Source organism: Arvicola amphibius, chromosome 1 (assembly GCF_903992535.2).
Source record: "Arvicola amphibius chromosome 1, mArvAmp1.2, whole genome shotgun sequence".
In the NCBI taxonomy this organism is placed as follows: domain Eukaryota; kingdom Metazoa; phylum Chordata; class Mammalia; order Rodentia; family Cricetidae; genus Arvicola; species Arvicola amphibius.
Window position 1 is genome coordinate 183,478,607 of NC_052047.1, and position 125,767 is coordinate 183,604,373.

The window sequence follows — 125,767 nt, forward strand, 5'->3', positions numbered from 1 at the left end:
TGCACAATTTTTTCCCTAGCCACGACATTCCAATAACATAATTGCAATCTGAGTGAAGGTACAAATGCCCAGTAGAGCTCTCTACCTCATTACAGAACTGGTGGTGATTCTTGGGCAGTTTCCAGAATGGGACTTGTGTGACTTCATTTCAGTTGGGAGTAGCAGTGGCTGGTTCAGAGTCTCCTAGTTTGTGCTTAGTTCAGACTTGCTCTGTGGATGATGGACTTCTGCCAAACTTGGAAGGATGTGATCGGTGTCACAAAAGTTGGTGTGTTCAAACGTGAGGGCTCAGAACCAAGCTTTGACACCTTTGACTAACAACAGAGTAACAAATGAACTCACTGAAATCAAATACTTTTAGGTAGTGTTATGAATTCTGAGTGGCTCTGTCCTTGGCTGCCACCTTGCTCCTAACTTAGATCTGATCTAACTGGAAAAGCTCTTGCACCCTACTTGGGTTTCTGTCAATCCTGGAGTTTGTTTCTGTAGGTGGCTCATTAAGGTTCTATTTTGAGCCATCTTTGTCTTATTTTATATCCCATTAGGCTGCCATTGTAGTATTTGAATCCCCCTTGCCTAGTATTTCATTCTTTTTGTTCGTTAATACTATTATTAGAGAGACAGGAAAGCCACGCGCCAACAGACCATTTTGTCTTTTGGAAATCTGAGCAATAAAGAGACCCTTTTATATAGTAAAGTGGAATTAATTGCTCATATATAAGGGCTTCCATTTTTTTCAATTATGAGACCATTGTTCTCATTTTTATAGAAACCAGAGTTGAAAATGTTCTGAGTAATATGATGTTTAGTCGTGCATGCATGGCGGACAAGCTTGAAGCTGTGTCTACTTCTGAGCCCTCCTGAACGCAGGACAGCTGCTGACAGACACCCCACCCCCAAGAGCCTGCTGTCCACTCCCTGTTGTGTTAATCTCTATCTGCTGTAACGGAAACCTGAGATCGTTCATCAAGAGAAAAGGGTTGTTTTGATTCACAGTTTGAGGTCAAGTGTTCCCTTGAGCCTGTGATGAAGTGTGTTGTGGCAGGCGTGGGTAGCAAAGCGGAATTGCTTAGCCATGGCCAGGATGCGAGAGGATGGAGTTGGGAGTCTCACATGTCCTCCAGTGACTTAAAGACCTATGAAGCTGTGCCTACAAGGACCCACCACCTCCTAATGTCATCCTGGAGCCAAGCCTTTAACAAGTGGGCCTGTGGAGGACATTCCAAATCTAAGCTACAGCATGATTTGAAGTCCTGGCAATTCCTAAGCAGCCCACCCCATGGAGCACATTCCGAGTTTGGCTCCACTAGCAGTAAAGGATAGGGATCCTGAGTACTCTGACTGCCAGGATTTCTGCTTCAAGTTCTCCTTCCACACTTTATATCTATTGAAGCTGTAAAGTATCTGCCATGTCTCCCCCGTTATTTCTACCTTTAGTGTGGTCTCTGCAGTGGCCCTGGCATCTCGAGCCAGATGTGCTACACCGTGCTGTTTCAGATGCCTGGGACTGCTTTCCAGATGCTTCACATGCAATAAGAATTCTGTAGAATTCCTAAATTTCATGAATCGTTCTGAATATTCTGATAATCATGAAGCCTATAAATAGAAAATGTGCAGTGTCATTGGAATGGCGACTCAGTCACCCTCATGTGGGGGCATAGCTCTGTGTCACATATGCCCATATATAACCCACCATCCACCGTAGGACCAGAAGGAACTGCAGGGAAACTGGCATCATGATTCTCCAGAGTCGGTCTCTGTGACCAGCTTCACTCCTGGCAGTCATTAACCCTGCCACAGTAGAAGCATATCTCAGTGTAGGCCAAAGACAAAAATCTGGGCTACTGAGACAGTTCAGCGGGGAAGACCACAGCCTGGCAATCTGAGTGTGACCCCCAGAACCCATACAAAGATGGAAGGAGAGAACCAACTCACACATGCATGTACATAGTGTATACTCTCTGTCATATGCATGCACACACAATAGGTAAATTCAGAGTTTCTCTGTGGCTTTTGGAGCCTGTCCTGCAACTAGTTCTTGTAGACCAGGCTGGCCTCGAACTCACAGAGATCCGTCTGCTTCTGCCTCCCGAGTGCTGGGATTAAAGGCGTGTGCCACCACCGCCCGGCCAATAGGTAAATTCTTAAAAAGATTAAATGATGTCATAAGAGTTATGTCCTGACCAACCCAATGGGGCTCGTAAAAGAAAAAAAATAGATCCCGTGTTAGCTGATTGAAAATACATGTTTTAATTACTTTTATGTTTAAAAACAATTGACAGAACTGTTGACAGACTGTTGAAAACATTAAAGGAAATTTATTTGATCCTTTCAGTGTGCTGACTTTTTCTGAAACAGACATTTGGAACATAAAATCAGTAACTGTTATTTTCCACCAGTTCATTCGGTGTTTGGTATCTATCTGGTGACAGCAAATTACACAAATACAAAAAGAGCTAAGATGACCTTGTTGACCAGGACTGCACAGAGAGCACAGTGCAGTTAAACAGCTAAACACCAGATCTGTTTCCAGACATGCTCAACTGTAATCAAAGAAAAATGAAGTAAGCACCCGAAGCCTGAGCTGACTCGGGATGCCCCTGATTTAGAGTGACTATAAAACCAGACTACACAGAGAAACCCTGCCTCAAAAACCTACCACACTCCTGTTCCAAGGGCGTGGATTTAGTGGGTCTAAGATGAGTCGAGTTCTGAGATCGAGGGAACCTCTCCCGTGCAACAGCACAAGCCCTGAGGGACTGAGACTAGGGAAATAAAACACGTGTCTTTGTTCCGCTAAGAAGAGCTGAGACTGTACCCTTTAGGAAACACACACTCACAGAAGTTGAAAGACTAGATATCTGGTTCAGAAACTGAAAATGGGCAACTTCAGGTCAGGCATACTAAGCCTCCATATCATTTTTAAAAACTAGAAATTGTAAACATTTAAGTTTTTTGGGGGGCAGGGTGGGTCTTCGAGACAGGGTTGCTCTGTGTAATAGCCCTGGCTGTCCTAGAACTCACTCTGTAGGCCAGGTTGGCTTCAAAATCACAGAGATCTACCTGCCTCTGCCTCCCAAGTGCTGGGATTAAAGGCATGTGCCACCACTGCCCGACTAACAATTAATTTTAATAATATTCACTCCAAGACTAGAGAGGTGGTTCAGCTAGTGGGAGTGCTTGCCACTCTTCCGGAGGACCTGTGTTTGGTTACCAGCACTCTATCAGGCAGCTAACAGTTGCCTATAACTCCAGCTCTAAGGGACCCAGCACTTCCCTGGCCACCATGGGCATATGTATACACATGGCATACATTAACACAAACATACACACATACATAAAAGAGGATCTTCACTTCAAAATCTAGCTTGTTAGGTGCTTAAGAAGATATAACAACACTAGATGTTGGTCACAAACCAACATTCAGTTACCTGTCGACTGGTCCAGTAACTCCATTGGGGCACCTGTTCTTGGGTCTGTCACTGTCACCACCAGCCTGATTAGTGGACAGGATTCTGCAGCACAAGGACACGGAAATCCAAGGTCTTCCTAATACTAAGAAAAGCCAGACTGCCTAGTAAGCAGCAGCAAATGGACACTTATTTCTGCAGCAGATTTTAAAGGAAATCTCTGGTGTAAGGACACCTTAGAGACACTCTTGATCCGGTGTCCATTTCATAGCAGTCTTGAGAGACATGACCAGTGTGTAAGCCATGTGGCATGTCAAGGCCACCCTCCTAAGTTCTTGTGCTTGCTGATAAATTACCAATAGTTTCAGTCCTAGCGAGTGATTCTCAGAATTATTTTGGGACTCTTCGGAGTTCATTCATGAGCCAAAGGGCACCACTAAGCAGTGCCAAGGAGCCTGACTGGTGTGTGGCAGCCAGAGGAGTTGGAACATACATAAGCAGAGTGCTAATGCCCAAGGTCACCTGTTGTAGGAAAAAAGAAAAAGAAAGCTGGTAATACTGAAAGTGACTGCATGTGTGAGCGGATACACAAGCCTCCAAGCTGTCACATCGGAGCATGACAAAACATGTATTTAACACCCATAAGCAAGCGTAAAATACGTAAATCAATGAAATTCAAATAGAATAGGTAAACCTAAAATTCCCTTGTCTTACTCTAGCCCATGCTGGCCTGGAACTCTTGGTGCTAGCAACCCTCTTCCTTAGTGCTAGGATTACAGGCACGAGCTACCATACCCAGCATCTACCTGTCTTATTCCACATCGGTAGTTACAGGTACCAGTTTCTATATGCCTTACTTTCACATATGTGATTACGAGAGATACAGGCTTTCATTTTTATTTGTTGGAGGCAGAGTTTCACTATGTAGCCCTGGCTGGCCTAGAACTCACTATGTAAACCAGGCTAGTCTTGAACTCACCTGCCTGTCTTCCGAGTGTTGGAATATGCAGATACATATAGTTCTGTGCTGTTAAAAATGTTGTTCTGTCACTTGATTTTCCCTAAACTGCTGTGCAGTGCTCCACAGCAAAGACATGCCATGGTTGGTTTAGTTTGCTTCCAATTTTAATCACCACAATTATGAGTTTCCTCACATAAAGCTCCTAGTGCAGAAGGGCATGTCTATGGCAGACACAACCGTCAGTCTTCTGGACCAAAGCATTACATATCATACATATCATAGATATTATATTGTATAATTGCCCTCTGATGAAAGCTATTATAGACTCATGGTCTCACCGAGAATATCTAAATGTATCCATTTTCCTGTACCCATGCTAATAACATTATCTCTTTGCCTGCTTGCCCCACACCCAAAATTTAGCTCTCCATAGAATGATAGCCACAAAATGATATTCACTAAGTTGCTCCTCTCTGATATTAAAATGCTGTTGTATTTATTAGCCAGCCATTTGTCATTCCTCTTAATAGTGTTTTGATACTTTTTATGTAGTTTTTAAATTATTAACCTACGATTAACATTAACTTTGGGGAATGCCATCAGATCAAGAAGGGCTTTGTACCTGTGCATATGCCAAAGCGAGCAGAGTCACTGCTGCCATCTTGGTCCTTCGAGGAAGGGGGATTCTCCGGGACAGGAAATAGAGCACTGTAATGGCAGAGACCGATGTGATGCCCTAGAAGAAAGGAAGATGGTCACCATGCATGTGGGGGTTGCAGGCACACCTCCTGAGAACACTGCTCCACCCAGAGTCCCCTTCTGCTGGAACGGAGGTGCACTGTCACCCAGGCACCACCTGAGTGTGTTTACTACTCTACACACTTAGCTTCCCTTGGGTGAGAGCCTGGCCTTTTACATTAGACCTTATATCCTTAGCTGTAATTTTATATATAATTTTACGTTCGTGTTTTTCCCCAAAGATTTATTTTATCTTATGCACATGGGTGCTTTGCCCGCATGCATGTCTGTGCACCATGTGCATGCGGCGCCTGAAGCCAGAAAAGGGTGTTAGAGCCTGGAACTAGCGTTAGTATGAGTCCATACATGGGTGCTGAACTTGGGTCCTCTGCAAGAGCAACAAGTGCTCTTAACCACAGAGCATCTCTCCAGCCCTAATCCCCTATTCCTAAAGCAGGGCTGACAGTAACACACAAAGAATTTAACTTCCCTGGGTTGAGAGTAGAAGGGATGGTAGTGCTTCCAGCTCGTAAAAACAATGAAAATCTTGGTTTCATTTATACCAGAATAAGGGTCTGGGGTTGGCAATAAGGTTTCTTTTCTCCATCCATGCCAGAGAGAATGTTTTCTATCATATCTTTACATCTGTTTCAGAGCGAGCTATAGGGACAGCTCCAACCATGCTTTTATTTATGCTGAAACACTGTGTGGGCGGGAATGTCAACTCGAGTCCTTTCTACATCTCCTTGTCTGCCTTCTCACACTCAGCATGCCATGCCTCCATCTGATGACATCCTGCCCTTAGCTTAAGGCTCACTCTAGAGGTTCCCTTTCTGCTGCTCATGTTTTAGGAATGCTACAGGAGAAACTGTGGGGTCTCCTTTGGTCTCTCTTTACATGTATTCCTAACAGCTAATCTTAACTTCGTGTTCCTTTAAAGCTCCTCTCAGATCTGCCAGCTATCAAGGTCTTCTACTTACACCTTGTTCCCTGTGACCCTGTCCTGCTGCTCTAACAACACTAGGGTCTCCTGGGTGCACACTCAGGCTGCCAGGCCAGTTCTAGTACAGTTCCACACCACCAGTACCTATGGGCTTAAATAAATGGGAAAGTATTAATGAGGCACCTTTGGGGCTCTTCCACAGCTATGTGCTCACCACAGTCTACAGTCTGTTCTCTAATCGCACCTCTGCTGAAATGACACTTAGGCATATTCAGGATTAAGTGGGGTTAGTATTAACTTGCCTATCTGATTTTAAGTTAGAATCTGGGTGTAATGACAAAAATGTCAGATTAGACATCTGGTTGATCCTAGAATTGCCTCCACAAGAACAATCAGTTACTGCCTTGGTAACAGTTGTCAGTGCCTCCCTGGCACTCCCAAAACGTGTGTGAGGGTTCCGATGCCCAGCAGCACAAACCAGCACACTTACCAGAAGCCGGTGATCAAACTGCACCATGGTGGGATTCTCAAAGACATTCTTCAGGATGGGAGAGAAGGTAAGGAGATCCTCTGGGATCCAAGAGTCTCCCATTTTGGGGAAGGAATTGTAAACAAGCCCAGCATCCAGCCCTGCCACAAAAGCCCCTGCATGCCAAGATACACAGGACGTATCAAAATAAAGACCAAATATCAGCTCTGAATACAGAAGCCTCTTACTCCAGAGCTAGAGAAAGGAACGATTTGGAGGACAAAAGAAAAATAGGCAATTGACCTTTCAGGTAGAGAAGATACATCACAGTCTCCACAGGAACTCAGCAACACCTCTAACCCGTTATCTGCTCTGACCCCAAGATTCCAGCGTGTCTCTGCTAGAGATCAGAAGCTTTGGAGGAGATCCTATTACTTTGGAAAAAGGCCTTTGTTTTTGGTTCTGTGTCTTTCCTGTTCCTAACTATTGCTGATCTATCTAGGAACTTTAGAGTTTACTCCCTTACTTCCTCAGTCTCTCTGCTCAGAAATCACCTTACCAGAGGGAGCCCCTATGGTCTGACACGGCTCTTCTGTTCCATTCCTCCCCTTTCATCTTGCTTTATTTTCCTCATAGTACCGAGTTACTGAACATGGTTTTGTTGTACATTTTTCTGTCTTTCTTCTAAGGATTCAATCAATATTTGTTGAAGGAACAAAGAAGATACAAAAAAAAAATCACAAACAAACTCAACCCCAGATAATTACAAAAAGAAGGCAGATGTGAATGGATGGATGACAGATCCATTATTATCAACAGAGTCAAAGAAATTTGAATCATTTTTGTAAACATGACTTATAAGACCAAAATACACATTATATAGGAAAGAAATGAAGAGCAAAGAATCAGGAGTAGGGTAGGCTCTTGGTTTGAATTAATGTTATTTTCATGATGGAGCAGTGCTGTCCAATAAAACTTTCTGTGATAATGGACTTGTTCTATGTTTGTTTTTCCTGTAATACATTAGCCACAAGTCACATGTGCCTGCTGATCACTCAGTGTGGCTAGTGTAACGGAATGAAACCTAAATGTTATTTAACCTTAACATGCGTAACCATGTGGGGATTCTGATTCTTGGATTAGATGCGCACTGAGAGTGAGGAAGGTAAAGGTGAACATCTAGGGATGAACAACAGCTCAACGGTTGCTGCTCTTCCAGAAGACCTGAGTTCGATTTCCAACACCCACGTTGGGTGGCTCCCAACTACATGTAACTCTACCTACAGAGGATCCAATGCCCTCTTCTGGCCTCTTTGTGTACCTGCACACACGTGGCATACACTCACACAGACACACACGTATACATAAATAAAAAAGTTTAAAACTCTTAGGAGGAAGGACCTACATTGGTCCCAGCTGAAGTGAACTTGAACATCTTTGATCATCACTGAGGACAGGTCACCTGACTGACCCATCCTGGTGTATGTAATAATGTAATATGTAATAATGTTTCACAGCACAACTAACACAGTTTTTGCTACACGCCAGGCCCTGTTCTAAGCACTTACAGTCATCATCTCTGTTCTATACACAGCTTACAGTTCCTGGGGAGCAGAAAACAGAGGGTGGATGGTGGCAGTGAAGGAGCCAAGTGTGACAGGAAAAGATAAAGAGGCAGCGGGAACAACAGAATATTAGGCAAGAAATACCACTTCACACCAAGTGTGCTGGGATGAGGCCTACCTGAGAGAGCTGTGAGGAACACCAGGCCTGCTGTGCCTCCAGCAAAGCGTCTCAACCACAGCAGCTGTCGGGTTTCAGGTAACTGGAAAGGATAATCAGGTAATCTCTTTGGTAGGAACTACTGAGGTAGGAAGATTTCCAAATCCAAATCTAGACAATTTAAGGTCAGATTGTCTGTCTGCTAACGAGGAAAAGTACCCAGCAGACACTGCTCTAACATAGGATAAGTTCCCAGCAGACACTGTTCTAATGTAGGATAAGTACCCAGCAGACACTGCTCTAACATAGGATAAGTACCCAGCAGACAATGTTCTAAATACATCTATTTCATTGTTAGGCATTTATTATGTATCTTCCCAGATATTTCAATTAATTAAATTAGCTAGTGTTACTGCAGTAGAGAACATGACACTATATCACTTAATAGTCATCTCAAATTCTTTCTTTAAGTAGGTAGAGTATCAGTAACCTAGCACAGTTCAATTCCGGTGTTTGGGTGTGCGAGTCTGGGCATATGCGAGTACTGAAGGACTGGGAGGATCTGAGGGGTTGGAACACAAGAGCAGGGTGTCAGCAGACAGCTGTGGATGCAGGCAATTCATTTTATAAATTCAGCTTGGAAGTCGGAGGAAGAATTTTCAGATGAGGACTATTTACTATGAAAAGGCTTCAATATTTGGCTTTCCTGTGAACATCTCCAGTCCCTACTGGGACCCAAGTCCTAGCTCTAAATACCTATTAGGTAATTCTATTGAAAAATCTGATGTCACATCAAAATGTTCTCCATGAACAGTTTATCTAGGCCAACTCACACTTTAATATTTATTTAATTATCACTTTTTAAATTAAGGATTTTAAATTACTGGTGCATTTGTATGCGTGTGTGCATGCTCATGCCACAGCACACGTGTAGATATCAAAATACAACTCTGTGTGGTCTACTCTCCTCACCCACCTTCATGTGGGGGAAAGGATTGAACTCAGGTGTCCAGGCTTGTTGAGCCATCTCACCAAACCAACAATCACTATTTGTAAATATCAGAAAAAAAGGTGAGCCAACTGTGGTAAAGCCACACGGGGTTTAATGCCAGCACGGGGAAGGCAGAGGCAGGTGGATCTCTGTGAGTTTGAGGTCAGCCTGATCTACAAAGCGACTTCAAGGACAGCAAGAGCTGTTACAAAGAGAAACTGAACTGAAAAACTGAAAGAGAAACAAGGACAGAAAGAGAGGGAAAAATGAGTTTGGCAGCTTGAGACGGTTCCCCGGCACAAGTGTAGCCACAGCTCTTGCTCTGGACTTCCTGTCTGGCTGTTCAGTCTCCCCGGGGAGCCAGGGCTAAAGTGGTGGGGCTATCCTTACTGGCAGCTCTTGCATTTTTCCTAAAACTTGTGTTTTCACATTCCTCATTAGACAATTATTCTCTATATTACTGAGCAGCTTCATTTCTGGAGGTATATACATACATACATACATACATACATATATATATCCACCCCAAAGAACTGAGACCTATGTCTCAAAGAGCTAGTTGTGCACGCATGCTCACAGACACATTCTTTACAATAGTCAAGGGAATCTGACTTACTAACTTTGTATTAGAACCAGATTTCCATCTCCCTGCCCGTCAGCACCTGGGCAGCTGTGCAGCTGTGCAGCGAGGCTGACGGGTGCTTACCTTGTGCTGAGGGAGCAGCAGGGACAGTGAGGTCCACAGGCTGGCACAGTAAAGAACCAGTGCTGACCCCAGGTGGGCTGCGAGGCGGTACTGACTGACCCGAGGGATATCATAGGACTCTGGTTTTTCTTCTAACCCACTTTTCACCATATACCAACCCAAGAGACCCTAGAATTCAAGAAGAGGGACAAATCAAACAAGGTTAGGTTCCATTGAGAAAGTACACTATCAGAAAGAACACCCTCCCGACCTGTTTCCACAGCCTTCTAGTGTTCATAGCCAGTGTCCAGGAAGTGTGAACTGCTGGCGATTCTGTATTAACAGTATTAGTGCTTGATCACTGTTTAGACTTATGTTTTGTGTAGTTCAGGTATATGAAATCACACAAGAGTTTATCTGCACTTGAAACTTTACAAATACTTGATATAATTTAACATGTAAACCAGTGAAACACAATATTTTGGTCTATGAAAACTAGATTATATTTGGAAAAAGCTTAATAAAGGTTAACTGTTTAAAAACAATTATAGTCAAGATAGGTGGGTATAAGACAAACAAAAAAGCCTGGGGGGGGTGGGAAGGCATACAAATATGTAAGATTTTGCATGTAGATTGCTTTGCAAAAATATATTTCTATTCTCTAAGAAAAATGAAACTGGAGATGAAGAAATTTAAACTTGAACTCCAAATTCCAAATTCAGTCACAGAAAGACTTCAGCTCTTAGGAAGGAAGGGAGGAGAGTGGCGAAGATCAAACAATAACAAGAGAATCTCACCATTCCCCAACAGAAGGCATGTGTATGTATAGAAAGCTCACAGAATGCATCACACTCCACGGTCCTCTGCTTTAACTAGCAAATAACCCAGCTACATCAATTCCCGTCTTATCAGATAAGACACAATCACTTCACCCACTGCCTCCAATCCACAGAATCAGGCCAAAGGGGTGAGTTTCTACTACTTCTTCAGGTAACCCGTTGGGGAGATTTCCTTCCCCGTTCAAGACCAGCTTGGCTATTATAATTACCTTCATCTTCAGGGACCCCGGAAAAATGGCGGCTATACAATTCTCTAGCCTAACTTACTTCCTCCCACAACCCTACCTGACAACTTAAATTTCTACCTTCATTTTTAATGTTTAATTATAAAATTAAACTTATTTTATTTCATCTAATTTGCTTAGTTATAAAATCATAATAAAAGTTAACTTTTATAATAAACTTCTACAAAGTAACTTTTATTAGTGTCTAATTCTTTACTGTAGTTTCTAATGGCTCGTTAATCGCTTTATTAGCTTATCTCCTTACCACTTGTGAGTTAAATTAACTACCTAGTTTCCTACTGGTCAAATGTTGATGTTTCTTTGATGCTGTGACACCATCAGGACCTTTACATTTTGTCCCAAATACTTGCAGGTATCTCCTCTAGTTCCTTTCCTTGGTTCTTGGCGTTAACTGTGAGAATCTTCTGAAGCTCTCTTCCGTAAGAAAAGTCCAGCTTACATGATTTCAAATACCACTTACAGTCGAACATCAGCTACACCTGTATCCCAGCTCTCATCCCCAAACTATTTCTTCTGGAGCTTTCCTGTTTGCCTCTGTTGTCACTCTACAGTAGGGATCACTCTAAGACAGCAGACACGTCAGAAAAGGATGGGAGAGAACCCGGAAGAGAATCATAGTGGGGACACAAACTCTACTTATTGAGACCTTACTGATTTTAGACACCCAACTAACTGCTTTATAGGTATTATCTCATTTAATATCTGTACCCCCTAAGTGGTTCTATTACTGTCTCTCCCCAGAATAAGAAAGGAAATCATATATGACAAGTCAGATAGCTTGCCCTAAGTGGCAGAACTGGGACTTAAAGCCAAGCCTATGGCACTAAAATGCTATTGTAGTGCTTCAAAGATGGTGTCCTTAAATAATACCCACTAGGAAGCTCTTCGAGCATCTCTGGTTTCCCAACCTTGAATAAGTCTTACCTGGAAACAGACTAAGCCACAGAGGGCAAGAACACGTCCTTTCATGCCACGGCTGAGCCAACCCTTTCTCCAGAAATAGGCAGCGGGCAGGATGTACGCAAGGCCTACAGCTCGACCCCACATTCGGTGCGAGTATTCCATGTACCAGATGAACTTGAATTCTGCCAGTGTCATGTCATGATTCAGGCTAGGTGAAATGGGAGTCAAAAATTAAAAGAGAGGAAACCGCTATTGGGTTTTTCTCCTCTCTCCCTCACCCTCTCTCTCTCGTTTTTTGAGACAGGGTTTCTCTGTGTAACTGCCCTGGCTGTCCTGGAACTCGCTCTGTAGACCAGGCTCCCTTGAACTCACTAAGATCCACCTTCTTCTATCTCTTCAGTGCTGGGATTAAAGGCATGTGCGACCACCACCCAGCATGTAGAGCATTTTCTTAATTAGTGATTGATGTGCAAGGCCCCAGCCCACTGAGGGTGGTGCCATTCCTGGGCTTATGGTTCTGAGTTCTATAAGAAAGCAGGCTGAAAACGACAAGGAAAAACTCTAGGAACCAGCACGTGGTGGACAGTGTATGGCACATCCACCTGATGGGATCAGTCCCGCAATGGAAAGGACTGCACACCGGTACATTCTCCTGTGGGCAGCATCCTCAAAACCATGTTGCTGGGTGAAAAAATGTCAGACAACAGAGCTTATGCCTGACATGATTTTATTTATTTATATGAAATTCCAAAATCTGTATGATGAAAGGGCACAGGACAGTTGTGTCTGGGGGTGGGCAGGGTAAGGATTGTCAAGCTGGAACAATGAAAGAAGCATGAGAAACCTGGTCTGATTGATCGACTCATATTGATTGTAGAGGGTTCATGGGCAGGCACAGATGTCAACTGTATGTGTTAAATATGTATGATCTATTACATACCAATTATACTGAATGAAGTTGTTAAAATATTTAAATACTTGGAACCCAACAGTCCAGAAAGAGAGAGAGAAAAAAAGAGAGAGAGAGAATATATGTGTTCAGTAGTGAGGTCTTTGAAATAAACTGTACTTGAAATGGAAAAAAAAAAGCAGATTGAAAAAGCCATGGGGAACAAGTCAGTAAGCAGCACCCCTCTGTCGGAACACAATCCAAGAATGGAGTGCGTGAGAATGCTGAGTGCTTGTGAAAAAACTTCAAGAAAAAAAAGACAAGAGTCTTGTAACCTCAGTTTCTTCAAAACACAGAATTATTCTTAGAATATGTTTCCACGCTCCTCCCAGGTGTGGAAGATAGGAGTGCCTCTATGGAAAAATGTGTTTCTGCCACGTGTGGTTGTCCTTTGATTGAATACCTTACTCACGTGATCCTTCTTAACCCTAAAAGTATAAATTGCCTGATGCTCTGAATAAAGTTGGTTATTGCATGAGACTTCGGTCCACCTCATTTTTAGGCTCCACTCTTCCAGGTTCCGCTGCCTTTAGAGTGGTAATCATCCTCCAAGGCCTCTGCATCAGCTCCTGCCTCCCGGTTCCTGCCCTCACTGCTTTGATGATAAACTGTCATACGGGACTGTGAAATAATCCCTCTTCTCCCCATGCTGCCTTTGATCACAGTATTATCACAGCAGTATAACCCTAAGACAGGATATTTACGTGAGGACTTTGGAGATGGCTCAGTGAGTAAGAATGTTCACAGCACAAGCATAAGGAGTTGAGTTCAAATCCCCAGCACCCATATAAAAAAGCTGGGTGTGGCCGTGTGTTCCTGTAACTCTAGTGCTGTGGGGGACAGAGACAGGAAAAGCACTGAGAATTGCCAGCAATGAGCTTAGCTCCAGGTTCAGTGAGAAACCACATCTCCAGGCCTGCTACACACACATGGCTTCATCACACACAAAGACATTTACCTGACTCTTTTCTAACACTTACATTTTAAATTCTGGAAATTGTTGGTATTTCTGGAATTCTGCTTCCCATTCTTCTTGGCTTGTGGGTGGCTTCATCTCCTTTATTAAATGCCAGTCTACCATTGAGAGGCCAGACTCCGTCAGCCTTAGGATAGAAAATGTGAGTGTATGATTCTAGATTACTCATAAATAGTCTATGGTAACAAGTAGATGTGAACTTAACCCGCGGGTATGAGTTCCTTCCTCTTCCTTTTTTGTTTGTATTGCTGGATATGGAATCCATGTTTTTGCACAAACCAGGCCCTGCATGCCAGCTCTTATTTCTTTACACCTTCAGTTTATTCTCAAGTCTTTTATTCAACCCCACCCCATTTATTGTTTGTTGGCTTTTTTTTCTTTCCTGAAACAGGGTCTCTGAGGTAGAACATGCTAGCCTCCTTCACCTCCCAAGCGCTGATATTACAGGCATGTGCCACCATGACTTGGTCCCACCCAATTCTTTCACTAGCATTTCTATACAGGCAAAAACAATGTTTACATTAAAGAAATGTGTAATAAACTACTCAATTCCAGGACATTCGCAGACAAAGACTATGTTAGACATCACTAGACAGTCAGACTGTGGGTAACCACAGGACAAATGACTTGGCCTTCTTCAAAAGCAACAAAACTTCAAAGATGTGGAAGAAGGGAAAGCCTAAATCCATAAAGTTTGTTTACAGACATAAAGATAACCCAAGAAACATATGAAGCAATTGTGGTATATGAACATATGTATTTAATTTAAGCAAACAAACTGCAGGGGGAAAAATTGAGCTCAATCTGAATACTGGCGAGGTTAACCATACAGGAACAATGTCCCGCTACCAGTGAAGACGGAACCCTGTCCTTACATAGGCTCCTACCAATAAAACACTGGCCTGTTCTAAACAAAGCAAGCGAGCTTCTCCAACTGTAAACTGAGGATGCCCAGAGCCCTTTTCCTGGACAACCTGGTTTGCCCAGAGCAATTGACTCACCGAGTTACTCCTCCGAGAATAACGGCTCCAGCGACCGTTCCGCTGCAGACCAGGAGCCATCGGCCCACTGCCTGCTCAGCTGCCTTCGAGGGAAGGGGCACTGCACCTTTTCCGGATTGCAAAGCCACTTCAGTGACGGTGCCATATTGCCCTGGCCTCAGAGGATGCCTGCTGCCAAAGCTGCAACCACACTGAGGAGCAAGAAAGAAAATTATAACCAAAGAATCAGGGAAAGACTGCTCCCCACACTCAGCCTCAATTTGCTTGGAGAAAAGTGCCTCACAAAGGCGGCATTTCCACAGCTCCCACTATTGTTGACTGCTGTCTCTCAACTGGACCACCAGGGCCCTATGGGTTTCTTTCTCCTCTCAGCCTCTAAATGTGCTATCCCCTCCCACACTTGCCTGACTGACACTGCCCACTGTTGATCTGGGCTTGCCTTGTTACTCCCCAAACTTCCCAGAGCCTCACAACAGGCCACCCTCACAGCACAAGGACCTCCCCAACCACAACTCTGAACACACTGCCATGTGTCTTCAGGTGATCTGTCCGTGGGTCTAAGCTGGGGGCGCTGCATGGCAGGTTCTGGTCGATCTTGTTTTCTCTCTCTTCCCCACTCTCTCTCCCGAAGCCTGTTTATGGCACTGGTCCCTTACATAGCAAGACCCAATACATATTTAACAAGTGAACCAACGATGAATAAAACTGACTCCCCCGGGGCAGGGGCCATGGAAGCATTTATTTTTCTCTTCCTTGATCATTACACAATGATAATAACTAGAATTCTCTGCTTTCTCTTCCCATTCCCCAAATCTTTCACCTTTTACTAATAATTATCAGATATGAGAATTTATGTCCGCTTTGGTTCTAAGCCTACCAGTAAGATATATGCTCAGTTTCCTACTTCTAATTAACTGGGTAACTTAGACAAACAATTAAAATAAGCCTCAATTCCCTTCTCTGTAGAATGGGGTTAAACAGTAGTTCATGACACTTTTAGCAAAGACCAAATGTGCAAAAAGTACTGAGCTTTTATCATGTGCTAAAGGTTTGATGTATACTAAAAAAAATTAATCCTCACCAACACCTTGTAAGGTAGTAGTTACCCCATTCTACGGATTGGGACACTGAAACATAAAACCTACATAAATTGGCCAGCAATACACAAACAGGGGGCAGTATTTCTGGATCCGCATTCAGGGGGCTGTCTGGACACAAGGAAATGAATGTGTCGTGAAATGACCGGGAGATAACAACCGGCGGGGCGGTTCGTTAACTTTATTCTAGCCTTTTTCACCCCAGCCGGGCTTCCGTGATGGGAGCCAGCTGCAGTGGGTACCTGTGCTCTGGACGCCGCCCTAGGGACTAGAAGCCCGACCCTGCGGCTCCCCGAGAAGGCCTTCAGGGACGGAAGGAGCAACCGTTGCATATTGACGGTGCACCGCCTCCGCCGGAACGGCCCAGCGATGTGCGCTCTCCTCCTCCTCCTCCCCGGAAAGGAGGAACACTTCCGGGTCAGACACCGCGAGCATGCGCCTACGACTCTACGGGACACGGGCGTCAGGAACGCGCCTCCTCGGTGGCTCGCGCAGCCGCGGGGACTCGGTGGAAACCGAAGGCGAGCGAGGGAGGAAGGCGGGAAGCATGAAGAAAGGGGCTTCCTGCGACCGGAAACCGGCGTGGATGCCGTCGGGGAAGGCGGGTGCGGAAGGCGGCGGAGCAGGGGGTGGTGTGCGGGTCGACCCCGGGTGGGTTCCTCAGCTCCTCGTGGGTCCCAGGCAGTGACGCTTCCCGCGAGTCCCCACGCTTCTTGGGGGTCCCGGCGGGTCACGCTTTCCCGCAAGTTTCCCCCAACTTCCCGAAGTCCCTTGGGCCACAAGAGGGCACCATCGCTTCCCACCTCCCTGTCGCTGTGGTAGATAATAAACGTGCGGTGACTAGTCGGGTCTGTTTGCACAGCCTTTGGGTTGGTACGCGGGACTCGTTTCCTGCGGGAGTCCTCCAGGTCTGTCTATCGCGGCAAATCTCTTCCCACTCAGTGAACTCTTAGTTCTCCAAACCAGCGGTTCTCACGTTTGTTTTTATTAGGACTTACTGTCCCTAAAAGTACGTATTGACTGATTAAAAAATAGCCATAATATACGTATTATATATTAACACGTATAACTTTTTATGAAGGAGAAATATCCCTAAATAAAATAGTATAAGTGGCAATGCTCCGTGTTTTGCAAATCTCTTTAATGTGGAAGATTTTGCAGATCTCTTTAATAATGGAAAATAGCTGGTTTGTCATACCTACACTTCCATCCGACACGTTTCCACTGGTGAGAGGCTAAGGGAGAAAAAGGCAAGTAAAGCCGCAGGCTCAGAGTCCTCAAAGCCACCTGGAGTATCTTTGAGCACTACTGCCAAAAAACGTCTTTTCTGATCCCTACAAAACACGTTGCTGCCCGGGCTCCTGTAGTCTTTGTAGCCATTCCCGTCCTCTCCTGAGAAGCTACTGATAATCCTTCAGCATTGTCAGACCCAGGGGTGTGACAGTTGATGTGGCTATCAGATTTGTGGAGTTAGTGCATTGTTATTTAAGGCCATAGGCTAACATTTGAGTCCCAATCTTGGGACTGATAGTCGTTTATTAAATAAACGACAACTGTAACTTCTTATTAGGAGGTGACAGATTTTTGTTTTTCAAAGTAATTTTTCATTGTAAAAGCAATGTTAGGTCGAAAAAGTCAAGCAATATAGAAAAGTAAAAACAATTACAAATTAACTGCCCATTATGGTGACTATTTTTAAGGTGAGCAATACATGCAGTATGAGTGTATTGATCGTTATTGTATGGGGTGGGTACATGTGGCATAGTGAGTGTGTGGAACTCAGAGGCAGTAGCTCTTCCGGTTTTAAATACATCGTAATGAACTTGGGTTGTCAGGCTAGCACAGTCAATGGCTTTACCCACTGAGCCATTTTCTAGGTCCCAACATTCAAATCTTTAATTAAAAATAATTTGCAGGAAAAACTCAAAGCTGCCTACACCATTCTTTTCCATATTAACATGTAAATTTGTAATTCAGGTTTTTAGGGTATATTTGGGTGACTAGCATGGTAGGTCCTGTGCTTGCTGAGAGAGGAAGACAAAACTCTTAAATAATGACCTTACTAAGGAACTTCCTGTCAACCAGTAGAGATCAGATATGTATCTCCTAAGAGGTGAAACTAGGGTTTGAATGAGAAATATATAAGTTATTGGGCTACAGGAGGAGATAGATTTTTCTACTTTGGGAGAAAAAAACCATGGAAATGTAACTTGGTACGATCCTTGGAGAAGTTTAGCATTTTAAGATGAAACTAGAAGGATTTTATCATTGGGATAGTATATTCATTGGCAAAGATGGAGACTGGGGAACACTGGAGTCATAAAGAAGAAATAAGATGTAGTTTATTAACAATAATGAAGAAGTAGGTGGATCTCTTTGAGTTCAAGGTTAGCCTGGTCTACAAGAGCTAGTTTCAGGACAACTAAGACTGTTACACAGAAAAATGTCTCCAATATCTATCTATCTATCTATCTATCTATCTATCTATCTATCTATCTATCTATCTATCTATCTTATCTGTCTGTCTATGAGATAATGTTTAGTGGGTGTACCCTTTATGTAAATTATCTCAGTGTTGATTACTCTGAAGTCAGGAATTGAAACCTCTACTTTATAGAAAAGTAACTTGCCTAGGGCCACAGTGAATAAAATGGTGGCACTAGGATTCAGAGTCATTTTAAATATGTAGTCCTTTTAACTGCTAGCATTGAGAAACGTTCCAAGAGTCTGAGCTGGGACACAATGATGAGATCTGTGGTTTAGGAAGATTTAATTTCACATTTACTATGTACTAAAATTGTTTCACTTTGGCTTCTTTTGCGTATGTCTGTATATCTTTTTCATAGTCTGGACTCACTGATTTGAATGAGTGTGGCATTTTACCACTTGGATGGGTACGTGTGTTTGTTTCTCTATTGCACATTCAAGCAGCAAAAACTGAAGTGTTAGTGGAAGATTGGCATGAAATTGCTAGTTCCTTCAAGAATTTCTGTTGTTTGTACCCTTTAGGAGCACCAAATGGATTTCTTATGGAAGTGTGTGTAGACTCGGTGGAGTCGGCTGTGAATGCAGAAAGAGGAGGTAAGGGAGACTAGATAATGAATAGTGGTTGACAACCTTTTTAGGGTCTGAGAATGAGTCCTATGAACTGACCACCAAAATCTCCAGGCCAAGCTGGGCACTTGGGACGATGAGACAGAAGGGTTACTGTGAAGTCTGTTTTGGCTATAGAGTGAAACGTCATTAAAAAAAAATAAAGCCCTTGTCATCCCTGGGACAGTAGTAGTCCTTTCAGAGACAACCAACTAGAAAACCTACTGAAGAACGTGGCATGGTGGCATGTGCTTATGATCCCAGCATAGAGAAGCTTAGGTCGTGAGGGTTGAAAGTTGGAAACCAGCTTGAGCTAGATAGGGAAACTTTGCTTTAGAAAGTAAGGCAAAACCAAAACTATATTGGAAAACTACTATCTAATATCCTCTTTCCCCCAAGCAGGTCACATTTTATGGTAAGCATCTATAATCCTGCTTACTCATTAACATGATTTTTTTTTTTATTGAACTTGACACAAATTTAAGAACTTGAAATAGTTTAAAATACAGGGGACTGAGCAAGTAGTTCAGAGGCAAAGCACTTGTAGCATGCGTAATCCCCAGTACTGAAGAATGAAAATTCTAGATGGTTTTAGAGGTCTTATCTTTTTTACTATAGGTGCTGTTTTGTATTCCAAATTTGTTTTTGTGAGATGCCATCATCTCAAGATCAGAAAAATAATTTTAACAACTTTTGGTAGTTAAAATTTGCTGTGACAGATTACCGGGCAAAAGAAACTTGAAGAAGGAAGGGTTTATGTTGGCTCACAGTTTGAGGGATTCAGTCCATCATGGCTCTGAAGGCATGGCGCAGAGCTTGGGGCAGCTGATCCCATTGTGTCTGCAGTCAGGAACTGGTGCTCAGTTGGCTTCCTCTTTCCTTTCTGTTTTTGCTCTGGGACTCCGGCCATGAACTGGTGCCACCCATGTTCAGTGTGGATCTTTCCTCAGTCAAGCTGCTCTGGAAACTCCCTCAAAGATGTACTCAGAGATGCGTCTCCTAGGTGACTCCAAATCTAGTCAAATTGACAATGAAAGATAATCATTACAAACGTCAACCATTTTTAAGTCATGGTCAGTAGTTTTCAGCAGATGTTTTTGGTAGGGAGCCATTTACGTGTTTTCAGTTTTGCTGGACACATTGATTGCTGTCACTCCTACTGTCACTCCTTGCTGATTTCTGGAAACCTTTGAAAATGTAAAATCCCTTCATGGCAGTAAAAAGGAATGAAGGATTGATAATTGCTATAACAGGTGATCCCCCTTGCCCTGTGGGAATCTGAACCCAGAGCTTTGTACATGCTGGGTGCTGTATTACTAAGCTACATCTTCTATTGGCTGTTTTGAGAGAGTCTTGCTGTAACCCAGGGTGACCTCAAACTGTGATCCTCTTGCCTAAGCCTTTCAAGTGCTAGGATCATAGACATGTACTACCATACTCTATGATTTCCTTGTTTTTTAAGAAAGGTTTCTTTTTCTCTTTTTCTGTAGTTCTTTGTTAGATGCACTATGATGTTCATCACTCAGAGCACCACAGCCCCAATTTTGCTGACTATGTAAGTGGTGCCATTTGATGTACTTTTCTAATCTCTCTATTCCCTGTCGAGTTTAAAGTCCAATTCAGAATTGAGCTTTAATAAAAATTGTTTTTTAGGGCTGGAGAGATGGCTCATTGGTTACACACACTGGGTGCTTTTTCAGAGGCTATGGGTTCAGTTCCTAGCACCCTCGTGGTGGTTCAGTTCCAGGGAATCCAATGCCCTCTTCTGGCCTCTGTGCAGCAGGCATACATACACATGGTACACAGACGTGCAGGCAAAATACTCATACATATAAAATAAGCTGGGCAGGTGGTACATGTCTTTAACCCCAGCACTCAGGAGATGAAGACAAGCAGATCTCTATGAGTTTGAGGCAAGTCTGCTCTACACAGCAAGTTCTAGAATTGCCAGGGCTTTAGAGAGAGACCCTGTTTCAAAACATCAAAATTAAAATAAAAGTTTAGAAATAATTTTTTTTAATTCTTTATAGGTAGTATCCTGTTGTAATACATTAGGAGGGCATCTTATGTTTTTCTTTGTGTGTGTGCATGGGTATAATGTTAAGACTGTTCAGTGGATTCAGGTGTTACCAAACTTTTCCAGTCATTTGTCAATCTAATAATTTTAATGTGTGTATATTCATAAGAATATACATATATGGTTGAATTTTGTTTGATCTTTTGTTTTTGGAGGGTTGTAGGATACTTGTAATTGAGGTTGTAGGATACTACATACTTGTAATTGAGGCTCACCTTGAACTCATGACAATCTTTCTGCCTTAGCATTCCGAGTGCTAGACTTACAGGTGTGTACCATCACGCCCTGCTTAATATTTATTTATTTATTTATTTAGTGTCTAGTATACAACTAGAAAGAACAACTTTTTTATTATTTGGTTGTGTTGAAATTTTGTTAGTATGAGAGGAAGGGAGAAGGACTGCCTTCTTTGTTCTCTGATTTCCAGAATAACACATCTGTTTGCTATCCTCCAATGAGTTGTTTTAACATTATAAGACTAGATTTAGACATGTGTTTTAATTTATCATAGTTATTTTGTTTGTTAATGCTTAAAATATCCTATCTTTGGTTAGTGAGAGCCTTGTCCCTGAGACCTTTTTTGTAACATGACCCCAATAGTTTGACAGGTTTGTTTTGCTATCAGTATTCACCTCATCTTGAAATTATCTTGACAGCTACTAAAAATTAACTGTTTTGATTTGTTTGAAAACTTAGAGTAATAAGGAATGTTTTCAAAAAATGATGTTACTTTCTTATTGGTTGAGAGTTAACATCCTACTATTTTCTATCCAATGTCTTTATTCCCTGTGCACAGCAACTCTAATACAAATTTTAAGAGAACTGGCTTAACTTGAATTAACTCTTTATTTGGCAATCAGTAACAAATAAGGGTTGTAGAATACAATTAAGATTAAAATATTTTTACTCTAATTTTATAATTTGATTTCTTTGTTAAGCTCTCAAGTTCTTTTTATATTTAGATAAACAGTTGTGTTATCATAGGAACTTTAAATAAATATGTTTTTAAAAAGGTGCTGGTCGGATTGAACTATGTGCTGGCTTATTGGAGGGAGGAACCACGCCCAGCATGGGTAAGAATCTTTTTTAACACCAAATTTCTCATACAGAGATAGCAACAAATGATTATTTAATGTTATGTTAAATGAAGACCATGCTACCAAGTAGAAATACTTATAGTTGTAAATCATATCATCAAAGGTTTTAATTAAACGTATTTTTAGTTAAACATAGTTTTGTCCTTAAGCATCAACAGATTGGAGGGTAAACTGTTGTTTTTATTATATCAGCTGAGAAGTGCTTTTGAGTATCTTCAGCCCTTCTGCCTTGCTCTCTATCCCTTGGCTTTCTACTTCCTACCTTCCACCATAAACACTTGTGTTTCCTCATCGGCCTCCTCTGCATCCTGCACAGCTTGTCCCTGGAAACTTTCCTCAGGCAATGAGGAAATGAAGCAAAGACAGACAGGCAGATACACACACACACACACACACACACAGAAGCTGGGATGGAATGGATCGTGCTTATTCTGGTGGAGTGGCGCCTACAGTGCAGCAACCTGGAGCCTCAGCGTGTTTATTGTGTATAGCACAGGTAGAGGAGTGAGCTGGTCTCCCCTCGTGGTCTCTGTAGGGAGCAGTCTTAGGGTGCAATCATCTGGGAGGAGGAAGCTGCATTTGCTAGTTTTTACACACATTGGTCAGTCATTTGTAAATGCTCAACTTGGACCAGAGGAAGGCTTTGCCATGCCTCTGAGCTTCACCCAGAGGAAGGCTTTGCCAATTGCCACGGGTCTGAAGCTTTGATCCTTGTTAATAATACACATTCACTAAGAGCTTCATCCATTCTCTACACATTCACTCAAGGCTGCCTCCATTCCCCATAGGCCTCCTTCCCTTTGTATCATCCTTCTCTGATTCTTCAGCTCTTTTCCTTTGGAAATAATACATAAGAATAACTATATATGACCACTAATAGTTTAATAACTTCTCCAGATCTCTTAGCTTCTAGTTGAACTTTAGTCTGCCTCTGTTCTTAAAGGTATTCTTCAAGTAGTAAAACAAAGTGTCCAGATTCCAGTGTTTGTGATGATTCGACCACGCGGAGGTGATTTTTTGTATTCAGATCGTGAAATTGAAGTGATGAAGGCTGACATTCGTCTTGCCAAGCTTTATGGTGCTGATGGTTTGGTGTTTGGGGCATTGACTGAAGATGGACACATTGACAAAGAGCTATGCATGTCTCTTGTGGGTAAGAGTTTGTAGCTGAGGTGTAAGAGCCTCTAGCACACATATACACTCTCCTGATACAGAAAAATATTACAAAATTGATTTTCAGACATACCTGCAGATACTTAAACTAACCTATGTTTTTTAAAAAAGTTGTTTAACTGTTTAGGGTAGAGCGTATACGTGGTAAAGCCCTCTTAGCACTCCTTTGTTGCTGTACATCAGGTTCTGCTCTTGCAGAGTTTAAGAGAAATTTATATTGATTGCATTAACCAGTGCACCAAAACTTGAGAAGTTATTCTAGTTAATAATGAGGAGAGAAAGTGGAGAGGATAAATGCAAAATATCTACATTATGAGGCCATTTTTCTTGACGATCCTTAAGAGTATTCGAGTAATTGATTTAATGTTGTCTTTTTAGTTTGTGTAATTTTTGTTTGGTACCCTAGGGTGTAGATAGCTATATTTCATATGAAAGTCAGAGTTTAGAGGAAAGATAGGATTTTTGAGTTTATAAGACTGCCATTTTGTTACTGTTTTAGTTCACTGTCTTAGCAGAAGAGAATATGAAAGTTTTACCCAAGGAGAATTCTACAGTAGTAATGAGCCTCCTCTTGTTGTTGCATGGCTGTCTCTTTATAGCTCTCTGCCGTCCTCTGCCAGTCACTTTTCACCGAGGTGAGTCATTTCTGTTCTGATAGGTTTGTTAAATGGTGTCAGTTTTCAGATCTTACCAGATGCACACCCTTCTGTTGAACACTGTTGTGCAGTGTTTCACTGATACTAGTTGGTTATAGACTAAGAAATGGTGTTCGGTGCCTAGAAAACCTGGAAACTCTGTTAGGAAACCGTGCTAAGAAGGTGATGGTGGCATATACTTGAGGAGAGAGTAAGCACTGCCTGCAAGTGGGTGTGTTCAACCTAGTAGCAGTCCTGAGAGTCATTATTTATTAGATTACCTTAGATCATATACAGCCCTAAAAGGAGTAAATCGTGGCCACTGAAATGAAGTGTACCTTCTGGCTTATTTGTGCCAGGCAAAACCATTCCTAGAGCTAGCAGTGAGGTAGCTTTGTCAAATAGAGACCTCTTGTAGTAGTTCACACAAAGTAGATGTGTGAACAAAAATCAGACCGTTTTACGAAGAATAGATGCTAATAGTTATAGTTCCCCTGTACTTTGGCTAAGTCTTACTAAGCCTTGGCAAAATCAAGGGACAAGTGTAACTTGTGTTTAGAAGGTACTGCCATTGCAGATGAAAAGAAACAAATCTTTAGTCAAAACAGTGATACTTGAGAAAGTGTTAAATGCTTTTCTTCTTTTAAACAGGCATAGAGTGAATTGCCAGTATCTGTCTCCATGTATAGAAGTTAAGATAAAGTGTTTATTACCCTTTGAAATTTATGACAGTACCAGAAACTATTGTCTTGATTTGGTATTAGCAATGTTTCTTTAAAAAAAAAAAAAAAGGCAATAACTATTAGTCTGTCAGATATTTTTAAATTAGTGAGCATTTATCTGAAAAAGTAGTTTAAATTTTGCCATTCTTAATAGTTTTAAAAAATGAAGCAGTCACATAGAATATATTTAAAATTTTTTAAACTTTTAAAAGATAACTTCTAATTTCTATTAATCTTTCACTAATAAGTCTAACAGAAATATTTTCACGATTTATAGAAATAAAAATTGTGTTTTAATAGTGTTCTTGGTTCCACTTTTTGCCCACTTGTTTATTTAATAAGGCAGTATAGCCATTGTTGGGAAAGTGATGGCCCCAAAGCAGGAAAACTTGTGAACTACATGAGCTGCCTGTGTCCAGTAAAGGGTGGAAAAGGGAGTGTGTCCTAGTGCTGAACACCAAAGCAGAAGTAGGTTTTCTTTTTTAAGGTTCCTAGGCCATTTCTCTTTCTTATTGTTCTGAAGAGAGAAGTCCCATCCCTTTCCTCTCCACTTAACCTTTCTTCTCTCCTTCCCTCCCTTCCCCTGAACTTGGATTCCTCCTGCCTTATCTCCTGAGTGCTAGAATTATAAGCCTGTGCCTCCATGCTTGTCTTGAGAAAGGAAGTATCTTAGTAGAACAGAATCGAAACCTCATGTTGTCTGTTGAAAACAATCAGCTATGAGTCCTGAGTCTATCAGGCAAATGATTTAGTACAAACCACTCACCAATTGTGAAAGTGCGGCCAGGTTTCTCCTAGGACGGCGAGTATAATGTGTCGTGTATGCAGTATAGTTTGTCTGCAGCCTTTGAACACTTTTCCAGATGTGACCACATTTACAGCATTGGCATAGCTAAATGTTACCTGTATAAACTTAATAGTTCTTTTAAAATTAAATTTTTAAGTTTTATTTTAAAGAGAAACACTTGTGATTACTGAAAATTTGAAACTTGTCACGTCTTTTCTTTGTCCAAGTAAATGCTCCTATTGAAATGTGTGCTGATAAAATGACCATGCATATTGCTGGTGGCATGCAGACTTTTGTACTGGCAAACTCTGACTCTTAAGAAAAGAACCCTTAGGAATGAAAAAAAGAACTCTTGGAGCAGGCCTGGTGGAGCATGCCCTTAATCCTGGAACCCTAGTGGCAGAGGCAGATGGGTCACTATGAGTTTGAGGCTAGCCTGGTCTACATAGTGAGTCCCAGGCTACTTATAGTTGCATGGTGAGATTCTGTCTCAAAAAGAAAAGAAGGAAGAAACTCTGATTTGTAGCATTTTCTTGTTTCTGTGGTTTAAATGCTTTACCTTGACTAATTTTAAATAAAAATTATGAATATTTCATAATTATCTATTGTAAGCCAGTATAAATCTAGCATACCATTATTCATAATATATATTATAATATGTATATATACACACTACATTTTGGAACCTATTGAATTAGAGGATATTTCAGTTCAAAATTCAAATCAGTTTTACTTATTTTAGCCTTTGATATGGTTCATGATCCAATGGCAGCTCTGGAGACCCTCCTGACTTTGGGATTTGAACGTGTTTTGACCAGTGGATGTGACAGTTCAGCACTCGAAGGACTGCCTCTAATAAAGCAACTCATAGATGAGGTACAAGAGGGTTGTGGTTACTCTGAATATTCTATTACTATATATATTATCAGTATAATATTCTGTTTTATTTAGCTAGTTTATAAAAATGAATATAACTGACGGTGATTATGGAAGGAAAGTAGAGCCAGTGACATATTTATACGATATTTATTTATTTATTTATTGCATGTGTATTTTAAATAACCAGGGCACTTCAGGTCAAATCATAGACAGCACGTTTTACCTTTTCTCTGTCATTAGTCTTGTCTAGTTTTACACCACATTTTTTTTTTTACTGTCAATCTATGTATATGTAGGGGAATCCCTGTTAAATTTACAGTTGTCATCTCTGTACATATATCCTAAAACTTATGTTCTTTTTAATTCTTTCCAACTATCAATATATTAGGATTGTTTTCTGATGTGAGTATACTAGATTTGTAGAACAGTCAGAGATTGCTTTAAGAAATCTTTTTACATTTGTTAGTTTGTGTGTGCATGCACATGTGCTTGCCATGGCGTGTCTGTGGAGGTCAGAGGACAGTTTGCAAGAGTGTTTCTCTGTTCACCGTGTAGGTCTTGTCAGGGTTGGGGCATTGTTTCTGCAGGCATGACTTAAGGTACTGAAGAATGAACAGAATTTGATGTGAAGAAAAGAGTATGTAGAACCTTGAAAACCTTGCTAAACAGCATTTTCTGTTTAATCTTTGACTATGGGGAAGCCCAAAATGCTTTGGAATAGAAAACATAGTTGGTGAACCAGGTGTTGCATGAGTTCTAATTGGTATTGCTAATTGTAGAAAGAGGAAAAGGGCCCGGGGCCGCTTGTTTGTCCCGACCACCCAGAACCAAAATAACCACACAGAAACTATATTAATTAAAACACTGCTTGGCCCATTAGCTCTAACTTCTTGTTGGCTAACTCTTATATTAATTTAACCCATTTCTATTCATTTGTATATCGCCACATGACAGTGGCTTACTGGCAAAGATTCTAACAGGTGTCTGTCTCAGGCGGAGGATCCGTGATTTCTCTCTGACTTCACCCTTCTTTCTCCTAGGATTCAGTTCCTTTTCCCCGCTTTCCTAAGTTCTGCCCTATCAACAGGCCAAGGCAGTTTCTTTATTCATTAACCAGGAAAAGCATCACACAGACAGATGGACCTCCCACATCAAATAATAAAAACCTGGAGCCAGATATTGGTGCAAATGCTGAAAAGTCAGAGAGAGAAAGGAGCAAACCACAGCCAACTCTTACCTTGTTAACTCCTCATCTGAAAGGGGACCGACCTCATGTCTCCTCCCACCTAATATTCCTCTTTCTACCCAGCCACATCACTTCCTATCTGTCTGTACAGAACTTCAGACCTCTATGGTTAACTAGTGGCTAGCTCCACCCTCTGATCTTGAGGCAAACTTTGTTATAGTATAAACAAAATATTACCATATTCCCCCCTCCTTTTTTGTCTTAAAATAAGAAAGTTATATAAAAAAGCTATATAGAATAAGTACAATAACTTATATACAGGCAATAAATATATGCAGGCAATAAAAACATCAACACTGTTTAGTCTATTGGCAGTTGACAAATTCAAAGAAAATAATCCATATCTATCCTATCTTTGTTGACCCAGGTTTCTGTCCCACCCGGTTCTGCAGTCATTCAGTCCCAAAGAAACACAGAGAGGTCTACATTAATTATAAACTGATTGGCCCATTAGCTCAGGCTTCTTAGTAACTCTTAGAACTTAAATTAACCCATAATTCTTGTCTGTGTTGGCCACGTGGCTTGGTACCTTTTTTGGAGAGGCACTTACATCTTGCTTGCTCTTTGTCTGGCTTCCTCTGTGTCTGGGTGACAACTGCAGATTGAAACTTCCCTCTTCCCAGAATTCTCATTGCCCCACCTCTACTTCCTGCCTGGTTGCCCCGCCTATTCTTCTTGCCTGGCTACTGGCCAATCAGCGTTTATTTAAAATACAAGTCACAAGGTATAGACCATTGTCCCACAAGCATATCTTGATAAGTTCAAAAGGTTGTACCTAATTCACTTTCTATTGTAGCTTGCTTTCCAAAACCATCTTTTAATGTCTCTCTACCTTATATACTTTATACCTCTTTAGTGAATTTCTTTTCTGAATCTGATAACAAGGAAAACTATAACTATAAAGTCTTCAACTCTGTTAGAGACCCCATAAGGAAATAATGTGACCTGAATAAACAGGGAGAGCAAGCAAGGAAGCAACTTCCAAAAAATGTAAGATATGACAGAAACAACTGGCTGCCCGGACAGTCACCCAAAGTTCATCTGCAATGAGCATCCATCTTGGCCTTTAGGCCTAGCATATCTGGCAGACTTTTCTTTGAAACAGGATATTCTGAAGGGCTGCTTCTGTCCTGATAAAGTCTGGCAGTCCTTTCTTTTGTGTCCCACTTCTCCAATTTGGACAGCATACTGTTAGCAGTCAAGGCAAGGGCACTATCTTGTCCAGTGGCTTACCTTTACCACAAAGAAAGTAAACTCCATATGGAATTTCTTCACTGCCCATCATCTTCTCCAAGGTAGATTGGTGCTGCCAGGAGAAGACATGTCTTATTGTCATTTAAAAAACAAAAACAAAAACAAACAAACCTGTTATTAAAATATCTTAAATGCCATATTCTGCAGATCTCTAAAATGTTTGAAGATGACCTGTCTACCTAAAATATTTCTGTTTGATCTTAAAAACATGCCTAATATGACTACAAGTTTGATTGTAATGACTAACTACTAACTTGCATTTTTTTATATACTAGTTAGTTGGTAATAGTAACTTTCAAGGGCTAAAAGTTTCCATTGCATTATTAAATAGGCTGCATAGGTTCAATACCTTGAGCAAAATTAGAAATGTATGTACAGTATGTTCTAACAAAATTAATCTCAAATTTTTACCAATATACAAAGATCCTTATCTATGTAACTTATTTAAAACAGCTAGTTTTTTTTGTTTAAAAGTAGATCCAATAATCTACTTTTTTTACCCTATTTCTATATCCTTTTCTTTTCAGAATAGACTCAATAGTCTACCTTTATATTCTAACATATCTATATCTCCCTTTTTTCTTTTCAAAACAAGAACTCTATAGTGTTATAGTGTTATATTATTTGTATTTTAATAAATAAAGCTTTCCCGAAGATCAGAGGGCAAAGCAGCCACACTAGTCAGCCATACCTTTAATCCCAGGACTCAGGAGACAGAGGCAAATGGAACTCTGTGAGTTAGAGGCTACCCTGGGCTAGACAAGATCGATCCAGAAGCACATCCAAGTGATGGTGGGTCACACTTTTAATCCCAGTGTTTGGGAGTCCCATACTTTTAATCCCAGCGCTAGGGAGATGAGGACAGGAACAATATGACTGGATGATGAGAGGAATATAAAGAGGAACTCAGTGGATTGTGGAGTCTGAGGATTTCTGAAGACAGTATCTTGCCCTTTCAGTCTGAATATTTGTTAGAAGTAAAAGGTCTCCCTCGTGGTTGGCTGCTTTGCTTTTCTGATCCTCAGGTTCTTTTTTCTAACTAATTTTCCCTTTTAAGAATTCCTAATTGTCTCACCAAATTTGCTGATGGTAGAGCATGAGGCCACCATTGGTCTCTGGGCCATCCAGCCTCTGGGTCCTGGTGCTCCAGGCAATTTCAGGGGTGGCTTCCTCTCCTGGCATGGATTTTAGGCTAGACTAGTCATTGGATGGCCACTCCCTCAATCTCTAGACCACCCTTACCCCAGTTGGTCCCCGTAGGCAGGACAGACTGTAGGTCAAAGGTTGTGTGGCTAGGTTGGTTTCCCACTCCCTCCACTTGAAGTCTTGCCCTGGTCCCAGGAGATGGCCAGTTCAGGCTACATATCCACTATTGCTAGGAGTATTAGCTTGAATCATCCTTGGAGATTCCCTTGCACCTGGTTTTTACCTGACTCCGAAACGCTTCCCTTGCCCCACCTTTCCAGTAGTCTCTTTCAGTACTCTCCCACTCTGTGTCCCACCCCCAACCTGATCGTTTATGTTCCCATCCCACCCACCCACAGTCTACCCACAAAACTTCTACTTCCCCTTCTTAGAGAGACCAACATGTCCCCTTGAACTCTGCTTGTTACCTAGTCTGTGAGTCTGTGGATTGTAACATAGTTATCCTTTAATTTTATAGCTAGTATCTACTTATGAGTGAGTACATACCATGTTTATCTTTCTAAGTCTGGGTTACCTCACTCAGGATGATTTTTTTTTTTTTCTAGTTCCAGAAAATTTGCCTGCAAGCTTTATGGTATCATTGTTTTTAACAGTTGTAATATACAGCTGTTAATGTATCACATTTTCTTTATCAATTCCTGGTTGAGGGACATCTAGGTTGTTTCCAGATTCTGGCTATTACAAATAAAGCTGCTATGAATGTAATTGAGCAAGTGTCTTTGTGGTATGATTCATCCTTTGAGATTATGCCCAAGAGTAATGTAGCTGAGTCTTGTGGTAGATTGATTCTCAATGTTCTGAGAAACTGCCATATTGATTTCCAAAGTGCTGTACAAGTTTGCAGTCCCACCAACAATGGAGGAGTGTTCCCCTTACTTTATATCCTCTCCAACATGAGCTGTCACTGTGTTTTTTGATCTTAGCCATTCTGATAGGTATAAGATGGAATCTCAGGGGCTGGAGAGATGGTTCAGTGGTTAAGAGCATTGCCTGCTCTTCCAAAGGTCCTGAGTTCAATTCCCGGCAACCACATGGTGGCTCACAACCATCTGTAATGAGGTCTGGTGCCCTCTTCTGGCCTGCAGACATACAGACAGAATATTGTATACATAATAAATAAATATTTTTTAAAAAAAGATGGAATCTCAGAGTCATTTTGATTTGCATTTCATTGATGGCTAAGGATGTTGAACATTAAGTTTTCCTCAGCCATTTGAGATTCTTCCGTTGAGAGTTCTCTGTTTAGATCTATACCCCATTTTTAATTGAGTTTTTTTTTTTATGTCTAGTTTCTTAAGTTCTTTATATATTTTGGATATTAGCCCTCTGTCAGATGTGGGATTGTTAAAGATCATTTTCCATTCTGTAGGCTGCCATTTTGTCCTAATAATGGTATCCTTTGCCTTGCAGGAGCTTTTCATTTTCATGAGGTCCCATTTATTAATTGTTGATCTTAATATATGCACTATTGGTGTTCAGTTCAGGAAGTTGTCTCCTGTGCCAGTGTGTTAATGGCTGTTTCTCACTTTCTCTTATCATGTTCCATGTATCTAAATTTTTGTTGACTTTTTGATCCACTTGGACTTGAGTTTTGTGCAGGGTGATAAATATGGATCTGTTTGTATTTTTCTACATGCCAACATCCAGTTATACCAGCACCCTTTGTTGAAGATGCTTTCTTCTTTCCATTTTAGTTTTGGCTTCTTTGTCAAAAATCAGGTGTCCAAAGGTATATGGATTTAAATATGTCTGGGTCTTCGGTTCGATTCCATTGATCCATTTGTCTGTTTTTATGCCAGTAACTGGCTGTTTCTATTACTATAGCTCTGTAGTAAAGCTTGAAATCAGGGATGGTAGTATCTCTAGAAGTTCTTTTATTGTACAGGATTGTTTTATATATTCTGAATTTTTGTTTTTCCATATGAAGTTGAGTATTGAATTTTCAAGGTCTGTAAAGAATTATGTTGAAATTTTGATGGGGATTGCATTGAATCTGTAGATGACTTTTGGTAAGATGGCCATTTTAACTATGTTAGTCCTACCTATTCATGAACATGGGAAATCTTTCCATCTTCTGATATCTTCTCTAATTTCTTTCTTTAAAGAGTTGAAGTTCTTATCATATAAGTCTTTCACTTGTATAGTGGTATGTTATTTGTATTTTAATAAATAAATCTTGCCTGAAGATCAAAGGGCAAAGCAGCCATACGAGTCAGCCATACAGGACAGGGGTGTTGGCATTCATCTTTAATCCCAGGACTCTGGAGACAGAGGCCAAGAGATCTCTGAGTTCAAGGCCACCCTGGGCTACACAAGAGTGAATCTTTCTAAAAGAGAAACAGAGCTCACACAAAGGTGATCCCAGTACTTGGTATTACATGCCTTTAATCCCAACACTAGGGGGGTGGAGACAGGAGCGATTTGGCTGGGTGGAGAGAAGAATATAAAGGGGAAGAGATAGGAGCTTAGTGAAATGTGGAGCCTAAGGATTTGTGGAAATAGGATCTCGCCCCTTCGGTCTGACGATTTGGTAAGAGGTAAAAGGACTCTCTGGTGATTGGTTGCTTTTCTTTTCTGATCTTCAGGTTGAACCCCAATATCTGTCTTTGGATTTTTTTTATTGATGCTGCACACTTGCTTAGTTACACAAAGATATTTTATATTATTTGAGGCTATTGTGAAGGATATCAAATTCCTGGTTTCTTTCTCAGCCTGTTTATCACTTCTTATTTTTTGGAGTTAATCTTCTGACTAGCCACTTGACTAAAGGTATTTAAAGGTCTGACAGTTCCCTGGTAGAATTTTTGGAGTCACTATAATATCATCTGTCAATAATGATGCTTTGACTTCTTCCTTTCTTATTTTTATCCCCTTGATCTCCTTTAGTTGTCTTATTGCTCTAGCTAGAACTTCAAGTACTCTATTGAATAGGTATAGAGAGAGTAGACAACCCTCTCTGGTTTCTGATTTTTAGTGGAATCGCTTTGAGTTTCTCACTTAATTTGATGTTGGGTATTGGCTTGCTGTAGATTCTTTTATTATATTTAGGTATGTCCCTTGTATCCCTGATCTCTCTAAGACTTTTATCATGAACGGATGTTAGATTTTTGTCAAAGGCTTTTTCAGCATCTAATGAGATGATCATATTGGTTTTTTTTTCAGTTTATTTACATGATGGATTATATTGACAGATTTTCATATGTTGAGCCATTCCTGCATCTTTGTGATGAAGCCTACTTGTTAATGGTAGATGGTCTTTTTGATGTGTTTTTAGATTTGGTTTGCCAGTATTTTATTGAGTTTTTTGTTTTTTTTTTTTTTTTTTTTTGCTTATCAGTGTTCATGAATGAAATTAGTCTGTAATTCTCTTTCTTTGTTGAGTCTTCATGTGGATTGGGTATCAGGATGATTGTGGCATCATAGAAAAAATTTGGCAATGTTCCTTCTGTTTCTATTTTGTAGACTAATTTGGGGAGTATTGGTATTAGCTCTTTGAAAATCTGGTAGAATTCTTCATTAAAAACCACCTGGCATTGGCCTTTTTTTTTTCCCCAACTGGAAAACTTTTAATGACTGCTTCTATTTCCTTAGAAGGCTATAGGTTTATTTAAATTGTTTATCTGAACTTGATTTAATTTTGGTATGTGGTATCTATTGAGATATTTCCTTTAGATTTTCTTGATTTTGTGGAGAACAGGATTTTGAAGTATGACCTGATGTTTCACTGGATTTCCTCAGTGTCTGTTGTTAACGTTCCCCTTTTTATTTATGATTTTGTTAATTTAGGTATTCTCTTTCTGCCTTTTAGTTAGTTTGGATAAGGGTTTATCTATTTTGTTGATTTTTCTCAAAAAATCCTCTTTTTTTATTGATTCTTTGTTTCTGATTTATTGATTTTCAGCCCTTAGTTTGAGTACTTCCTGCTGTCTACTCCTCGTGTGTATATTTTTGTTTCTTTTTTTTTTTTTTTCTAGAACTTTCAGGACAGCAGAAGGGATAATTAACTGTAACCCAGAGAAAGACCCACAACACCCACGATCAGAATGACTAATAACAGCGTAGCCTGGAACTGATAATTTAGAGGCTTGGGTCTTTTCTTTGCTTAGAGCAGTAAGTCTAACTCCAGACCTAGGCCTGTAGAAACTGCAGTGTTTGGTGTATATGCTATCTGATCAAGAGTCATCAGCTTCTCCCTGACAGTTTATGTAGGTTTCTTGGTTACCTGATTCTATGCTTGCTGGGAGAAAAGCAGCACATTGATTTAAACAAACAATCTGTGCCCTATTCATAATTTTACTGAAAATAGACCTTTTAACCTTTTATCTACCATCTAAAACTGTAGTATAGCTCACTAACCTTCCCCTCTAGTATTCCCTGATGATTTCATTCCCTTTCTTAACTAACTTTCTCCATTAAAGAGTTCACTGGATGTTTACTAGCCACTCCCATGGATCTACGTGTTTGTGTGATTTATCTGATTTTCTAAGGGGCAAAAGAATTCTGGCCTTGAAACCTGCTAGAGCTTGGGAATGCTGGTTTTAAGGATATATATGACTGGGAACATTTGTAACAGGTAGAACTAAGGAGCAGCATAGAACTAAGAACAAGGGAGAATAAGAAGGAATAATGAGAAATAATGGATTGAAGAAAGAAGAATAAAGAATTATGGATAGACGGAACCTGTTGTGAGTAGACTTCTTTACTCTCCGATCTTTAGCCCCCCCTTTAGCTATTCATGGCATCTTTAATTGAACCCTGAAAGAGAGTCTTAAAGGCAAAAACTTTTAAGGTTTATAAACCTGTCTATTGGTGAGAGTGAGGTGTTGGTCTCCCACTGTTAATGTGTGGTGTTTGATGTGTGATTTAAGCTTTAGTAATGTTTCTTTTACAAATGTGGTTGCCATTGCATTTGGGGCATAGATGTTCAGGACTGAGATATAATCTTGGTGGATTTTTCATTTGATGAGTATGAAATGCCCTTCTCCATCTCTTTTGATTAATTTTGGTTTGAAGCCTATTTATTTGTTTGTTTGTTTGTTTGTTTGTTTATTGGTTTTTCGAGGCAGGGTTTCTCTGTGTAGCTTTGGAGCCTGTCCTGAAACTCGCTATGTAGACCAGAACTGGCCTTGAACTCACAGAGATCCATCTGCCTCTGTCTGTCTCCCGAGTGCTGGGATTAAAGGTGTGCCCTACCACTGCCCAGCATGAAGTCAATTTTGTTAGATAGTAGGGTAACTACACCAGCTGGCTTCTTAGGTCTCTATGATTGGAAATTTTTTTTCTCATCCTTTACTCTGAGGTAATGTCTTTCTTTGATGTTGAGGTGTATTTCTTGTATAAAGCAGAAGGATGGGTCCTGTCTCTGTATCCGTTCTGTTAACTTGTGTCTTGAATTGAATCTATTAATATTGAGGGATACTAATGACCACTGATTGTTAATTCCTGTTATTTTATTGTTGTTGGTGGTGGTGTGGTATGGGTGTGTGTGTGTATGTGTGTATTTCCCTTTGCTGGGTTTTGCTGATGTGAGATTATTTATTATCTGGGTTTTCATGCATGTAGTTAACTTCCTTGGGTTGGAGTTTTCCTTCTAGTACCTTGTGTTGGGTTGGATTTGTGAATAGATATTGTTTAAATTTGACTTTGTCATGAAATATCTTTTCTCCATCTATGGTGATTTATAGTTTTGCTGGGTATAGTAGTCTAGGCTAACATCCATGGTCTCTTAGGGTCTGCAATACATCTGTCTAGGCCCTTCTGGACTTTAGAGTCTCCATTGGGAAGTTGGGTGTGATTCTAATAGGTCTGCCTTTATATGTTACTTTGCCTAGTTCTGCCTTTATATGTTATTTTGCCTTTTTTCTCTTGCTGCTTTTAATATTCTCTCTTTGTTCTGTATGTTTAGTGTTTAGATTATTATGTGGCTCAGGGATTTTCTTTTCTGCTCCAGTCTATTTGGTGTTCAGTAAGCTTCTTGTACCTTTATGTCCTCTTTAGGTTAGGGAAATATTCTTCTATGATTTTATTAAATATATTTTCTGGGTCTTTGAGCTGGGATTCTTTTCCTTCTTCTATTCTTATTATTCTTAGGCTTGCTCTTTTCATAATGTCATAGATTTCCTGCATGTTATGTGTCATGAATTTTTTAGTTTTAACATTTTCTTTGTACAGTGAATCTATTTCCTCTGTCATGTCTTCAACGCCTGAGATTTCTTTTTTCCATGTCTTGTATTTTGTTGGTGATGCTTGCTTCTATAGTTCCTGTTCACTTACCCAGATTTTCCTTTTCCAGAATTCCTTGAGTTTGTGTTTTCTTTATTGCTTCTACTTCCATTTTCAGGTCTTGACCTGTTTTTTCACCTGTTTTTTTTTTTTTTCTTGTCATTCTTGAAGGGATTTATTGATTTCCTCCATTTTTTGTTTGTCTTTTCCTCAATTTCTTTAAGGAATTTTTCATTGCCCTTTAGGGACCTCTATCATCTTCATGAAGTTGTTTTTAAGGTCATTTTCTTGTGCTTCAGTTGCATTGTTCAGGTCTTGTTCGGGTCTTGCTGTCATAGGATAGCTGGACTCTGGTGGTGCCATGTTGCCCTTTCTATTATTGTGTTATTACACTGGCATTTAGGCATCTGGGTTTTTGTTGATTATAGGTCTAGGTGTTGATGCCTGTGTTTGTTTTTATTGGATGGCTGTTTTGTTCCTTGGTGTAATGTCTGTACTACTACGTATCCTGTAGTGCCTGTACTACGTGTACTACGGTACTACACCTGTAGCTTACCTCCTGCACTAAGGAAGGTGGTTCCTGAGTTGAGGGAATCACCTGGACATTAAAATACACACAGACAGACAGAGACATGGGTCATTCTTGAAACAAGAATGCCAAGAATGCCAACTTTATTGTGTTCCCGGGCAGCTTATATAGTGCCTTCCCTGACCATTGTCCACGCCCTAGCTCTCAGAATCCTTCCGCTGCAAGCCACCAGAAACCACTCCCCTGCCATCAGGGTCTCGTGCTCAGAGCAGCTGCAAGCATAGGTTGCTCAGAGCAGCTGCTAGCAGAGGAAAACAAGCTGTTTATTCCGGCAGGCAAAGGGTCATAGAAAATTCAGGGTCTGGGGGTCCAAAGTCCCAACACTTGGTTTTTGTTTCTTCTCTGATCTTCTGGCCTAAGTGTCCAAGGGTTCTAGTGACCAGCAAGCCTTCAGTTCAGTAGGGTATCTCTGCTGGTGTTTCTGTGGTCTGCAAAACTTCTGAAGTTTTGGGTGCCAACATTGCCTTTTCTATTCCAAGTGCCTGTGTAGTCTCTGGAGTTCTGGGGAAGTGCTTGACATCTGGGATTCCTGGTACAGCGTGGTACCTAGTGCAGCAGGAGTTTTCTGCTGGGCCTGGCCTCCCGTAAAGCCAACGCCTTCTTCCAAAGTTGTACTCCAGAATATGGAGCCCAGGGAGGGGTGCCGTCTGGGTGTCTATCCAGATTTTTAATCCATCAGAGGATTATTCCATTTGTGAAGTTAGAGTCCTCATGATATAGACATTTCCCCAAAGTCTTTTAGGTAGCAACCAAGCCTGTGGGGGTCATTTCATGTTCAAACTATACCATAAGGTTTTGTTTTTCAGATTATTACTGATGCTCAGTGTTTTGTGTTTTTAAACCACTTCTGATAGTGTTAGGTAAATATATTATTCTAAGTAATCTTTTATAGAAGGCCAAAAAGTATGATAATATTTATCTCTTAAAAAATATTTGTCTTTATTTTAGAAAGCTTTTATTTGTAAGAAACAAATAAATGTGACTTTTCCTCCTCCTAAGATCATTTCAACTTCTTATATAGTGAATGTTTTATGGATGCTTTGCTCTCATGTATTTGAGAACATGATACATCTTTGCTTCAGTTAATTTTTCTAACACTTAGTAATTTTGTGAAATCACCCCCTTTCTCTCAGTCCCTATTTTAATACCTGACTGTATTTTACCTCCATTGTACTCGCTATCTGAAATTTTATTATATAAGTATTGTTTATCTGTTTCATCTTCTTTTAATGTTTAAAGTTCCATGCCAGTAAGAACTTTCTTTGTTCACCATGTCAAAGGGATAGATTTCTCTCTTCTCTCTTACGTTTAGTTCCTGGGGCAAATAAACCAACAAAAGAATGTGCACATAACTGTATATTCTTATGTGTGTGTTAGCAAAAAAATATAACTCAAAGGGATAGTTAGAATAAGGGGCTTACATATGATTTTAATAGGTGAGGAAGAGGCTTGAGAAGGGTAGCTATGGGAGAAGAAGGATATTCTGGAAAGACGTAGAAGGATGGATAGGCCACATGATAATGTCAGAAATTAAGTTAATTCTTATTTTTTCAATTATATTTTCAATTATATATTTTTAAATTATATTTCAGTTCTGTTGATATTTAGTTGATGAGGCAAGATTTGAGTGGATTCCCATCTTTCCACTCTCACCACCGTAACTTACAATTATGTTACATTGTCTTTTCTGCTAAAATTTTATACGCAACTATTTTCATTCTACTGCATACCACAAACTCAAAATTTCTGTGATTTTTCAGTAAGATTTTTCTCAAGGTGGTGTGATTATAAAGTTTATTTTTATACATATTCTTTATGTTTATAATACTATATATTTTAAAGCAATAGAACTAAAAATCTTTCTATAAAAAACTTATAATACTGAACATCTTTCTTGCCCACTATCTTTTCCCTAAGAGAGAGAGAACCATTGAAAAATTAAATATTAGTAGTAACTTAAATTTTTTAAATATACTTATTGATCCCAATTGAGAAAAAGATACTAAAATTTACTTTTTCCCCCCTTTTCAGGCAAAAGGCAGGATTGTGGTGATGCCAGGTATTTATCGCTTTGTTTTTTCTGATAATATGGAAATAGAGTGTTGAAAGAGCAAATGAATTGTGCGCCAGTGTGGGGCACCTACATCCACATAAAAACTGAGAGAGCTTGGGAAGAATTCTAGACACAGTGTATTTAAAAATGTACATAGGCTTGGGAGAGTGAGGAAAAAGAGTGTAGACAGTTATAAAGAGAAATTGTTTTTAAAAAACTAAAAATAAAATAAAAAAGAGACAGTAGAAGTAATATAGAAGAGTACAGACAGTCCTCTGTGCCAGGCTGAAAGAGATATATAGAGAGAGTAGGCAGAGTCAGGGAGAAGGCATGTAGCTGCCAGAGGAGACAGACGCCTCTGCCGGAACCGTCTGAAACTTTGTCAGTAGGCCACAACCTTGTGGTAGGTAGTGCCCAGATTAATAGAAATGGGTTAATTTAAGATATAAGAGTTAGCCAGAATTATACTTAAGCTATTGGCCAAACAGTATTGCAATTAAAAAAAAAGAAGAGTACAGACAGTAACGGATTAAAGGAGTAAAGAAAAGTAAGCCACGTAAAGATGGAAATACACAGAGAGTCTGGGTTATGCATATTATTATGTTTTCTTTAAATTTTTTGACTGCAGAGAGACATTTGATTCTGGGGGCTGCTAAGCTAAACCAACATAAAGGTATCTTAACTTCAAAATTTGTGTCTAAGGATATTTTGCTTTGAAAAAGAGGTTCTGTTTTTGTTACCTCAGAAAATGAGAATCTATGGATTCCTTCCAGGCTAATGTGGTTTGATGAAGCAAGACCTCCTAAAAGCTCTCAGTGAACCCTAAAAATACTTTGCCCAACAAGCAGCAGGAAGAAATTTGAAGAAAACTACTCCCCAATTCCCAAAGTTATTGTTTATAAATATTTGTTTTCATTTGAAGTGGGTTGATTATAAGTGATTAATGGTCACAATAAATTTCTAAAAAAAGAAAACAAATAAGGGGGATATGATACATAGATGGATACTTTGCATTTGTATGGATCTTGGTCTATTGATATATATTTAAGGTTGATTTTCTTACACTGTGTATATGTATTTCTGCTTCTGTTTGAGATTTATGTTTAGACAGCTCATTTAAAAATATAATGTATAATTAAAAATTTCAGATTAATAGGTAGTCATTTATAATCGTCAAACCTGTAGTCATGTTAGATAGGTTTTCTAGATATACAGAGATATATTTCAGTTATATAGATAATCTTCAATACTTCAAAGACTTACAGAATATGGCATTTATGATGTTTTAAGAACTTAGATTTTTTTATGACAATGAGATATATCTCCTGGCAGCACCAGTCTTTTTCAAGAGGATGATGGGCATCAGAGAGGCTCCTTATGGAGTTTGTTAGCCATTCAGTTTCTTGCCTGGACTGCTTGATGGTATGCTGTATAAACTGGACATATAGGACTCACAAAAAAAAAAAAAAAAAAAAATCTCTGCTGAACTTGCCTAAAGAAGGTGTTGCTGCTTCAGGGTTGCTGCTTCACAGAAAAAAAAAAAATGCCAGGACACAGAAGAAAGCAACTGATGAACTTTGCCTTTATAAGGCAGACAGATCTTAAATTTCCTGTTTCACGTTAAAGTCTGCTGGATAGTATGGACCTACAGGCTGAAGATGAATGCTCCAACATTACAGAAGAACTTTGGGTGACTGTCCAGGCAATGAGGTGTCTCTACCAATTCTAGAGTTTTGGAAGTTGCTTACAATGCACTTCTTGTTTACTTAGGTAATATTATGTCCTTCTGGGGTCTTTGAAGAGTTGAAGACAGTTAGTTTTCCTTATTTATGATAAAAAATAAATTAGAGCCGGACGGTGGTGGCGCACACCTTTAATCCCAGCACTCGGGAGGCAGAGGCAGGCGGATCTCTGTGAGTTCGAGGCCAGCCTGGTCTACAAGAGCTAGTTCCAGGACAGGCTCTAAAAAAGCTACAGAGAAACCCTGTCTCGAAAAACCAAAAAAAAAAAAAAAAAAAAAATAGATATAAAACTTAAGACTTACAAAGATAGAATAGTTTCCTTAATTTGCCAAATGTTAATAACTAAATATTGTAACTATAATTCTTTATTAATAACTGTTGTGTTTATGTAATTTTACTATGTTTTACTTTCCTTTTTATGGGACAGAAAAGGGGAGATGATGTGGGATGTCCTTCTGTATATGTATTGCTTTATTGGTTGATGAATAAAGCTGTTTTGGCCAATGACTTAGCAGGCCAAAGTCATTTGGAATATCTAAACAGAGATATATAGAGTAGGCAGAGTCAAAGAGATGCCATATAGCTGCCGAATGAGACAGATACACAGAAACTGTACCAGTAAGCCACAGCCTTGTGGTGATACACAGATTAATAGTAATGGGGTAATTTAAGATGTAAGAGCTAGCTAGAAAGGTTTCTAAGCTACTGGCCAAACAGTGTTGTAATTAATATAGTTCTAGTGTGATTATTTTGGGTCTGAACATCCAGGAAACAAACGAGCAGTCTCTGCCTACAGACAAGTCAAGAAAACAAGGGAGAAAGTGATTAGCTCTTATATTTTAAATTAACCCATTTCTGTTAGTTTATATTTTTACCACGAGGCTCTTGGCTTGTTACTTCACATCTTGCTTCCCCAGTGACTGTTAGTGTCTCTCCAACTCTGCCTTCTTTTTCCCTGTATGTCCAATTGGATTTCCTGCCTAGCTATATTCTGCCCTGCCATAGGCCACAGTAGCTTTATTCATCAGCCAACAAAAGCAACACATTTGAAGTGTACAGAAGGGCATCCCACATCAGTACTTAGAGGTAAAAAAATAGTTTGATTAAAATGTTATAAAATTAGGAGGCTTCTGCTGAGATTTCAAAATAAAGAATGTACTAACAGAAGTTGGCTCAAAAAGGAACAAATAAGGAATTTTCATCATGTTTGCTTTCTCACCATGTAGAATATTATGAATTCGAATGTTCTTTTTGCAAAGGAAGTTCAGTACTGCTGTCCTATGATAAAGCTAAATGTTAGACAACATGCCTGAATAAATGGAATATTCTGTCAGCTCATACAATAGTATCAACAGACTTTAGGACATAAACACATATCAAAATCCAACTTCTTCATGATAAGCTCGGAAGAAAGTGGGGCTGGAAGGAAATATCTCAACATTAAAATGCTGTATAGACAAACCTACATTTAAAAGGCTCAAATTATTTCTACTAAAATTTGAGACTCGGTAGAGTTATATAATTTCAGTAAGATCATACAACTTTTTACAGTTACAGTGAGAAAACCCAAATTCTAACCTAAATTTGACTTGTGAGCCCATGTTCTTTCTGTTTTGCTTTCTTCTGTTCTATGATCTGTGATGTGTTATGTTGTGTTATTTGTTTGTTGATTTTGTGTGTGTTTGTGAGACAGGGTCTTGTTATATAGCCCAGGCTGGTCAAACTTTAGGTCATCCTGTTCCAGCCTCAAGTGCTGAGATTAGAGACGTTCACCGCTGTGCCTGACTTGTTCTTTTCACTTTTTAAGGGTTCAGCAACATGGATAGCACTAACAAAAACAACAACAAAAGCCAAGCTTATATGTCTGAAGAAGTGTAGTGAAAACACAGCTTCAAGTACAAAGTACCTAGCTAATACCATCTTAAATGTTTTGAATATATTTTCTTTATCAGAATATAAAAATAAATAATTTCATCTTTACAATTACTGGTATGAGTTCAGAGTATAGCTGTCATAAATTATTAAAGATTATCAAATGAATGTCATCATAAAAGTATTTGGCTACATATTTTTTAAAAAGTTAAATTTGTCAGTGAAATGAAACAGTTAATCTTAGGATGAACAAGCTATAAATAGTTTGCTTAGTCTCATTTCCAGTAGAGTCAGTATGTTCTGCAAATCTGGGCTGGAACGAAGCGCTATGGGTTCTCTGTTGGGGATGCGTTTCTGATGCCTTTGTTTCCCTTACACCTGTCTTGAGCTTTCCGTGTGTACATCGAGGGGAAAGCAGTGAAGCAGTGCGGAATGATTTTCCTTGTCCAGATAGTTTTTAAAATCCAAACTCAGTAATGCGTAGCATTGTGACAAGCCAAGGGATACGTGAGTTTTCTTTATAAGCTCTGCCCTTACAAGTTCTCCAGAGTCTGTAGCATAGATCGTATTTGTCTTCTGACCCCATATTAGCTTAGATACAGTAATTTTTAAAATAGTGGAAATATTTAGAATGAATATTTTATGTAAAATAAGGATTTATATATATTTAACTTTCATGTGATGTTCTGTTCCACTTAATGTATTACTTTTTCTTTGTAACAGGAGGTGGCATAACAGATAAAAATCTGCAAAGAATCCTTGAGGGTTCAGGTGCTACAGAATTCCACTGTTCTGCTCGATCTTCTAGAGACTCAGGAATGAAGTTTCGGTACAAATATATACTTTACATACAGGAGAGGATGAAATCTTTTGTTGCTTAAATAAGAAAACCTTAGTTAATGTCATTATTAAATAATAAATTGCTGTGATTAGTAAGTATTGTGTTTTTCAGGTGAAAAATATTTCTAAAATGATTGTTGTTCTGCCAGAAATAAAGAGTAACTTGGGAATATAAGTAAACCTTCACATAGCCTTTGCTGAGTCATGCTAGTCATCACCATTTCTATGGTTATATCTAGTCTGCGGGCCTAAGAGAGACTTAGTTCAGTGGGAATGATTTCCTAATTCAAAGCATTGCTTGGCATAATACTTTATAAATTAATTCAGCAGTAAAGTATCCAATGAATCATCTACTCACGTATACTAGTTCTCTATGTGTTCCTTTTACTAAGTTAATAATTGGTATAGGGCAGCTTCAGGACCGCTTTATCTCTCCTACTGTAAATAGTCTCCATTTACCTTTGCTCTCTACTTGCAGTTGTTTTGAAATTTTATTACCAATAAGGACTTTAAACTATTATGTTTTTTTCAATACCCTAGAGGATTCCTACAACTTAATTGAGTCATCTCATTTACTGGTGGGTGAGCAGGGATTCAGCATAAAAAAAGGAAGACCTTAGCATGTACATTTTCAGATATAAAATCCAATTTCCTGCCTGGTAGATTTAGGTACTAGATTTTTCAAGTCATTGATTAATGAAAATTGTAAGTATGGTAGTCCAGCATCCTTGACTTTCCCCTGTTCTTGAGCCATGAGTGAGTCTGTAAAGTTAAGGAGGGGTGTATTTCACAACTGATGCGGTTATCTATCTGTTCTTTGTTGTTTCTATTGCAGAAATTCCTCTGTTGCAATGGGAGCTTCACTTGCTCATTCAGAATATTCTCTAAAGGTAACAGATGTGACAAAAGTCAGGACTTTGTATGCTATTGCGAGGGATATCCTAGTTTAACTTCTGAGAGACGTGGAATCACACTGTGAAGACTGAAGCAGAACCTCCAATTCTCCACGTGGCCACGGAGTGTGTTTCCAAGAAGAAAGAGAAATTGGAAGAGCAATGCAATCCTTTTCTCTGCCAGTCATTGCTGTCATGGTGGCTAAATTTAGCCTGTGCTTCTTCCTCAGGGAATTCACTGATAAACTGGCAAAGGTCACCTCCAAGGTATGAAATCAGATTTGGTGGAGAGTCAGTTTAGTCCACTTTTTTTGCATTTTCATTTGTAAAATAAAAATCCTCATTCTGTTGTGTTATAGTCTCATATTCTTTTACGTAATATTTTCAGTAGTTTATTATGAAAGAAGATTGTTTTGCTTTTCTATTTCTTGTAGTTTTCCTATCATGCACTCATTGGATCTGTTGCTCAGGACAGGAAGTAAAGGTTGCAGTAAAATGGAATAGTGTAATAATTCCCAGACTTGGACTTTTTTCTTTCTATTACATTCTGATATCCAAATTGTGTCTTCCAATGTGAAGTTTTTTATTTCTTTGGGTCTTCCAGTAGCCACAATGAAAATCAGTGCTGATAACAACACAGGAGCCAAAAAATCTGTATCTCTGTCTGAAGGGGCTCAGGGTGTTGGGTGACATGGTGATGACCACAGTTAGAGGCACCCAGAGCTCAGAGAGAAAGGACACCCAACACAGTGGTAATGAGGCAGTAAGCGTTGTACTGGAGCCAGGCACAGTGGTGTGTGCCTAGAATTTCAACTGCTAGAGAGGCTGAAGCAGGGGGATGGCTTGAGTTCCGGAGTTCTGGGCTGTAGTGTGCTTTCCCACACAATTATCTGCACAGATGGTGACCTCTAGCGATCAGGCGACCCCTGGGTGCCTAAAGAGGGATGACCCAGTCAAGGTCCAAAGTCTTATCACTTTAAAGATAATGAGGGATATGGTAAACAATAAAGGGGAGATGAAGGTTCTGCCATTACAGGATTAGTTGCAAAGAAGTTTGCAGATTTGTGGTTCAGGGTTGCAGGCTATGCAGGTAGAATAGCATGGTTCTGGGGATTTTGTTAAATCCACAGACCTGGAAAGCAGCATTTAAATGTTCCTGGAGTTAGCCAATAATCCCAGCATTTAGGAGACTGAAAGGGGAAGATTGCCATGAGTTTGAAATTAACCCAGGCTACAAACTGAGACCTTATCTCTAAAGATCAAAAAGCAGGGCTGGAGAGCTAACAGCAATTTAGAGTAGTGACTGCTCTTCCAGAGGACCCAGATTCAATCCCCAGCACCACATGATGGCTCACAGTCACCTGTAACTAGAGGTCCGGGAGTTCCCAGGCCTTCCTGTGGCCTCCTCGGACACCAGGCATGCATGTGGCACACAGACTTACATTCAGGTCACACAAAACACTCTTACACATAAAATACAAAAAGGCAAAAACAAATTTCTAGACTTGGTACCATATATACTTGCAAAGAAATGCAATTTAGTGTTTAAGGCTGACCCTCTCCTGTGCTTGGACTATCTAATCCTCCAGAGATAAGAATCGTTCTGTCGTCTCTGTTTATTTAAACAAATTAACAAAGGATCTAAGAGGCAATGTGAATTCCTTGAGATCTAATAACAAATTCAGCTTGTTTGTAAGACCTGGACATTGGTCTCCTAACCTCAAGTCAAGTTGTCATCTTTAAGATGCTTTGGTTAGTGGGTGTTGCACAAAGGACAATACTTCTTGGCAAATCAGACGTACCAGGGATCATATCATATCTCACAATTTAGTCAGAAGAAAGCTAATATTTTGAACCTTAAATCCCTCATTCCTAAATAAGGCATTAAAAACTAAACTATAGTTTTTGACTAAATGATGTATTAAAGTACCAGGCACTCACTGTTTATTCTTTTCTCCCATGTTAGCTTTCTAGGACCTGTCTGTGGTAGTTTAAAACCTCTTTCCAGAAGGCATGGAGTTTTGAAGCCAGCACTTATTTTGTACACTCCACTATATGAGTATAATAAAATAAGGTAGTTCTTGCTACATTTTAGTCCTGTTTTAAAATACTTTTTGTTGCCATGCAGTGTGGCACATGTTTTTAATTCTATCACTCAGGAAGCAGAGGCAGGCAGTTCTCTGTGAGTTTGAGGCCAGCCTGATCTATAGAGTGAGTTCCAGGACAGCCAGGGCTACACAGATAAACCCTGTCTTGAAAAACAAGCAAACAAACAAATAAATAAATACATCCTGTCTTGGTCATCATGTTTTGTCACAGCAGTAGAAAAGTAATGTAATAGAGTTTTAAGAATTCTCGAGGAAATTTATTTGGTTAAAAGAGTCTTGACGGGCTGGAGAGATGGCTCAGAGGTTAAGAGCATTGCCTGCTCTTCCAAAGGTCCTGAGTTCAATTCCCAGCAACCACATGGTGGCTCACAACCATCTGTAATGAGGAACCATCTGTAATGGGATCTGGTGCCCTCTTCTGGCCTGCAGACATACACACATGACAAAATATTGTATACATAATAAATAAATATTTTTTTTAAAAAAAGAGTCTTGACAAATGACACTGGAAAAACTGGATATCCACATGCAAAAGATTGGAGCTAGATGTTTATACCATGTACAAAAATAAAAGGAATTCTAACCCTAAATATAAGACCAATAACACAAACCTTGTAGAAAAAAGCAGTAGTAAGTCTGTGACCATGGACTAGGCAAAGAGTACATGTGGCAAACATAAAATAGGAGTAAATTAAACTTTATCAAAATAAAAACTTGTGCTCTAAAGGATAGCATCAATAAACTAGAAGGACAACTGACATAGAATGGGAGAAAATCTTTACAATCATTTCTGATAGCATAATAGCTAGAATATATAAAAAAAATTTAAAAATCATGAAAAACAATCTAATTTTAAATAGCAAATGATTTAAATAGAAATTTCTAAATGAAAGTTACAAATGGTTGCCATCTTTTTTTAGTCGCTAGGGAAAATCAAAATCACAATAAATTCTCCTTTTATACTCCTTGGAGTATGGAGATGACCGTACTCCAAGTGCTGGGAAAGGTGTGGAGCAACTAGAGCCTTCACATCCCAATGACGGGAGTGTAAAATGATGCAGCTGTCTTTGTAGAACAGTGGAATTCAATAGAGCGCTAAACACAGAGATACAGTATGACTCAGCAGTTATATACCCAAAGAACTAAAAGTACGTGTCTATACAAAAACTCGATACATGGATATTCATGGTAATATTATTTATCCTTTAGAAAATAATCATTTTGCAGCTCCTACTGAAATAAGAGTTAAGGATGAGTTTTGTTAAAATCTCTAGGTAAAATGTTAATTTTCTACATGGCACTAAAATGTTGATTTACAGATTATTTGCTAGTTATTAGAATGGGAACCTGACCTCATATTCCACTGTTTGGCTCTAAACCACCATAACTCATCAATCAGACTTAAGTTACAAATAGTGGAAGATTGTGGAAGGAACTGCTTTTTTGCACAGATTGGCAAATACCTGCATTGAACTAAGGAAGACCTTCTGAAGGCAGGATCTGAAGAGTTAGACACCTGGAAGGCAGCTGTAATAAAGTGTGTAGAGGGTGGCCATTGGCCAAACAAAGCTGAATTATGCATTTCGTTATTTTATACAAATATATATACTAACAAAGAATGGCAACCATCTCATTTTAGAGTTTTTTTTTTTTTTTTTTTTTTCAGTTTTAGCCCTTCAAAGTACCACATCCTGGAAACAAACAAAAAAAAGTGATGCTCTCCAGCTCAGTAAAATGATCTTTGTACCTTTTCTTCTGGTCCTCGCCTGTCTGCTTCAATCCCGAACTGGTGCAGGAGGCCTTAACAAGCAAGGAAAATTGATAGCAGGAGTGCCACTTGTTCCTCAGGGTTGGCTTGTTCCTCGGGGTTGGCTGGTTCCGGAAACAAGGAGCTCTGAATTGGATATGAGGTTTCTTTTTTTTTTTCTTTGGGGGTTTTATTTGATTTTATTTTAGGGGATGGTTATTGTATAACTCTGTTGTTGTTTTTTTTTTTTTTTTTTTTGGTTTTTTCGAGACAGGGTTTCTCTGTAGCTTTAGAGCCTGTCCTGGAACTAGCTCTTGTAGACCAGGCTGGTCTCGAACTCACAGAGATCCGCCTGCCTCTGCCTCCCGAGTGCTGGGATTAAAGGCGTGCGCCACCACCGCCCGGCTATAACTGAATAGATTAAAATTTCTCACAAAGTGATTGAATTGTATATTACAATGAAGTTGAAATTTTTAGAAGACCTATGTGAGGTCTAGAACATTTCATACCTACGACACCAAAGAGTGATAGTGTCTGCCTGAAATGGAGTGAAGGATCGGATAATACATATGAAAACACCAGTGGAAGCAAAATCTGTTTCTCATTCTCTAATTTGTATCTGAATTACAAAACACTAAGAATATTTATCCCATCCTTCCCCTCGGAATCATTCACTATAACCTTGGATAATATCACAAATAGTTGAACCTAGAACCTCTTTGATGCAGGCAAGCACTCTGTCGCTGAGCTATATACCCAGTGCTCATCTGCTTTTGTGTGCTATAATTCTTCACTTTTATATATAACCTGTTTTCTTTGACAACTTCATACATGTATATAACACATCTGGCTACTTCCCTCTCATTTCCTTCCCACATTTGTTTAGCCCCGCCTCTTTGTAGATCTCACATTCTTGTCTTTGTTTTGTCTTGTGACTCATTTGATTTTAACCAAGAATATCTATGTGACCATAGGTTTCACACTATCCACTGGGGCCTGGTGAGCTCAGCTTGTGGATATGTAACTGAAGAAAATAACTGTCTTTCCTCCAGAATCCACCCAGTTGTTCACCAGAAGAAGTATGGCAATGGATACTTCCTCTGGCCGTGATTGACTAGTGACAGGCCCAGTTTCGTGAAGGCCTGGTAGAAGCAACTTCAGTTGCCGTGAGATGGTTGTAATAACTGTGTGATGCCCAGAAGGTACCACTTTACAAGCCTTCTTCTCTCCAGATCTTACACTCTTTCCGCTTTCTCCCCCTTGATGGTTTAAATTTCCTGTTTAGGACCGAGTTCTCAGCCATCACTTAATGCCCAGTGCCTTGGGCAGCCATGAGTCTCATCAGTGCAGTTCACTGCAAAGAGAAACCTCTCCACTTACGGCCTGGCATAGTAGTGGTCTAAGGGTAAAAGCCAGTCCGGTGCCATGTCAAGTTAGCTGAACAGCTGTAGTTAAGTTTCCTCTTAAAGCCTAAAAGCTCATCAGTTGTGGGTTTTTTTTCTGTCTCATAGTCACAAATGTGTGGCCATCTTTACTAGCAAATGAGAAAAGCGCAGAGAGTAAAACTGGAAGAAACAAGTTGTGAAGACATTGTTCGAGCCTCTTGACCTATCTAAAGATAGATCCTTTCATCAGCTTTTCTATTAGATTGAGAACTTAAAAAAAAAAATAACTCTAGTCTGGTGTGGATCTCTGTTACTTGGAACCAAACAAAGCTTGACTAAATTACTAAGTTGCCCTCTCTTCATTGGCTGATGAGAACAGCAGTCAAATATGCAGCATTTATGTAGATGGAAGCGAGTGAATTTTGCACAAATGGCTTGTCCCTTGCTTAAATCTTTTCTACCCTTTTCATTTGTATTTTTGTCATATTTTATGTATTTTTAGAAACCATTTTAAATTGCTTTCTGATATGAAAGTAAATAAAGTTTGTTCCTGTGTTATCTTGAGTCTGTTCTAGAACAAAACTCTCAATCCTTTCCATGAAGCATCAGTGCTTAGAGAAGGCCTTCTTCAGCCACAGATTCACGTTGGGCCTTATTAAGGAGGAACTTGTATCGTTTGAGATGCCGGAAAGTTTGTTTCTACTTCTGAAAGCCCTTCTGAAAGTGTTTCTTTCTCTTAGTATATGTTATATCTAGAGATGAGTCCTGAAGATAGCAGTCATCTCACACGTATGTAAGAATAAAGCTGGGGGCTGGAGGGATGGCTCAGCAGTTTAAGAGCACTGGCTACTCTTCCAGAGGTCCCGAGTTCAATTCCTAGCAATCACATGGTAGCTCATCTATAATGGGATCCGATGCCCTCTTCTGTCACCCAGGCAAACATGCAAGTAGAACACTCATATATATATAAAATATATTTTTTAAAAAGAATAAAGCTCAAAATCCAGAGATCAAAATAGAGCCACTGGAATTCGGTGAGCTGTAATCTCTCAGGGTTTAGTGATTTAGTTAGTTACATAAATCAAGTATTCAAGCCACTTTGGTTTAGTCATAACCTTTGCAAGGGGCCCTAAATTATCGGAAGAAACAATCCACTCCCAGTCCAGCTGTTGCTAAGGGTTGGGAAAACTAAAGCTATGTAGTATGTCAATAATTTGCAAGAGATAGCTTATCTTTGGAAATGCAGTCTTAGCAGTAAGTTAAGTCTCTTGGTTTGACTGAGTTCAAAGGCCTCAGAAGTTCGGTGGAGTTCATAGAAGCCACTCTGAGTTTGAGCCTGTTTCACAGAGGATGCACTCTTACCCGAGATTGCTCACAAGTCTGTTGTTTCTGTGAAGATAGGAAGGACTCTGTTCCATACGTCATCATGGTTACCTATTTTGTAACTCATTCTCAAGAGTCTAATCACAAGATACTGAGGAGATAGTCCTTCCTGTCTCTAGAGGCTACAGGGAAACGAAATCTCTTAAGTAAATGATGATATAACACAGTTGTCTCTCATGTCAAAGTCACGATTTTGAGAACAACATTTTTTAGCCCGAATATGTAAGCCCACATTGTACTTGATGCTCACTCTTTAGATGCAGTCTCCATAGTAAAAGATTTAAAAATTCAAGTTTAGGTTTTTAAGGTATCATTTAAATAAAATGTGGGCCTGTTAGTTCAAACTCCTTAAAATTACTGGTCGATAGACCACCAAAGGTGGCTTCAAGCAAATAAAAGCAAACTGCTAACAAAGTACTTGCAGATGTCCACATGTGTGTGTGTGGGGGGGCATATATAAACACACGTGTTTTGTAGATTTGGCAGTAGGCTCACAAAGACTTGTTTAGCAAACCTCCCTGAGCGCACCAATTTGGCCATTTTCATGTTGTCAACTCACATTACTGTCTACAGTAAGTCTAGTCTTCAGCTGTAATAATATATTTCATGCTGGGCGGTGGTGGTGCACGCCTTTAATCCCAGCACTTGGGAGGCAGAGGCAGGCAGATCTGTGAGTTCAAGGCCAGCCTGGTTTAGAGAGTGAGTTTCAGGACAGGCTCCAAAGCTACAGTAAGACCCTGTCTCAAACAAACAACAACCCCGCCCCCCAAAATGCACAACCTCTAAACAAAGGTGTATTCTTTGAATCTGCTAGGAATATGATTCTGTACCGTCGATAACTTCTATAATTTTTATTGTTTTCATTTTGTGTGTGTGCACACACCAGTGTGCCAGGGCATGCCTCTGCAGAACAGAGGGCATCTTTGTGGAGTTGGTTCTCACCTTCCCCCATTATGTGGGCTCCAGTTGTCAGGCTCTTGTGGCAGGCACCTTGGCCCACTTGCAACTTTTATGATTTTTTAAAAGTATGAACTTAAAGACCACATAAACTTTCTTTTAGTAATTACCCTATTTTGGGGGCAGGCTTTAAGTCTAATTTAATGAGTTTATTTGTTATTTAAATACGTTCGCTGCAATTTATCCCTCAGGAAGAATTTCACTATATTCTAGGTGTTAGTAATTGAAAGGAAAATAATTTCACAGTAAAAAATTTAAAATGATGCTAATTACTACCTGTATATCTTTCTTTGGTCCTTGGATGTATTTGTTTGTTGTTTTAAGTGCTATACTTAAAACGCAGGGCCTTGCACACAGGCTTCATCACTGAACCCTTGGTTCCTGATTCCTTGGTTCCTGGCCCTTGGTTCCTGGATATTCTACAACAAACAATAACAAAAAATCGCTGTCATTTTAGCAGTATGAAAGTATCCATATTACCTTTTATGGGAGAAATTATTTTGCTATTTTATAGTCAATTTTTTTTCATGGTAAAAATTTTAAATTTTTGTCTAGGTAAAAGATTACTGTGCTAAATTTTAAAGTACGATAGAAAAAGCAATCTTTTTACTGTTGCTTCTTTACTCAGGGTGTCTGAGTATAACACAAGAAAGATAACCTTCCTTAGATACATCTCTAATCATTAACCAAAGTACACCATTCTTAGATTAGCTTTGTCACTGAACTTCTGTAAATTTTTAAAAAGTTCTTTACTAACTTATTTAATTAATAACTTATTAGTCAGACTTTGATTGCTACGTACCAATAATATAGTACATTTTTTCCCCTGAGTCATTATGATTAACATTATGTGTCACTTAATTATGTCTGCATGAGTAGAGTGGTGCATCAGCAAACAAGGATGTGTCTTGATGAAATTTCATTCTGCAAAGTCATACAAACTAGGATCGCTCTGCCAGTGGATAACAGAGCCTCCCGAGATCGCTACTGCCGTATGCATCACTGTGCTGACTGCAGTATCATGCGGTAAAGGCTCTTTTTATATGCACACCCTGGGCTGTGAAAAGGCTTTTTTGGAGACACATAAAAGAAGATTTGGTGGCTGGGGTTATAGCTGGATGATAGAGCACTCTTGCTTATCCTGAATAAAGTCCTAGTTTACATTTCTACAACTGAAGAAGAAAAGAAATGAAGAGAAATCCTCTAACATAAGACTAACTTTCTGACTCCTGTGTCTTGCAGCCCTTTGTAGTGCAGCCTTTAAATATGAGGAGCCCTTAAAAGGAGAAAATTCATTAAGTAAATAAAAAGCCTTACTTGATAGAATTGGAGCGTTCCTAAAATTCTGCATGTGTTGGACTTAGATCACACCTTCAAGGTCCTAGGAGAGTTTGTAATTTAAAGAAATCCTGTTGTTTGTCTTTAGGAAGAGGGAATTGTAACGCTATTTTTGTTTTTTGTGTGAATTTTGTATTCACTGAATCTCAAAGCCGTACAGATTTTCTAGTTGAATCTTGTCCCCAAAGTAGATATCCTTTCTTGGGTCTCCTATCTCATTTGAGAGTGGAAGACTGACTGGTATTTCTGTATATAGATATGAAGCATTATTCTTTGTAATTTGTTGGTTGTAAAATAATTCTCTTAGGCTTTCTGAATCTCAGATTCCTAATTGATAAAACAAGAATAAAAATATTTCCCTTATAGGATTGTTGAAAGAAATAAATGAAACAAAAAGGGGTGCCTCATGCAAAGATGCATTTATTTATTTATTGTTTATGAAGTCTGTAATGGCCAGACGTATGGAGCATACCTGTCATTTCAGCGCTCACCAGGCTGAGGCAGGACTGTCCAAAAATCATAGAAAAAAACATTGTAATGGTGCTGACACGTTACAGATATCCATTAAATGTAAGCTTTCTTAATTCCTGCCAGCCATTCAAAAAAAAATGAAGGTGGGCTGGTAAGATGGCTCCGAGGGGAAAAGCGTCACACAAGCCTGACGACCTGAGTTCAAGCCTTAAAACTCACAAAGAAAGGAGAGAACAGACTCCTAAAAGCTGCCCCGACCTCTGCTGTGTGTGTGCAGTGGTTTACACTGCCAACACTTCTCACACTCACAGCACACAGCTCACAAATGCACAGTGCATCTCTCTCGCAAACGATAATTCTAGTTAATAAAAAGTTTAAAAATGATGAAGATGAGAACTTTTATTAGAGCCTCGAAGAATACCTGTTACTTCATTGTTCATGTCTTTGAATATATAATTGTTCAACTAAAGATCCATGTTGTCTAATCTTAAACTGTTCAGAAATCATGATATATTTTGTCAGATTCCTTGCTGAACTCATCATCTATGCCTGCTGGTCATTTAAATGATCTAGAGGGTCAATGACCAGCATTAAAAAAAACTATAATAAGATATTTAAAATATCAGTGTGAAAAATCAGCTTAATTAGTGGCTTAAACCAATTCACTTCCCTCATAATTCTGTGTTCTAACTGGGGGATTCTTCTGATTCTCTCTTCTGGAATTACCCTTGAATCAGCGTCCAGCTGAGAGGCGGATGGTCCTGGGAACTGCCAATCTGAGTTGGACCCCAGCCAGAGCAGTCAAGATGAATTACCTAATCTCTCTGTCTGCTCTCTTTTTTGCGTGGTGTCTAATCTTTTGGTATTTCCGTCCTTGTTGTAGTTTAACATTTCAAGAAGGGAATGCAAGTGAGAGAGCCTCACGAGCTCCAGGGCTGGGGGCTTCACGACTTACCCAGCATCATTTCCGCCACCTTTTCCTGATGAGAACAAACTCAGGCACTCAGAAAAGGGGAATGCCAATTTTTCTTATTATTGGAAGAACTTTAAAAATTCCATGGCCAAAATTTATCACCACCATTCAGGTATTTCTTGGCATACTCAGCTTTTTTAACCAAATGCCACCCATTCCTTTAGAAATTAGCACCTTCTAAAGAGTGGCAGCTATTGTTCTCCCGCAGTGGGACCATCTCTGGATACCCACTGGGTCCTTCCTTGTTGGTTATCACAATGTCTGCTGAGTTTAGCTGCTTCTGGGCAGTACCACTGTTGTTTTTGACTTACCAAGTGTAGCAAAACCCTCAGTTTAAAAAAAATTCCATTTTTGTGTTGTATTTTGCTAGAAGAGAATGAAAATGGGATATATGCTGAGTAGCTTATAAAAATTTAGAGATTTTGTTTTGTAAACTATGTACAAAGATTTTTTTTTTACAGAACATTCCAAATCAAGAATACCAAGACATACTTACTGACATGGTAAACACCATAATTTAGAGGATTATATAGAACTATGTTTGTTATCAACACACATGCACGCGTGGTCTGAAGCTGAATAGCAGAACTCATTTATAACATCTTATTTCAGTAAACAAGAATATAAGCTAGGTGTGGTGGGCTTGAGGCAGAGGCAGGCAGATCTCTGAGTTTCAGGCCAGCCTGACCTACAAAGTGAATTCCAGGTCAGTCTGTCAAGGCTACACAGTGAGACCCTGTCCCCAAAACAAAACAAAAACCAAGATATATTAAGGTTAACTTATTTATATTATCATCAAAACAGCGTGTGCTTCACATGGAGAAAGAATACAATGCAGGGTGGGCATAGAATTTCAGTTCTGCAAGGCAGGAAGTTCTAGAAATTGGTTAACAGTATGAGTCCACTTAGCACTGTTGAATTATACACTTAGAACCGGTAAAGATGATAAATTTTGGTGTGTACTTTTAAGTGTTATTATACAAATAATACTTAATAATTATTTAAAAAATACAAATAGAAAAGAAAAACTACCTACAGTCCTACCAGCTAAGATTAACATTTTATTGCCTAAATTATATTTGTTGTACAATGCTTTTGCTCTTTTATATAACTTGACCTTTTCAAATAAAGTTTATATTATTTTAAGCCATGTTTTATTTTTACTATATGTTCTTAATTGAAAATTCAGAGGAATGCATTTGAACATTTCTATGAACTCTTAACAGAGCTCAAACAGAAGCGAAACTCCACGCGTAGGGATGCATGTCCCTCCGCTGACCTTGGGTAGGTAACTAAACTCAGGAGAAGAAAAGCTTCCTGGGCTCCTGCCTTCCAGCTGTACTGACATCTTTGATGGGTTCCTTCTGTATATGGCCACACTACAGGGCCTTTGGGGATCCGGTAAGCCTCCCTGTACCTGGAGATCCCTGCCACATGTTTATCCCCTGGGATGACATCAGCATACTTTCATCAAAGTTAACTATTAAGTGGTTAGGATGAAAGGTCAGTAGCCCTGCCTTTAGCTGAGGCCTGAGAATGGGAAAAGCGCTTCGCCCTTTATCATCTGCCTCCCTCAAGGAAACGGGTGAAGAAGCAGCCGCACAAGCGTAGGAAAGGCTTCATCACAGAGGTGCTCTGGAAACCAGAATGGAGGAGTTCTGCAACTCTACTTTTTGGGTGAGGAATCACGTTTATTCTTATGTTTTCTCTTCTCCAACTCGGGCAAACATGGCCATCAGTATGAACCAGTAAATTTAGAAGTGTATATTTGGCCTAAAGTTTAGTTTGTTAAAGAAAAATAATTCTTAATTTCTTCACCGGATCGCACCATCTAGGAAAGATATTACAGTTTATTCTTCAGTTGTTTATTGTCTGCAGATGATTTTCATAGACTGAGTAGCTGCAGAAGCACCTTCTATCAGAGAAATGGGGGAAAGTGCGGTTTCTTCTGTGCTAGGAATGGAATTGTTCATTACAGTTGTAGGACAGGAGGAAAAGGAGAAGCATGTCTGAGCCTTTTTGCGATGTTTTGATGTTAAGATGATAATAGTGTGGTCTAGAGGTGCTGTCAACTGAGGGTGTGGATTATGAGTTGAGACCAGAATTATAAATTTGCGCATTATGAGCACTGAAATTACCTTTATTTGTCTTTTTGAGACAAGGTCTCTATAGTACTGGCTGGCCTGGAAAGCTCTATGTAGACCAGGTTGGTCTTGAACTCACAGAGATCCACCTGCCTCTGGGGTGCTAGGCTTAACGGTGTGCTTGTGGTGTGTCAGCATACCTGGGCTGAGATCATCTCCTAGCTGTTAGAGTTGGGTGACGCTGTCTTTAGGGAAAGAAGATGCACTGGAGAAATGTTCAGGTGTTTGGGGAGGGGATTGAACAAGAATAGCTGCACTTGGAGAGCCACGGAGAGCCGGGGTTTTCAAGACAGACACATTACCAAATGGCTTAGTGGATGGAGGGTGAGGACTTTGAGTGTTTCCCACACACTCTTAACATCGCGCTCAAATGTGCTAGGTGAGTTTTCTGAATTCTAAAGCCTGGTGACCTCCCATCGTGATGAGAGGAGCAGAAATGACATTACAGACAGTCCTTAATCCGTTAGGAAGAACTCAAGCCGCCAGACTTCCATGGCCAGGACATGAAGTCTATTAGAAGGTAGCAAACCATTTCTTGAGAACCCCCTCTGAGAATTATTCAGCAAATCATCTTGGCAGGCACTTTAACTTCCCCCTTTTAAAGCATCAGTACCCACAGATCTGCGAAATCATTTGAAAGAATTGATGGAGAAAAGAAAAATCTACCTTCTCCTGATTTCAATACAGGAGCTGACACCTCCCTATGAACCCATCCCCAAAGACTCTTTCTTTATTACATGCAAAGTATCCAAGAGTTCATTGTCATTCCTGCACTGAAATATACTAGGTCCCCTTGGATTTGATATAAGCCTTCTCAGCCTTAATACTATGTCTAAATACTCTGTCTGGTACCTGCATGGTACATCACCTACCACCTAGTTACATGTTCCTACCCCAGGGGAACTTGTCTCCCCTTTGGATAGAGGAATAGGCTGCTTCTTCCTATAATTTGATAAATAGTTTAATGAGTTTTACACAGACGAGTCAATGTAGAAAGTCACTTAAAATCACATGAAGATAAGTTTTTAGAGGTGGGATTGCCAGGAAAGCCCCAAATATCATTAAATGATGAATGTGTTTGAATGTAATGTACTATATTAATGATGAACACAATATTACAAGTAGTTAAAAGGTAAGGCTTGCTATAGACATGGAGCTGAATTCAGTTGTTTGGAAGCCTGTGAAGAACACTGGGAGAATGGACATCTTTTAAAAAGTATGAATATGCATCCAACAATTTTTTTCCTTGTGGTCCCCAGAATGGCTCATTACTGAACAGACCAGATGCAGACCTGACACTTTGCTTTGAACAAACTGTTTTCGTGTGGATTCCCTTGGGCTTTCTTTGGCTCTTGGCCCCTTGGCAGCTTTTCAGTGCATGCAGATCCAGGACGAAGAAGTCATCTATAACTAAATTCTACCTTGCTAAGCAGGTACAGTAATGCCACTGTTTTCACACTCTAGCTCCTTGGTGCAGAGGTGAGGCACTTTCTCTTTTGGGTCAGGGTCTTTGTCCCAGTCTCTAACCAGCTTGCTGGGTAATGCTATTTCAAGCAGAGCCTCGCTGACCTCCTGCCTGTCTCACTGGCCACATTCCTTGGTAGCTTTGGTTTTTGTATAAGAAGAGTGACTCTGAATTCTTGTGGATATTAGGTTCCCTAAGCACAAATTAGGGGTCAAATTAGTATCACCTTATGCATTTCAGATGTGAGCAATGGGTCAGCCATCTTTAAGCTGCTGTGGTAAATCGGGGCTGTATTCAGTTGGCACCTGCCACGAGATGCGGATGAACTATATAACGTTATCTTTTGTGCCAATCTAACCATCACTTCTTGCCCAAACCTTAGATCTGAAATGGGTTTTCACATTTTTCCAACGTGTTTCCCCAGTCAGGGTGACCAGAGTGGTGGGAAGAGAAGGGGTTGTGTGCGTGGAGACAAGCCAGAGCAGGGCAGAGATGGGAAGAGCATGGGCTGTAGCAAAGCTCCCAGAAGGAACCCAGGGAGTGGTCTTGGGATGCTGTGATGCTGTCTTATAAAACTGACCGTCTGTTTCTTACACTGCTTTTTATCTCTTTCTTCTTCTGTCCTCATTTCTAAAGAGGATTTTAGAAAGGCAAATTCGATTCCTTTGCTTAGTGAGCTTCTGTACCTGTAGCCTATTGCGTCCTGGGACATAACGGTGAAGAAAGTGGGATTGACGCTCAGTTTAAACACTGTTTAACTCAAAAGCGCAAATCTCTATAGAGAAGAAAAACTAATGTGTTACCCCATACCCGTACTCCTAGTCTGCCTGTCTGAATCTAGTCTCTGGAGAACCATTTAAAATTTATGCTTTAAGTTTTTTGCTCCCTATTCTGAGAGTTGCAGACATAGATTTAACTTCTTAAAAATTTCAAAATTGGCTCCTCCTTTCAAACAGTAGAAGCATAATTCACTTTTTCTGTGACCATCTCCACTCAGACTTCAGCTTGCTTTTCTTCTCAGTCTCTCTTCTTCCTGCCTTTGGGCTGTTTTGTTCTTTGACTTTCTGAGCTGATGCCGCTCTGGCTGTTTGCCCATTGGGCTGGTGCTATCTCATCTGGACTCAGTGAGTCAGCTTGAGCAACGCGTAACCAGCGGACTCCCCGGGGTTGTTTGTTTCTTCTTCACTGAAGGACACAGAAAACAGCAGGTAACAAACTGATAGCGGCAGCTGTGGAAATGCTGAAGTAGGTTCCAGCGGTATGGCAAAAACAAACGAGTTTAAACCAGTAAGACACGGGGTTTAATTACAGAAGTATAAGATAAAACATTGCCCAACTTGTCCTCAAAAGTTCCAGTAGGCAAGAACAAGATAAGAGAATGGAGTTTATTCCAGGGTGGAGGAGTTTATCTAAGTAAACAGAAAAAAAATCTAGCAAAAATGGCTGTCTCATAATAGAAAAGGGCTTCTAAGGGATATAATGCCTGGAAGTGTTGAAATCTACATTAGGTGTTCTGTCTGTTCATGAAGTGGTAGAAATAGACACCCTCAATAATGGGTAGATTTAGCTGGAGAGTCTCGTCATTCATAAAGCACTGAGAAAAAAGAGGATCTTGCATTGAGGGAAGTATTAAATATGAGTGGATAATATTCTCCTCTTCTTTAATACCAATGAGATACATTGCTTTATAAAAAGTTGCATTTTACATGCATACAAGTAACATTATGTGGACTCAACAAGTTATGTTTAGTAATATGAATGTATATACAAATACATATATGCATGCCATAACAATTAATGATTAAAAGAGACCTTGGCTTTGGAGGAGGGTGGGGAGTGGCATATGGGAGAGTTTGGAGGCAGGGAAGGGAGAAATGTTGTCTTTAAATTATATTCTCAAAGATAAGCAACAATAAAAAAGGAAGTTGAGTTTTAGAAAGTTTTAAAGTCCTTGTCTGAATTCTGATAAATCAGAGATCAGCATCAAAGAATAATAGGTATTTAGTGAATCACTAAACAACTATGTCTTTTTCTGTTGCACACAATAATAATTGTATCACTCTGATACAGGCCAGATCCACACCGCCATATACTATCATCTTCTTTTTTAAAGAGACAAAGATGAACAAATCAAAAGCAAAAATTTCTTCTTCATCCTCCTACTTTGAAGTCCTGTTCTGTAGAGGCCTCAGATAGAATGATTTTGATAGTTATACTGTAGGACCCCCACCCCTTATTCTCAAAGAGGCAAAAAGAAATTTTCTAGCAGAATGTTTTCCCAGGAAAATAGTAGCCTTCCCCTCTCCCACCTGGGAGATTCTGAGCACAAGGTCACTTAGATCAGCCCAGCCAGTCACCTGGTACAGGCTGATAAAATTGGCCTAACTCAGGAACAGTGGCCTTGCTCTAAGAACAAGGAAAAAGCTGACTTAGCAAATGGGAGGGAGCAAAAGTCCTTGCACCTGTGCCAAAGCAGCTTCAACGAGTCTCTTTGTAGTTATGCCTTTAAAAGCTCACCCCACAGAGGAGACACAACTCCTCTCTACCTCACTACAACAGGGATGGAGATGAGTTCCAAACATGTTTGTATTATGCTGATTAAACCTTGCTTATTACAGTCTGGGCCTCTCTGGTGGTCTCTCTCTGGGAGTCGTAATCTGGACACAACAATATCTGTATCTGCCAGGGGTGCACTTACATGTATGTGTATTTCATCTATCAAGTAATAAATAATTGATGTACTTCTGCCCAGGAAATGGATGTGGTGCTGTGGCAGGGGCTGGGGAGGAAAAAATAACTGGTAGAGCTTCTATACCCCTCCATGGGGGTGTGTGCGCGCACAAGCGCACATACACACACACACACACGCACACGCACACGCACACGCACATACATGCTGAACACTAAGCTTCAGTCAAGTCTTCCAGTTCTGTCCTGTTTCTTCTCAGGTTTCCAGTCTTCTTATTTTGGATTTGCCCTCCTCAAACATTGAGATTATAGTGCATGAGCTATAAAACTCTCTAATTAAGGTGTGAAATTCGGTGACTTTTGGAGTATTTCCAAAATTGTGTGACCACCGTTGCTGTCTAGTTCCAGGATGATTCGTGGCTCTTAACCCAACACTGAGCCCAAGCTGTAGCTCTTTATGTCTCCCCCACTCCCATCTCACCCCCAACCTGTTTATACTTCCCTACTCAGGACTTTTTATTCATGAAAAATTATATAATAGATAGCCTTTCATGTCTAATATCTTGCTTAACAAAGTATTTTAGGTTTATCTATGGTGCATCTTGAGTTAGCATTTGACTTCTTTTTAGACTTATTTTTATTATAGTAGATATAACGTTACTATTCATTATTACTAGCTACTCTAGAATGTTTTCATCACCCCCAAATAGAAACTCAAGCAGTTTCTTTTTGCTATCTCCTGTCCTAGCCCCCGACAACAACAAATCTACTTCCAATCTCTAAATGTACTTGATTTGTCTATGTCCTATATAAATGTAATTATATGTCTATGTGACTTAGAATGTGTACCTTTTTGTGTATGACTTCTTTGATATAGCCTAACATTTGAAAGACTTATCATCCATGTTATAATAAACATCAACATTTCAGTCTTTTTCTTTTCTTTTTTTTCTTCTTTTTTTTTGGTTTTTGGTGTTTGTTTTTTTTGAAACAGGGTTTCTCTGTAGCTTTGACTCCTGTCCTGAACTAGCTCTTGTAGACCAGGCTGGCCTCGAACTCACAGAGATCCGCCTGCCTCTGCCTCCCGAGTGCTGGGATTAAAGGCGTGCGCCACCGCCGCCCGGCATTTCCCTCATTCTTATGACTGAGAAACATTACATGGCTAACCACATTTTTTATTCATTCATCAGTTGATAGACTTCTGGGTTGTTTTCACTCTTGTCTCTATTAAATGATGCTGGCAGGGATATTTATGCATTAGGCTTTTAGTGGACAGAGGTTTCCAGCTCCTTAGGTACACACTTACAAATAGAATTGCTGGGTCATCTTCTGAGGAACTTAAAAATTCCAAGGCGCCCGTACCCTTTTGTGTTTTATTAGCAATGGAGGAAGTTTGTGATTCTAACTTTCACCAGGACTTATCACTGTCCATCTTTCTCATTTTAGCTAGATAAAATGGCATCTCATTGCAGTTTTGTTCTCTATTAATTCCGTACGTGGCAGAGAGAAAGTGAGTCTGTGTACAGGTGTGTGCAAGTCCAGAGGCCAGAGGGGTCAGCTGGGGTCTCTGCTCTGGGACTCTTTACCTCACTCCCTTGAGATGAGGTCTCTCACTGTGGCTGGACCTAGACTAGCAGTCAGAAGTCCCCACCAGTCCTCTTGCCTCTCCCTCCCGTGCCCACCTAGGGATGGGGTTACAGGCCCACACATCCACCAAGGGGTTTCATATCTGTAAGCCATGACCACACTGTAGGCCTGAAGACATGAGGTGTACGGTGAGCCTAGCGGGACAGACAGAGATGCCAGGCACAGCAGCGCTTAGGTCTGGCTCAGATTCAATGCTGTCTTTTAAAGGTGACTTTTTTTTTTTTTTTTTTTTTTTTTTTTTGGTTTTTCGAGACAGGGTTTCTCTGTGGCTTTGGAGCCTGTCCTGGAACTAGCTCTTGTAGACCAGGCTGGTCTCGAACTCACAGAGATCCACCTGCCTCTGCCTCCCAGTGCTGGGATTAAAGGCGCGCGCCACCACCGCCCGGCATAAAGGTGACTTTTAAGTGTTAGTGTCTTTGATCATTTGTAGTCAGACTTTCTTGTTGGCTACCAACCCCCAAATAATGACACGGAGACTTCTTATTAATTATGAAAACTTGGCCTTAGCTTTAGGCTTGTCCCCCACTAGCTCTTAAACTTAAATCAACCTGCTTTTATCAACCTATGTTCTTCACATTGCTTTTTTTTAAATTTTAACCTCTCTTCCATTCTGTATGTCCAACTTGGTCTGCATCTTGCTGGCATCTTGGCACACCTAAATTCATCTCCTTGGGTTCCTCTCTTTCCCTGGAATCCCCACCCATTTTCTTCTGCATAGCCATTGGCCATTTAGTTCTTTATTAAACCAATGAGAAGGTGCCCAGGCCGAGACATGTCTCTACAGTGTACAACAAGGCTATCCCACAACAGCTATTGTATCTGTCACTATTGGTAGTTTGCTTTCACCTTCTAAAGCATACCTGGCCTGCTGATGTCTTCTTTATTTTACTATTGCTGCCACAAAATAGCCTGAAGAAGCAACTTAAGGAAGGAAGAGAATTTTGTGTTCAAGTTGACCATAGCAGGGAACTCCTGGTCTCAGGAGCTTCAGACAGCTGGTTACAATGAGTCCACAGCCCCAAAGCAGAGAGTGATGGGTGCATTTGTGTTTGTATCATTTGTGCTCACATTTGTATAAATACACATGGTTTACACAAGCGCTTCCTGGTTAGAAACAAGGCCAGGATGAACTGTTTACTATGCATGTGGAAGGTAGGAGCGAAAGGGATGATGGGAGGACAGATGAAAGCAGAGAAGGTCCTTGTCTTGGGGGGGTCGGGGAGGAGATACTGATATCGCTTTCTCAGAACAAGCAGCAATCCACCCCCAGTTGGTGCCAGGTGGGTCTTTAGCAGCTGTGAATAATGTTTTATGAGCTCATGGGACGGGAAGGCACCTGTGGTGAAATAATTGCAGTTGTTTGCAGTATTAACTTCAAAAGTTTTGTGAGGTCAAGGTTGGGGCCCATAACTAACGGGAAGAGTATCAGAAAGGTTGAAATGTTGAAATGGATTTTTTTTTTTCAAGTGGGAATCTGATCCTCTGTAGCCCAGGCTGTTCGAAACTCCTCAGTTTTTGAGTGCTGAGATTACAGGCTCCTTCTAGGCTTGAATTCTCCTTTTAAACTTAGTACAGAACTTTCTGTTTCTGTGCAACAAGTTGCTTCCCAGATTAACAGTTTAAAGAACAGATTGTGTGTGTGTGTGTGTGTGTGTGCGTGCATATATGCATGCAATTGTGTATGCATGTTCATCTTTGTATGGGTACACATCAGCATGTATGGGTGTGCACGTGGAGGCCAGAGGTCAACCTTTAGTGTCCTTCCTTGAGCCATCCACATTGTTTCTTTTAGAAAAAGTCTCTCACTGGGATGCGGGGCTTGCCAATTGGGCTAAATTGGCTGTCCAATAAACCCCAGGGATCCTCCTGTTTCTGCCTTTCTGGGATTACAAGCATGTACTATGAAGCCTATCCTTTTTTTGAGACAGGGTTTCCCTATGAATCCCTGGCTGTCCTGGAACTCACTATGTAGACCAGGCTGGCTTCAAACTCACAGAGACCCTCCCGTGGTGCTGGGATTAAAGGTGTACACCCACCATGACTGTCTGTGCCTATCTTTTTTACATGAGTACTGAGTATCAAACTCAAGTTCTCAGGAATGGGTAGCAAGCACTTTGCTGACTAAGCTATCTCCCAGCTCCCTCAACATTTTTCTTTAGTACGGATATTTTTCTTCTACTTTTTTTAAATTAAAAAAAATACTGTATATTGAACAGATTCCTCCCAAGAATAAACGATTTTACCTTATATTTTCCATGGATCAGTAATTCTGAGCTACTTGTTTGACTCTCACGAGGTTCTTAGCTAGAAGAGCTGCTCCTACTCTGTTCATCCACTTGAGTGTCAGCAGAAGTCCTCAGCCTCTCACTGGCTACTGCACAGCAGTCTCCTTCCTAATCAAGTGGTTCTTTCCCTGGAGCGCTTTGAGCATCTCCACGACAGGGCTAGCGAGCTTCTGGGGGAACGATCGCTGTGAGAGGGGAGCCAAGACGGAACAGCTGTGTGGATTTCTAGGACTTTGCCATGGACACCATACACTGTTACTTTTAAAGTTTTCTTCTTAAGATTTCTTTAAATGTGTCTAAGTGTCTCTGTATGGGTGCCACATGCTGCAGGTATCTTAGGAGGCCAGCAGAGGGCATCAAAACCATCACATCAAAAATGCCCATCATGGCTTACGTATCCTGTTTTAAAACATGTTCTCACTGAGTATCCCAGTCTGGCTTCGAACTCGTGATCTTTCTCCCCCAGCTTCCCATGTGCTGGGATTATAGTTATTGTGTCAAACTTTTAACTTTATTTTTACTTATTATTTATTTATTAAGTGTGCTTTCTGACTTGCTGTGCACCATTGCTGCAAACCATTAACTGCAAACCATTCCGAGGTCCCAAAAGCCTTCTCAGCAGTGGCATGTCCTGTCTTTTTTCAGGTGTTCGTCGTGTTTCTTCTCATTTTAGCAGCCATAGACTTGGGTCTGGCACTCACAGAAGATACTGGACAAGCCGCAATTCCTCCAGTCAGATATACTAATCCAATCCTCTACATATGCACATGGGTAAGGACCAGTACCACTCCCACCGTGTTAGCTTCTCATAACCCATAGCAAGCTGAAATGCACTCTTCGGGTGTTGAATTAAGCCCAGTTTCACCTGTCTTTTACAAGAATTTACAGAGCAATATTGCTTGCTTTTCAGAGGTGAAACAGATTTCTTCTGGTTTTGCACTCTAGTCTGCAGAGCCTTCTCTACTCTTACTCCCTCATTTCTTGCCATCTAAGAACCACAGATGAGATCTAACTTCCATGATGCAAAATAACTTTTAAATGCTGTAAGCATTATTTTTAACTGGCTGATGGCTAATCAGATCACTGAGTCTAAAGCTATATGTAAGTTTAATACCAGAAAAAGCTAAACCAGATGTTACACAACTGCAATCCCAGAGGGTGGTGAGTTCTACTCCAGCCTATCTCAAAACAGAGAAGGGAAAGAAGAAAAAAGAAAAGAAGAAACTATCTTTCCTGCAGGCATGTTTTATTTGGGGAGAGACACGTACAGTATTTTTTTTTTTTTTAAAAAAAAAAACGATTGAATAGTTGCTATCATATTAAAAGGAAATTGACACAAAACTATTTGGATTTACAAACTTTCTCAAAAAATGAGAAGCTTTGATTTTCCTGTGTTCACTATAACCTTGGAGCCTCTTGCCCCGCCTTCATTCAGTACCGTGATCCAAGAGTTCTCCCCAGGAATCTTTCTTTGTGACCACTGCTCAGACGGTGGTGTCCTGGATCTGGCTAACAGAACTGACTGGGTTGACTTTTCTCCCAACTCTTCATTCAGTGACATTACTTTGGAAATTGAATCTATGGTAGCCACATGTTTACACCAGGACAATACACAATTGCTACCGATCATGGCTTTTCTTCCTCCAGAACAGTGGTTTGCTAGCATAACCCTAGGTATAGGAGCCAGCATGTTTCAGTGAGATGATACAAGACAAGGCTTGGGTTTTTTTTTGTTTTGTTTTGTTTTGTTTGTTTTTTTTTTTTTTTTTTAGAAAAAAGAGTTTCTTAGACCAATATTATAGGATCAAAATACAGTCAACTGTATATTCATCAGAATCTGCCTTCTCAACCTAACCACTGCCTGCTATGGAGTTCCTTGTGTTCTGAAACGGTTTCCATAATTCTTAAAGTAACTCTGCTAAGAGTCAGCTGGAACACTCTACTTTCTTACTAACTTCTCACCGAAGTGTAGAGGTGAGGCTAGAAAGAGGGTTCAATAGCCTCGAGGAAGAAATGTAAGCCTGACATTCATGTATTCTCTGGCTGGCCAGATTAGTTTCAAGCCCCCTCTCTTCCACGTTCCCTGCCACCCTTCCTCCTCCATCCTCGGTGGTGACATTCTGCGTCAACGTTTCTTGTACATTTTCCTCTAGCTCCTGGTTTTAGTGATCCAACACAGCAGGCAAGGATGCATACAGAAGAACTCTTGGTTCCTGTCCATATTCTGGATTCTCTCAATTGTCTGCAGCACGTTCCAGTTTCAGACTCTGATACGAGCGCTCCTGCAGGTAAGGAGGAAAGCGGGTGTTGGATAAGATGAACTGCTGAGCAGCTCGGATACAAAAAAAAAAAAAAAAAAAAAAATTGGCCTCAAGTAATCTGAGCTCCAGGATAGAATCCTACCAAAGGGTTTTGTAATAGTCTTTAATCATAAGCATTGGTACACATGGATTGATTAGACTGTGATTATATAAAACAACTCATTTTTTTTTGCCTCCCACCCACAGGACAGCACGTCTAACATGGCCTATTCCTACCTGTTCTTTGTCTCCTACGGGTTCCAGATTATCATCCTTATTCTGTCAACCTTTTCAGACTCAAGTAACACCTCACATGTGAGACTCGAATTACGTTCATTTCATACAGTATTTAGCTGGCGGGTGCCCGGGCCTATGTAGCTTGGAGATGTCTGGGTTTTACGAGGTTTTATGAGCCCATAATAAGGGACAGACTGAATATCACTGGTCCAAAACTCCCCAAATTTGAAACTTTCAAAAAAGTTTGTACAATATTGTAAACTGGAAGAATTTCAAAGCCTGAAATATGTTTGGTCCCGGATTTTAGAGAAGGGTTGCTCAGCTTACACTATAGAATGTTCTAGAGAGAGGAGACTGCTAAGTCTATGGAAATAACAACTTCCATGTTCACCTGTAAATGTTCCACACAGGCGGCTACCTTACAAATCTATGCCAGAAAACCTGGTTGTTGGAGCCTCTGAATGCACGCTGACCAGCCAACATTAGTGTAACAGCTAGTCTCTAAAGCTGGGTCTAGAAAATCAGTTTCTGATTTTAGAGTCCCATAGAGTTCCTATTTCCAATTGATTCACTTTTCAACGTTTTCTATTTTTCAGAATCCATCCTCCACGGCTTCATTTCTGAGTAGCATTACGTTTAGTTGGTATGACAGGTAGGAAGTGCCTGGATTATGGGTTACTTGTATTCTTATATACACTCACTTCTCTGAAAGTGAAGACAAGCTCAATTTTTTTTAAAGTGCCTCCTGTGGTCTCCATTTCCCTTCTCCTTAGAGAGTTTAGGTCAGTTTAATTCAGCCCCTTTGTTGGACTGATTAGGACGAGGAGGAGAAACTGGGAGGTAGTCATTTTTGGTAGTCTCAGAGTTCCACGGGAGACACGAGGGGGAGAATGTGGGGGCAGGTGATGCATATGGGCTCGGAGGGAAAGGGAAACACTCCAGCCTGAGCTACCACAGGGTCTAGAACAGGCATCCTTGGTCTTTGTAGTCCGCAAACCCTCTGACAGGCTGGTGGGGTCCGTGAGTGTTGATGCACACTGGATACAGACTTTAAACATAGTCGGAATGTCTAAAAGGCAAGTTTGCGGGGCTGGAGAGACGGCTCAGCAGCTAAGACTCTTGCTGTTCCTTCAGAGGACCCAAATTCAGTTCCCAGCACTCATATTAAGTGGCTCACTTGCTGCCTGTAACTCTGGCTCCAGCAGATCTCATGCCTCCAGCATATACAGGCACCTGCACACATGTGCCCATACTCATAATTAAAGCAAAATAAAAAGGCAAATTTGTGATATAGTAATGAATGGACTCAAAAATCAATTCATTAAATTTAAATATCTAATGATAGATCTCATAAAGATCCTAATTTGAAAGTAGCAATGTTCAGATTAGGAGAAGAGGCTAGATTTCAGTTATGAGTTGTTACAAAGAAAGACGTAATTAATTTTCCACTCATCTTCTCAAGCCCTGAGTTGGAAAGGTCCAGTCTAAAGATGCAGTATGAAGGCAGGTGTGAGATCTGCTGCATTTGCTAAGGGCATCATGGAGGTCCCTCAAGGGGATGCCAGAGTGTAGAGAGATAGTTGTCACTTAAAGGAGAAGGAACGAGAGCAGAAGGAGGTGATGCCTTTGACTTTTGACTTTAGAGCCTCTCCCCTTCTTTCTTCCACATTGTCTTCTAGCACATTCTGTTGTCCCTGTGTTCTCCCCAGTCTTCTGTTAGGTTAAAGGCCAGGAGATGGAGATGGTGGAACAGTAGAGAAGCCCCAAACGTCATCCCTCTAGCTCAGATCTGGAGGATAGGCTCGGTAGAGGCAGACCGACATGGCACTTAGGGTCTCAGCCTGCGGGTCATTCTTGTTCCAGCACTGTTCTGAAAGGTTACAAGCATCCGTTGACACTAGAAGATGTCTTGGATGTTGATGAAGGCTTTAAAGCAAAGTCAATCGTAAGCAAGTTTGAAGCGTTCATGACAAAGGACCTGCAGAAAGCCAAACAGGCTCTTCAGAGGCGGCAGCAGAAGAAGTCCCGGAAGAACCCCGAGGCCACACTGCACGGTTTGAACAAGAACCAGAGTCAAAGCCAAGATGTTCTTGTTCTGGTAACTTTAACACAATGTCTGTGTGAATGTGCTATATGTCTCAGGCAGGAAGTGGTGTCACTTCTGACTTTCCATGTTTTCATACCACCCTACACCTTTCACGGCACGTTCTATTAGTGATGTACACAGGTCTAGCAACGCCTGAGTGGTGGATGCATGGGTATGTAATTCCTTTTGGATAAATCCGAAATTTGTCATAGTGTAACAATGATAATAATAGTAATTACTATTAATAATGAAAACATCACTAGGGCTAGGGAGATGGATGGCTTGGGGGGTAAAAGCACTTTCCACATGAGCCTGATGACCTGAGTTTGAATACCTAGAACCTACATGAAAGCTAGCCACAGCAGACCATGCATCTGTAATTCTAGGTACCTACAGGAAATGGGGACAGGAAAATATGCATATTCTCTGAGGCTAGCTAGCCAGGTGTAAGTGGCAGGGAAGGGATCATATCTCAAACAAGATAAGAAAGCAAAGACCAACACATGAAGGTAGTGAAGGTAGGTCCTAACACCCAGGTGCACACTTTAGCACACCTGTGACCAGCATACAACCATTCTCTCTCTCTCTCTCCACAGTGCGCGCACACACACACACACACACACACACACACACACACAAATCATTACTAGAAACTGCACTGTATTGGAAGTGATCATTAGCTAACATATTGACTCATTTATTCAAACGTATTTACTGAGCACAGCTGTGTGTCTATTTGGGGTGATTGATAGGAAGCTCATCTTCAGAGAACCAGGGAAAAAGCAAAAAGCCAGTGCATATGCCGAGGGTAAGAAATGCTCTTAAAACAAGAACAAGCATGGCACAGTGATTGCTCAGGAAGCTCAGGCAGGAAGATCATAAGTTTGAGAGCAACTTGGGCAACATAGTAAGAAGAGAAGGAAGTGGGAGGGAAGGACAGAGGAGAAGGGAGGATGATAGAGTGGCTGCTGATTCCAAGGACCACAAACACACAGAGAAGGAGGAGGAGGATAGTGTTGGAGCGGGGAGAGGAAGGGGGGAATGCATCATCCCTGAGCACTGGAAGCTAGAAGTCTGAATTCAGGTCACCAACAGGGTCATTTTCTCCCTGAAACATGGAGGGGAGAATGATTTCTGCCTTTCCTACTTCTGTTTTAGGCTAGAAATCCTAGGCCTCCTTTGGCTGGTGGGTACCCATCCCTCACTGTCTCAATTGTCACACAGCCATCTGAGCCCTGTCTCTTTCCCTCTTACAAGGGCATCAGTCATGCTGAGTTACAGTCTACCTCAAAGAGCGGTTTGCTTACATTCACACAGATCCTAGTTCCAAAGAAGGGCACATTCAAGATACTGAGAGTGGGACTTTGTATTACTTGGGGGTTCTCTAGAGTATGAATCTCTATCTATCTATCTATCTATCTATCTATCTATCTATCTATCTATCTATCATCTATCTATCTATCTATCTATCTATCTATCTATCTATCTATCTGTCTATCTATCTATCATGATCCCAATATAGCCATGAGCCTTTCTCAGCATGAGTTTTTAAGCACAAAAACCATGTTCTGGGTTGACACACTTCAGTTAACAAGAACACTTAGCCCGAAGTGGGACTACAGATGCTAAAATGTATGGTTAGAGACTTTCCGGGAACTATGGGCTTTGATGAATTAGGTCTTTGTTTTTATTTTGGCTGATGGTACTGCCTACATGCTGAGTTTTAGGGGCTGAATGGTATTTTCATCATGGAGTCAGTTGTGCTAAGGTCTGGGGCCCTTTTACGTACTGAGCTACAACTGCAGACCTTGAGTTTTTGAAACAGTCTTTTTTATGTAGTTAGGACTGGCCTTGAACTCACTGTGTAGCTCAGGCTGGCCTCAAATTAATGATCCTTCTGTCCTAGCCTCCTGAGTATGGGAATTCCCAATGTCTGTCCATGCTTATCTTTATGATGTATTCTTTCTAGTTTGGTTGTCTGATTTTTCAATCCAAAAGATATGAGTTGGGTGGGGAAGAGAAAAGTTAGAAGGTGGGCAGCAATAAGGAGGTGAAGAGAAGGTTACAACTGTACAGGGTAGTGGGGGCTCATAGGCCCTGCTGGAGCCTGGAGCCATTCAGAGCACAGTCTAGGAGACTTTCACTGCATAATTCTATGGACATAGTTGTTTTTGGGTTTATACATAGGAAGAAGCTAAAAAGAAGAAAAAGAAGTCTGAGACCACAAAAGACTTCCCCAAGTCCTGGCTGGTGAAGGCTCTCTTCAAAACCTTCTATGTGGTGACCCTGAAATCATTTATATTGAAATTTATACACGATATTCTGATGTTCCTGAATCCACAGTTACTGAAGTGAGTGCCCTGGACTTGCTGTCCTTTCCAGACCTTCGCTGCTACCTTCCCCTGCCCTTTGTGTATGTAGGCAAGAGTGTTCACTGGGCTCCTGTTTTGGAAAATACTCCTACTTTTCTCCCCTTTCCTGTTGCAGTGAGGCCGCTTGCTTCCCAACCGCCCGGCAGTTCAGACCCGAAATAATCACACAGAAACTATATTATTTAAAACACTGTTTGGCCCATTAGCTCTAGCTTCTTACTGGCTAACATTTATATACTAATTTAACCCATTTCTAGTAATCTGTGTATCACCATGTGGCAGTGGCTTACGGGGTAAAGTTCCAGCATCTGTCTCCAGCGGAGCTACATGCTTCTCTCTAATTCCTCCTTCTTTCTCTCAGCATTCTATTTAGTTTTCCCCTCCTACCTCTATCCCCTGCGCAGGCCCAAAACAGTTTCTTTATTAACCAATGGTATTCCCAGCATACAGAGGGAAAACCCACATCACTTTCTGGCTTCGCGTACAGGAAAAGCACAAGGCTGCTTTCGAGCATCTCTCTCCTTTCTGTGTGCCTCTCCTAAGAGGAGGCCACATACTTGTTAGACTTCTTTGTTGTTAAGCTGAACAAGTACGAACTGAGCCACATCTAAGAGTTGGGCAGCGTGCTTCAGAAGAGTAGAAGAGTGATTAACTTCATCTCTTCATAGCCAGCCCCTTTCTTAGAGGTCCAGGGTGCTCGTGATGGGGCTTTGCAATCTGCCACTGTACAGAGTGAATGACCAACAAGAGAGTCCTTTACCTCATCCGGGTATGAGCTTGCATTGTCTAAAAATGAGTGGATTAAATGTCACTCCCTATGACAGGGCTGAAACATTACAGTGATGTGTGTGTGTGTGTGTGTGTGTGTGTGTGTGTGTAGAGAGAGAGACAGAGACAGAGAGAGAGAGAGAGAGAGAGAGAGAGAGAGAGAGAGAGAGAGAGATTTCTCTAAAGATCTTTCCCCCCACCTTTTTGGAGTATATGTAGCGTAGGCTGGCTGACATTAAATTCTTAGTTCTCTTCCCTTAGCCCCTGAGTACTAGGAATGCATGTTTTAGGGTTACTATTATTTTGATGAGACATCATGACTAAGCAAGTTGTGGAGGAAAGGATTTATTTGGCTACACTTCCACACCACATTCCAACAGTGAAAGAAGTCAAGCCCAGAATTCAAGCAGGACAAGGACGATGAGGCAGATGCTGATGCAGAAGCCACAGAGGGGTGATGCTCCTCATGGCTTGCTCAGCCTGCTTTCCTATAGAACCCAGGACCACCAGCCCAGGGATGGAACCACCCACAGTGGGTTAAACCCTCCCTCATCAATCACTAATTAAGAAAAATTTCCAGCCAGGCATTGTGGCACATGCCTTTAATCCCAGCGGTTGGGAGGCAGACAGGAAGATCTCTGTGAGTTCGAGACCAGCCTGGTCTACAAAGTGAGTTCCAGGAAAGCCATGGTTGTTATACACAGAAGCCCTGTTTTGAAAAACCAAGAAGAAAGGAAGGAAAGAAGAAAGGAAGGGAGGGAGGGAAAGGAAAGAAAAGAAGAAAGGGAGGGAGGGAGGGAGGGAAAGGAAATTAAAGGAAAGGAAAGGAAAATTTCCTACACCCACTGATCACTTTAATTGAGGTTCCTCTGTCAGGTGACTTTAGCTTGTGTCTGTCAGGACAATTTTGGTTGTTTGTCACCTGTAGTGCAAGAGTGAGACTTTGGCTGGGCATGAATAGAAGAAGGAGCCCTTGGGGATCTAATGAGTGAGTGTCACTTCACCTGGTTTTGTTCCTGCAGATTTCTCATTGCCTTTGTGAGCGACCCTGGCACATACGCGTGGGTTGGATTTATCTCCGCAATCCTCATGTTTGTCGTGAGTCTCATCCAGTCTTTCTGCCTTCAGAGTTACTTTCAGTTGTGTTTTGTGTTGGGAATGAGTGTACGGACAACTGTCATGGCTTCTGTGTATAAGAAGGTAAGTGATTATGTCAAGTATAACCAAAAAAAGAAAAAATCAAACCCAAGGAAAAAATACGAACATTTATTCCAAGATTGAGAAAAATTTGATAGAAATAAAAATTAATATCAACACTTAATTTTGATTAGTTATAAGATTCCCCTTAAAAAATTAAAAAATGAAGTGTGTTCATGATACTGAGCATCCTAGGGAGAAGCTAGCAGATTGCCTGGGGTCTGCCACGCAGCCCTGAAGGCTCAGACACCCATTCTCATTGGCTGTCCTCACAAAATGGAAAGCCTCAGGAAATAAGGTAAAGTCAGAGAAGAAGGAGGAGTGAGGGTCACGCTCTTAAAACCATCAATATTCAATTTTTAAAGTATTTTTGTTTTATTTTATTTTGTGCACATGGATGTTTTGTTTGAATGTATGTTCACCATATGTGTGTCTGGTGCTTGTGGAAGCAAAAAGAGGGCATCAGATCCCCCCCGCCCCGAACTGGGGTTACAGACATTTGTAAGCCTCCACACGGAGAGTGAGAATTGAATCTGGGTCCTCAAGCAGCCACTGAACCATCTCTCTCCAACCCCTGACCATCAGTCTTAATTCAAATACTTACTAGCGTGAGTTCACAGAGCTGGTGCGTCTGTTCCACAGCAGATCTTTACTAGTGGCTTTAGAGTGCTGTGGGAGTCACGGCCCCAGTACCCTAGAATATATTTTTCCCAGAATTTTTTTTCTGGTTCTTTCTTCTCTTTGTGTTTATGGTTTTGTTGTGGGGGCGCTGATGATCAAACTCGGGATCTTCTGTATGCTCCACAAATGTGCTACCACTGAGCTACCTCCAGCCTAGCAATCCTTTTTTCCATCTTCAGCAGGTACCAAACCTTCCTTGGCCTATTTACTTACTTACTTATTTCAATTACATTCTTTCATTACTGAGTTCTCCAGGTTTGGGACGTGTTCTATTTGCTTGAGATGATTTTGCTCATCTTTCTCTGATACATGGTTAAATTTTTAAATTACATTTATGTGTGTGTGTATACATATATATTTATGTGTAGCTATATGCATTATTGTGTGTTGTGTAAGTGTGTTGTGTTGTGTATGTGTGGGTATATATGTGTGTGTATAGGGATGTGTGGGAAGGTATGTGTGTAGATAGGTATATGTTTGTAGGTATGTGTAGGTGAGAGAGCAACTTGCAGGGGTGGGTACTCTCCTCCCACTATGTGGGTTCTGAGGCTCAAGCCCAGGTTGACAGGCTTGGTGACCAGGTAATAAGTGTTATTACCTGCTAAGTCATCTCTCTGGACCTGATATCAATTAATTAAGAAACCAGGACAGTTCTTCAGAACAGGCTCTCTACTTTTTTAAATTCTGATTCGTGACAAGCTGACACTGAAAACAACCATAATACATAGCATCTCACACTGTAGTTCAGGATGGCCTGGAACTCAGTCTGTAGCCCAGTCTGGCTATGAACTTCCAGCCATCCTCCTGCCTCAGCTTCCTGAGTGCTGAGAGTACAGATGTAAGCTACTCTGGCTACTCCTGTAAGGTATAGTAAGGAACAGTGGTATGAGTATTACTCTCCTGATCTCCCTACCACGAAAGCAGAAAGCCTATACTGTGAGATTCAGGCATGTAGAACTTGTCTGTGAACAACAGAGAAAGCTCGTAACTTCAGATGTGTGACCTCTGCAGTTTTCCTCTCCATTTTAAGAATTCTTGTCTTCCTTGATAATGCTTGAATTTTCTAAGACTGTGGCTGAATATAAGCTAGCTATCTCAAAAGCCTACACGAGGGCTAGTGTTGTAGAATATCATTTTTAAGTGTGCTACTTTTGTTTATGCTCTGGAGCATTTGTTTAATGATGCAAAGATGTGTTTGATTAAATAAAATTCACCTGTGGTCAGGAGATGCGTCCACAACTAGCAGGCAGGAAGTTGTAGGGAGGAGCAATGAAAGAAGAAGGGAAAGAGGACGTCAGGGCCCGGCCACCCAGGCACCCGATAGCCACCAAGTAAGAATGAAAGCAAGATACACAGAAGTAAGAAAGATGAAAGCCCAGAGGCAAAAGGTAGACGGGTTAGTTTAAGTTTAAAAAAAGCAGGCAAGGCCGGGCAGTGGTGGCGCACGCCTTTAATCCCAGCACTAGGGAGACAGAGGCAGGCGGATCTCTGTGAGTTCGAGGCCAGCCCGGTCTACAAGAGCTAGTTCCAGGACAGGCTCTAAAGCTGCAGAGAAACCCTGTCTCGAAAAACCAAAAAAAAAAAAAAAACCAAAAAAAAAAAAAAGCAGGCAAGACACAAGCCAAGCTAAGGCTGAGCATTTATAACTAAAAGTAAGCCTCTGTGTGTGATTTATTTGGGAGCTGGGTGGTGGGCCCCCCAAAAGCCAAAAGAGCAAAAACCAACCACGACGGGCTGGTGAGATTGCTCAGCAGGTAAAGATGCCTGTTATCAGGCGGATGACAATGGGACCTGCCCATTACACATACACAATAAATAAATAAAACAAAATTGTTAAGTCTATAAGGCAAGAATAAACAATGCTGCCTTTACTCTTTCTCTTTCCGCATCTTTAATTTTCTCATTTTCTCCCATTCTCCAATATTGAATTGCCCATGATACCATAGTGAAAGGGGTAGATGTAGACTTTGTCATCACAATTACATCTGAGAAATAAATAGAAAAATAATATACCTAAGGTAAAGAAATATAAAAATATATAAAAAGAAATATAAAAATATATTCCTAAGGTAAAGAAAGAGTTACCTATAGACTGCTAGAGGTTACAAAAAGAGGTAACTCTTGTAAATTTGGAAGTCTGGGTAGTCCTTTTGAAAGTTGCATTTAAGTCGATACCAAAAGATAGATGGGAATTTTCTGGGCAAAGAAGTGTATAGGTGGGGCTGGTGAGATAGCTCAGCGGTTAAGAGCATTGCCTGTTCTTCCAAAGGTCCCGAGTTCAATTCCCAGCAACCACATGGTGGCTCACAACCATCTGTAATGAGGTCTGGTGCCCTCTTCTGGCCTTCAGGCATACACACAGACAGAATATTGTATACATGATAAATAAATAAATAAATAAATAAATATTTTTTTAAAAAGAAGTGTATAGGTGGGCGGGGTTGAATGAAGGTGAAAACAGACGAACAAGTGGCCAAAAATGAGGTAACGCTGTGTGTTAAGATTTGAATGGGAAGCTGTGGCCCCAGAGAGAAGGTGTGTCCATATGGAGCCCATTCTTCTGTTATTTCCTCATTTCCTGAGGTCCTCCTCTGCTCCCCATTCTCTCTGTCTTATCTGCTGACCCCAGTCCAATTATTTATTTTTAGGCTCTGAAGCTATCTAACTTGGCCAGGAGGCAGTACACCGTTGGAGAAACCGTGAACTTGATGTCTGTCGATGCCCAGAAGCTAATGGATGTGACCAACTACTTTCAGTTGACGTGGTCAACCGTTTTACAGATCGTCTTGTCCATTTTCTTCCTGTGGAGAGAGCTGGGACCTTCAGTCTTAGCAGGTGTGGGGATAATGGTTCTCCTGATCCCAGTCAATGCAGTACTGGCTACCAAGAACAGGAAGATTCAGGTAAAGAAATAGTCACCCGTGAGCATGTGCCTTTTCAACATCAAACTCTGACTTACACTGCTAATTCTTTTTTTTAATTATTTATTTTGTACACATATTCTGTTTTGCATGTATGCCTGCAGGCCAGAAGAGGTCACCAGACCTCATTACAGATGGTTGTGAGCCACCATGTGGTTGCTGGGAATTGAACTCAGGACCTTTGGAAGAGCAGGCAATGCTCTTAACTGCTGAGCCATCTCTCCAGCCCTACACTGCTAATTTTTAGAGGGAACTGGAGGAGGGAAAGGCTTGTGGGACACTTTCTGCCATCCCAAATGTGTTTGGCTTTTTCTATCTTCCCTTTTGGTCTCCGACCACTTAGTTTATAGCCACACCCCACACACACACCCTGCTCTGCTGAGCTTCTTCCAGAAGGGATTTTTTAAAAAAAAAAAAAAATCTTGCTTCTCCACAAACCAACCACCCATAGCAGTTCCATGGGTAATCCCACCTTTCCGTTATGTCCTGGCTGTCCCCCTGCTGTTACCAGGTGGGAGTCCTCCAAGCAGACGATGGTCCTTAGCTCTGCCAGGAATCCCAGTAGTGGTAGATTCCCTAGCATCTGTGATCTATCCATTCATTTGCTTTGTGTTCATTTAGTAGCAAATAGCATCTTAAAACTCTTTATTTCACATTTTGCTGAGAGCACAGCAAGGAATCAGACAAGCATCCTACTCTCAGGGTGGAGAGACAGACTACAAAAACAATAAGGAAAGTCATGATGAGTACCACACAGAGAGCTGAATGCAAAACGATAGTGGTAGGGTAGACATTTTCAGTCAGGCCAAAGACGTCCGGGGTGAGGTGGGCATCTAAAGTCAAGCTCTGACCGGCAGACACATCCTGACAACGGAGGAGGGAGGTTTGGGGACAGCAAGGGGAGAACAGTCTGGAGACATAGTACAGTCAGGCACAGGCTAAAGGAGGGCAGATAGGAATAAACTTGGCATCTTCCAGGCTCAGAAAAACACAGGGACAGAAGAAACAGAATGGGAAACAGGAAGAGTTGGAGAGAAACAAATGCCATCCCTGGGCGTTTGTTCTGATGAGATCGCAGCCACCCTTTCCACTGGTGTCTATCATTAGCGGCAAACCTGGAGCTTCTCTGGCAGAAGTTCAGTTTGGTTTTGTCTTTCTCTCATGGCAGGTCAAAAATATGAAGTATAAAGACAAGCGGCTAAAAATCATGAATGAGATTCTCAGTGGAATTAAGGTAAAGAAAAAGAAAAAGCCAAACAGAGAAAATCTCTGGGTACAGTAAGAGAAGCAATGACTGATTCAGCTGTTGAGTGTCATGTGACTCCTGATTCATTTACTTCTTCTGTTTCCTCTTCTATTGCGAACCCTTCCAGATACTTCTGAACCTTGATTTCTATTTGTTTATCCTAAATTGTTTGTCTTTACATTTTACTGTAGAAATGTTTTAAAATAATTTTTAATTTATTTAACAATTTTATAAAGAAAAAATTTTGACTACAACTAATCCCCCCAGTTCCCCTCGTATCCCCTTCTACATCCTCTGAACCCTTTTTTCTAGACACACCCTCTCTAATTTCCTATCTGTAAATATATAGAAAACCCCCTGAGTTTAACTAGGATTATTTGCATGCACATGAGCGTAGAGTTGTTTGCTCAGTTATAGAAATTTGCCACCGAAGGCAAACTAGCAGCTATTAACTACCAATAGCTGCTCAGGTTAGAGCGAGCCCTCTGAGCCCTCCTTCCCCTCCCCATGGTGGAATGTTGACAGGTCCAATCAGTCCCTAATGACGGCTGCTGTGGGTTCCTGAGGGCAGAGTCCTTGTCAGGCACAGAAAACAGTGTTCTGCGGCACTCCCCATCTCCTGCGGTACTCCCCCATCTTCTGAGACACTCCCCCATCTCCTGCGGTACTCCCCTATCTTCTGCGGTACTCCCCCATCTCCTGCAGTACTCCCCCATCTCCTGCAGTACTCCCCCATCTCCTGCTGTACTCCCCCATCTCCTGCTGTACTCCCCCCTCTACTCCCCCCATTTTCGGCGGCACTCCCCCATCTGCGGTACTCCCCCATCTCCTGCTGTACTCCCCATCTTCTGCGGCACTCCCCCATCTCCTGCTGTACTCCCCCATCTCCTGCGGCACTCCCCCATCTTCTGCAGCACTCCCCCATCTTCTGGCTCTCACACTGTTTCTGCTCCATCTTTCACGATGTTCCCTGGGCCCTGGAAGCAGGAGGGCAGTGATTTGGAACCACTGCTTAGGGCTGAACCTCGCTCAGTAGTTGCTTATTCTCAGCACTTTGATCAACTGTGAGTCTCTGCAGTAGCTGCTGACTCTGGCAAAGAGAAGCTTCGCAGACAGAGGCTGAGAGCAGCGCCAGTCTGTGGGGATGAATGTGAACACTTAGAAGTTCCATTTAGCAAGCAATAGTAGTGGGTCCTCCAAGGCACTGACCTTCACAGCCATTATTTTATTTTATTTTATTTTATTTATTTTTTGAAGAAAATTTTGTTTTATTTTTACATCTCTTTCCCTGTGTCCCTCCTTACCTTCCTCTCCCTCTGTGTGTGTGTGTGTGTGTGTGTGTGTGTGTGTGTGTGTGTGAGAGAGAGAGAGAGAGAGAGAGAGAGAGAGGAAAGAGAGAGGAGGAGAGAGAGAAGAGAGAGAGAGAGAGAGAGAGAGAGAGAGATGCACTGAAGTTAGCAGGTTGTCAGTAAATACAAGCTACTTCTCTATAATCTATATTACCCCTATTCTTTTGGTAATTTTATAATAAGAGTGGACCACATGTACCTGGTGCCCTTTCAGGCAACAATGTGAATTTTGCTATATTCTGACCCATTAGATCCTGAAATATTTTGCCTGGGAACCTTCCTTCAGAGACCAAGTCCTCAGCCTTCGGAAGAAAGAACTCAAGAATTTGCTAACGTATGGCCAACTGCAGACTGTTATAGTATTCATCTTGCATTTAACTCCAGTCCTGGTGAGTGGAAGGGGTATGGATTGAGGTTATATTCTGAGAAGAAAAGCCTGTTCCTAGTAGACTCCAGCCATCTCTAGACTCGGTCCCTAGATTCAGGGAATTTATCCCCCTTCCTCAAACTCCTACAACCCTGACTGACTCTAGCTCTACCCTGCATGTACTGTTGGGTGATCTAGTAGCCAACAGTGAGATTTCAGGATGTTCGTCGTGGATGAGGATGCCAGGAATGGCTTACATAGTAGGACTTGTCTTCATGGGGGAAGCAATATGGATATGTTGAAAGAGAAGGCCCAAGCTCTGACCTTAGCAATCTGTGAATTGAATTTGTCCCCTTGCGAGAGGTATTTCTTCCTCTACTAGGACTAATTTTCTGATGGGTAATCTGAAGAGACTGGGATAATTCCTAACGGTCCTGATCACACAGTACTCCTGAAGCTTAGCACAAAGGTCTTTGGTCCATTTTAGTGTTGGTTTCTCATGGTCTTATTCTTCCTAGGTGTCTGTGATCACCTTTTCTGTTTATGTCATGGTGGACAGCAACAATATTTTAAATGCAGAGAAGGCTTTCACCTCCATCACCCTCTTCAACGTCCTTCGATTTCCTCTTGCCATGCTCCCTATGGTGATCTCTTCAATGCTCCAGGTACCTAAGAGCGCCACTGCTAACTGTTTAGTTGACTTGTGGTGCGGATTACTAGCCTTCTGTATCTCATGTCGAGCACCTGCTGGTAATTGTTAAATTAAAAGTTCGTCTGGTTTCTGGGGACCAATGGATTGATTTAGTAAAATTGTAAGTCCTCTGAGCCTCAGTTTAAAATATGGATAATCATACCAACCTCATCTACTTCACAGGGAGACCGTCTTACAAAGGCATTTAGTGAGATTATTACGATTATGCCTGGTCAGAGCCATTTCCCCAGACCAGCTTCTCTCTTGTTTTTCTAAAGCTCTTGAGGCGTTGACATACCATTAGGTAAATAATGGCACAAAAACAAAACAAAACCAAACCAAACCCTGTCTTTGCATGAACCTATGTAATAATAAGTTTGGGAGCCTCAAGCTGAGGCAATGTCTTATGTCCTGAAAACTGAACATAGTCACTGAGAACATAGTTACCATGAACTAGGCCTTAAGAGTCAGTCCAAGGGTAGACGGGAGACTGATTGTAGGGCTAGAAAGCTGGGGTACAGAGCTGACGGGCGTTCCTTTGAGAGGTATCAAGTTCAGACACCTCTGGCCTTAAGGCCTGAATTCAAAGAGAAGGCCTTCTGTCTGTCTTAGAGGGAATAAATAAAGGAGACCCACTTGGCCAGTGGCAATAGCACTCTTCTTTTAGATGTAGCCTATTGTGTGCACAAGACAAGTAAGGCCAGTCAAGGTGCTCACTCCCTTCTCCTTTTCATGAACCTTAACACGAAACCAAAAAAGGCCTGATGAAGTCATAACACAAGCTGCAGGACATTGTTTCTGAGGTGTTGATCCATGAAGCAGCTGGATCAACAGTTGAGGTTTCATGCTTCATCAGGGACTGGATATCTGTGGGAAACAATCTCATGACAGCTCTCCTAGAAGACAGGAAGGCAATGAAAAGCATCCAAGTGGTCACTCCTTGAAAACCTCCTGAGTCCTCATGTTCTAGCAATTTCAGAGTATTCTGCCAGTGCTTAGACCAGCTGAAGTTTACTCCTTAGCCAGTTCCTGTAGATCATCTCAATACCAGATGGATGGTTCATCAAGGCAGAGACTCAATCAAACAGGGGCAAGACTGGGCCCAGTTACCAGAAGTAGGTAGAAGTTAGGGTTCTGTCATAGAAGAAAGTGGTAAATAATTTCTGGAAACAAGAGCAAAGTTTGGAGAGAAATAACCATAGAGTTGAAATACCAAGTCTCTGAAAGCTGAAATACTGTCTTTATATACTTCAGTTTGGTGTGGGGCTGTTTGCAGGGCTGGGATATGATGGGATGGCTTGCAGGGCTGAGGTATGATGTGACAGTTTGCAGGGCTGAGGTATGATGGGATGGCTTGCAGGGCTGAGGTATGATGTGACAGCTTGCAGGGCTGGGATATGATGGGACGGCTTGCAGGGCTGAGGTATGATGTGACAGTTTGTAGGGCTGAGGTATGATGGGACGGCATACAGGGCTGAGGTATGATGGGATGGCTTGCAGGGCTGAGGTATGATGGGACGGCTTATAGGGCTGAAGTATGATAGCTTGCAGGGCTGAGGTATGATGGGACAGTTCGCAGGGCTGAGGTATGATGTGACAGCTTGCAGGGCTGAGGTATGATGTGACAGCTTGCAGGGCTGAGGTATGATGGGACAGTTTGCAGGGCTGAGGTATGATGGGATGGCTTGCAGGGCTGAGGTATGGCTGGATCTGTAGGTTCCAACTCTAGCCAAGCCATGGCTAATAGCAAAGTGAAAATCATTTCCCTGCTTGTGTTTGGTACTGAATTCCTTCCCCCCCCCTCAGCTTCATTTCTATAAGGCCAAGTCTTTTTTTAAAAAATGATTTTTTACTTATTCTTTGAGAATTTCATACAAGAGATTCTGAGTATATTCTTTCCTTTCCCCATCTTTCCAGATTCTCTCCCACCTCCTTACCCACCCAATTTCATGTTCTTCAAGTTTCTCTTAAAAACAAAAACAAACAAAAAGTCAAAACAAAGCAAAAAAAAAAAAAACCAACCAAACGAGCAAACAAAAAACAGTTTAGGGTGGTGGTGACCCGTGCCTTTAGTCCCAGCACTTAGGAGGCAGAAGCAGGCAAATCTCTTGAGTTTGAGGCTAGCCTGATCTACACAGTGAGTTCCAGGACAGCCAGGATTACACAGAGAAACTCTTTCTTAAAAAACCAAACCAAATTAAACCAATCAACCAAGCAAGCAAACAAACCAAAACTCTGGAGTCCGGTGTTTTGGCTGTGTTACTGAGTGCTCTGTTCTTAGGGCTGCTTGTGCTCTTTTCCAGGCCAGTGTTTCTATAGAACGGTTAGAGAAGTACTTGGGAGGGGAGGACTTGGACACCTCCGCCATTCACCATGTCAGCAACTTTGGTAAGCACATTTGGAAATTATTTTTGCAAATTATTCATCGCTCTGACGCCATACTATTTACAGGCAGTAGCTAACGAAAAGGAAGAGCTGGGGAACCCATCTTAAATCAATTAGACTTATATCACCAGCAATCCAAGCTACGTTCTCACCTAAAGCAAAGTGTTTAGCCAGATTTCTAAGCAGAACACAGTTAGCTGTTCTGAGATAAACAGGGAGTCCTGCAAGTGATGTAGGAAACAGAAATCAGGCTGGATAGGGGTTGGAAAGGTAGCTTAGGGGTGAAAGAGCAGATGGGTTATGAATTGGAAGGCATCCGTAGCCAGAGTGAACAGTAGATCTGGAGTCTGAAGTGGGGAGGGCTTAAATAAGAAAGTAGAACTCACACAGAGGACTAGGTGATAGAGGGCCAGGGGTATGTTGTGGGGGGGCAGGATGCCAGGGCATCTAGATGTCCAAGGAATCTGAGTTCCCATGTCTAGGTCCCAACAGGCCACTTTGTATCTTATCCTGGCAACTCTCATTGCCTCCTGCTGGTAGCAGCTCAGCAACCAACAGAGGTGTTTTTTCAGGGGCTGATAGACGAGTCAGAGGCACATGCATCTGAGGAAAGGCTGGCGGCCATACAAGGACCTGCGAGTAACTAAAGAGAGGGCTCTTTCTCTCTCTTTCAACAGATAAAGCTGTGCAGTTTTCAGAGGCCTCTTTTACTTGGGACCGGGACTTGGACCCAACAATCCGAGAGTGAGTTTGTCCCCTTGCTTTCTCGCTTTCTTAGGATCCTCCTGCCCTCCCTTGTTCTTGGAAGACTCTGTGCAGTGGAACACCAGAAAAGACTATGTTGTATTCGCTTGGATACTGGTTTAGGCTAGACCCTGGAGGGAGGAGCTGAGAGCCAGGTCCAGCCTTCTCCCATGTGTATAGTTCCCATCTGCTTTCATGCTGTGAGTCTATGACTCTTCAGTTGAGAATCCATGAAGATATTTGTCCCCCAGATAACAGGTGGAGAAAGTGCATGTCCTGAACTTCAGAGTCTAGCTTTTCTCCCCAGACTACACGACAGGAACTATTGCTATAGATTTCAGAGCTGCGTGTGTCAGTACACACCAGCAATCTTAGCACCCAGGAGGTTCAAGCAAGAGGATCATGAGTTTGAGTCCAGTCTGGGCTATCTGGCAAGACTTTGCCTAAAAAAGGGTGGGGGGCTACTGTAGCTACTGTTGTGAGTACACTGCTGTATGTAAGGTACCTGCTAAGACCTCACTGTTTTAGACTCCAGATCCTCTGATCACTCTGGCTATGAATGCCTTCTGATTCAGAACCTGTGTGTCCTCTCACCCCAAGCAAAGAACTCTATGACTCCCTACTCTTCCCTTCTATTCCTATAGCCTTGAAATGCACTCTGGGGTCAGCACCAGGATTAGTCAGAGCCAAGGCCATTGCCCTAAACCTCCCAGCCCAGAGCCTTCCTTTATAGAGAGGAAACTGCACATAGTTCCTGCTTCACTGTTGCCATCTAGAGAAGGTTTAGAAAGACTACGTGACAGGTTCCTGATGTTCCAAGTGCTTTAGGGACTCAAATAGACAAGGTGGCACAGAGAGTTCCTGGGATTCTAGCTCCAGGTAGACCCCTCCCCATCCAGAGAAGTCAGACCTTCAGGGTTAGGTTAGGGTTAGGTAAGGAATTTGCTTCCAGCAACTATCACCCAAAGAATAGAGAAATCTGGGAAACATTAAGCAACAAGTTTAGTTTAGAAGCAAAATCCAATTCTTAGTCCAGAAAAAGTGACCTTTCAAAATTGCCCAACCCAGCAGTGTCAGAGTTGAGACCTGAACCAGATCAGGTGCCTAGGCTCCAGAGAGGGTGTTGTTTAACCATTGGTCCTCAGAGAACCACCCCCAGGAGAACTTGTGCTGTTGCAAATGCACCCTTGACACTGACTGCTTTAATGAGTTTGAGAGCTAGAATTCATTCTTCGGTATCTCAGAACTTAAAAATAATAAAGAAGCACTTTGGGGTCTTATACATCCATGGCAAAATTTCTAGTCTTGAGGGGGAAATGACCTAAAAACAGATTTCTTGTAGAAGCCAAGAGAAGTGACTTGAACTACTGCTCCCACCCACCCATTTCCTCCATAAACACTCCTCTCTTTCAGTGTGAACCTGGACATAAAGCCAGGCCAGTTGGTGGCTGTCGTGGGCACTGTAGGCTCTGGGAAATCCTCTTTGGTATCAGCCATGCTGGGAGAAATGGAAAATGTACATGGGCACATCACTATCAAGGTGAGTGGAGAAGACCTCTGACCCCAAACGTGGGCCTTAGTGCTCTTTCCCCATTTGGGACAGTCCACTCGTGTATGAGATCCTGGAGACATCTGGTGTAATTGTGGACTGTAGATTCTCTGCTTCTCCCCAGTGCTATACAACCAGACTCTGGTTATAGAACCTAAGAATCTGACATTCAAACTGTCCATGTGATTTTCCTATATGCATACAAAGGTATTGAAACTGTTCACTAGAGATGTCTTCCTTAACAGTGTAGGCATTTCTGCTGTAAATATACATGTGTGTCTGAAAGCCCCCCATCTGCTAAATTGTACAATAAAAGTAAAAGGACCTAGGAGAAAGTTTTAAGACTTAACTTTGTAGGACTAGAGAGATGGCTCAGCAGTTAAGAGCACTTGCTGCTCTTGCAGGGAACTGGGTTTGATTCCCAGCACCCACAGGGTAGCTCATAACCATTTGTATCTCCAGTTCCAAGGGATTCCGTATACTTCTGGTTCTCTGGACACAAGACATTCATGTGGTGTACATACACACATATAGGCAAAACACTAATACATAAAATAAAAATAAAACCAATCTTTAAACAACAGCAAACTTAACTTTGTAACCAGAGTACCAACAATAAACAATAATGAAATCTGTAATGGCTATAAAACCAACACTGGCATTTGTACCTAACATCATGATAAGTCTTGAGCCCTCACCATCCTCTGTCCCCAGCGATGGGAATTAAACCTTATACAGACCAGGCAAATGCTCCACCTCTTCATATTCCAGCTGTCTCTTTGCTTCAATCCCTACCCCTGCCCCATGTGTGCGCATGTGTGTACTTGTGCCACAGTGGGCATGTTAAGAAGATAACCTCAGATGCCTCTCTTTGTTGTTGTTTACTACTATGGGTACCAGGTTAGCTGACCCACAAGGCCCCAGAAGGGATGCTACTGCCTCTGGCTCCCAATTGCCCTTAGGAACACTGACATCATAGACACATACTACTGTGTTCAGCTTTACACGGGATCTTGGGATTAACCATCTCCACCATCCCCTTTTCTTGCTTTTTGTTTTGAAATAGGTTGTAGCCTGTCTCAGTGTGTAGCCAAGGCAGGTCTTGCATTGTGGTCTGCTGCCTCAGCCTCCTGAGTAGCTTTTATGACAGGCATGTGGCACAACGCCCAGCTCACCTCCTTCTTTGAGAGCTAGAACTTGAAATACGTTTCCCCAAACACAATATTAATTATGGTTTATTGGTTTATTTGTTTGAAACCAGAGGAAAGTGGTTTCATGGCATTTTCATCAACTCTCTGAACTTCTCCTCTGAGTTATAGTTACAGAAAATCGTAAGCAGTTTTCAGTCATTAAACCAGCCTATTTGGATCACAAAGAACTTTTCAACCTCTTTGAAGGCTTTCTTCTTAATTATGAGAAAGTGTGATTATGATTGCTTTACATTAACCTGCTTGGAAACACTGAAGAAACATTTCCTCTTCCACAGTATGCCAAGATTACTTGCTTGTTTATCAGTCTCCAATGAGCCAATATACATTTTTTAAAATGTACTATAGCAGAGACAGCTACAGATTTAACTTTGTCTCCTAATTCCTTTTGGGAGACTTTTTATTGCTAACTCACAGCTCAGTTATTTCTCAAACACAGGCATTGCTCAGCCTCTGTCCCTGTGGTGTGTTAATTTGAGCCACTTGAGTTTTCTTCCTAGGGAGTCATCTAAGCCATTGAAAGGGCTAGCATTGTATTAGTTCCAACCAAGTCATTGGATTTGACTAAAGCCCTGTTCTGAGCAGCGTGCACATCCCTTCTGATTTTAAAGGTCAAGGGAAGAAAATGATGCTATAAAAAGGTGTGCGGGGAGGAGGGTGGTTTGGTGGTTGAATGTTGGGTCTTACTTCTTGATTCTCACATTCATAAACACCAGATGCTTGGGAAGCCTGGGGTACAGCTCCCCAAACCTAAGCACTGCTGGATCCTTGCCGCTCTTAGCTCCAGCCTCCGTTTCTATAACTGACTGTCACCTGGTTTGATCGTTCCCATATAGGGCACCACAGCCTATGTCCCTCAGCAGTCCTGGATTCAGAATGGGACCATCAAAGACAACATCCTCTTTGGATCAGAATTCAATGAAAAGAAGTACCAGCAAGTTCTTGAAGCTTGTGCTCTCCTCCCAGACTTGGAGATGCTGCCTGGAAGAGACATGGCTGAGATTGGAGAGAAGGTACCTGGCTGGGGCAAGGGACCTTGAAGGGAACAGAAGTAATTGAAGAAAAACCAATGAGGATAAAAGGGGAAAGTGTGCTAATAAATCATGATAGTCACAAGCACACAAACCATGTTTGTAAGACTGCATACTTTATACAAATTACTCTGTCTGAGTCACGATCCACTATGTAACCTTGACTGACCTGGAACTTGTTCTGTATGTCAGGCTGGCCTCAGACTCACAGAGAACCTGTCTCTGCTACCCAGGTCCTGGGATTAAAAGTCTGTACCACCAGAACTGGCCTCCAATGTTTTAAACACTGTTCCTGAAAAAAAATATAAGAATTTATAATCTGAATCAAAGCTAATAAGGCAAAGGAAACAAGAGACTGAGTTTATTATAATGACCCAGAGTTGACTTGTGCCATTAAATATCTTTAATAAAAACTGATTTTAGACCAGGCAGTGGTGGTGCGTGCCTTTAATCCCATTACTTGGGAGGCAGAGGCAGGTGGATCTCTGTGAATTCAAGGCCAGCCTGGTCTACTGAGTTTCAAGACAGCCAAGGCTAAGCTGAGAAACTCTGTCTCGAAAAACAAACAAACAAAAAGCTGATTTTAGCCAGGCGTGGTGGCACACCTTTAATCTCAGTGCTTGGGAGGCAGAAGTAAGCAAATCTTTGAGTTTGGGGCCACCCTGGCCTACAGAGTGAGTTCTAAACAGCCAGGGCTATACAGAAGAACCCTGTTTAGAAAACAACAACAAAAAAATTGTTTTAAAAAAAGAGAGAAAGGAGCTGAGCGGTAGCTCAGTGGCTAAGCGCGGCACTTGCGAGTCCCGAGGTCCGGAGTTCAATTCCCGAGTCCGATTCCTGTCACAGAGCAGCATGGGCCAGCTGTTCCGAGTGTGCCTGCCTACGCCCTCTTGTGGCGTGGGAAAAAAAGAGAAAGAATTGATTTGAATAATTATATTACATCCATTGGATATATATAGCATAATTTACTTAGAAACTTACTTAGAAAATTATGCTATATATATATATAAATCTTTTTTATTATTACATGTTTAAAATATTTTATTCCCCCCCCCCTTTTTTTGTTTTTCTAGAACGGGTGTGTCTGTAGCTTTGGAGCCTGTCCTAGAACTAGCTCTTTAGAGCAGGCTGGCCTCAAACTCACAGAGATCTGCCTGCCCCTGCCTCCTGAGTACTGGGATTAAAGGCGTGCACCACCACCAACTGACTCCTTCCCCCCCCTTTTAAAAAGTGAACATAACAATCCTCTGAGGGCCAGGATCTTGAGGCTCTAGAAGATGAATGAGAATACAATTCTAGGGTTGTCTTTTCCTTGAGGTCAGGAGCCACTGATTGAATGATTAAGTGGCAGAGACTCTGCCTTTGTGTTAGCTCCACTTTGTCACAGGGTAGAGAGTGTCAGAAGTAGTCAATAAGTAAGCTGTACAGTAGAGAACAGTAAGTTGGCCATGACTAGTTATTTGGGCTAAAGTGACTTGTTTGAATAGAAATGACTGTTCATATAAAGAAACAGGACATTTGAAAGCTGTTAAACCTTACTGAGGTGAATGTCTTTCTTTTCCCCTCCGTGTCAGACTGTGCAGAGGGGGACGAGGGCATGCTGCTCAATAGGAATTGTTTCTTCTTCAGGGCATAAATCTCAGTGGTGGTCAGAAGCAGCGAGTCAGCTTGGCCAGAGCTACCTATCAGAACAAAGACATCTATATTCTAGATGACCCCCTGTCGGCTGTGGATTCTCATGTGGGGAAACACATTTTCGATAAGGTCGTGGGCCCCAATGGCATATTGAAAGGCAAGGTAAGAAGTTATCCAATGGTGAAGGCAGGAAAGGAGGGCTTGGGGTGTTGTCACACACATCTCAGAACAGTATGTCCTGAAGAAGATTTTCTTATTATCTTCTTCCTATCAGACTGGTCTCATTAAAGTCTGTCCCTTGAAGGCTCCCATTGTGAAGTCATGGCCTATCCTGAAATTGACTAATGAGAGGCTTAGTTTACTCTGTTGCTCTAATATTGAGTCTCTTAGGATAATGGGGGGGATTTAAACATGTAAGATATATATATATCTTTGTCCCTCTGTTGATAAGAGCATTTTCTTTAGCAAAGGCAGGGAGATGCCAACTGTATTTGGCTGTTTCCTTCAAGACTTCTAGAATGCTGCTGGCAAGATGACAGAGTTGATGAGGCAACCTGCTCTCCTCCAAGACCCTTTGACTCTTTCTTAGCTCAGTGGGTCTGCAGAAATTCACTCTTCTTCCTCTTCTTAGTCACACCTTCTGCCCTTAAGACCTTTTTGGTTTTGTTCACTCATGAACTGGCATCTATTCTATGGCAAGTTTGTTGAAAAAAAATAAACTTTCAAGGTTGTCAGCACAACCTACAGTGGAACCCTCAGAGGAATACCCACGTCTTCCCAAGGGACTTGGGAAAGGAACCAGGGGTTTGCTCTGAGTGGAGACAGAAGGGATGAATATCCCCTGGATACTTCAGGAAGACTCTAGATGCTGTTGGACTATAGGGTGGAGGGCAAATGCAGGGACTTAGGTTATCTCTCCGAAGCCCATTACAACCCCATATGCTAATTCAGCTTCACTGTTGGCCAACCAGTCTTTCTGTGAGTGGAGTTCCTGTGTCAGTAGCTGTCTTAGGATTCCTATCGCTGTGAAGAGACATCATGACCACAGCAACTCTTGTAAAGGAAAACATTCAATTGGGGTGGCTCACTTACAGTTCAGAGGCCCAGTCCCTTATAATCGTGGTGGGACATGACAGTGTACAGGCAGACATGGTGCCAGAGAAGTAGCTGAGAGTCCTACATCTTGCAAGCAGCAGGAGGTGGTCCCTGTATCACACTGAGAAGTTTGAGCATATATGAGACCTCAAAGTCCACCTCCACAGTGATACACTTCCTTCAATAAGGTCACACCTACTCCAGCAAAGCCACACCTCCTAATAGTGCCACTCTAGGGCCATTTTCTTTCAAACCATAGTAATCAGTATAGGAATACAAGGTGGGTCAAGTCTCTAATGCCAGGAAGGCCTGGATAAAAATATTGTTTCTTATTCTAGCTTACTGAAAGATCTGGGCAGTTCTTTTTTATACAGTTGATTAGCTGGTAAGTGACAACCGCAGTGAGACAGGATGGTTAACCAGTTATCTGTCTGTAAGAATGGGTATCGGTCCTAGGGATTCTCTTAGCTCAGACTTGTTATTCAGGAACATGGAGGAGAGCGTGTGTCAGGCAAACCCCGTTGACACTACCGGAAAATAACTGTGAGTAGATCCATGAGTCTAGTCTCGTTTCACACGCAGGGTAAGGTTTTAAGATGAAATCCTGGGAACAGAACATAAGGTAAAAAAGTCACGCAGTTGGGTCTGGACTCTGATGCAAAGCCCCGGTGTGAATGGAGAAGTCTGTTTTTCCCTTTGTAGAGCAATCCAGGGAGGATGGTGGGCATGGAGTAATCAGAGCAGTTCCGTGTGACTTTTACAGACTCGCATCTTGGTGACTCACAGCATTCACTTCCTTCCCCAAGTGGATGAGATTATAGTTCTGGGGAACGGCACTGTCTTAGAGAAAGGATCCTACCGGGATCTGCTGAGCAAGAAAGGAGTGTTCGCTAAGAATCTAAAGACATTCCTGAAGCATTCCGGGCCAGAAGGAGAGGCCACAGGTATGTGAGCAGGGTTGGAAGAGGATGGAACTTGGTGTACTAGTGGGAGGGAAAACCAGTATCTATATCCTAAACTATTTAGTATCCAGTGAACTACATTTGGGGCCTAATTGCCCAGAGTTTCAAACTTCATTCTTCTGTGTTCTGTGTCTCTGTAAAGAAACACAGAAATTGAAACTCTGCCTGGGCCAAGTGAGTGGTACTTCCTACTCCCCTACCTCTGATATGCAACCAACAGACACTTCAGAGTGTACAATGGATGTTGGGGTGAGTAATTCCTATGGAAAGAAAGGCAATGGTGTCAGAGATCCACTTGTAGGAATGCCAGGCTTCTGTTTATTCAAGTTCCAGTTTGTTTGAATCAGTTCTGAAGTCTAAAATTGGCTGTCTCTGACTGAGAATACTATTCCTTCCCTAGGTCAGTCTGAGTAATGAAAAATATTCTAGTATTATTTCTATTCATCGGAATTATACAGATTAAGCAGAAATTCTCTCTTCCTGACCATCCACAGCTATATGTATGCCCAGTAGATGGAATATATAAACACACAGGCAATGGGAAAAATACCCATGGCTGTTTATCATGGCACATGAGAAAAGTTATAGACAGAAGCAACCAGTCTTCCGAGTCTGTGGCCCTGTAAGTCTTGCTCAATGAGGTTTTCCCCATCAGAGCGTCACTCATCTGGTGGGTTGACACCTGAATCAGTAATTATCTGTTGTATTTTCTCAGTGGCCTCTGGTAAAGCCATTGCTACCAGAAGCTCTCAACACCTGGCCTCTTTTTAATTCTTGTATTAGATAGATAGATAGATAGATAGATAGATAGATAGATAGATAGATAGAGGAATATATATGTATATATAATAGATATAGGAATATATGTATATGCATATATATTCCTAAATACATAAATAGAGTCTATTTATAAATAGAGTCTATTTGATCTATATACTAAATACATAGTGTCTGTTTGGCCTATATTCTATACCTGTATATGCTTAGTATTAGACAATCAATTGGGGAGCTCTTCCCTGTTGAAGACCATTTCTCCCGCTCTCAGCATTCTCCAATTGCATGTAGTTATTTGTCTAGAGTTGAGGCCCCATGGGCTTTCCCTCTCCCATGTCAGCAGGTCCGTTGGTGCTGTCATTGTTCAGGTCTTGTGTAGGCAGCCATGTTCACGAGACCTCATGGGTGTGCCTGTTCCTCTGGATCTTCCAATCCTTCCACTCCCTTTTCTGCAATGCCCCTTGAGCCTGAGTTTCAGGAGTTGTGCTATAGATGTATCAGTTGGGAATGGGCACCACACAATCTTTTGTTCTCGACATTTTGATCGGTTGTGATTTTCATTAATGATCTCCATCTGTTACAAAGAAAAGTATCTTTGATAGGGGGTAAGAACTACACTTATCTGTGAGTATAAAGATTCAGAATGCAGTTAGGGATTATGCTGGTTTAGTAAAATTGTGTTTGTAGGTTCTCTGTAGAGATCCATGACCTCACTTGACCCAGGTGGACAGGTTTCTAGTACCAGGCACAATTTCCCTCTTGTTGAATGGGCCTTAATGCCAACAAGAGAGCTGTTGGTTACTGTAGCCAAAGGTGTATAAGCCAGTGCTGCACCCTTAGGGCTCTCATGCTGTGCTGGTCACTGTTGTATTTCATATTCATCGTAGCTGGACAGGACTACTGGCTGCTTCCCTTCCTTGGAAGCCGCATGGGGCCTCCTGGTACATGAAAGCCAGTCTTCAGGTAATTATCCTGGGATAGGCTGTTATGGGTAGTGTGAAACCCACTTACTCTATCGTAATTCCTATGATTGGTTTACAAGCTATATCAGCTGAGGAGAGAGAGGTGGAAATGAGACATATTAAAGTACTGCAAGGTTTCCAACTACCAAGATTTAGTCATTTGAAAAAAAAGATGTTTGATTTTGGTTGATTTCAGAGTCTTGGAAAGAGTTGTGTTTTTGGCAAACCCTCCCTACCTTCCCACCCCCCAGCATTCTCATTGCCAAAGAGGAGGAGTTTCTGAGATCTTTGCATCAGCGTTCCCACGGTGCCCATGCTGTATATCAGATCTTATTTCCTTTCATATTCAAATGTTTTTGTAAGTCCTTCAGTTAATAAAAGTACGTTGAATTACTTTAACTTTAAGATGAGTGTTTCTAATTCTTAATACTCTCTTTGGTTGATTCTGTGGATGGTGTCTGCAGCTTACTTATTTCTGTATCTCTACCGCTGTTTCTTCTCTGAAGGAACTCACATAGTTCCGGAGGTTTCCTTCTCCTTTTGACCGTTCTCTTCCGGTGGGTTATTGACCCATCCTTTCTTTATCCTAGCATCCTCAGTGAGAACTTATGAGGTTGAATATTCTAACATATATACATCTGAGCTCCCTTGATCAACATGATGCAGGAGGACTTTTCTCTCCTTAGTCATAGTGTTGTGAGTCCTGTGTTATTTCCTAACTTCAAACATGTCTCCTTAGTCAATGATGATAGTGAGGAAGACGATGATGACTGTGGGCTGATACCAACTGTGGAGGAAATCCCCGAGGATGCAGCTTCCTTGACCATGAAAAGAGAAAATAGCCTTCGCCGAACACTGAGTTGCAGGTAGCCCATGTATTCAGTTGGCAACTCTTACTGCTTCTTTAGTCCTATTTGGTCTTTCTTCTTTCCACGTGGACATTCTCTCCACACAGAATGTATCTCAGGAACACTCTTGGCTCTTTGTTTCCTTGGGTGGGCAAAGGGCTAGAACCACGGCAGTTCACTTAGCCCGGGGCTCTGAAAGCACTTTGATGCAGAGTGGCATCTGCTTGTGGGAAGTGTCCCCATGCTCAGGGTATTTTCCTTTCTCTACCTCAGCTCCAGGTCCAGTGTCAGGCACAGGAAGTCCCTCAAAAACTCCATGAAGATTAAGAATGTGAAGGAGAAGGAAGAACTAGTGAGAGGCCAAAAACTAATCAAGAAGGAATTTATGGAAACCGGGAAGGTAAACACCACATGCAGAAAGTACTGCTCGAGGGGGAATCAGGCTTGGAATCTGAAAAAGTTTGGAAGTTAGTTGAAACTTAAACACGTATCTACTAGAGCAACATGTTTGCAAATCTTCAGATTCAGTGTTTAAATGCAAACAGAAACAGAGACTTTCCAGAAAATCATGTCTCAGAGCTGGAGAGATGACTCAGCAGTTAAGGGTGCTCTTCCAAAGGTCCTGAGTTCAGTTCCCAGCACCCACATGGCAGCTCACAGTCAGATGCCCTGATGCTCTCTCCTCATGCACCTGCATACATCCAGATAAAGCACCTGTATACATAAAGAGTAAATCTTTTAAAAAGAAAAAGAAGAATGAAGGAGGAATGTTTGATTCTACTCTTACGTGTGGAGAACAACAAAGCTGATCTGATGTAGAGTTGTCGGTGCTAGGGAGCACTAACACATCAGACGCAGAGCACATGGCTCAAATTAACGAAACTTAAAGCCACAGATTCCAAGGTCTTAGTAAATTCTGACCTCTCCACCCTATTTTATGCATTTTTTTTATCACATTTAAATGCTTATTCATAACCTGGTGGCTATTCACCTCACGTCATACTTAGCATTGATATGTTATCCTGGTCCAGTGTGGGAATGGTGATCACAGACTATTAAATGCTGCTTCCCACTTTTCCAGGGGACATCACTCCTCGAGTTAGTGAGCCAACACCATAACTAACAGCAGCTTGTGGGGAAAAGGTTGCTTTTTTTTTAATCTTATACTTCCACTTCCAATGTAAGATCTTACACATCACTGAGGTAAGTCAAGGCAGGAACTCAAGCAGGGCAGGAATCTGGAGGTAGGCGCTCAATGAGAAGCCGTGGAGGAAGGTTGCTGCCTGGCTTGTGCTTCATGGCTTGCTTGGCCTCCTTTCTTATGGCACTCAGCCCTACAGCCCAGTGGTGGCACCGCCCACAGTGACCTGAGCCACCCACATCAGTTGTCAACCAAAAAAACACCACAAGCTTCTCTGCAGGCCAGCCTGGTGGAGGCATTTTCCCAACTGAGGATCCTTTGTCCAGAATGATTCTAGCTTATGTCAAGTTGTCAAGTTGTGTAGCCAGCACAGTCCCCCTTGTGGTTAGTTTTCTATAACATCTTACCCAAAGCCCTGAGGGGATTGTTGATGGTGTCTTTGCAGGTAAAGCTCTCCATCTACCTGAAATACCTACAATCAGTAGGATGGTGTTCGATAACCTTTGTCGTCTTGGGCTTTGCCTTGTATTCTGTTTCTTCTATTGGATCTAACCTCTGGCTGAGTGCTTGGACCAGCGACTCTCAACACTTCAATGGCTCTAACTATCCAACTTCTCAGAGGGACATGAGAATCGGAGTCTTTGCAGCTCTGGGGATGGCACAAGGTATGTCTGATGACTAGGGGAGACATCTTCATGGACCTTGGAAATCTCCTACAGCTCAGGAAATCCTTCACTGTTGTATCCAAGGCACAGATCAACGGGAGTCTGTGGCATGGGGCTGACCACATCGGTTCTATTTCCAGGCATCTTTGTGCTTGCTGCAACTCTCTGGAGTGTGTTTGCTTGCAACAAGTCTTCAAAAATTTTGCACAAGCAGCTGCTCACCAACATCCTTCGAGCACCCATGAGCTTCTTTGACACAACTCCCACAGGCCGGATTGTGAACAGATTTGCTGGTGTAAGTATCTCAACACACTGGGGTGCTTAGATGCTGAGGGTCTTTCTAATTTTGATAAAAGAGAGTCCTCACTCAACTGTGCAGTTTGAGTTCTTGGTCTACTTAGCATGCAAATATTTCTGGGCTATTTCCTGTGAGGCCTCAAGAATCCTAGGGGTGAACATCTCTGGCCTTTCAGTAGTTCACCCTCAAGTGAAGGAGAAAATCAAAGAAAAGAAGGATTGTGATATGATTAAAAACCACCAGTAGCATGTGCGGAGGTGTACTGGGGGGACAAAGGCATGGCAGAGAAAGAATACTAGTTCAGCCTGGATGGCGAGGATGGGAAATGTTAGAAAAGGCGAGACTTGAGTTACATCACTACAGCAAGAGAAATAGTGAGGGCTGTCATGGGGACGGGAATGGGCAGTAAAAGCAGGGTGAGGAGGGTCATTCTGCAGAAAAGTGTAAGTGAAAACACACTCACTGTTCATAAAGTTAATAAAAAAAAAACTGTAGGTAAAATCTTTCCTTAGCCTGTATCCATTCCTAAAACTTCTACGTTTGATGCTTTGAGAACCTCTGAGGTGGGTCTGAGTTTTGGGCCGAGATATCTGTATTTGCGTTCTCAGACACTGTTTCCATCTGCATAGGTTCTGGGACCACACGCATCAGTCACTCCTTTCCCGCCATCAGTTGAGTCCTTTCAACGAGCCTAGTACCATGAGGTGTGAAGATGGCTCCCCTCGTGGGTAGACCTAATCCACTGATTAGTTTAAACGCATCTGAAAGGAAAGTTTTAAGAATAGAGGCAGAGAAATTTGATGTGAGGTCTTCTAGAAACAGTGACTAAGTCCTTAAGAGAAGAGAGAAAGGAAGAAAAAAGAGGTAGAGAGTCTGTCCTAAGTAGGGATCAAAATTCATCTCCGTAGGACTGACAGCTAGCGAGGGTTTCACCAGCCCTGGGTGTGCTGATGTAAAACTTGGGAGCTAAATTGGATTCAGAAGTCATGCCCAATTCAGAGCTCTCCTGGGAGGCTAGCGTCCCTGGCAAATATGGGGAATTCCAGGAATAATTTGGACTTGCCTTAGTACTCACATATAACTAATATATAGAATTAATATAATCCCCCAGGAAAGCTGGGCAAGGACAACCCAAGATATAAGCAAGGCTTTCTGAGTGTGTTCCAAATCATCCATCCATCTGTTAGCTTTCCCAGCTTATTTCACATGACGTAAGACAGTGTGGTGGTTAAACCCCTCTTTTACCTTGGGTTCCTTGGTTGGGACACTGACAAGCCAGGAGATGCATTCAGTCCCCTTTGCCTCTCCCTTTGAAACCCTATGTTTGGCAGAGGAAACAACTTCCCAGTACATGAGGGGTCCTTAAGCAAAGGTGGAGACAAAGCTTGTGGGACAGAGTTTAAATAAATGTCTTCAAGACCTGTTATGTGCTGGACGCTCTCCTGGGCACTGGGATCACAAGCTGTAATGAGTTGGTTTGGCTATGGGGTTTCTCTGAGAGGCTCTAGTAGTTTACAGAGTGTGGTTTAATGAAAATGATGAAGAGTAGAAATCCAGCACATCAACTGAAAAAGCTGAAGATTATTGACATATATATTTGGAAGAATTCAAAAAAATAAGGAATTCACAGAAGTGTGAATAATTATTGGAGAGATCAGTATAATCTATTACTCATGGGTGACTTGAAGAGATTTAATAACAAAAAGCGGGAGCCAGAAAGATGAGCAATGTCTTAGAAATCCTTGGCTCACCTTCTCTCCTTGCATCTCCAGGATATTTCTACGGTGGATGACATGCTCCCCCAGACTCTGCGGAGCTGGGTTATGTGCTTATTTGGCATAATTAGCACTCTTGTTATGATCTGCATGGCCACTCCGATCTTCGCCGTCGTCATCATTCCTCTTGGCATTATTTATGTGTCTGTTCAGGTAAGCTTGGGTGCAGCTAGGTCTCCCTTCCTCTCTGTTTTTGAAGTTGTTGAGGCTCTTTTGTGTTTGCTGTTGGTCACTCTTCCCCAGCATCCTGGAAAGCCCAGGGGGCTACCTAAAGCTCCATTGTTGGTGTCAGTGAGTGTGGACCACAGCATATGACACCCTACACTGCACTCCAGAGAGCTTAAGTAGGAGACACGTGTTTGGATTCAAGACTTTTGAGGGGTAGGAATATAGCTTGGTGGCAGGACACTTGGCTAACACAGAGAGGGGATGGGATGGGGTGGAAGGGGAAAGAAAGGAGGGAGGGAGGGAGGGAGGGAGGGAGGGAGGGAGGGAGAGAGAGAGAGAGAGAGAGAGAGAGAGAGAGAGAGAGAGAGAGAGAGAGAAAGAGATGACATGTTCACAGTTCCATTAGGGCCCCTGTCTTAGGGTTCTGTTGCTGGGCTAAACACCATTACCAAAACAGCTTGGGGAGGAGAGAGTTTGTTTCAGCTCCTGCCTCTCAGGTCACATCCATCACACTGGAGGAAGTCAGGCCAGGAAGTCAAACAGGGCAGAAACCTGGAGTGGGGGAACTGAAGCAGTCCTTAGAGGAATGCTGTTGACGGGCTTGTTCTTTGTAGCTTGCTCTGCCTGCTTCCCTACACCACCTAGGACCACCTGCCTAGGTACCAGCCACAGTAGGTGGGGCCCTTCTACATCAATCATAAATCAAGAAAATGCCCTACTGACTTGCCTACAGGCTAATCTTCTAGAGGCACTATCTTAATTAAGATTCCTTCTTCCCAGACATGTCCAGGTTTGTATCAAGCTGAAAAAAACAGCCAGCACCCCCAACACACACACACACACACACACACACACACACACACAAGAGTTAGGTCATTTCCAGGGGACTGTGTGAGGCTGCTGCTTCCTTTGTCTTTGAAAGGGCGTAACTACTTGGGGATGTCCTTATGCAGGGGCTGGATCTCATTTCACTTCAGGGTGTTTCTAGTTTCATTGGCATGTCTGTGGGTGTTGCAAGTTCCAGTGCAACAATCTTCCCAGAAGACTGAACTAAGTAGAATAATTTCCTGCCCCAAATAAAAATTGATGAGAAAAAGGAGGCTATAAAGAGAATGCTTTGCTGCAAGTTGTCTTTCTTATTTAAAATAAATTTATTTGGTGTGTGTGTGTGTGTGTGTGTGTATGTGTGTGTGTGTGCTGTGTGTCAGTGTGCACAGGTGTGTGTGTCTGATAGCAGCTTTGCAGAGTCAGTTTTCTTCTTGTTATGTGAGTTCAGGGAATCCAACTATGGTTGTCAAGTTTGCAGAAGAAGAGCTTTTACCTCCATTTTAATCCAAACTTCAGCATTCCCTACTATTTTTAAGAGATTTGTTTATTTTATTTTATGTGGGTGCATGCTTTGCCTGTGTTGTATGCACGCGTACCAGCTGTGTGTCTGGTGCCCACAGAACTGGAGTTACAGACATTGTGAACCACTATGTGGGTTCTGGGAACGGAACCCAGGACCTCTGCAAAAACAGCAAGTTTTCTTAACTACGGAATCATCTTCCCCTACTTTATATACTCCTTGTGTCCCAGCATCTTTTACAAAATCATCTTGGTAACTGTTTCTCTAGCCAGTCCAGAAATTTCTGTCTGAATAGCCTGTGAAGGGCTAAGGAAAGAGACGGGCCTGGCTGCACATCTCTAAGGCTGAGCCACCTCAGTTCAGCTCCCTCTGCTCCCCACCACGCTAGTCTTCCTGTCTGGATGTGAGCCACAGTCATTGAGTGACAAATGTCGGGCCAAGGTCAGAAAGAAAGAAGTACAACGCTTGCTTTATGGCTGTGTGACTAGCTGACTCTTGGTGTTTATGTTCAGGTGTTTTATGTGGCTACTTCCCGCCAGCTGAGACGACTGGACTCTGTCACCAGGTCGCCAATCTATTCTCACTTCAGCGAGACTGTCTCGGGTCTGTCCGTCATCCGTGCTTTCCAGCACCAGCAGCGTTTCCTAACGTGCAGCGAGAAACTGGTTGACACCAACCAGAAATGTGTCTTCTCCTGGATCACCTCCAACAGGTGAGGCCTCCCTTAAGGGTTTTCTCCAAGACCTGTTTCAGGGTTTTGCATGTTTGACTTTTGGCACTGGAGGGTAGCCATAGCCAGTGGTATGAAGTTCATTCTGACCACATGCACACACGCCTTTCCTGTTGTTTAAGTAGAAAGGAGAAAGCACACACTTTGGAGTTGGAGACAGGTTCTCCAGCCCAGGTCTCCACTGACCAAGTTAGGTGAATTGCCTTGGCTTCTCTTAAGAAAGTATTAATGTTTTTGCTTTTCAGTGGTTAGACTACAACATGTCTTACAGTTACGGTGAAAGTCATGTGACATTTGTGAGTCTTTGGAAACTCAAGTAGTGTGCACATGCCAGGTGAATTGAACAATATCTGTTTGGTTTCCTGAGACTCGAGATGAGATTCTTCATAGGCATGGCATTCTTTTTAGGGCAACAGAAGAAACAGAGGCGTGAGGAGAGTTAGGGATTTGTAGGTGAAAACATTGGTGACAAGAAATGAAAAGGGAGGGTGGGAGGGGAGGGAGAGGAAGGGAAGGGAAGAGTGGGGGAAATGTATAGCTCAATTAAAAACAATGAAGAAAGAAAATAAGTAAGTAAAAACAGAGAAAAGGGGGAAAAAGAAAAGAAAAAGAAAGAAAGGAAAAGGTCACCTGAGCAGACTAGGAATCAATAGACCATGACAAGCACTTAGGTATGCTGTTGAAAGAGGTTTGGGGAGGTGAAATTCCTAGGTGGCTTTCAGGATACTTGTGATGTTAAGGGCAGGCTAGTGAGGACCAGTTAGCTGGCTCACTGCAAGATCAGAGGTTTGATTTCTTAGAGACTGCCCAAGAAGGAAAGACTTCCGAGTAAACCCAGTGATCCTTATCGTAGTACCTGCTAGAATTATTGATACAAATTTAGCTAAGTATATTTGATTTGAGAAGGCTAACTTTTATGAATGATGTTAAACTATGCATCCCTCAGTTCTCTAGGAAGTCCAGTTTATCTCCCCGTGATCAGTCATACCTAACTTGTTTCCACTCCCAGTTTTTCCCCCACTTGAAACAGATACTCAGACTCTAGCTCTCTGTGGATACACTAGGCCATTGCTTCCTTATGCTAATCAAAGGCAACCACCATTTATTTAAAATGCAGCTGCTTGCCAGGCTGCTGGCTCCGGGCTTTAATCCCGGCAGAGGCAGGCAGATCTCTGTGAGTTAGAGGCCAACCTGGTCTACACGGCAAGCTCCTCAGAGCCAAAGGCTGCATAGTGAGACCCTGTCTCAAAGAAAAGAAAAAGAAACGTAGATGCTTAGCTCATATGTGGTCCTTGAATCAGAATCTCCTCCAAAATGTCTAAGGATATTTTAGATGAATTTGTATGTTTTATTTTCAGCACTTAACTTACTTAATTTTGATAGCTTGGTACTTTGGGGAATATTGCATTGTAGGATTCCTTTAGTTTGGAAAACTCTTTTAAACCCTTTAAAATGCTACTTATTTCCCTCAAAATCAACTTATTGGGTTATTAAGAATTTAAGTATTTCTAAATCAAATTGAGGTAGCTCCTAAGAGCACAGTATACCAGTCAAGCCCTCTAAGAATGATTTTTTTTTATTTTAAATTTTTTTATTCATTTTACATACCAAACACAGTTTCCCCTCTTTCTCCCCTTCCTGCCTCCCCACATTCACCCCTCAGAGAGGATAAGGCCTCCTATGGGGAGCCAACAAAGCCTGGCACCTCAAGTTAAGGCAGGTCCAAGCCCCACCCCCTGCATCAAGGCTGAGCAAGGTATCCCACCATAGCGAATGGGCTCAAAAAATCCAGTTCATGTGCCAGAGATAAATCCTGGTCCCACTGCCAGCCACAAACAGACCCAGCCACATAAATTTCATCCACATTCGGTCCCATGCTCCTCAGCTGTCATAGAGTCCGTGAGCTCCCTCTAGCTGGGGTCAGCTATCTCTGTGGGTTTCCCCATCATGATCTTGGACCACCCCTCCATCTCCCACCCCCAACCCTCATGCTCGTATAATCCCTCCTCCGGCTCCTCCACTGCACTCCAGGATCTCGACCCCAGTGCTTGGCTGTGGATCTCTCGGCATCTGCTTCCATCAGTTACTGAATGAAGGTTCTGTAGTGACAATTAGGATAACCACCAACCTGATCACGGGGAAGGCCAGTTCAGGCACCCTCTCCACTATTGCTAGGAGTCTTAGCTGGGGTCATCCTTGTGGATTGCTACAAAATTCCCTATGTCCAGGTTTCTCCCTAGCCCCATAATGACCCCTTCTATCAAGATATCTCTCTCATTGCCCTTCCTCTCCGTCCCTCCCCTAATTCGACCATCCCTGTCCCCAGTGTCTTATGGGCTCCCAAGTTCCTGGTTCAGATGACTGAGTAGAGACTAATGACTCCGCTCTTTCTGCTTCTGTTGCTCCACAGGTGGCTTGCAATTCGTCTGGAGCTGGTGGGAAACTTGGTTGTCTTCTTTGCAGCCTTGTTTCTGGTTATTTATAAAGAGACCTTAACCGGGGATGCTGTGGGCTTTGTTCTGTCCAATGCCCTCAATGTAAGTCTGAAGTCTTGTGTAGCCCTGGCTATGTTAGAATTCACTCTGTAGACCAGGTTGGGCTCAAACTCAGAGATCCCTCTGCCTCTGCCTCCTGAGTGCTGGGTCTAAAAGCATGAGCCACCACCGCCCAGCAAGTCAGTTAATCTTAAACTAAGTCTGAGAGTTCATGTCTTTTATTATTTCTCACCCAAAAGGACTAGGAAGACTGGGCCCAAACCCTGACTCCACATCTTTACCCATAGCTACATTCCTTACCTCATTTAAGTGGGCACCAGAACTATCTAGCAAAGTGGGCAGAACTCTTTCTGTTCTTATGACTTAAAAAAGGCAGTTTTTATATGTTTTTACTTAATGGCTTCTTATCTTTTTGCCTTCTTCATTGGTTCCAATCAACAAAGATTATATATTTCTTATCCAGGATATAGTGGTAATCAGAAAATCCTTTGGACAAAAAACTCCTGAGTTGGCATCTCTTATATCACAGAACAAGTAAAACAAATTGTTATGTGGAGCCTGAGAGAAACGCGTGTGACTCTCGCTGCAGCACCCAGCACAGTAGGGATGCACGCTGGTCTTATTACTTCCCAGCATCTGAGCAGTGGCCAGCACTACAGCTACTGTCCCAGAGGTTTGCATGGCCGCAAACGTGCTCTATATAGAACTGTCTTCATTAGGTATTAGTGAGGCCCATGATGGGGCACCCCAAAGAACGTTGTTCTCCAGAGTCACTTTGGTGCTTCGTGCCACTTCCCTTTCTCCTCCAGGACATCCAAGGCAGAGTCAGGACACCCTTAGATGGAAGTAAAGTCTAATTCCATAAAAGCAGTTACGTGTGGCTCAACCCATACAAAACTATTACTCTAACTCACCGTGGTCCTATCCTGTATCATGGGCCTTCCTCTCTCTAGCTGCCGTTCCCTCCCCAAAACTCCCGTGCAGATGTGCAAACTCCTGATTCCTCTCCTGAAAGAAGCTCCTATCTATCTGAGAGGTCCTTGTATTGTAGACGGGCCTGCACCATGCCGAATCTCTCATTGGTGGTTGGATATGTTTGTGTGGTAGCAGGGATACATCCAGAATTGTGTAAAGGAGGACAGGGGTCCACAGGGCTATCCCACCTTGATGGCCAAGAGTGAGGTCAGAGACAGAAGGCAGCGCTTTTGAAAGCCTTTTCATGCCCTGAGTCTTTTCTCATGGTATCCCCCACCTGCAGAGGGCCATCTACAACAGTTCCATAAATAGCGCTAGGTTTGCAGGAGACCTGAACTCTGGTACCACCTTACCAAGAGCCTGCCTCTTCCACAGAGCTTTAGCCCTGAACTATTCAAAGTTCACATTGCCCTTTTGTGAGCACCACATAGGTAAGCACTCAACTGTTACCCAGCCAATCAGTGCACGGGTCTTATTTCTCAGCTAAGAAAATAAGAATTCAACAAGAATTGTCTTTTTATATCAGCACAGTCCTGAATATGAAGGAACCTCCCAGTTTACCTTGTGCTACGGCTGATTGGCTGAGCTAGTTTCTCAGCCTGAGGGTTTATTTTTCCATTGTTTTTGTTTTGGGGTGTGTGTGTGTGTGTGTGTGTGTGTGTTTGGTATAATTTTTTTTTTCTTCTGTAGATCACACAAACCCTGAATTGGCTGGTGAGGATGACATCAGAAGCAGAGACCAACATTGTGGCTGTTGAGCGAATAAATGAATACATAAATGTGGAAAATGAGGTGAGAATTAGTGAAACTCATAAGAATCCCATGAAATTATTTTGAGAGGACATTTTCATTTTTAAAAACATCTTGAGTGGGTTAGTGTTGTCTCTCCCCCCCCCCCCCCCCCCCCCCCCCCCCCCGCGCCTTGGTTTTTCGAGACAAGGTTTCTCTGTATAGCTTTGGAGTCTGTAGGCTGGCCTCAAACTTGCAGAACTCCGCCTGCCTCTGCCTCCTGAGTGCTGGGATTAAAGGTGTGCACCACCACCGCCCAATTTAATCATATTCTTTTTTTAAGATTTATTTATTTATTATGTATACAGTGTTCTGCTTACACACCAGAAGAGGGCATCAGATCCCATTATAATGGTTGTGAGCCACCATGTGGTTGCTGGGATTGAACCCATGACCTCTGGAAGAGCTATGTGTGCTCTTAACCTCTGAGCCACCTCTCTGGCACCATCATGTCATTTTAAAGCCTCCCTTACTCTAATTCAAAGGACTTAATTTCCCCAAATGTAAGTCTAGGAAATGATTTAGTAAATGGCAGTGTCTTTCTGGAAATTCACAGAGCAACCTTGCAGGATAGCATTCTTCATTGAATAAACTTAGAGACCCTCTGGAAGAGAAAAGCCCAGCTCACTCAGCCCTGCTACCTTTATGTCATGTGACACGAGTCCCATGACAACCATTTGTTTGCTGAGTTGCTACTGTGCCCGCCTCTCCTCATCCTCTCCCCTCGCTAGGCACCCTGGGTGACCGATAAGAAGCCTCCAGCAGATTGGCCCAGCAAAGGTGAGATCCAGTTTAACAACTACCAAGTGCGGTATCGGCCTGAGCTGGATCTGGTACTGAAAGGGATCTCTTGCCACATCAAGAGCACCGAGAAGGTAGGTGATGAAGACAGCTCTGGAGAGTTCTGGCTCTCAGGCCTCGTCAGCAGAGTGTCTGACACAGAAGGACACAAGGTCTCCATCATTTGAGTGCAGGGAGAAGATTAGGATACTTCCTGCAGTCTGGGAACATGTAAGGAATATAATAATGGACTGGATCCTGCCTCCCTGCTGGCCCACCCCATGAGGATATAATGTATGGTGAAGAACCTGGGAAAGAAAGGAGGAGCATCAGGCCTGGAGGGAGGGAGAATTGTTGAGAAAAATAGTGTAGATGGCTGTCCATAAGGAGGAAATTAGCTAGTGTTTCTCCTGGTCTGTGAGGCTGAGAACCCTTCCTATAGAGCTCTCGTTCGTCACAGTTTGGGGTTTAATGTGGACACATCAACCCATCAACCAGTCTAGACAAGGAGGCTGAGAACCAGGTTTCTCTTCTGGTAACAAGCCTTTCCGTCTTTCCACTGATAAACAAAACAAAACAAAAACAAACAAACAAACAAACCTAGCTCTCCCGTCAGCAGCACATGTTGTAAAATTAGAGCGGCACAGAAAAGATTAGCATGGCCCCTGAGCAAGGAGGACACGAAAGTCTGTGACGTGTTCCATAGGCGGCTAAGGGATGCAGGGAATTGGAGAGATGGTCTTCCCCAGGGAAGAGGACACCAAACGTTATTCAACACCAGCTGGTCATCTCCGACAACATAACACAAGTGCCATTATGCAGATTGAGCAGGTTATATTTAGGGATATATGTGTGTGTATTCGTATGTATATGTGTATATATGTATATATACATGTAAGCATGTAGCAACAATAAATGAAAAAGGCAATGGATTTGTAAAAAATCATGGAAGGGTAATGGTTTGGAGGGAAGAAGGAAAGGAGAAATGATGTAATTAAATTATTTCAAAAAATAAAAGAAATAATAAAAATTTAAGTTAGCACACTTTATTTATGTTGTGAGTTTGAATGTGCATGCCCATGTATATGTGTACACGCACATATGTGAAGAGCAGAGGCTAGCTTGTTCCATCATGTGGGTCCAGGGATTGCACTCGGGTCATCTGGTTTAGCAACAAATGCCGTTACTACTGACTCACCCCAAAGGTTCCTTTCCCTCTACTTAAAAAAAAAAATTAAAAAGGAATAAAGCTATAATTTCCAAGGATTAATTGTAACAACAACAGCTTGTTACGGAGGGCTTGTCCGTTGCTTCCAGTCACTGTTTTCAGCCCACACAACTGAGGAGGAGTGTGAGAGAAGCATTTGTTTCTGACATCTGGGACATTTTTTCTCTCATCAAAACTAAAAGCCATTTTATATGTTTGATATAAGGTCTCTCTCTCTCTCTCTCTCTCTCTCTCTCTCTCTCTCTCTCTCCTCTCTGACTATCACAACGTGACTATCTAGATGTACATGAACTCTGTTCACAGGTTGGTGTGGTGGGCAGGACCGGAGCTGGGAAGTCATCCCTCACAAACTGCCTCTTCAGAATCTTAGAGTCTGCAGGCGGCCAGATCATCATTGATGGAGTAGATATTGCTTCTCTCGGACTGCACGACCTTCGCGGGAAGCTGACCATCATCCCCCAGGTGAGCCCTAGAGCTCACTCTAACACACACAGGAGAGAAACACTGACAGGAACTCAACCAACCATGCAACTCCCGCGGCTGCATTAGTTACTCTTCTTGTCACTGGACCTGACGAGAAGGGACTTATGGGAGAGTGATTTGGGCTCACGGTTTGAGAAGGGACATGGCCCATTGCGGTGGGAAGGATGGCAGCGTGAGTGTACCCTGGCACACTGCATCTGCACCCACCAAGTCGAGAGGAGAGCTTGCGCTCGGCTGTGTTTTTCCTTTCGCCTCCGGTTAAGACCCCACCTCGTGGGATGGTGCGGCTGGTGTTTAAGGTGTCTTCCCGGCTCAATTTACCCAGTCTAGATACTCCCTCTCAAATACCTCCAGGGGTCTGTTTCCTAGATGGTTCTAGACCCTGTTGACTATCAGGGTTCAATTTCACACCGGGATTCCAGACTAGTTCCCAAAGACACTGACTGCTTTTAAAAGCTCTGAACTTTGCGCTTTCTTTGTGGCTGCTAGAATTGACCGGTAGGTGGCAGCAACACAACAGCAGTCAAATAGAGCGGATGATTATTTGGCGGCTCCATACTCCATCACGGTTTGCTGAGACCTTCGTAATTAACAGTAGCAATTTTGCTGCTGAAGCTTGAAACCATTAAGCTTTATATCCCCCATTTGATGTGGCTAAAAGATAGGGGAGGGAATTTGCTGCAGGTTTTTGCCAGCAAGCGGAACATTTATTGTATCAGCAAGAAAGACCTCCCTTTGGCTTGCTCTATGAACCCTACCAAAGTCAGGGTTGCCTTGGAGGCCTCTACTCTCGGCACTGTGGCCAAGCGCCTGTGGAGGATTTGTTTGTCTGATGTCTGGTGTGTGCCGTCAGATGTCCTCTTCAGTAACTTTTCCCCACTGCATTGAGACAGGATCGTCCATGGAACCTGGAGCTTGCCATTTGTTCGTTTGTTTAGGGTTTTTCTGATGTTGTTTTAAGATTTTTTTATTTGATGTGTTATGAATATTTTGCATGCGTGTACGTGTGTTGCTTGTGGACCTGATTCTCACAGAGACCAGAAGAGGGCGCCAGATCCTCTGGCGTTAAAGACAGTTGTGAGCTGCGGTGTGGATACTGGAAACTGCATACAGGTCCTCTGCAAGAGCAGCAAGTGCTTTATCCACAGGGCTACCTCTCCAGCCTCTGGAGAGCATTATTTTGGCCAGGCCAGTGGTCAGTAACTCCAGATATCCTCTGGCTGCTCCCCTCTCCCTCCCGGGGCTGAGCATAAGGCTGGAGAGGCCACACTCAACTTTCTATTGGAAGCTGAGGGTCCAAACTCAGGTTTGATGATTGGGCATCAAATGTCTCTTCAGCCCCCATGTTTTGTAAGTTTGGTATGTTCTCTTCTTTGACCTCTTCAAAATGTACCAGACGGCTTCTTGTCAGATGACTACACCTTCTCTTCTTCTACTTTCTTAGTCTCTATCTCTAAGCCAGGAGTTTCTGTTTCAGGGGAGGGATTTTCTTTTCATCTCCTAAAGAGACGTGGCAGCAAACCTGGATGTCTACAGGGAGATCCAGAGTGGAAAAAAGCAGGTACAAACCGCGCACTCCTCTTACCCCGTGCTCAGCTCTCCAGACGCAGACACTCCAGGCCTTCAGAGGTGTGAGAGGAGCTCAGCCATGAGCCAGCTTCTTGCGAGAGTTCATCTCAGACCATGTCTGGCCACAAAGGATGACCGCGCCCTGTGCTGACATCACCCCTAACAGCTTGCCATTCTTCGACTTGCAGGACCCCATCCTGTTCTCCGGGAGTCTGCGGATGAATCTAGACCCTTTCGACAAATACTCGGATGAGGAGATCTGGAAAGCCCTGGAACTGGCTCATCTCAAGTCCTACGTGGATGGCCTGCACCTTGGGCTGTATCATGAAGTGACAGAGGGTGGTGACAACCTGAGGTAACCTACTTCTTCCACGGGCAGTGACACAGTGTGGGGACTGTTCTGTTCATTGTGTTCCTGTGTTAGATGTGGTCTGGTGGTATGGGATTTACACTGTGTAGATCTAATCCCTAATGTGTAAAACACACAGGAGACGGAGGCAGGAGGATCTCTGTGAGTTCAAGGCCAGCCTGGTCTACAAAGGGAGTTCCAGGACAGACTCCAAAGCTACACAGAGAAACCCTGTCTTAAAAAAAAAAGCAAAAATATGATTTAAAAAAAGATGTAAAATGCTTAGCAACACTTGAAAACCTTTGTTATTAAATGTGCCCTTCATGTGGCATTATATCATGTGAGCTTGCAAATGCCACTATTGTGGAGAAACATAGAACACCCAACAGAGTCTTGGTAGCAATAGCCAGCTCCCTGGTCCAACCAGAGTCTGATCTATCTGTTTTGAAACCCAGACCGAACGCAAGGACGTGAAGATCCCCATAGGCTAAAAAAGGCACCCCAGTTTGAGAACCACCAATCTAAGCTCTGGAAGAACCTAGGAGCTGCATATGAGCACAGACTCCCAGGCCCTATTCCTACTACTCTGAACCTACATTTTAGCATTTCCCAGTGGCTTGTGTGCATGCTGTAACTTGAGAGACCTGCTTGGAGCTCTGGTTCCTAAGTAGACTGAGCAACTCACCCAGGGAACTTAAGTCCCAGTGTCCAGACCGTCCCCAGACCAACTGAACCCAGGACTAAGGTGACTTCACCTACGGGGGCACTTTCCTGGCTTGGTAGTGAATATCATCCGTCCTGCTTTCCCTTGGCAACAGACACAGGAGCCAGCAAGGCTTACACAGCCGTGTAGCCTGATGTAAAAGGCCATTCAAATATGCAGTCAATAAGTACATATTAACACCTACCGTGTGCCAGGCACTGGCGACACAGAACAACACAGACACAGCCCTGGACCTCCAAGTACATAAAAGATAATGGGGGGGGGGGGGTGTAAATGGCATTGCTGCTCACAGTGCAGAGGGGACATGGGAGACCTTGTGTCAGGATGTGAGAGTGGCATCCCTTCTCTTGTCTGTGCTGGGAGTCACTTCACCACCATTACTAGGACCTTGAATTCAGACCCGTGTTTCAGGCTTGGTTTAGGGAGTTAAAACTCACATATTGAGTGGAGGAACAAATGGCTCGCAATATCTGTGGTCGATGTTGGGGAGAGGAACACGAGCGAGTGGCTGCCGGCTGCAGTGGTGCCCGTTATCATCAAGTCCAGCTGACCTGGGCAGGACTGGTGCCAGCTAAGTTAATAATTCTGCAGCGTGCTTGGCCTTACACTACAACCATGTACTGAGGTTCATCTCGGGTGACTTCTCATCTCCTGCAGAAATTTTCTTACAGAGATTTACAGAACATTAGTCTAGCTACCCCCTGTTTAATGCCATCCCTAATGACCACAGCAGGGAAGGGTAATTAGCAAATTCCCAAATTTTTCCTTCACATCATTTCCCAACGCTCCTTTGTGTAAGTAAGAGGTCCAGCTTTCATTATCGGCTTTTACCAAATTAAAGCTATTTGCATTTTACAAGTATATTTGAATTCCGCATACATTGCATCTCACCCTAAGACGCCATACTCATTAGGTGGCTTTGTCTCTAATCAAGGCAGAAAGCCTTGAACAAATAATTAGCCTTGCGACTAGAAGTACACATTAACACAATGAATGCATTTGCTGAGGCCACAGATAGAACCCACTGGGGCTTCCTACTGCAATGCCACCCCTGTTATCAACAATGTCAGGTCACACACTGCTGTAGTGAGCTTGGGGCAATTCATGTTGGTTTGAAAATGTTGCTGCCACTATGGCCAAACACAAAGCACTGTTTCTGGGCCAACGTTTTTCAAACTTGCTTCAATATGAAAATTATCTGGAGTGCTTATTAAAAATGTACAACTTGCCGGGCGGTGGTGGCGCACGCCTTTAATCCCAGCACTCGGGAGGCAGAGGCAGGCGGATCTCTGTGAGTTCGAGGCCAGCCTGGTCTACAAGAGCTAGTTCCAGGAGAGGCTCTAAAAAAGCTGCAGAGAAACCCTGTCTTGAAAAACCAAAAAAAAAAAAAAAAAAATGTACAACTCTACTCTGTTTCCCAATCTATGTAAAGGGAGACCCAGAAATATAACCTTTTTAATCAAGATTCTCTGGCAAGTCTTCTGAGAAAATCTGAAAAGCATTGGCTTTAACAGTGACCAGTGGGAGGTGTTGAGAGCCTGGCCTGGGTCATGAAACTGAGCCCAGCTATAGGTTCTCCCCGGTCTTCTGGGCTTATGTGTGACTTCTTCTGTCGGCTGCAGCATAGGGCAGAGGCAGCTCCTCTGCCTGGGCAGGGCTTTGCTACGAAAATCCAAAATCCTGGTCCTGGACGAGGCCACAGCTGCGGTGGATCTGGAGACAGACAACCTTATTCAAACGACCATACGGAACGAGTTCTCCCACTGCACCGTAGTCACCATTGCCCACAGGCTGCACACCATCATGGACAGTGACAAGTGAGTGTGTGTGTGTGTGTGTGTGTGTGTGTGTGCAGGGAGGTGGGGTCACCATCGCCCACAGGCTGCACACCATCATGGACAGTGACAGGTGTGTGTGTGGGGGGGTCACCATTGCCCACAGGCTGCACACCATCATGGACAGTGACAGGTGAGTGTGTGTGTGTGTGTGTGTGTGTGTGTGTGTGTGTGTGCGGGGAGGTGGGGTCACCATCGCCCACAGGCTGCACACCATCATGGACAGTGACAGGTGTGTGTGGGGGGGTCACTATTGCCCACAGGCTGCACACCATCATGGACAGTGACAAGTGAGTGAGTGTGTGTGTGTGTGTTCACGCGTGCACACGGAGGGGGGGGCGTCACCATTGCCACAGGTGCACACCATCGTGGACAGCGTGGGGTGGGGAGAGGGCATCACCATCGCCCACAGGTGCCACCATTGAGGACAGTGACGGGAGTGAAGGGACAACCTGATCCCGGCAACAGCTGCAGTGTCAGCTAGAAGCCCAGAGGCGCTTCACAGCAGGGGGTTAACAGTGTCATTTGGAGCCTGGAGCCTTGCAGTTTTAATACATTTAGCCCAAACTGCAAACCAAGCTAGTAAAAACAAATGAGGGTGGCCAGGATCAACTAGGAAGCTATAGTGACTGAGTACGGAAAGGTGGAAGCCTCGTCTTGCATGTGGCAGATGTGGGCATAGACCTTCCCAAACACCCCAGCCTCAGCTGTCCCTACTCTGGCGTATTACAACTGTTTGGAGAGGAAGGAGCCCCCTTTAATCCAAGTGTCTTAAACAGCATGTACTTTGTAATGCGCGCGCGCGCGCGCACACACACACACACACGCACGCACGCACGCACGCACGCACGCACGCACGTGCCCCTTCCATTCAGGGTTAGACATGGAGTCCTCTCTGCACATGCTCACTGCTGAAGTCCGTTCGTTGCCCCTGTTCTGCTGACTGCCACTTGGTCCTGGCTGTTCTTACCGTTGGTGAGCTTTGACACACCACTCTCTAAAGCTCGTCTCTCCTCTATTTCAGGATAATGGTCCTAGACAGTGGGAAGATTGTGGAGTACGGCAGTCCTGAAGAGCTGCTGTCCAAAATGGGTCCCTTTTATTTTATGGCCAAGGAAGCCGGCATTGAGAACGTGAACAACACAGAACTCTAGCAGGTTATTCCACAGCTACAGAACTGTGAGGAGCATCCTTATTTACTTTTGGTTTTTGTGCCTATGTCATGGGAGCAAAGATACGTATGTTGTTGTTATTGCTCAGGTTGACCTCAAATTCAGGCTCAAGCAATCTCTGGTCTCAGCCTCCCATGTAGATATTTAAGTATCTATTAAATATTAATTAGATATTAAGTAGATATTTAAAAGAGTACCATGTATAGATACCTAAGTAAATATTATCAAATACCTTAGAAAATCCTCAGCTGAGCTGGGGAGATCCCTCACTTGGTAGAGTGTTACCTTGAAGGTATGAGGACCAGAGCTAGACCCCAGAATTCTTTTTTTTTAAAGTGGGCAAGGTGGCACAAGATTATAATGCTAGTGCTGGAGAGCCAGAGTCAGGCAGACGCTGGGGCTCGATGGCCAGCATAGCCTGCTTGGAGAGTCCAGATCAGGAAGAGATCCTGTCTCAAAATAAAACAAGCCAAACCAGGCAGAGAACACCAAAGCAGCAACGCTTGGAGTTGAACTCTGGCTTCAACACACACATGTCCTACATACACAAACACATGCATACACACCTCAAAAAGAAGAACCTCATTGCTCTGCCTTGATTATAATTCCTTGATTATAATTCCTTGCTACCCTCATTCCCAGAAATAACCATTATTCTAAATTTCATAGTTCTTTTGCCTGTGGTTTTAGCTTTTGCCACCTTTGTATGTTTAAGCAATGTGTGCTAGTTATTCTGATGTAAATGGGCTCATACTGCATGTATCATGTCTATAACTTTGTTCAACAATACATTTGCAAATTGTCTACATTGATGTACGTGGCGAGGTGCCTTCACTTGCACTGTTCTTCGGCAGGGCAGCATTGTGGGACTAGATGATACCTGATCTACTCACATGTTGGTGATGTGGGCTTATTTCCAGGGTTTCTCCTTTTCTATGAGTAACACGAATGCTATGAACATCCTGGGATACTTGTTTGTTTCTCTAAAGTCTAGTTTGGAATTGGGGGTTGTGCAATGTTTACATGTACATCTTAAGTAGTTCCAGTTTAAACAATGAGTGTAACTAAGATCTCATTTTGGGTTCACTGTGTGTGTTCCTGGATTCTGCCGGGGGTCAAAATCTTTCTGTGTGTTCCTGGGGTATGTGGATTTGTTATATAGATTTACAGATGTTGTATCTCATCGTTTCAATATCTGGGTTCTTTCTCATCTATTGTTTTTAATGTTTATTTTTACTTATTGATTTATTTTTAATTTCTAAAAGATTTATTTATTTTATTGTATGTATGAATATTTTGCCTGCATGCATGTATGTGGACCACATGCATCAGAAGAGGGCTTCAGAGCCCCTGGCACTGGAGTTACAGACAGTTGTGAGTCACCATGTGGGTGCTGGGATCGAACCTGAGTCCTCTGCAAGTGTTCTTAACCCTGTGCCATCTTTCCACAACTGCTCCCTCACCCCATCTACCATTTTTATTTTTGGTGTCTTGTTTCTTTGTATGTCTTCTGAATTTTTGCTGTGCGCTCCTTATTTCCCTTACAATTTGATTTGGGAATATTCTCTGAGGTTGGAATTAAAGCCAAATTCTTCCTAAGAAAAATTTTGAAGGCTTCTGCCAGCCACCTAGGATATCCCCCCGACCTCTTGGAACTAAATTCTCCAAACCAAGTATCTCAGGCAGTGTCAGACCAGTCAGGGAGAAACCCTGGTTTGTGATTTATAAGTCTCAAGGAGAGTCCCTGCTTCGATGGTAAGGCAGAGATGGGCCTGGGCTTCTGCTTCTGTTGGTGACATCTGAATTCTATGTGGCCATCTCAAGAGTAGCTATTTCGAGACTCAGGTTCATCAGAGGAGTCGGCATGGGTTTCTCTTGGCTTTATTTCTTAGTTGGTGTCCTGTATTAGCAACAGGAGTAGACTTAAGATTTTGGGTTTGGAAGCCTGCCTGCCTTTGTCCCAGTCTCAAGATGCCTTTTTGTGTCCTGTTGGAGGATCATTGTGTTCTTCCAATTGAGGATGTAATTATGAAGACTTTAATCTATCCTGCACCTCACTGTTTAGTGAGGTTCTCAGAGGAAGGTTACAAAGTTACAGTAGCCACCATCTCCTTGCCCTGGCAGCTACCAGCTGCATCTCCAAATCAAAGCTCTCCCCTGCCCTCTTAAAGTAGCTCAGATTAGAGAACACTGCAAGGTTTCCAGTGCTGTGTAGAAATCAGACAGCTCAGGTACGTTATACCTAGTTCATATACATAGTTCATCCTTAGCGGCCAGTTTTCAGAGTTAGCTTTTGGAATATTTCCAACATACTCAAAGTGTAGCTCCTATAGCTGCAAATTAGTATATAGGAATCAAAGATTCTATCGATTGTAACCATTGCCTTATGCCACAGAAAAACTTGGCGTGCCTTCCATGAGATGGAATCCATTTTTTTTTTTTTTTTGTGGCAGAGAAATGACATTTGGGGGTTGATTGATAGAGTACTGTACCTCTAAAGCTCTGTTAGAACAAGCTGTATTTCAGCTATTCATGTTTGTTTCTGTGTGCTTGTGTCTCTCCCCGACACACACCCGTCTCTGTGGCTCCCTTCCTCGGGTACCATTATCACCATCATCTCCCTTGTCTCTCTCCCTCTGCTCAGTTTCTGTATCACTGCCAGGTAACCGGTTTGTACCGTTTGCTTTGCCTCATCCCTGGGATTCTCAGTAAAAACTTTCTTGCTCCATAATTTTAAAATATCCTTATTTTCTTCCCAAGGACACTCTAAATAACTACAATTCTCTAGTTTGCTTCTTAAAACAAGTTTACAGGCACACGGTGTTTAGAGAAGCAAGGGGACCTTGGGAAAGTGGAGGGGAAGTTTACACCTGCTGAGAACTAACTGCACCAGCATGAAGCATTGCAGATGCAGGAGGAGAGCCTACAACAGCCCCATTCATTTCCCAAACCAAGTGGCTGATCCCTGTGTTCTTATCACCAGAGAACTCAGATGAACAATCTGTTCTATTTATTTAGCGTCTATTAAATGCCTGACATTTTAAAGCAATTTAATATAAATAAACCTATTTTATTTAAATATTCAGTTCTGTTGTGTCATCAGTTAATATTTCTCCACAAGCTGAATTTCGTCAAATTAATTTCTGTTACAATTTTAGGTAAGTACCAGGTGGTATGGGATTCCCCTCTTTATGCTCTGATTACCATTAATGAGTAAAGAAAGCTGGCTTGAGCCTATAGCAGGGCAGAACAGAGGTAGGTGGGGAAAACTAAACTGAATGCTGGGAGGAAGAAGGCAAAGTCAAGAGAAGCCATGTAGCCCCTGCTGGAGACAGATGCCGGAACTTTACCCTGTAAGCCACAGCCTAGTGGCGATACACAGATTAATGGAGATGGGTTAATTTAAGATATGAGTTAGACAGAAATATGCTTAAGCTATTGGCCAAACAGTATTGCAAATAATATGGTTTCTGTGTGGTTATTTCGGGGCTGAGCAGATGGGAACAAACAAGCAGCCTCTTCCAACAACACCAAGGAGTAGAAATCTCTCCAAAATGCCACCATTATCTTCAGGGATCTTTTGGCCTTTTCCTATGTCCTTGCTGACTGTTCTATGTACTGAGAATTGCTGGGCTATGGTTCCACAGGACCAGGCCCTTCATGGGCTCCAGCAGGTAAGTCATTTATTGGTAGATGCTGGGTGGGCCAATTAGAGCCCTGGGTTGTGCCTGAGTGCTAACTGAGTTGGCCAGTCCAGGCAACTGAGACCACACCCCTCAGACAAGAGGTGGAGCCAGCTCTCCCATGCCCATGGTGAGGGCGTAAGTGTACAGTTCTGAACAGAAAGGTAGTCCCCGTAGTCAGAAGTCAAGGGATACCTACAGCCCAAAAGGAAAAGGTTAGGGATTGAAAGGAGTAGCATCACCATTAGACTACTTCCCATTGAATGGGGATACGAGGTCCTCGGGGGCAATCCTGATCTCTGTCGTCAGGATGTAACCGGGTGCTGCAGGTCTCTGGCTCTGTAGCTAGGATTGGTAATTCTGTAATTGTAGCTGGTTTAAAGTCTGGTTAGAAATCTTTTGGCTCTGTTGTTAAAGAAATCTAGACAGGGGGCTGGAGAGATGGCTCAGTGGTTAAGAGCACTGTCTGCTCTTCCGGAGGTCCTGAGTTCAATTCCCGGCAACCACATGGTGGCTCACAACCATCTGTAATGGGGTCTGGTGCCCTCTTCTGGACTGTAGACATATACACAGACAGAATATTGTATACATAATAAATAAATAAATATTTTTTTTTTTTAAAAAAAAAGAAGAAATCTAGACAGGTTTATGAGGCGGGGCATAATTAGTAGGATTAAGAAAAAGAAGAGAAGGGTTAAGAAGGGCATTATCCAGTTCCATATCTGACTACCAGTGGTCCACTGGCAGAGGATCACGCTGTTTAAGTTTCTGAAGATCTGGAGCTGTTGATCTTGTCTTTCACTAAACCTGATTGGTTAACATAGAAACAACATTTCTCGCTAAGGAAAAGACAAAGACCACCTCGCTCTGATGTTAGTAGATCTAATCCTCTCCGATTTTGTAGTCCTATGGTGGCCAGTGGGTCTATTTGACCCCAGAGGGTCAGGATAGTCTGAACTATCCACTGGAAATCCTCGCTGAAGGGCGAGGAAAGCCAATGGTAAACAGCTAGCAGGGGAGTCAGTTCTGCTGCTCCAGAGGCAGCGCCAGCAGTCAGGCCCAGGGCCGCTAGAAAAGGATATGGCGTGGGTTGTTCATTTCTCATGCTGTGCCACTAGCAGCCTAGTAATGGGAATTGGCAATGGTTCTTCACCAGGTACCAACCACCCTTAATTTAGGAAAGGGGAACAAAAGGGCACAAGTCCCGGGCCACCTGGTACGTAGGCAGCGATAAACTTGAGGGCCACAGAGAAGCGAGGCATTGGAACTGTTTGGGCCTGGGAGCGGGGTGGCAGTCCTAAGGGTTACAGGGTTATTGCAGTCTGCAGATCCCAGTGTGCCCACAAGGTGTGTTCCTCTGGAGTTAAGGCAGCCAGTGATGCCCAAGAGAGAGATGTGGGGGAGGGAAGGGGTGGCAATGATATTTGGCTCTGAGCAGTTAATAAGCAGGGAGGTGAGAGAATCTACTAAGACGATGGACAAGGGCACAAATGGTGGTTTCCAGTTTCACCTGGCAGGGACACACAACCAGCATTCCCCAAAGCAGCCAGGCAAAGTGTTTACTGTATTGGTAGTTGGCTGCCTGGAGCTCAGCTCAGTATCCACATGATTTTATGGCTGGTAAACACCACCACGTGTTCGGATTCATCTCCCCTGGACCCTGGTTTCCCCTCTGTGGGAGCAGCCGCCTTTGGGACATTTACTTTCTGCTCAGGGAAGAAATGCACACTTGTTCCTCTCTGGGAAACTCAACGTTGGCTGGTATCGGTGAAGGGATTTCAGAGTCTTCAGAAGGATTAACTCTGATCACAGGTTCTTTCCTGGCTTGGCGCTAACACCGTTGCCTGCCTGCTTCCTTTGTTACTGCAGGTAAATTGTGGTCTGGCTTCTTAAGCCCTGATCCCCATAATCTCTTCCTAACATGTTTAGTAATTCTGAACTGTAAACCAATTAAAGTTCGTCTGGTTTTCCTTCTTCACAAAATGTCACCAGACTTTTTTATTTCAGTAGGAATGGGGATAGAACTCAAGGATCTAATTTGGCTTGCTTCTGATTTTTGTAAATACTTTTTTTGTTTATTTTTGGGGGGAGGGCACAGCCATGTTCTTTTATTTTTATATTATCCCATGCTTGCTTTTTTGTTGCAGTTCAGAATTAAGTCATAACAGATTGTGTGGCCTTTATTCCCTAAAATATGTACTGCCTAGATCTTTGTAGAAAAGGTTTTCAGGTTTATATTTCCATCATCAAAATGGTGATTTGCCTCAAAAATATTCTTATGATAGAGATGTTCACAATTAAATCCATAAAACCTGATAATATGTCACATTCCATTACAAAACAAACAAAAAAAACCCAGGATTTTGTCATTGTGATTAAGGGTTTGAGCATGGCAGAGTAGATCCTGGGTTATTCAGGTGTGCCCAGTGTAATCAGAGCATCTTTATAAATAGAGCCTGGTGCTTGGGGCGTGGCTCAGGAGTGGGGTGGTTACTGGGCACGTGAGAGGCCTGGGTTACACAAACGGCAGCCAGGAATCCAGAGCCAAAATGAAGGTGAAGGTGAAGACGGAGTCTGAGAGACTGAAGCAGACACTGCAGCATTTGCTTGGAGGGCAGAGGCAGAAGGTCCACGCTGAGGAACAGAGTTAGAAAAGGTAAGGAGATTTTGAAATTCTGATGGGTTTTAAGCCACAAAATTCATGGTGATTTGTTATGGCATCAAGCATAAAGCCTCCACCTTAGGCTTTAAAGCCATCTGGTAGTAAAGATAAAACTAGATTCATTTCTGTTTATGATTAAATCTGTTTCTCAAGGACCGAGCTATGCCCACCTGTAACCTTAACTACAAATGGTTCTGTACACCTGTTTCAGGAAACATCAACCATGACTTTTGTATCAAAAAGTTGTTCTGACCATCTTGCAAACCTCCCTTTGTTTAAAAAGGTTATTATACCCACCTGCTGTGGGATAATCTTTTTGTACACTGTAAAGATTTGTCTCTGACCTTCTGACTGGTTTAATAAAGAGCTAAATGACCAATAGCTAGGCAGGAGAGAATAGGTGGGACTTCCGGGGAGAGAGAGGAACTAGAGGTGACTCTAGGCAAGAGAGATGCCAGTGAGACACAGAGGAAGTCGGACACACACAGTGAAGGAGAGGTAAAAGCCAAGCGGCAGAACGTAGATTAGCAGAAGCAGGTTGATTTAAGTTCTGAGAGCGAGTGGGACAAGCCTAAGCTAAAAGCCAAGCTTTCACAGTCAATGGTAAGTCTTCGTGTCATTACTTGGGGGCTGGCAGTCCAAGAAAGTCCAACAAGAAAGACACTACAGTCGCCAGCTGTTAGGACCACCTTGTTAAATTCAGCTTCTGTAACCCAGCTTATTTGCCTGCCACCCCTTCATTTGGAAACCCCCCACCCCTAAGCTATATAATCCTTATCTGCTTTAGAGGGAGACAGCCAGCGTACATGAGTTTAAACGCTTGCTTTAATTAATTTGAGCATAAATTTGAGTCGGTGGTCTTTCTCCTCTAATCTTTGGGATTAACACAAGAGGAAAGTAGGAATGGAGAGCGCCGGTACCTCTGACGAAATTCACAAGATTTTCCAAAGAACACTTAATAGCAAGGTTTTTATCTCATCAGTCTGTGGTTGGGATCTAAGTATCACAGTGCCTTTTACTTGCGACTAAACGCTGATTGTAACGCTCATGGCTGACACCTGTCCAGGACATTTGGTCCTGGTGTATAAGAACCGCCTCCCAGGTGCCATGAGACCAAAGGAAAGCATCACACAGACCGGCAATTCCATAGGTTACAGTTTATTGAGAGCACTTACTGATAGACGTCTTGTCCTGCGGCAGCAGCAAGACTGTGTCCTGCTAAAATCCCTCCAACAAGCAGGGGAAAGACAAAAGCAGCTTCAGGTGCTGTGCTCAGTGGTAGGGGCCTCTGGGAGGCCCTGCTGGACCTGGTATCAGTGTCCAGCCCTAAAGCTACACATACTGCCTTTTTTGGGGGGTGGGGTTACTCACAAATAACTGATGGATAAGTTATTCAGAGAATCTAGGGTGTTCTCAATTCACCAACAAGAATCCATTGCTTAGGCCGGGCAGTGGTGGCACACGCCTTTAATCCCAGCACTTGGGAGGCAGAGGCAGGTGGATCTCTGAGTTCAGGACCAGCCTGATCTACAAAAAAAAAAAAAAAATCCATTGCTTAAGTGTGACAACAGATTTCAAAGGATAAGTGCTTGTAGCATGCTGGGAAACCGCAGAGAGAAACCAACCAGGATTGTCTGAAAGCACCTGTGGCTAATGGGACGCAAGTCGGCGCAGGTGGGTGGAACTGCATCAATATACACTCTTTCCCACCTAAACTGCCCCACCATACTTCGTTTGATCCTATTTGGAGTTCCTCATGCCCTGTTCTCAGCTGAAACGCTGCAGCTAAGGCATCAGCCAAAGTCGGTCATAATTGTGGCAATGGTGGATTAAGTCTGTCATGCTTTCCTGGTCCTAAGGGGCAGCTGTGACAGGAAACGCCTGGGCCTGACTCCTCCTGGGTGTACTGGAGACCCCTGGATATGGGTGTACAGGCGTAGGTTTGTGACGTGGTCTGCATGTGTCTTCAGGCTCTCTGGGTCATATGTGAGGTCCTCCAGGCTGCCTGCTCCCAATATTTCTGGAATGAACATGTTTCTAAGCACCGTGCCCTTTTCGTCTTCCCCTTCCCTCTGCCAGGTCACAGCTACACTGGGGAAGCATCATACCGGTTTCTGTCCTTAAGGGACATCTACTAGGCTGGGCACTGGTGGCACACAGCTTGAATCCCAACAGGTAGATGTCTGTGAGCCTGAGGTCAGCCTGGTCTACATAGTGAGGTCCAGAACAGCCAGAGCTACATGGTAAGCTCTGCCTCAAACACACCACACACACACACACACGGACATCTCTACGTGATGCTGAGGCACAGGCACCCAAGTACTTTGTAAAAGCTTTAATATGAGTCAGGTGTTGTGGTGTGTGCCTGTAATCCCAGCACACTGGAGTTGAGGCCAGTGGAAAGGCTGTTGGCCATTAGTCCTGCCTGGCACTATATTCTGCTGCACCTTGCCAAAGGGAAACAGAATCCATTGCTACAGAATGCTATTGACTATAGAGGAAAGCTGCTGGAGGTGTCTGGAAAAGGGGCTTCACGTCAAGTGCTTATCTTGGAAGGGTTCTTAGGGCCCATTTCTGGCCCTGGAAACCCACATAGCAGAGCCCCAGCTTCGAAATCAGTTAAAACAATGCAGTCCTCCTCGAGAACCACGTCCTTCAGTTCACATCACCTGCAGTTGCAGAAGTGTGATTCTCATTATCTTAGGAGGGAGACCCGAAATCACAGTTGTCTAAGTGCAGGCTCCCTGCATCCATCCCTGCTCTAGTGATGGCAGGTGAGGGAATAAAGAACTACTTGGGACAGAGAAAGCCAGAGGGTCAGAAAGCAGGCAGACACGGGTGTGGACGCTTCTTTGGTGACTTTCCTTACAGTATTTCAACAGCAGGAGCCTCTTTCTAACTCTTTGAGCCAGACGTGGTGGTGCATGCCTTTAATCTCAGCACTCGGGAGGCAGAGGCAGGTACATCGTTTGTTGAGTTAGAGGCCAGCCTGGTTTACATAGTGAGCTACAGGACAGACAGGGTTATGTGGAGAGAACCTGTCTAAAAAAAATCTATTAAAAATTAACTGCTTGGAGTTGGAGAGATGGCTCAGCGGTTAAGAGCCTTGCTGCTCTTCCAAAGGTCCTGAGTTCAATTCCCGGCAACCACATGGTGATGAGATCTTGATATCTGGTGCCCTCTTCTGGCATGCAGGCAGATCACTGTATACATAATAAATAAACCTTTTTTTAAAAAAAAAGTTTTCACTATTAAAAAAAATTACCTGCTTGGTTGAGTGTGGTGATGCAGGCAACTTAAGAGACTAACACGGGAAGATAACATTTGAGGCTAGCCTGGGCTATAATAGAGACTCTATTTTAAAAAAAATCAGTTTTAGAGGCTGGAGAGATGGCTCAGGGGTTAAGAGCACTTGCTGCTCTTGCAGTGGGCTGGAGTCCTGTCTCAGTGCCTACACTGAGCAGCTCAGAGCTTCCTGTAACTCCAGCTTCACAGACACCCATGCACATATGATGTACACACACATGCACACACACAAACATGTAATTCTTTAAAAAAAAGTTTAGTTTTAAAACATTTCCTAGATGGACATTGTGCTGCTTGATTTTAGTTAACCTGACATAATTTATAGTCATCCAAGAGGAGGGAGCCTCAGTTGAAAAAATGCTTCTATAAGATTGAGCATTTTCTATTGGGAGCTGTGAACCTCCAGATCCTGATTTTCTTGTAAACAACTTGTAATGCTTGCAGCTGCTCTGAGCACGAGCCCCTCAGGAGTTCCTGATGGCAGGGGAGTGGTGGCTGTTGGGCTTGGCTGGGGCGTGGCTATCAGTTAAGGATCTCTATATAAGCGGCCCTGGTACACAATAAAGGGGGGCATACCTGTTTCAAGGATGACCTGTGTCTCTGCCTGTGTGTCTTTGTGTGTTTAAATCTCCAGGCCCTTGCCTGGCTTGCGAATGGTCCTGTAGTGCAGGCGCCTCAATACAGGAGTAGTACCGTACTGTCATGTAGTACAGGCGGGCGGTACAATTTTCCTAACTAGTGATTGATGTGGCCCAGTCTGGTGGTCCCGTGCTAGGCTCTATAACAAAGCAGGTTGAACAAGACCATGAGGAGCAAGTAAGCAGCGCTCCTCCATGGCCTCTGTGTCAGTTCCTGCATCCAGGTTCCAGCCCTGTTTGAGTTCTTGCACTGGATTGTGACTCGGGATGTGTAAGCTGAACAAACCCTTTCTGGCTGAAGTGTTTCATCACGGCGATAGTAACCCTACGGTGGCCGCGTCACCACGGCGATAGTAACCCTACGGTGGCCGCGTCTCAGCCTTCACTGCACACGCGAATCTGGGGCCAGCCTTGACCACAGCTTCCAGGTGATGGCCACGTGGCCCTGCTGCTCTGCAGAGGCCATCTTAGGTAACAGAGGCCTAGAAGGCATCTAGTATTAAGACAAAATATACTTTTTATAAAATTGCTGCTGGCCCAGTTATTACCCTTTTGCCAATGATTCCTTTAGTTCTTCAATTTCATTTTTGTGTGTGTGTTTGAGACAGGTTTCTCTGTGCAGCCCTGGCTGTCTTGGATACATGCTCTGTAGACCAGAGCTGGCCTTGAACTCAGAGATCCATCTGCTTTTTGCCCCCTAAATGCTGCTGGGATTAAAGGCCTGTGCCACCACCGTACAGCTTCAATTTCATATTCTTTACAGGGTATTTTTCTTTCGCATTCCCAATCTTTTTGCCTAAGTCAGTTAAGAATTCATATCCCCAGCAATTGCTTCTCCTGCCTTTGATTGGTTCATCTCCCCAGCACAGGCGATGTCTTTTAACAAAGCCTACACGGGTTTGCTACCAGAGTCAGCTCTAAAGTCCCCTCCAACTTGCTGTTTGCACTGAGCTGATGTTTCAGCCTTCATTTTTCCGTAAGTTTATCATGGGCAATGTTTTAAATCATGCACACACTGCAGAATGCCCAATTATTTTTAAAGTATTTTATTGGGTTTCCTATAATGCATTTTGATCATATTTAGTACTCAGAGTCTCTGTAACTCCTTGAATCACCCCATGAAACGCTTTGCACTCCACGCTAGAACGTTGACTGGCTTGGTCTTGTCATGCAGGTGTCTCTCCTGTCCTCTCTAGGTGTTTCACTCCAGCCTTCCCTGACCTCTAGCTCTTAGTCTTTCTGTTCCCACTTCTTTGAATGTCTGAGTCTTTGGAGAAGGGACGTGATGTTACAGATGTGCCATTTTTGTGACCGAGCACTCCACTGATATTATTCTCTGCACTCTGGCCACGTGGGGCCCACAGATGTGGGTCCATTCCACCTTGTCCAAAGGTCAGTGAATTCAGGCCTATTTCGATTCTTTCAAGGGTATGACAGGAGGTTTGACCCAGGGAGTGGCTGCCTACAGGATACTTGGTCTAAGGTATGGTTGCTGCCTGTCCTGCCTGAACAACAGAATGCTTAACTCAGGATATAGTTGCTTGATGTCTCAGGTACTGAGGCAGGTAATCATGCTGTTTGTTCTTTGTGTCGTGTTAAAGCAGTCTTTCACCTCCCAGCACCCCATCCTTTTGGTTGGGGTATATAAGTGTATGGAAAATAGATGCAGGCAAACAGCATTCACCAGATGATCCTCCCAGTGCCATCCTGCTTCTCTTCCTCCTGCCTGATGTCTCCAATCTTCACACCCCAACCCTAGGATGTGTGAACCCTGTCGAGGCTGGGCCCCGACTTGACCAGCTGTGACTTTCTGTGTTAACCACTGTCTACCGCACAAAGAAACTTCTCTGATGAGGGCTGTAAGCTACACTCATTTATGGGTAGAGATACAAATTTAGATGGCAGATTGATGCTATGTGCATTTAGCAAAAACAGGAGTAGGTTCTATCCCTGGAACCTGTGAGCTTGCCAGCCATGGGTTTACAGCCGGGTTTCTGTCTGCTTGTTTTCACAGTACTGGAATATGATGTCCAGGCTGTTGGGGGAAGAGTCTGACTCAGCTGTGAGCATATTTTTTTTTATGGTGAGAACACCTGAAACACTCAGAACAAAAAAGGAAAGAACAAATTCAGAACCTGAACAAGGAATTAAACTCCTAGGATGAAAAATTCAATAATTTGGATGAAAAACTCAAGATATAGATGTTCAGAGGAAACAAATCTAGAAATGACAAACTCTAGTCACTTAAAGACTCACCAGAAAGTGATGTGCACCTCCGGCCTCTGCCTCTCAAGCTCTGGGGTTGAAGGTGTGTACCATACAGGCATATTATATTAAAAAAAAAAAACCTCAAAGCTGGCTGGCAGAATAAACATACTTGTAACCCCAACACCCAGGTGAGGCAAAGGGTCTCACTTGAGAGCTGCCTGGGCTACATAACAAGACCATCTCACTGCACCCCAAGAAAAGAGAACACCTCAAAGTGGATTAAAGACTCAAATCTATGACCAGAAACTGTGGACCAGTGGTTCTCAACCTTCCTAATGCTGCAACTTTTTAATACAATTCCTCATGCTGTGGTAACCCCAACAGTAAAATTATTTCATTGCAACTTCATAACTATAATTTGTGAGTGTTATAAATCAT

General features: G+C 42.4%; 3 protein-coding genes and 1 non-coding gene across 6 annotated transcripts; 3 read left to right on the forward strand and 1 right to left on the reverse strand.

The window, feature by feature from the left end:
• Positions 1-3,040: 3,040 nt before the first annotated feature.
• Positions 3,041-16,329, reverse strand: LOC119823989 (cytochrome c oxidase assembly protein COX15 homolog). Its single transcript, XM_038344131.1, has 9 exons — positions 16,172-16,329; positions 14,833-15,023; positions 13,836-13,958; positions 11,928-12,114; positions 9,941-10,108; positions 8,265-8,346; positions 6,543-6,697; positions 4,994-5,107; positions 3,041-3,932 (listed from the first exon to the last, which is right to left on the reverse strand). Exons 1-9 carry the CDS (start codon positions 16,259-16,261, stop codon positions 3,801-3,803), a joined length of 1,242 nt encoding a protein of 413 aa, XP_038200059.1. The 5' UTR covers positions 16,262-16,329; the 3' UTR covers positions 3,041-3,800.
• Positions 16,330-16,336: 7 nt separating this feature from the next.
• On the forward strand, positions 16,337-44,663 carry Cutc (cutC copper transporter). 3 transcript variants are annotated; one of them, XM_038344152.1, is made up of 9 exons: positions 16,337-16,534; positions 18,939-19,010; positions 22,113-22,172; positions 23,140-23,349; positions 23,969-24,004; positions 26,286-26,389; positions 38,941-38,968; positions 43,300-43,405; positions 44,252-44,663. In XM_038344152.1, exons 1-9 carry the CDS (start codon positions 16,363-16,365, stop codon positions 44,364-44,366), a joined length of 903 nt encoding a protein of 300 aa, XP_038200080.1. In that variant the 5' UTR covers positions 16,337-16,362; the 3' UTR covers positions 44,367-44,663. The 3 variants fall into 3 exon arrangements, with proteins under 3 accessions (XP_038200080.1, XP_038200089.1, XP_038200072.1); XM_038344144.1 differs by having other exon boundaries at positions 16,339-16,534; positions 26,256-26,389; XM_038344161.1 differs by lacking the exon at positions 23,969-24,004 and having other exon boundaries at positions 26,256-26,389.
• Positions 44,664-56,169: 11,506 nt separating this feature from the next.
• On the forward strand, positions 56,170-115,917 carry Abcc2 (ATP binding cassette subfamily C member 2). Its single transcript, XM_038327228.1, has 32 exons — positions 56,170-56,348; positions 58,075-58,248; positions 65,546-65,671; positions 67,054-67,188; positions 67,408-67,515; positions 68,034-68,089; positions 69,301-69,535; positions 71,711-71,874; positions 73,686-73,863; positions 77,190-77,444; positions 78,631-78,696; positions 80,309-80,446; positions 80,943-81,089; positions 83,419-83,503; positions 84,178-84,244; positions 85,658-85,784; positions 87,838-88,014; positions 89,662-89,829; positions 91,526-91,706; positions 94,200-94,326; positions 94,582-94,708; positions 95,895-96,114; positions 96,255-96,409; positions 98,185-98,340; positions 100,216-100,415; positions 102,844-102,970; positions 104,594-104,695; positions 105,424-105,567; positions 107,004-107,162; positions 108,941-109,107; positions 111,448-111,642; positions 112,685-115,917. The coding sequence occupies exons 1-32, from the start codon at positions 56,319-56,321 to the stop codon at positions 112,812-112,814; spliced, it is 4,626 nt and encodes a 1,541-aa protein (XP_038183156.1). The 5' UTR covers positions 56,170-56,318; the 3' UTR covers positions 112,815-115,917.
• Positions 106,076-106,182, forward strand: LOC119806041. The gene has a single exon (XR_005284089.1). It is a non-coding gene; the product is annotated as a U6 spliceosomal RNA (small nuclear RNA).
• Positions 115,918-125,767: the final 9,850 nt, after the last annotated feature.

Coding starts and splice junctions, on each gene's coding strand:
- LOC119823989 (XM_038344131.1), bottom strand. CDS start 16,261: ATGCAACGGTTGCTCCTTCCGTCCCTGAAGGCCTTCTCGGGGAGCCGC. Junction 15,024..16,171: donor GGGCGGCGTCCAGAGCACAG/GTACCCACTGCA, acceptor CTTGCTCCTCAG/TGTGGTTGCAGCTTTGGCAG. Junction 3,933..4,993: donor TCGCTTTGGCATATGCACAG/GTACAAAGCCCT, acceptor TTCCTACAACAG/GTGACCTTGGGCATTAGCAC.
- Abcc2 (XM_038327228.1), top strand. CDS start 56,319: ATGGAGGAGTTCTGCAACTCTACTTTTTGG. Junction 58,249..65,545: donor AATTCTACCTTGCTAAGCAG/GTACAGTAATGC, acceptor GTCTTTTTTCAG/GTGTTCGTCGTGTTTCTTCT. Junction 65,672..67,053: donor TCCTCTACATATGCACATGG/GTAAGGACCAGT, acceptor ATTTTCCTCTAG/CTCCTGGTTTTAGTGATCCA.
- Cutc (XM_038344144.1), top strand. CDS start 16,363: ATGCGCCTACGACTCTACGGGACACGGGCGTCAGGAACGCGCCTCCTC. Junction 22,173..23,139: donor AGGAACCACGCCCAGCATGG/GTAAGAATCTTT, acceptor CTGTTCTTAAAG/GTATTCTTCAAGTAGTAAAA. Junction 38,969..43,299: donor CAGGATTGTGGTGATGCCAG/GTATTTATCGCT, acceptor TCTTTGTAACAG/GAGGTGGCATAACAGATAAA.